Source organism: Sturnus vulgaris, chromosome 1, assembly GCF_052056855.1.
Source record: "Sturnus vulgaris isolate bStuVul1 chromosome 1, bStuVul1.hap1, whole genome shotgun sequence".
In the NCBI taxonomy this organism is placed as follows: Eukaryota; Metazoa; Chordata; class Aves; order Passeriformes; family Sturnidae; genus Sturnus; species Sturnus vulgaris.
Window position 1 is genome coordinate 48,063,621 of NC_142243.1, and position 144,179 is coordinate 48,207,799.

At 40.3% G+C, this 144,179-nt stretch overlaps 1 protein-coding gene and 1 long non-coding RNA gene across 3 annotated transcripts; both read left to right on the top strand.

Moving 5' to 3' along the window:
* Positions 1-12,977: 12,977 nt before the first annotated feature.
* Positions 12,978-16,687, top strand: LOC148225190 (uncharacterized). The gene is made up of 2 exons (XR_015804175.1): positions 12,978-13,897; positions 13,999-16,687. It is a non-coding gene; the product is annotated as an uncharacterized LOC148225190 (long non-coding RNA).
* Positions 16,688-25,274: 8,587 nt separating this feature from the next.
* SEPTIN7 (septin 7) lies at positions 25,275-104,288 on the top strand. 2 transcript variants are annotated; one of them, XM_088166142.1, is made up of 14 exons: positions 25,275-25,464; positions 42,888-42,990; positions 78,561-78,667; positions 84,621-84,721; positions 85,305-85,439; positions 88,377-88,494; positions 90,068-90,160; positions 91,378-91,474; positions 93,538-93,589; positions 94,371-94,496; positions 98,588-98,608; positions 100,853-100,988; positions 102,594-102,733; positions 103,269-104,288. In XM_088166142.1, the coding sequence occupies exons 2-14, from the start codon at positions 42,981-42,983 to the stop codon at positions 103,306-103,308; spliced, it is 1,176 nt and encodes a 391-aa protein (XP_088022268.1). In that variant the 5' UTR covers positions 25,275-25,464; positions 42,888-42,980; the 3' UTR covers positions 103,309-104,288. The 2 variants fall into 2 exon arrangements, with proteins under 2 accessions (XP_088022268.1, XP_088022271.1); XM_088166145.1 differs by lacking the exon at positions 98,588-98,608.
* The last annotated feature ends 39,891 nt before the right edge of the window (positions 104,289-144,179 follow it).

Sequence of the window (144,179 nt, forward strand, 5' to 3'; positions counted from 1 at the left end):
CCAAGACAGTTACACAAACAAGGATGACTCCAGACACAACAGTTATGTTTTGAGAAATATTAAGCTAGATCATCTTTCACCAGAGGAAATAAAGGCCAGAAAGGACAAAATACTGTGAAATTATGTTTCCTTTTTTTGCAGATGTCAAGGAAAAATCTGTTTTATAGTAGCAATACTGAATTAAGTCAGAGCTAAATACTAAAGTGATTATTGTTGTGCAGAATGATACAATGGCAGACATACGTGCTATGAATCGGAACATACTAGATGCCTGTTCAGATGAATATTTGCAAAAATTGAGTCTAGTGCAATAAATTTCAGTGCTTCAGCTTCTCAGAAGAACATGCTTTGAACTACTTCTCATAAATATCTGGTGGTTACTCTTGCAGCTCTTCTTATTTCTTGAGTGCAGTCCTGTTAGCATGAGATTATGTTCCTTGAGTCTCTTGAAGTTAAGTATCAGAGCAGACTGCCACCTGTTTTATGCTGGCCCCATGGCAGAGCAAACTGGTCTTGGATGAGGCATCAAGGGCATTTGAATGTCAGCTGGAAGTGCCAGGTGGAAACCCTGGACAAAGGAAAGCTTGCAGTGGTGCAGCAGATACAAAGAACCTGAGTAGAAGGCAAGCAAAGAAGCTTGGGGTGGACAGAAGACAAATGCTGGCAGATGCTTTAACATCACCTGAGAAATATCAGGAAACTTTCACTTAACTGCTCTTTCTTACAACTGTGTTCTTTCGAACACAAAGAAGCTTTGCCAATGCCTCCCATTCCTAGCTGCACTTTTGCAGCAGAGAATTTAAACCTCACAGAACCCATATGGTACTGCTGGCAGAAGAATGGATTTTGCACATGATTTTTTAAAATACAAATTGAACTAAACTTTTTTTTAGTGTATACTGTGATTTCCAGAAATGACTAGTGTAAGAGCTAAAACGAGAGATGCAGGACTCCAGATAGCTTTTAAATGCTGTTTATTGTTAGCCACAGCTATAGGCTTGTCTGAAGCAGCTCTAATTCTGGTTACAATGCATTATACACTTCTCTTTGCCTAACATCTTAATACATAATAACCAATCAATGCCTTTACTATTACCTATAGCCTATCGTAACTACTAACATTACCATATTCATGTTACTATTTTCCAATTAGAAAAAGTTAGTATGTTACAGTTTAAGCTAGAAGCTGTTTTTCAGTTTTCTTGCAGCGGAAAAATCAGAGACCTTTTTTCTATTTGCAACATCGGCAGTGTTGTTTGCCTGTGGAATCTTTTTGCTTGGTAAAAACATCTGTTTGAGGTGGGTTTATTCTTTGCTCTGAGCCATAAAAGCCCCTTCCAACTAACATACCCTTTGCCTTCTAGTTACCCAGTAAGACTGGCTCAGCAATTCTTTTCTTCTATATCAAAACTTGCTTTCATTTCTATTCCTTCTTCAGATTCTACATTCAAAGATCTTTCTGCTAAGTGTACATATCTGTGAGACTTTCTTGTCAAACTTTCATCTGTCCCAACAGACAAGATTTCCAGAAATTGCTTATCTTTTATACCAACTTTAATTAAGAATAACTTGGGTAGTAAAAACGGATAGCCACTTTACCATCTCATAGCTTGCAAAGTTGTCTTCCCAACAATATGCCCTCCACAAACATGACAAGAGTCAATCCCAGAAATTAAATGAACCACATCCTCTGTGAATATACCAGCCCCCAACCATCTGCAGAAGGCCTGAGAAAATAGAGCTTGTAGTATAAGCCAGAAGGTCAATAAACTGATTCTTTCAGACCTGAACTATTTTGGATCTGGAGATAAAAGCCAAAGCTTTCTGAGGCTTTTTTTTTTTTTTTGTCTGTAGAGCATGTTGACAAACTTTCTAAAGACAATTCAGAGCTATGTTAGTCTTCAGCTTTTCACACTTATTTGATATTTCCTAATTACAATTACCCTCAGAGACAGGATGATTGAAATTCCTATGATTCTTCTTGTAGCTATTTTACAGGCTTCCTTTATCTACATAAACATTTCCTGTTCTGCTTTCTCATCCTCCCCCAGTGTCCTATAATGGCTGCCTATTGTCATTTTTTTAACCCTTTCTTTCATTTGAGTCCAAATTGATTTTCATTGGTGACAACTCTGTGATATTTTTTGGGTTAGAAATACATCACAGCTTCTCCCCAAGTGAAGAGGTTTTCTGTGTGTTACCAAATGCTTTAGGTAAAATATGTAGTGTAATGTTTAAAATTCTTGACCACATCTTAATTTTTGTCCAGAGCTATAGCACAAATGGTTCAAGTTCTGCATCTTACCTTTTTGTAATTGTCTTGGTTTGAAATGCAGATGTCTGCCAAGAAATGAAGGAGTCTCTTTTTAAAGTGGAGAATGTAAACCCACTCCCTCCAAATTATTATAATTTTGAAATTAAGGGGCTCTCAGGCAAAGATATGGGAATAGGAATAACAGTTCTTTACTAGGAAAATGAAAATAGAAATACAGTATTACAGAGAACAAACCCCAAAACACTGACAGAGTCAGAATACAACCTGACACCCCGTCAGTCAGTCAGGGTGTTGGTAGCAGTCCCATTAAATGGTGACTGCAGTCCTCCTGGAGTGTCAGATGTGGTTCAGTTGAAGCAGTGCTCCTGTAGAAGGGTGCAGTTTTCCTCCAAAGGTCCAGCAATGATGTAGAAAGGTCTGTTTTTCCTCTGGAATTCTGTGGAAAAAGGCTGCCTTGGTGTTCCAAATCTCAGTTTTTATCTAGGTAGGAAAGGCTTGGCTCCTCCCCCTGGCTGGAGCATCTCCCAATGGGATGATGTAATTTTATCAGTCATTTAGTGGGACCCAATGGCCCATTAACAGATGATATATTCCTGGAGGAAGGATGGGTTGTGAAAAGATAAAGATGACTGCCCCACCTGGTTTTAACAGATGGCCCATTAGCAGAGAATATCTTCCACAGAGAGAAGGATCACTGCCCCACCTGGCCTCCACAGATGGTGATAGAATACACACCTCTGCTCACATCCTTCATTGCAACGCAAGACAGTATTCTTTACTCCTGGGTAGTTTATTACTTATAGAACACCAGAGGTGTAATTTAGCTACTGTACAGGCTCTGTATTTCTCTGTGATTTATAGTTTAGCACTATAATGATTTACTATGGAGCCTGCAGTCTGACTGAGATAGTTACAGATTACACAGCAAAAAAACAAGGGAAAGACAAAAGCTGAACAGCAGCAGTATGGAAGCTAGTTCATTCAAGTCCAGTCAAAGTCAAGCCAAAAGAGGAGTCTTAAGGAAGTTCTTAAGTCTTTGCTATGTGGAATAAGAGATGCACCTGAGGAAGGTCTTGGAAACAAACCTGAGTAATATTTGTCTGTCCTCACCTCCACTGCTGTGCTCTGACTGGAAACACTTGCTTCCAGTGACTGTTTCGTTCCTCTCATATTGGCCTTAAAACATACTAGTAACTTTTACAGCCTTTTGTTTTCATCATCTTCCTTTGCAGCCATAAAGTTTATGAATATCCCCCAGATCCCACCACTGGCCCTGTCCCCTTAATAGCTTTACTAGTCTGTTGTTTTTTCTCTGCCTCCCACTCTGACTATCACCATCATGTGCATTTAATCTGCAGCACATTTTGCTGCCAGTCATTCAAACCTGACCCATGCTACAGCCCAAGGGATTCTGACACTAACACTTAAGAGTGCTTTGGGCTCTCTTTGATGCTTTTCATTTCAAAAATGTAGAAGCCTTGTTCTTTTCCTTTCCCTAAACACAGTTCATGAAATACATGTTTAGTTCTCTGAGATGGTGAGTGACTCCATCATGAACACCTGCAGATCCTGTTCTATTAGTGGATCTTGGTTCTCAAGTAAGAGTGCTCCTCATTATGTATATGGCCTCCACATAAAATATTCTGCTTTAGTAAAAGAACTGGGCCATTTTTTAGGGTTCTGCATGTTGTTTACGAGGAAGATGTTGTAAACATGGCTTCTCTTACATCCAAGAATTATGTTGGTTAATCTTCAGCTGAGATGTCTCTCCAATAGCTTTTGTCTTTTGAGAAATTAGCAGATATAAAGTAGTTAAAAGAAGAGACAACAGAGATAATTTAGCAGAAAATACATCCCTGCTTCTATTGAAGGAAGATTTAGAACAGAATATAGAATATTGGATATAGAATATATAGAAGAGAAAATAGAATAGTTCAGCTGGATGGGACCTAAAATGATCATCTTGTCCAACTGACCAATTCACGGCTGACCAAGTTAAAGCATGGTATTAAGGGCTTTGTCCAAATAAATGCCTCTCAAACACTGGCAACTGTGGTACATCAACCATCTCTTCAGAAAGCCTATTCCAGTGTTTGATCACCTTCTTGGTAAAGAACTGCTTCCTCATGTCCAGACTAAACCTTCTCTGGTGCAACTTTGAACCATTCCCATGCGTCCTACCACTGGATCCCAAGGAGAAGAGATCAGCAACTCAAAGGACATGCCTTCCTGCCCTTTTACCATCTTTTGTGTCCTCTGGACTCATCCAAGGATCTTCACATCCTTTTTAAGTTTTGGGCCTAGAACTACACAATATACTCAAAATTAGTTTGCACCAGCTCAATACAGTGTGATAATTATCCCTCTTGGCTGGTCAGTTGTGCTGTCTTTGATTTATCCTAGGATGACGTTTGCCCTCTTGGCTGCCAGGGCACACACTGCTGACTCCTTTTGAGCCTCCTGTCAATTGGCACCTCCAGATCCTTTTCCGTGGGGCTGCTCTCCAGCCACTCCTCTCCTGGTTTATACTTGTACCCAGCAGTATTCTCTCCCAGGTGCAGAATCTGGTATTTCAGGTTGCTGAATTTAATCCCATTAATCATAACCCAATGTTCCTGTCTATCCATATCCCTCTTCAAGGCCACTTGTCCTTCAAAACAATCAACAACACCTTCCAGTTCAGTATCATCAGCAAAGTTGCTACTGGTTCATTCAACTCCTGCACCCAAATAATTGATAAATATATTGAACAGAGCTGTCCTCAGGATTAGCCCTGAGGGGCACTGCTTACTGATCTCTATCCAGATGTAGCCTCATTCCCTACAACACTTCCAGTTCTACCCTCCAGTCAGTTAAAGCTGGAGTAAACAATATGCACCTTGGCATCTTTGTTTAAAAGCATGCAATGATCTGCATTTTTTTCTTTGCCAGATGAATTTCTGCAGCAAATGTGTACTCTTCACACTGTCTCCTCAACTGATCTGAGTTTCATTTCAGTCAAGACAATTACATCAACCCCTGTGAGCCAAGTATCCCTAGAGTGGTAAAGAGGGAAATACAGTCATTAATGGAGTTAAACCCTATCCTGCAGACAGCCAAAAAGAAAAAGATCATTGTTCTGGTTTAAAGCAGTGACAGAATGGGGAATCATTAAACTGGAGGGAGATATGTTCTGAGCTGTATGTATTTGCCTTTGCAGCTCAAGAGATGCATAGCTGTACAGTGGACTGGTTAGTGCTTCTGAACAGCTTTCTGGACATATCAAAAGGTAGAACATTCTCATCTTCCACTTTTGAAATAGATACAGGGATAGATGCCCCAGCCACAAGAAGCAGGTTGGATTAAGATGGAAGGTGTGTAAGATAGCTTCATGGGTGTTCAAACACTTATCAGAACTAAGTATTACCTGGGTGCTGATATCCTTGATACTCTTTTCTATATAATCTCTCCTTAGCAACTGATGGGAGAAGGGGAAAGTCGTGTTTTCCTTGAAGTGCTGTACCATCTGTCAGCTCTACTCATCTTTTCTTCAAACTTTTGTTGAGATAGCATATTTTCTCCTTCTGACATTCTCTATTCCCAGGCTTGGATATAGTTGGATGATTGTTATGTTCAGTTACAGATTATGAGATACATACAACTGTTCACTTTAGAAATCTGAGGTATCTCATCAAATGACATCTCATTGACACAGATATTGACACAAATATTGACAACCAGTTTTCCATGAGGAGATGTGAAGCAAGAAGATAACCAATACGATTCTCTTAGATATTTCTGCAGGGACTGCAGATATAGCATGGCCCCATTGATCCCAGATAGCTTCTGTAGAAAAGCAGCCAGATCTGCAGTTCATTTGTGTTGAGCTGATGATAAACCTTGCAAACTTCTACCAGAGATAAGAGGATCATGTTCCACAATGGCCATAAACCATGCTAAGAAAGGTTTGTATTCCTGTGAAAGCTGTGAATTACTGAACCTGGCTTTTTCATATTTTTCTTGAACTTAAAAAACACAGTGTTCACAATAAATAGATTCTTTTATATTTAAATGTGATTCTTTCGTTGAGTAACATCTGGATCATATATGTGGGAAGAAATTACACATCTTTTAAAACTGTGTGTCTGTTCTGGTAATTTTAACCTTGCAAAGACTGGTTCTTGGCTTTTACATTTTCTTCTTTGGACTAAAATAAAGTAGGACTTTATTTTAGGTTTTAATTATTTTTACTTGCCCTCTGCAGTTTCTCCAACAAAACCAAAAGAGAAGAGGTTAAAATCCTCATACAATCAGGCGGCTAAATCCAGCTGAGCAAAGCAAGCAGAGTGCAGATGCAAGACAGAAATAAAATATATAGAAAATTCAGAAGTGAAAGAATAAAGAAGAAAGTATGGCAGACAGTGAGAAACTAAGCAAACACACTGAAAACACAGCCCACGAAAAAAGCAAACACACACCACATATAATGAGGAAGGGAAAGTCAGGCTCAGGCTATCCCCACTCATTGCAACACATGAAGAGAATCAGCAAATGCAAGCTGTATGGGTTTCTCTGAAAACAAAGACTTGATTTTCAGAAATGGAATTTTCTTCTTCTCATGAAGGAGCATATTGCTTTGTAAAAGTCAGTCCCTCCAAAAAGTCAATGCAAATACCAGAATGTGGTTTAGGGTTTTGTCTTCTGGAGAAATGTTCATCCATACTAACTGAGGGTAATTGGAAAGGAATCATTATAAATTATCTGTGGAACTTTGAAATTTATCTCTTGCATTGTGTCATGCTCTGGCAGTAAAGCAAAAGTAAGTTAATGCTGGTGGTTCAGGAAAAAAGCTGGAACAGGAAACATCAGGAAAAGCAAAGGAAGTGAGTAGCTACTCACAGCATAATTTACAATATATAGATGTTACGCATGCACCTAGAGCAAGCTGTGCACATGTACTCGTGTGTGTATACACACACACCTTCACCATGCAGACACTGAGGCAAGAAGCAGAGACTGAAGCAGAAAACTGAAACAGAAAGCTTAAGTACTCTGAGTCCACGTTCACACGTGTTAGACCTCTGGCCCAAGCCCACCCACACTGAGCTCTTTTTGTTCACTTTGCTAGTCTTGAAAAATGTGACGAAGAGCCCTGGCATGTAGGAAAAAGCTAGTGGTTTGCTAAAGCTCTTATGGGTTGGTGTGCCTTTATAATCCTTTGTTAAATGTGATTGCAGCTCAAAATTCATCCTTTTTTATGTTTTGTAAATTGAATTAAAAATAAATTATAGCTAAAAGGAGGTTGCTGGCAAATTTATTTTATATGTGCAATGTTAAAATTCAGCTAGCAAACATCAAGTTTTTCAAAGGAGAACATCCAGGGCTCATGGCTTAAAAGATCAAAAAGCAGAGACAAGGGAGCAAGGAACTACATCCTTTGCCACCAGCCCAGCATCCATTACTAGGATTTTTATTACGAAGTCTTACCAAGGCAGCAGTGACAAATTGTGAGCTCAGGAAGATCTCATATATCACATAGATGCAACTAACAACATTTTTTAATATATGTCATTTTGAAGGGTAATGAATAAAGATAAATGTGTCTTGTTCCATACTCCAGAAAAGAGCAGCTATTCAGAATGGGGAACTGAATAAACCTATTGTTTCACATCGCTTTCTATTCTACCATAGTTTTCACAGTCAGAATAACTTAATGGGAAAGTGGCAAAGGTCACCAATGTAGTAAAAAGTTGAACATTAGATGATGAGAAAAAATCCTCTGTGGTTTTAACACTATCAAGAGAATCCGAGGCTTGTCTTTCCTGAAGCCAAGGCTATCTGCAACTAGCTCTCACAGCATTTACACTGGGGGAACTGCTGGTGCAAACCAGGCAAAGCAAAATGAAGCTCAAGTAAACACCCGTTTCTGAAAGGTGGAAAGGTCTAAGCACAACAGACGCCTCAACTTGACAACATAAATTTTGTAAGCACTCAAACAGAAAGGGGCAATTACTGCCTTATGCTCAAGCTCTAATCTTAAATTATAGGATAGTTTCCTAATGAGGGGGAACATTGCTGGAGACAGCTGTGGTGGATGGAAGGGAACGCTGCTGTAATTACAGATCCTTACACATCAGTGATAGAAGTTCCCAAACTCCAGGGGGAAACACCTTCATAATGTGTGTTATTGCAGAATCAAATATTCTCAGTTTGCAGTGGAATGGAAACATTTAAGTAAGGGAGTCTTAAAACTGGATTTTAGCCCTACATGATGCATGTTAGGAGCTGGACTGCATTGGCAGCAGTGAGTTAGTGTGTGGGGACCTTAACTTGGGCTTGAGTACGATAACAATGGTCAACTAGAAATGCAAGATTTGTCAGTGGCACGGGAGAGGGAGAAAAAAAAAAGAAAACCAGCAGACAAGTCTTAGGCAGAACATCAGATATAGCATAATCAGAACAAACTTGTTCCCTTCTTTGAAGATGACTGCTAGCAGCAAGGGTGTTGAATGTTTCATAGGCTTTCTTATGACACAGAGCATGTTACTGGATAGACTGGAAAAGCGATTCTTGGTTTAACACTTTTTTTTGCCTTTGTAAGCCATATAGTCATAGACAACAGTCTAAAACATGTGGTCTGCAGACTGCTAGGGTTCCATAAATTACTTCCAAGGGCTGCAGCAGAAATAACTAAATAACAAGCTATTGTCTAGTCACTATTCAAGGATCTGCATCTCTCCAGTTTACAGGGGTCTACAGGTGAAGAAAGCTTAAAATCTTTGTATTTATGCTATTACTATTGCATGAGAAGAAATGGATTGTATTTTTCCAATTAGTACTTCCATGGATGACTCAGCTCCTACTAGCATGATACACAACTATATTTTCAGAGTATCTTTGCTTCAGCCAGTACACAGAAAAAGACCTGATTATGTAATTAGCAACTGTTCAATGATTTGTGTTCTACTGGTTGTTTAATGAGACTACAGACTTTACTCTGCTGTATTCTTTTGTAATGAAGGAAGGATTTTTTGTTCCCCAAGATGCTTGTTTATTGGCATTTAACAGTATAAAATATGAGTATTTCACAAATATTTTTTAAGGAAATCTCTGAAGTGAGTGGATAAAAAATGGGGGAAAATAAAATAATCTTGGCAAGCAATGTGAGATATTAAAACCTGATCCTTTTGAGCACTTAATGTTTGGAATTTTTTTTCGTATACTAAAACCATAGCCCACATTGATTTTAGTTACAGCTCTGAACACAGAAATTTCTCACATCATGACTCACATTGATCACTAGGGAAATTAGGAGCTTCCAGGTAAACATATACAAAATTTGCCTGGAATGCAAGGAGTTCTGGAGCAGTGGGACAGAGTCCAAGGCAGCATTTAAACCCCAGGGGCCATTTATCCATACCACATCTTCTCCTTGCCCTCAGCTTTAAGTACCGTACTTCTGATTGATCCAGTTCTTGCCTCCATTCTGTAAACTTCCCACCCAGTCCTAATCTTCTTGCACAGCAAAATCTAGGCCTTAGTATACCCAAGATGAACGGACCACAGACATCAGCTCCATGTACAGCTTGTTTCTTGGACCAGCACTGTTCCCCCTCTCCCTGTCTCAGCCTCAGTGTTCCCATTGCCTTTCTCCCTTTCTCCTGTATCAACTCAGCCAGGTCCAACCACAAGTTCTCTTTGTGGGTATTCGCAAGCTCTGATGGTCTCTTCCAGCTTCTGCCTTGCACTTTACTTCATCACCAGTGTTCTCCCTCATCTCTGATTCTGGTTTAAAACTTTCATCCTTCCTCCTGCCACCTCCAGGATCAGTTTCCACTATTCTGAGGCTTCTGCTGCACAGCAGCTTCCCCTTTCCTCCACAATGCTAGCCAAGGGAAGCTGGCTGAAAACCAGGCTGTGCCCCTGTCGCAGTTCAGATCTCAACATTAGGTGTGACCTGACACAGAGCCAGCCTTGTAACAGCCGTACTGGGGAAGAAGTTATCTTAAATTTGGATTGGGTTGTGCTCAGGGAAGACAAGTCGTCAAGGAGGTCAGCTGCTTAAATCATGAAGGTTTCTGATTTATTTGTGAATGACAAACCTTCAAGGGCCTCCGTATGACTGAGTGAACTGTGGCTGCATTTGCTGAAGGAACGTAAAAGAAAAGGTCTTTCAGCAAGACCACTTCTCCCTCCTCCCCCCAGACCTCCTGACTTCAAAGGCCAAATCTCCACTCCAAACGCCTTTGACCTGAACAAGCCTTTTAGGCTGTATCTGAAAATTACAACCAAGCGTACATAGGTGTACCTAGTAGAGCCAGACAGCTCTGAATAGCTCAATTCTAGGAGCTGAATTCAGAAGAAATTATATGGCTGTAAACAAGGCTTTGTGAGTGTGCAGAAAATTTTAATAATACTTGGAGCCACCAGACTCACCTACAATAACTGATTTCATTTGGAGAAATCTATACAAAAACTGTTTTGGTACAGCCTACAGCAAACAAGCTTTTGTTTTATCCTCCTCCTCCCCATGTTAATTGTAACAGATACAGCCTGACATGATTGTAATCTGGGAAACAGATAGTTAGGAAAGGAATTGCAGCCACACCAGCACCTAGCTTTCATCTGACTTCTTTCTGCTCTTTGATGTCAGCTGGCTAATTAAGAAGCTTGAATCAGCAATCTGCCAAAATAGGTTGTGCCTTTTTTCCATACCTGTGACCCTCAGAAAGAACAACCACTGTACTTACTTTCAGTGAAAGAGGCATGGCTTATGAGTTTTTTAGCTCTGTTCATTTAGGTGACCATATAAACGTGTGCTGTGTTCTACTGTTCACCCTCCTCTTTCTGCATTTCCTATTTTAAGATTAATTGAGGGGGGAAAAGAATATATACCTTGACATGACATTTTGCAATGGAAGCAAATGTGCTCCTCCCTAAATCTAAATGAATGGCCTTTTAGGGTGACTGCTGAATTAAATTCCTGTATGATGAAATCAACAGGCATGAGAAAGTTCTTATTTCTGAAAAAGAAAAATGCTGCAGGGAAAAAAAAACTGACAAAAAATCAGCCAGTATGTGATTGCATGGCTGAGAGCTGAATAGGAGCTGTTTACACTGACTCAATAAAGATACTCTATTCAGCTTTGGTAGTAAGGCAGCTTCACAGGCTGAAGGGAAATGGGGATATATTCTGAGCCTCCTAAGCTTCTCTAACGTAAGACGTATATTTTGCTGATGTCCTGAAATATCTCACTTAGAAGAAAGATGATTGAACCCCAAGCACATCTTTCTGTTTATCATATATTACATATTTCTGACATACTTTGAGCAGTACTGTATGCAGCCAACATCAGTCTTTAAATAAATAAATAAATAAATAAATAAATATGCCTGTAAGGTAAATATATATATATATATATATTTAGTTAAAACCTAATTTCTGTGAAGACCTAAAATATCTTTAAGACAGAGTAAAAATAATAAAAATAATCTCATTAGGGGAAAAGGGCACATCTGGACATTATCAGTACAGAAGCTCTACCCAAGCACAGCCTGCACAGGGAACCAAATGACCATGAAATGCAGAAATTAAACAGTCTCCCTGCAATCTTGAAAAAAAGAGCCAGAGACTTCCATGAAGGCCATAAATTTTATAGAGCTCAGGAAGTCACTAATGGCTGATTAACACTACTGAAGCACTTTGCTCTCATTTTTCGCAGTGAGATTGCAGAAACATGAGAATACAGTGGACATGAAATCTGGCTCCAGTTTTTTACCTCTCCTTATACCTGCTGCCCCAGTGTAACTGTAAAGCCTGGGTCCTTCCTCCATGTCTTCCATTGCTGGGACTTCTCTTGTGGCTGGATTGTTGATAGAAATAATAGCTTTAGGGCAGGAGAGGTCCTTTAAGGTGTTGGTATTTTTATTATTATTCCACCATCCAGACTTTCATTAAGTAAGGTTAGACGAAACAGTGATAAAACACTGATGTCTTATCTTAACTGTTTTCAGTGTTGCTACAGGCAATGGTATTACACTAGAGATAATTTAATGTTAGGGAAGGACAGCTATTTTAGACAAGCTTACATGTGCAGGGGGTAAGGGAATATGACACCTCGTTACGGATTTAGTTTTAAGATAAATGAAGCAGAAAGCAATGATTTTCCTTTTTTGAATGAAATTCCTCCTCCTATCACAGATTTACAGGTGGTAAATTAATTACTTGGGCAGTACAAACAAGGAATGGAGAAGGAGCTGAATGATGGCTTGAATACCTTTCAGAGGCGAGTGACTTCAATCATAACAGACAGGGGAACACTGCAGTCACACCTACTCTCTGTGTCATAATCTGGAGCTAACCCTGAACTGGATGTCTCAGTAAGGGACGTGACAGCACTACACCCTTTTAATTTCTCCTGTTTTCTTTGCTCTCTGTCTACTAAAAGAATGAATTCTGAGTTTTGGACCCTACATATATCTTATCCATAGCAACCACAACACTTCCCTCATACTTGCTAAAATACAAATCTTGAATTTAGATGAAAGAAGATGGATCTTCCCACAGTACTCTAATTCTGAGCTTGACTGAAATTTATAAGTAAACTTCTTTGTCAGCAACAAAGCTTCCTGATGGCCCTTCCCATCTTACAGCTTACAGACTCCAGCTTAGCAACCAATGACCTTTGCTAGCAATCAGTGCGAAAGCACTGAAGAAAAATTGCTGAGTGATGACTCACTCTACCAGAGCTTGGTTGCTCTATCATTTTCTAATGCTGCTGATGAGAAGATATTTTCTATTGTGAGAGGCTTGTTTTCCTGCTCCATAGGAACAATGATCCATAAGGATTTCCTGAGAAGTGACTTCTCCTTAGAGTAAGTCTTCTTATCTCTTAGCCCCTGGAAGAATAACTGAATTACCCATTACCCAGTTATAACCTTCCTGGTCCCCCTGCATTTTCAACACCTACTTTAATGCAGAGGCCTCTTCATTTGACACAGGAACTGGAGAATAAGGAACTAATGAAAAGCTTTCATAAACCAGCAGAGGAGGTGGAAACATGTTGGACCCACTAGAGGAATTAGGAGACACATGTGGAATACAGCATGGGGGATAGCACTTGGAGTTGAGCAACACAGTCCTGGCAACGCTGGAGAGTGTGAACGCCAGCTTGGAACAGCTGGCCCTGATGAGAGTCATGGCAGAGGACTTCTTTTTTCTCTGATCAGAAATAGCACTTGGGGCTTCTCAAGAAAGCAAAGGAACAACAGCAGTCAAGGTTTATCTATTTGGGCAGAAGTCCCAAAGCCACTACATTCTTCCCCTTTTATTTACAGCCTTCGGCGACAACTCCTCTCCTATGCTGGCTGCAGACTGTAATGTTTCACTGCAAGCACAGCTGGCTGTTTGGGGTGGCTGACACGCAGAGCTGCACCTGCTAGAATAGATGCTAAGAAGAGAGATGTGTTCTGAGAGATACAAAGACATTGTCTGACTCATGACGGATTGCATGGGCAAAAGAGTTTGTTAAGACCATCCTGTGTGACCTCCTGCATTGACCATCTGCTGGCTCCTGGCTGGGTGACAGAAAGCCTTTCAAGATGCTACCAAACCTATAGAAATTGCTCTGATCTGATATGATGGTGAGTATTGGTAAATATGTGTGTGCACCTTTAGACTGGCAGTGTGGAGGAGGTGTCAGTCACACTGCATAGCTCACTATTGTCCCTTTTTCTGCTTCCAGGAAGCTGGGGAGAAGCAGCTGTACTGCAGAGATGCCAACTATCAGCAAAATACAGCAATTGTTTTATGAATTTAATGCTACTTATCTTCTAATTTATTTACCAGAGAGGCATGTAAAGCTCAATGAAAGCCAGTTTGCTGAGGAGAAAATTCTTAAAAACACCTTTCCATTTGCTAATGTATTTTTCTTATTAAATAGATTTGTTTGTTTTAGAATATTTTAAAAATAAAAAAAAAAAAGAAAGAGAAACAAGAAAGGGAGGGTGGAGAGCTCAAGCTGAGAGAAGATGGGAGCAGACAGTGAAAAGGAGGCCAGCCAGGTCTCATTTTCTTGTTTCTAATTACTTGCCCTACCAAGGACAGGGTCAATTGTCCTGAAAGCATATGGTCCCTGCTCCAAAGGTTCACATGCTGAGGGGTGAATGGGCATTTTGTGTAACTGTGTCTGAAGGAGTTGTCTGATCTCCAGACAAATGTGATAAAGTTGCTGGCTTGGTATTTGCCTGCACAAGTACTGCAATCTCCTCTGTGTTTACTACAGGTATTTGTATTGGCTGGGACCCCACAGCGGGCACTGCTCACCTCTGTACCAAGTGGAATTAATTGCAGGATAGAGGCCCATAGTGGAACAGATAAGAGGGATCTAGAAAAATGACAGAGGCCAGACAGCATTAGATAAATGTTGCATTAATAGCAGTAGTGTAGCTGTGTTTCCTGAAAAGAGACCAAGAAACTCCTTAGTGTGGACACACTTCTTGTTGGCCAAAATGCATTCTGAATTCCGCAATAATCAGGCAGGATGTGGTAAAATCCATCAGACAAAATGAACAGTATGTTATTTTCTCCAACATTAGAAATATATTTTAGGTCATAACTATTACAGAAAAAAACATAACATTTTATGGCAAATCAGATTTATTTTTTCTGCCATACTAAATTTTTCAGTTATGTAGAGCAAGTGGAATTTCTGTACACAAAGATGTGTTTTGGGAGCTTTGTTTCCATCCTGATCAGTATTTTACCTAATAGGTGCATTATTTAAAAGTACTCACTGTTCTTTCAAAAATTCTCTCAAATAGAAATTATGTTTTAGTAGCTTCCCAGTCAAGTAATCAGAGAGAAAAGCAGAATTATAATAGCCATGAGTTTTGTGCTTTGTGTAAACAGCTGGAGTTAGGTAATTTCTGATTTATTTTTGTCACTTTGTGTGATTTTGTCTAGTTTGCACCATGACTGAAGTCAGTGTTGACTCTACCACAACACATCTACAGCCTTGTACCTACCTTGTCTTGGTTGGCTGTTCTGAGAGCCTCCTACCAATTTCCTGTTGCCTCCATTTTAGAGCAGTTCTACTTCTCCGATGAGTGGAAGTTAGCAAGACCCAGCAGATGCTGCTGCGTGAGTTCAGTCAGCAGAGTAACACTGTGATTCCTTCCAGCTTCTTTGCTTGTACATCAAGATGAAGGAGGATACTAACTCCATAACTTCTCCCCATTGTGCCTCAGAGGTTAGGCACCTTGCCTTATACAGATGCTATCAAAATGGAATCATTTTATAAACTGTGAATTAACAACAGTTTACATAAATGTATGCTTTGGTTCAAGACCAATCTATTCCATTCTTTGAGAACATTCTCTAAATAAACTGAATGTTTTCATTTTATACATTTTAATGATTTATCACATTGTGGTTTATTTAAAGCCTTCAATATTCTCTCTTCCATTTGCTGAACTTTAGGTATGGAATTAAAATACGCTTGTTTGCACAGTCTTCCTTTTATATTCAAAGAAGAAGCCATGTAGCTATCACAATGGATTAAGACATGCTACATTAAAACCTTGTCACTTTTGCAACTGCATTTATGCAAGAAGACAACAGTAGCTAATGGCTCCATCTAAGACATTGAGTTGAATGGACAATTTTTTCATAGCTGTGGTAATTATGAAAACTCTGGAAAAGGCTGCTTTGCCAGTTGTAGCTCAAGAAAATTGAATACTGTTCTCTTGCAAAAAATGCTCTGCAAATATTCAGCCATCTTATTCCATTACAAGCCATTACAAAAAACAGTGACTTGTTTGTTCATTGGAAGTTTGTGCATATACAATACATCTTTTGACAGTCCATAAATACTACTTTAGCCTTCTTTTACTTTTTATGTCAAAAGCACAGGCTCAAGCTAAGAACCTTTCTAAAGGAATACTTCTCCTTTTGTCTACTATGGACAGACCATAGCACTAATAGATGCATGACCCCAAAATTAAGTGATCTCCATTCTTTCATAGAGGTTCCAACAGCCACATTTGCTGTCTGGACTCAGGCACAACAGAGTTATAGGGTCATCCACACATCTGCAAGGAATGGTTTTCTTTTGGGGGACATCCCCCAAAACATCAGGACCAAATTTTCAAGTGTGTCCAAACCAACTTTTTCAAAAAGTAGGAGTTTCCAGGAAAAAATATTAATGGTGTTGAGGTATCTTCACAATAAATTCTTTCTGTGGTTACCAAACCTATCAACTTCCATTTGGTATTTAGTTATGCCTTAAATCATTTATTTACTGCCTTGTAATGATTCATATAACTATATAGTGCTGCCAAGTGAATTCCATTACCATGGGGACAATTGCAGACATTTTGAGATAAATACAATAAACTAAAAAAAAAAAAAACAAAACCCACCAAGAAATAAATTGATATAAAATGGGAGATCACTGGCTCATGAAATGGAATGAAATAGACTGCATTTTTAAACCAGCTAGCCAACTCAACAGTAACTGCACAAGTTGCTTAATAATACACTACAGGGAGAACAATACTATATTCTTTCTGCAATGAAGTAGCCAAAACACTTTTTAAAGAAAGATAATGTGGACAAGTATTTGCTTCCCACATAACGGAACCCTCTTTTGATAACACTCAATTTTCCAGCTAGATGTTTCAAGGAACCAAAGAACACACAGGAACTGGCATGTAAGTGTCATGTCCAATAGACTATTTCTATCACAGCATCTTTGGTGAAGATGAGTAGAATCTGAAGACAGGCATGGCCTTACAAATACTAGTAAATTAATAAACCATGAAGTCATACATTTAAACATTTCAGATCTGTCTATCTATCTATCTATCTATCTATCCATCTATCTATCTTTTATTTAGTATATTATATTACAGAAGTGTTCCCATGCACTCCATGAGCACAAGATCACTTACAAAAAACGCTGTCGATAGAAAACCAAACAGTACATGCTTCCCATATATTTGACCAGTTTTTTTACCATGGTTTTTACAGGACTTTGGGCATTACATTGGACTGTTAAGGGTAAAATAAAAGTGTTGGCAAGGAGTTTAGAAACATCCTGTGTAGGAAGAGTCCATGCTGCCAGTTAATCCAAGAAAGACACTTAATGAGCACATGACCCAGAAGTTGTTTCAAAAAATATATTTGTGATATTATGCAAATAACCCCAACCCTTAATTTTCCACACTTCCATGCAGATTATGTGTTTTGCATTAAAATTTACACACTGTAAGGAGTGTGTCTGAAGTCCGGCTATGTAACAAGCAAGTAATTTCTTCAAAAGCTCTCTAACACTAACTTTCTGTTATTACAACAACACAAGAACTTTCCTTATCTGGAAGACTGAGGATAAGTCTTGGGTTATGCTAATAAATCTACTTTGAAACAAGCCCTTGAAATATTTTTGGCTTATATAGTGGACTCATCATCAAAAAGACCATTATCTCTCATTATGAGTCTCAAATGTCTATATAACTGATTCTTTCAGAACTGTGCTCTATTTCTAGTATTGCTCACTCATCACAGCAAAATCACTAAGTACTTTTCTCCTTATGTAAAATAGAAGTTCAGAATGTAGCAATTCAGAATATAAATACAAAAGTATCTGAATTAAGTTTCAGCATTTTCCTTGCTTTATGTTTCTGGGTTTTATTCCACATTATGCACCAATAATTTAACTAAGTGGATTGAACCATAATATATTTTGAGTATTTCTATACTCAACATTATATATATATTTTAGCGGTTTATGGTTTTCTTACAAAATATAGTTTTGAGATTATTTTTTCTTCTAATAGAGAACTTTGACTGTTCAAGATTGTATAACCCTTAAATTGCAAACTTCCCACTATCACCAATGGCAGCAGCATTCAGTCAGACCTATTTGTAATCAGCTGCCAACTGTCTCACATTGCTTAAGCAAAAAAAAAAGAGTTTGTTTTTTACTTACTGATAAGTATTTCATATCACATTTGTTGCAAAAGACAAGTGAATAGCTCTACTGGATTAACTGGAGCTATATGCATAGGTGTGTTCAGCTTAATGACTGACACTAGATAAACTATCAGCGAAGCCCTAAAGATAGGAACAAACAAGTCATCCTCTGACAAAAGCAAGAGACAAAACCAAGCAGTGAACTATAAAAGCTTCTATTCATTGATTCTAGCCCAGGGGTTCAACGGCTGGGTTTATGCTGGAACCTAGAGATGAAATGCATAAGCAGTACCTGAAATTGATATTTGCAACTGAGTGTCTGAAAAGTGACTTTCAGGAGGTTTTATGGTCTGGTGCCAAGACACCAATAATTTTGTTTGTACAGAGCAGCTACTCAGAAAAAACAGGAAGGATAGTCCGACTACCTTGGACAAACTACATGTGTTTGTGTGGTAGATTAGACTGGCGTGGTGGTACAAGTCCTTCTCTGTGTGAAATCCTTTGCTCCTAAAGGTCATGCCAAGCAATTAAATTTTCTTAATCAATTCATTTAAGTGCCAAGGGCAGCCTCCAAGGGCAGATCTGGAAGCCAAGTCATGTGCAGAGTAAGCACAGTGGCATAAGGGTAAATGCACTGGTAGACACAGGACCTGCCTACGCAGAGGGAGCAGAGTCCAGGCTTGAGGCACAAAGGGAGAGACTCTCGTCACTTTGGAATGATTTGGAGAGGATTTCTGATTGTAGGCATGCCTGTAACTAGAACAGAAGATACAGTCACATTTTTACAGGTAAAGGAAATAGAATAAAGTGACAAAGTGATTAAAATGCCAGTAAGTGGCACAATTTGCAACACTTGGCTTCAGCTGTTCAGCATTTGTACCTAAGGCCTTGATGTGCATACTGCTACCTCAAGTCTAATGTCAAGTACTAGGTGTACTGCTCCTTTAGTATGTGCAAAGACAAAGCCCGATTCAATGCTCTTAGGCTGATGTAGATGTCCTTTAATTAAAAGAGGACAACTGCAAAATACAAAGCCAGGCTGCTGGGGCCACAGTGGCACAGGGTACACAATACTTGTTTCCCATCAGAACCTGTCATTCACCTTACTTTTTATAGAAACAACATCCTGATATGAGTAAAGAGAATAAAGAGTTGACTACTGTACATACAGAATTGATGTTTCAATTAAATCTGTAATATTTGATTTATTCTCTAATCTTTTCCTTCTGGAATTAAAAAAACTGAGACACTGTCTTGCATTTATGCAGGAAATTAATTTTTAGCTCACTAATTCATATTAACAAAAAACACTTTTCTTTGGGAACGTGTAACTTCTTTCCTGAAATTAAAAAAAATTAAAAAAGGCAGTAAAATGTCACATTGCATCACATGTTTAAGTATTTTTCCCCCTAATTGAGTATGCAAAATATGACAGCAGTACCTTATTCTAGGCTAGGAAGCACTTGCTAATGTGAATAGACAGCAAGTCCAGCTGCCCAAAGGCCTCGTTCTCGCAGCAGTGGCAGCCTGAGCAGCCACTTCGTGCTCTGCTCAGACACAACCCATTAGCGTGCACTCAGCTGTAGCACTGCTCATTAACGATTACACATCTGGCTATAGGGAAAGCCTCGTAAGGATCTACCGAGACCTGCCCAACCCCAATGGGGTTTACTTATTAACAAATACTCAAACGGAGAACTGGAATTACAGGGCACGTGGCACACACGATCGCCTTGCTCCTGATCATACCAGCACTTGCTGCTACTGCTTGCAAGAGGAGGGGTGGAAGGGTGAGAGGGCCTTCACTCAAGGCTCAGATTCCCTGGTGTAGGAAATGTGTTTTTCAAGCTGTCAGCTCACCAGCTTGCATCAGTTACTCTTGTACAAGCAACACATTAGATGGTGCATTTTTCAAATAGCTTAACACTACTGGAAACCTCCTATGGTTCCCAAGACTCGAGCCTCTCACATTGATGAAGGAAACTGCTATGAAGGTTGTATCTCACCAAAGTTAAGGAAGTGTTGGGGGTTGATTCTTTCCCTTTTCTTTCTGTGGAATTTTTCCCATCGTTACGCTAAGTATTTGCGGCTGCACCCTAGCTAGTAACTAGCTAGTTTCTCTCGCAGGGGGTGGGGAGAAGGGGAACATCAGAAAAGGAGAGGTGGGAGAGAGGCCTGGGCTCTCTCTCGCTCGCTCGTGGAGTCGGAGGAAGACAGCCAGTGCTGCTACCACCACTCTGCCAAGCACCACGACCGACACCGTGAGGGGGGAGTCGCTCCTCCATCCCCCTCACCCCTGGGCCGCCGCCGCCATCACCCAGCCCCTTCAGCTGAGCGGGACCTGCCCTGCCCACAGCACCGGGAACTGAGCGCAGGAAGAGGGAGCCTGTGGCCAAAAAGGACTGGAACTCAGTTACACTATTCTGTTTTGTTGTCAAGTTTTATAGCTGTTGTTGTTTCGTTTGCCTTGTTAGATATATTAGAAAAGAACTGTTATTCCTATCCCCATATCTTTGCCTGAGAGACCTTGATTCCAAAACTATAATAATTGGGTGGGGGTTGCACTCTCCATCTCAGGGAAGGGGCTCTTGCCTTTTCCTAGCAAATACCTGTCTTTCAAACCAAGACAGGAAATAATTCTTGTTGGTGTCAGTGTGGGGCTAAGGGTTAGGCTGCCTTCCTACTTCTGAGCTATATTTCCTGCTACACCACTATAACTGTACAAAGCAACCATTTTCTACCTTAAACAATAAGTGCATGTGTGTGCCTCTCACAAGGATCTCATCACTGGGTCATAATCTATCAAAGCCTCTTTCTTTAGATAATTGAAGTAATGGATGTATACCAGGACGATACAGTAAACACACTACAAAACAAGAGATGCTGTATTTTTCCTGTAGCAATTGTTCAATAGAAGCCTATGTTCACAACTTTTACAGCATGTTATAAGCACTTGCTGGTGAATGTGGCTCTTTCTTATTGCTGCGGAGCACTTTTTAAAAAAAGCAAATTGCAAAACTTAAAAGGGGGACAAAAGGTGAACATTTTATCTTGCTTCATTTGCCTATCTGCAGAATAATCTTATAGGTGGCAGCCAAAGACAACAGTCATGATGCAGCAGTAATGATAGTTAGGATAGAATAATAGAATGGCCTGGGTTAGAAGAGGCTTTTAAAGATCATCTAGTTCTAAACTGCCTGCCATGAGCAGGAACAACTTTCACTGGACTGGGTTGCTCAGAACCTAATCCAATCTAGCTTTGAACACTTCTAGGGATGGGACAGCCAGAGCTTCCCTGGGCAGCCTGTTCCAGTACCTCACCACCCTCACAGTAAATAATTTTTTCCATATATCTAAACTAAACCTACTTTCTGTTTCCAGACATTCCCCCTCGTCCTGTCACTACATGCTTCAGTGAAAAGTCCATCTTGTTTCTTGTAGGCTCCTTTCAGGTACTGAAGGCTGCAATCAGGTCACCCTTTTCAGGCTGAAAAAAACAATTCTCTCAGCTTTTCCTCACAGGAGAAATGCTCCATCCCTCTAGCTGGTTACTGTGCTGCTTGTGAGTTTGCAAGGGTTGTTTCATGACCACCCTCCTCCTCTGCGAACAGAAAAATATTATATATACAGGCCTGACTCTGGAAACATTTAATGAGGCAAATTACCATAATGACTTGGTATGTCCCTAAAGGACAGGGTCAATGGACAAGACAGATGACACCTGATGCCTCACATTACTGCTAGTATTTGTATTACTGCTGTTTCTTGTGCTAGAGAACAAAGCAAAATGGCAGCATTTACAAAGAGATCATCATCCAATGTAAGGGGCAACAGGTGTCCAAGAGGCAACACAGTACAAAGACAAGAGACACTTCTGGTCAACAGGACAAGCAGAGGTCAAAGAGTAGTCAAGATGCTGGTAGGCATTATTATAAATCTGAAATTTAAGGATGGGTTTGAAGGAGGATGCTGTGCTTGTTATTCCCCATTGAGCATCCTCAGCCTCCTAACTTGCAAGAGTTGGACTGCAGACAGGAGCAGAAACTTAAGACTTCACCCAGTTGGTGTAAAAAACCTGGTTGTTTCAGCAAGACATTGCTTGGTACACAAAGATCTGTCACACTTGCACAGCAGCTCCAAAGGATGCTGTACACCTTCCACCAACTGAGCAAGCATGATTCAGTCATGGAGATGTACCATGTATCCTACAAACTCAGAAAGGATTGGAGTTGCCATGCAGGAGCAATAATTCCACCACATCTCATGCTAGAGCTAATGCTGTGTGCAAATTCACCTAGTGAGTCACATCTACTTGCATTAAAAGAAATACAAAAACAAAGTAGTCTTCCTATGTCATACTGGCAAGGAGAGACTGAAACTGGCTAGGCTGGTTGGGAACCAACCTGAAGGCAACCCTAGTTAGCAGATTTTCTAAATCAGGTGAGTGGTTTTTGTTTCTATATCTGAAGAGGGACAGAGATAGGGTTGAGTTATGGCAGATAGCATCCTATATTTAAGTTTGCAGAGATTTTATTAATTTCAAAAAAAGCAGTCACAAAATTATTATCTTCCATGTTCAAATAAAATAAATACAATCTACAGAATCCTGAAATTTACTTGTCAAGTTCAGTTTTTTAAAAATTACATTTAATGAAGGCTTCACTTTTGAAGAGGAGCAGCAGATCACTACAGAAATGAAAAAAAGTTGGGATTTATTATATTGTACACAGAACACAGTATTTTTCAAACCTCAGGCACCCATTTGCATTTGCTTTATTTCTCAGAATGAACATAATTTTGCAGAATGTTCTGAAGCCTGTGAATTGCTGTATGAAAAGAGACACCCCCCCACTGCTGTTCACAGCCCAGAAAAATGGGACATTAACCTCACATAAAACTCATTGGCTTGCATCTTGCTTCCTCGTTAAGCCTGTGCCAGTTTTGCAGAAGGTTTCAACAAGCTCAGTTTTGTTTTTCCAATAATCAATTCACAAAGTAATGTTTTACTTAAAAGGGAATTCTCCAAAATCATGATTTCCTACTTGAAGATATCCCCATCAGTTACATGCTGTTTTCTCAGCATTACGTATCTGAAAACCAAGATAAATGTTTTTAAGCAATGTGAAGCTACAAGAGAGAAAACAAGTACTATTCGTATTGTTTGTTTTCCCACAATGTATTTTTATGGGAGAGCTGTGGGGACCATATTTTGCATTCAGTGAACAACTTCTGTGGTGTAAAATGTATTTCTTTGGTATTCAAATAACCACAAAAGCAATGTAGCTCTATCTCACCACCATAGACATTACCACCTAAACCAACCAGAACGAAAGAAAGGTTGTTTCTTACCTCATCTATTGTGAAAGATATGGATTTACGAGATAACATTTGGCATCCTGTGACCAATGATAATAAAAATGTCTTTCCCTTGGGCACCCAAGAACCACAGTATATTGTAACACTTCCAGCTCTTAAAGAGTGCTGAACCACATTGTGAAGGGCTGTATACCCTTCTGAAAAGATTATGCATTTTCCTTGTTGTCATAAAATGTATTTGTTTATCAAATGCACAAAAAAAAAAAAGTAAAAAAACAAAGTACATTAGGAAAGAATTGGATGGCACTCTGTGAGAAATAAAGGCAAACTTAGTATCTTCACTGTTGCTCCTGCCTGGCTGGCTATGACAGCCTAGAGAAATAATGCATTATTGAAAAATTTCCTTTTGTTGCTGAAATGAAAATTGATATTTTCATCCTCCCAGTACCAGGGCATGATGTTAAGATGTACTTTTAATAATGGCAGCAAAAAATTATATAATAAACAGTAAATTAAAGTATTTTTACCTTTTTGGTAATCGCTTTTCCCTATTAGAGAAGTACCCTGTGCCTCATTTGAAAAAAAAAGACCAAGAAAGGACCATACTTGAAAATCCCTGACACGAAAGTATGCTAAGTTTCAAATCGCACATCATAAATAGAGGTCTCCAGTATTCCAGTTTGGGCATAAAATATCCCCCATTTTAAAAGGCTCTTGGAGCCTTCGGACAGAAACGTGTCCAAAATATAAAATGGAAATACAACATTGAGAGCTCTATTGGAATAGGAAAGGCAAAAGGCATGTTTCTGCCTCTCTTGGAATCCATGTTTTCCCATGTCACTTCTGTACTGCAGTAGATGTTTATCTTGGCTGGCAGCAGCTTTTCCGAAGAGCCTATTCAGGGTCTCAGGGACGTACTAGACCAGCCCAGGCAGTAGGGCTTGGAAGTGGGACTCCCAGGGCACCCAAGCATCCCTTCGGTCCTCTAGAAGGATTTTACCTAGTGCCTGCCAACAGCTGCCTTCAAATGGTTTGGTTGTGTTTTGGTTGTTTATTTTCACTGAGTCCTCATGCACTACGGGGCACTTGGGCACCCAAGCGTGACTATTTGGGGGGAGCGAGCCGAGCGCCGCAGCCCGAGACTACCCGAGACTAAGGGCAGCTGAGGGCCTCGCTCGCTCTGCCTGCCCATCCCGGTGCCGCTTTCCTGCCGGCGTCGGCGGGAAGCCGCAGGCAGCGTACAGGCCCCGACCCTCCCCGGGCTCCGCCAGGCGCGCACGGACCAACGCCGCTCCGAGCATGGCCCCGGAGCAAGGCGGAGGCAGTGCGACCGCCTCGCCCCACGCGTCCAGCCCAGCGGCCATCTTTGTTACGGGCAGAGCCCAGCCCAGCCCGCCCGCCGTGCGGCCTTCGTGCTCTTGCAGCGGGCTCCCGGTTCCAAAATGGCCTCCGAGCGGTCCCTCTGTTCTCTGGCGCGGCGCGGGAGGAAATAACAGCAAGAGCGAGACCGACCCCGGGCTGGGAGGGGCGGGGAAGAGACGGGAGGACCGAGCCGGGCGGACGGGCTGAGCCGGAAGCTGGTGCGTGCTCGGAGAGGCGGGCGGGGAGCGCGTGAGGAGCTGGGCGGAGGCGTCGAGGAAGAAGGAGGAGGAGCAGGCGGAGGCGGGAACAGAGCTGCTAAGTCCGTCCGGCCGCGGGAGCGCGTAGGTGCTGTGTGCGGAAGGGCCGCGGCCCCTCGGCGGAATTGGCGTAGGGGGCGTTAGAGAATCGCCGCCGGGTTGGCTGGCGGGAGGCGCTCGGAGAGGAGGGGGTGGCTTGCTCGGTGCCGCCGCGGCTGAGGGAGGCAGGGCGGGAGGACGAGCAGCCAGCCGGAGCCCAGCGTCAGCAGCGGCAGCCGCACTACTCCCGGCCAGAGCCATGGGTGAGTCTCCAGCCCGGGGCCGAGGTGCGGCGAGGGGGCCGTGACAGTGCGAGCCTCTGTGGCCGTGGGGTCTCCGCGATGGGTGCGCTGAGAAGTGTCGCGGGGGGGAGGATACAGCGGGCACCGCCGGGGCTCCTATGCTGGCGGCCCCGCCGCGGGCCCCCCCGTCCCTTTGGCCGCCCCCCGCCTTCTTCGTCCTCCTCAGATGCGGCTCCAGTCCCTCACAACGCCGCCTCTCCCCCGCACCCCCCCCCGTCACTTCCTGCCTCGCCGAAATTGTATAATGCCTACACGGGGCTCGAGGAGCCGGGCGGCAAGAATACCGGAGATATTTCTTCTCTCTTGCTTTTCTCCCCTTCCCCCTCCATCCCGGTCCCTCCTCCCCTTTTTCTCCTTTTGCACCCAAATTTGGGAAGGAGGAATTTGCTGCTGCAGGAATTAAAGCAGCCTTTCAAACATGCGGGAGAGAGGAGCGGGTGGGACTGGAATCGCGGTAGGCGGGGGAGAAGGGAAGGGGGCGCCCGTGCGCGGGTGTGAGCGTGTGGCAGCGGGAGCCCGCCAGCCGCCTGCTCGCGTCGCTTGCTGCCTTCTGCCTTTTTTTTTTTATTTTGCATTTTTTTTTGGGGGGGGGGGGGGGGGGGTTTGTGTTGTTTTTTGTTCCCCCCCCTCCCTTCCTTTCTAGGGCATTTTTGGAGGGCTGTATCTCACTTGGGCCTGGCTTTTATTGGCCCCTGCACGGGCGCCCGCCCGCGCTGCCCCGCTGGCCCAGCCTGTGCCCCTGCAGCCTCGGCCGGCCGTTTGGAAAAAGGAAAAAGTAGAAATTACAGTTTTCGAACAGTTTCCCCGGGAGTCTATATGAAACGCCTTTTTGAGCAGTTTCCGTTTGGTCTGCTAGCTTAGCGAACCAGTCTTGCAGAAAAAATTGGAGGGGTGCTTAGTGTTTCAGGAGGGCGGCTGGGAGAAGGGACGATAACGCACGGAGATTTTTTTAATGGGTGACTTAAGGAAGAGCAGCTAAGATTATTTTAGCGTGAAGTCGTTGGCTTCACGCTGAAACAGTTACGTGCAAATGTAATTCCAAGAAAAGACAGCATTCAGGAATTTTCTGCGTGCAGTTTATGTGCCGCCTCCTGCAGATGAAATACCGCTGAACAGAAGACTGTCAGAACAACTCATTCGCTGAATATTTTTTCCTGGCCTTTTGTAATCTCCCTCCGACTGACAGTGGCTTCAGGTTGTGCTCAATGAAAGAAATGCTTCTATATGCAGAAATACCTATGGTCTGTATTAATATCGTGACCAAAAAAATATGCAGGTTTAGTTCCCATAAAGTTCAAAAGGGCCATGCTGTGTATCTAGGTTTAAAAGGTAGACCACATCTTCTTATGGAAGTGAGGTTTTTCGTAGTAATAGCTTCTCAATGCTAATGATAATTTATAACTAGAACTTTCACTGAGATATCAAATTAATATTATTTTTTCTTTATAATTCTGTATATAGTGTTTACCCGCTGAAATGTTGGGAAATAAGGGAAAATGTAGTTTTGTGTAGTGTTTAGCATCTTTCACTTGAGACATGCTTAGATTGTGGGATTACTATTATCTTTACCTGTTGATTTGTTAACATAAGACCAATCGTTCAATCTCGCTTTGGATGACTGCATTTTTTTTAATGCTGACTCGTGAATAACAAAAACCAATAAATAGAAATTTTTCACCTTAGGAGAGTAGGTTTCAAGAAGCCATTGCTTTGAAGGTTAATTACTACCTTGTCTGCGTTGAAACCTGAATAGGAATACAAGAGCATCACCTGTTCTGTGTGTGCTACTATGGAAGAAAGGGTTGTTACATAAGTAGTTTTGAAATTAAAGCAGATGTAACAAAAACTGTGCCTATCATCCGTGCACTGATAATAACTCACAGCATTTCCTTCTGTTTACCCATAAGGACAAGTAACTAGTCTCAGTTAAAACAGTGCTTCAGATGCGTACTTATTGCATTTGTGTTTCTGTGTATATGGATAAAAACTTGATCGTTTATTTTGTGCAGAAATGAAGGATAGTATTTATCTGCTTTGTAAGCTGTAAATGCTAGAGGTTTTGCTTTTTTTTCACGCATAGAAATGTCTAAACGTGCGTAGCAGAATTTTTTTTTCTTCAACTGGCCGTCAACTTAGTGGTATTTAGTCTCTTCCATGGGGCAGGCTCATACTCCGTGTGCTTTATTTTGTTCAGTTCTAGTATCTCAGTGCTGCTGCAGTGGTGTTTTTATTACTACCTTAAAATATCCCCTGAGACAACAAATAGTTACAGAATACAATGGCTGCAGATTCAAAACCTCATTTTAAACATAAAGTCAGTGAACGAAAATTTACCTCAGAGAAGGTGTAAGGAGAGAGGACTGTAGTATGACACACATTTTTAGCTGCAATTTATTTCCAAACTATTCACTTAACCTGTCTAGACCAGAGATGTCTATGTATGAACGACGTAAGTTGGTGCTCCAGCTCCTGAAATGAGCTAGTTCATTGCAAATGCGTGCTCTGTAATTAGAATGGCGTTTAGTCACCATTTAAGTAGTTTAGTTAAACCTTGTTTAAATTAGTAATTCAAATTTGGGGTAGTGTTAAACTGTAGGCAGTCACAAACTATTCCCCAGGAGGGTTTGAACATCTTGAGCTGATGTTTGTGGAATACATTTCTTGCTCAGGTGGGGATGGTGACACAAGCAAGGTAAAGGCATTTCTCAACTGCAAGGGCCAGGAACTCATTTTACAGAAACCAGTGATTTCCTGTTCATCTTGCCAGAGTGAGTTTCGTGTATGTCAGGGATGAGTCAATTTTTTTTCCAGCCGTGGTTTAATGTCTGCGTACTGATAACTCTATAATGTCATCAGGTAGCTCTTTTCTATTCTGTGGGGTTTTTAAATAGGAAATAATCAAGTCAGTATTTACTTACGTAACTTTAGTTTAATACAACAGTCCTGTAAAACCAGGTATTGGCTTCATTGCATGGACATGGCTGTGAAACTTCTGTAAGCTATGGCATCATTACTTTACATTAAAAATCAAAAAGTAGCCAGTAGGTTCATAGGCACTTCAGAAAACAGTATGTATCTACTTTCCTTTAGACAGAGTTTGAGTTAGAGCAATGTAAAACGCGCCTGACTAAACCTTGTTCCGATGTATGTATTACGGACTTCCTTTCTGCAAAAGCCAATTAATCTGCTTTTTGTGCAGCAGTGCTATTCCATGCTTCAGATATGCCTTACAGGAACCTGCTGGTGGCACGGGCTAGCAGGGCTGCTGCTCAGAGTTGCTACTCTGCAGCCTTTCTCAAAGCCACTCACAGGGAACAGAATACTTACGTATCTTATTTTTAAATGGCTCTTTGTGTGGCTGTTTTCATGCCACATTTCTGTCATTTAATGCGGTGATAGCTCAGTATGCACTTGAAAATAATTTTGGAAGCAGTATTGCTGAACAATATCACTCTGGATGTTACATTCAGAAGCATATAAACTAAAACAGAACTGAATTATTTCCTAGTGGCACAGAAGATTTAGAAATTTTTTTTTGGTCAACATTGAAAATAACATCTCCAGATATACCTTTTCTTAATTGCTTTTTTTTGCTTATTACTATTATTACTCTTACTACTTCGTTAATTAGTTGTGTTTTTATATTTTAATCTGAATACTTAAGGTGTTGACTTTCAACCAGGGGGAGGATTGATTAAAACATTAGGTAGATTGCTTCCTCCCATGACCCACTGTAGCTCTAGGGGGATCAATATGAAGATACAGCACATAGTTTTGGTCTCACACTTCTAAAATAGAGCTTTTTTAAATTGAAAGATTGCATCATACTCACAAAAAATGTGAGACCTGAAGAAAAGTTACTTTAGACTGCTCTTTTGTTTGACAAAAAAGATCAAAGGATGACAGTGGTCTCTAGAAGTGTGCTCTTTAAAGCAGCGAATACCCCATATGAGGCTTCTTTCCAGTGCTGTGGGGTAAAGCATGACAGGAGAATGACCAGAAAAGTAGAAATACAAAGTAGGTATATGAGGTGTGCTCTTCAACATTGTTAGTGAATGTTGAGCTACGAAGTAGTAGTTTATCAAATTCCTATCAAAACAGTCTCAATATATACAGAAAACTATCCTGTCACACAGTGGTGTTATTGCAAAGAAACCTTTCAGAAAGGCAGCTGAAGTCCTTGATGGCAGAATTTCTAGAGTGACATTTGTCTGAAAAAGCATTGTAAGTCGTCAGAGTTGATGCTGAGACAAATGTAAGATGGCATGAAGGTTGGTACTGCTGCCAGTGATTGTCACTGAATTATGGGCAGGTGGATTCTTAGAAGAATAATGCATTAAATATTGCCTGTTTTTATATCTTGTGCATTTAAAATACTATTCATGTAATGATTCATATTAAACCTTAAATGAAATAAAACTTGACCTAGTGAGGTCGTCAAAATTGCCAAGAATACTTAAGTTAACATTAAGCTTAAATCAAACCTTTTCTGGTGTTGGCTAGTTGTAATGTTTTAATTTCATTTATGTGTAATTCTGTCACAGTGTGCAGGAAATTCTAGTCCTCTGCTTTCCATTTTGTTTGTAAGAACCTTACCATGTGATTTTATAGCTTAGACTGATATGTAACTGGACTGCAGCTGAAAAATCCTGTCTTGATTGTATGTTTTTTCTACGCACAGTGTAGAAAAACTTCCAGTGTTCATAGAGTGGTGTGATTAGATGAGCTTGTTGATGTAATGGAAAGTTAACTTTACAGTAAAGTAGTTTTCAGCTGGGCGTGTGAGCTGATCTCACTTCAATGTGGAGTTATCAGACTTGATAGGAGGGCAGCCTGAGCTCACCCTAGTGGTGCAGTTCCTGGGTGAACCTGTTGTCCAGCTGCTTGAAAGGAGGCAATTCTGCTGCTCTGCCCACCTTGGTGCCTCTTCAACCCAATAGTGAGTCAGTTCGTGGAGCTCAGCTCACAGTGTCTGCCTGGTTTTTCTTCCTCAAAATGATTTTTTTTTATTAGTTGAGTTCCTTGAACCTTTCATACTATGTCATCACAGAAGTGTTGGCATGGAAAAAGAAATTCAAGTGGGCTCAAGGCAAGAGCTTCAGCTGACCACTTGGGCAGTAGAGAGATACGTGCAGCCTTGGTTTAGTGTTTGCTTTAGACTGGTGTAATGCAGCACTGTGCAAAGAGAAGAGAGCTTGATTTTCTGTTCCCACCCAAACGCTGAATCTTAACATAGGCTGGCAGTTGCTGTGTTAGTGTGCTCAAGGCAGCAGAGACACTTGGTAGTTGATCTAGTTGTACAACTTATTTCCACTCTACCAGTGGTTGAGATAGGGAAGGAGGAAGACTGTATCCTGTTGGAGGAATTAGTGCTAGTGGTTAAGAATGTAGTACTTTCCCCTTGGTGAGACCTGGTGACTTATTTGAGGATAAACACAAGTGGGCAAAGTTTAATGGCTTTTGTTTCAGCTCCTGTTGCTTACTCCTTGATCACTGAATGGGTGAGGTGAGGCTTTTTATTACAAGCTGTTGAATCCTTGCCTATGATGTTTATGGTAATATTATATTAGCATTAGGAACTTTTCTAGAGTGGTTTGCAAAACTAAGGGCCCTCATTAATGATGGCTGCAGAAATCTCACAGTGCAGAGGATCTTGTAGTGATGACCAACCAGATCGTGACCGTGGTGGTATCTTGAGATACCAGTTTTAGCTGACTTCCTGTTATTAAAAAAAAAACCAAACAAAAAAAACAACAAAAAAGGGTAGTTTTGAGGCATTAAAAGCTGTTGCTGGAGAAATATAATTCTCTGGAAGCTTTCTGACACCAGAGGCTTTTCTGAATGTGTGATCTTACCAATATGCACTGCAGTAAAATTCCAGATGCTGGCTTAAATATAATTTAATGCTTTCACATTTGGGACAGTGAAAATTTCCGAAGTAGGCTGATGCCAAGAAACCCATCCTGTTATTTCTCCCCATCCCTTGCTTCTGGGAACGAACATGTCCCAGTTGTAGTTAGTAAAGATGTATTAACTAACCAGGATGTTCAAGATTATCTTAGCTTCTTCTTGAGAAGCTTTGCCAGATGGTGTAAAAACAAGGTCTGAGTAATCCCTTGATGATGGGTAAAGGGAAGCTATTCTGTTGTCTTCTGTGTTCTTTATTTTTCTAGCACTTTGTTGAGAGAGAACTTAGAGGAGAATAGACTGCAAACTGCTGCAGTATGGTACTGAAGTTCGCAGTCACCTCCTACTGTTTAGCTGTGCCAAATACTGACCTTCAGTCTCTTATTTGCAATTCTGTGTGCATCTGCAAACCAGTAAGTTCTCAGAGCAGTGGAAAGAACCTGCAGTTTCTGTGTGAAAGACTGAAACAATGAATAACAGGACCTTAAAGACACTGCGACAAAAACCATAGCATATGGTTGTTAGTTACACAGTTGAGGATTGTGAATAAGAGGAATCTCCTTTTCAGTTAAAGAAAAAGTGGCTAAATGTTACAAGTTCAAAGCAATGCTGAAGACTAGATGCTTGAAGGGAGGAGAAGGTAGGGTTAATAAGCCCCCATCCCATAAAAATTTGGCAAGGAAAGCTGGGAATTTCAGCAGAGAGTTTTGCCTTACCAGCAGTAGCAAATTTAGCAAGTCAATTTTTGAGCTGGGTGGTGGCGTTTCTTTGCATATCTTTAGTAACAGGGACTCTGTAGAAGGTCTTTTGAGGTTTGTTGTGTTCAGAATTCTTGAACAGTGGAAGTTTTCAGCTGGGGAGTTCAAAATGATATTAATACTCTGTATTTTATGCTGACCAAGTTAAGTTATTTCAATGTCAGTATGTTAGTAATGAAGGGTCACTGATGTATTGTTTGTCCAAGCACATGGAAGAGTTGATTTGGAGAAGACTTAGTTATTAAGACACAGCTTCTGCAAAGAAGTGTTAATGGATGACCTCTAACCTGTTCGCTGAATGAATGATTTTCACTTGCCCTTGGCCTTGTGATCTACTTGCAGAGCATCCAGTGGTCCCCCTAGGTAAACCTAACTCATTTTTGGTATGTTAATTTGTCACTGTGGGCATCAACAATGATCCTAGGTTTCCTGTTGCTTTGAATTATGTTTCTGTTTGTGAATTTTGCCTGTTGAGTACTCTGGTGTGGCAGCAAGGTGTGGAGAGGAATTAACTCCCACTTGAAAATTTGGCAGAGCTAATCATGCAGGATAGCCTGCTCAGCTGGTGTACGTGTTGGACCATGTCATGCATACTCTTGACAGCCAGCTTCCTCACTAAAGCAAAAAATAAAAAGAATGTGAGAAGCTGAGAAACCAACAGCTTTGCTGCTGTTAATCACTGGGATGGTTTGCAATCTAGCTGTGGCTTCACTTCTTACAGTCTTTAGATTTGTCATCCAGAGCAATTTGACTGCTGTGATTTGGTTGCTCTCAGATGTGTTGCCTTCCTCTTTGAAAGAACATGTACAGTAAACACTTAAGTTAAAAATTAAATCTTTGACACAGAGTAAATGAAATTAAACTTTAGGATTTCTAAATGTCAAACTATTTAACAGATGAATGGTAGTTTTGCCAACTCTCTATTGCAATAGTCTTAATATTAAACTTGGATGGTAAATTTTACTGTAGATATGGACCATTCTTTGTATCAGTTGCCATTGAAATTCATACAATCTTAACTTTTACTTACTCTCTTCCTCACACAGTAATTATAATGGGAACTGTCTTTCTGTGGTATCTCTCTAGCTTAAAATAAATAAGGATAATTTAAAAAAATACAGCCAGCTAGCTGTGTTTCATAACATCTGAGTTTAACAAAGGGAGTGATTTTTTAGTACTTGACTTGGCATAATTCTTTGAAATAACGCCTGGGTCTTTTTTAATCATCTTGGTCTCATTAGAATTCTTTATATTCTAAATAGAGAACTCAGTGTGGAAATAGTTAAAAGGTAAAATTCTCGAAGTATTAGTAATGTAATAATATCTCTACAGACCTCTCTGAAGGTTTGATGAACCTTGCAATAGAAGTATTGAAACACAAAAATATGATTTCAGCATAACATGAAAATTATAACTAAAAAGCCTAAATTCTGTGTTTTGGTATCATTAAAATATGCTCTTACAGGGGGAACAGGGACATGTGCCTTAAAATTTTAGCTCAAAATGTCTGTCATGGTGAAACCAGCAGGACTTTTGAAACTTCTCTATGGTAGAGGGTAAGTAGCTCAGCATAGAAACTAGTATAGGAAAATATGAATATACAGGAAACCAGATGACTTCCATATTGGAATGAGTTGCATCCACCATACAGAAATGTATGGTAAAAGCCCTTCAACTTAGTTACTTCTCAAATGAGAATCGTCCATGGTAACACAAGAATCAGGATGAAATATTGTAATTTCTCTATTGTTGAATGTACTTGAGTATTTTTGTATGAATGATTCACCTCTCATTAGCATTTCTGCACCTATACGTTCAAGAAGTTTTACTAGATGTGATAGTAACCGTTTGGGCTAGAACTGTAACAATGCTGTTTCTTGTCCTGCCATCCTTACAGCTGCTTGATGAGGAGGGAGAATGGGATATGCTGCTGGGGAGTTCACTTCTGTAGGGATTCCAGGCATCAAACAGAAGGAAATGCAAAGTGCACACCTGCAAATACCTTTTTCAGAGTCCCTTGGTTGAAATACTGCCTGTTGGATTGCTTCAGTCTGCTCTTACTGAGAAACTGACTTCTGTGCTTGGGCTTATATGAGAAGCCTGTGCTGTTGCTGCTGCTTCACCCAGAGATTTGGTGTGGGAATCAGTTGGTTTGGGTTTGTTCTTGCATTGCAGCATGACATGTTAGCTAGTTTCTTAATGCTTACTGTGCTTTGTTGCTTTTTTCCCTTCTGTGTTTCCAGTGCTAAGTGAGACTCTGGAAATGGTCTCCACATAGAGGCACTGACCTACATGGGGGAGAATTTCCATTTCCTTAAGAATGGCTCTTTTCAAAACCATGGTTTAGTTGATGTCATAGGAGATGAAAATAATGTGAGATAAAACTGTCTGAAAGATTTTGGTACTGGTTGGTAGGGTTTTTTTGGGGGTTTTAAAAATTATTTTAAAATATCTTATTTGTATGTATTTTGGGAAATATCTGCAAGCTAAATAGACATGAGACATAAAATATAAATATGAAGTGTAATAACAGTTTGTTTTCATTCTTGTTGGAGTTGTTTGTTTGTGTTTAGTGGTTTGGTTTTTTGTCCTTGGAGGCTTTGTATCCAGGGATCTTCCATAGTTTTATTTTTTTGGGTGAAGTGTTTTATAATTTTTTTTTTCTTTTGTGTATCTTTCATCTTTGGTCCTTGGCTCAGTGTTTGTATTGGAATAAACATTCAAGGACAGCAAAACTCAGGAGGAGGAGTTTGGAAGGTTAACAGTGGTGATCAACACACCAAGTGGTGCGTGGTTGATGCTGCATGATCTGATGCTGTTCTTGACATGAGGTCCCCAGCTGCCATTTCGTTTCGACCCCAACTTCATAGAGTGGGAAATAATCAGTCACTTCACTGTCAAATGTGATTTCAAGTTGGTCATTTCAGTTGGATGCAAGTTGCTGTGTGATGGTGGTTTGTGTGCTGCTCTCTGTAGGCAAGCTAAGGGGTTTTTAAAAGCCAGAATAAAGGGGGAAATGCACAAACACTCAAGGAGCTTTAAAATAGTATTCTTGTACTTTAAAATTTCATCTAAAATGCAAAAAAGTTATTTTCAAGGAATTAATTGCCTAGCTAATTCTAGTGGAGGTTGATCGATTACAAAAAATTGTCAACCTGTGTGGCTGGTCTGAATTATTCTGTAGTCATCATGGGTAGGACTTTGTATGTTTTAGCTATACGGGCCTGCTTTCATAGTTTGACAACCTTCCTCCTTCTCTGCCCCTTCACTCCCTCCATTTATCTATAATTAGTTTTGTTTTCCTAAATACTTAACTGGCTTCATTTTCCTGTAGTTGTCTGCTTTCTTGCACTTTGGCTGCTCAAAGAAGTGCAGCACTGGCTGTGTCAGCTAGAGGTACTGTGCATATTTGTTGTACACTGGCTCTGAAGTCTCTCAGTTTTCTTTTTGCTAGACAACTTAAGGTTTAGTAGTGTGCCTACTATATCCTGTTCTTCTTTGTAGTTTTCTGCTTTCTTCCTGGATATGCTGCCTCTAGCTCAACAGACAGATTATACTGTCTGTTCTTTCTGATCTTTACAGTGCAGAGTCCTTTTACTCTTAGACATCACATGTATTTCAGCACTATTTTTAATAAACCAGATGATAGTGTCTGGTATGGGGAAACAAAAGAGAAGCCTAAAGCTCTTCGCCTATACTCACTCGCTATGCCTAGTGAGATTTTGAGAAACAGTTGAATTAGTGCGTTCAGTGGATCACTGCTTGATATTATTACTTACTGATTTACTTGGCTTGCTACTAGAGGTTGAAAGAGATCCTCGTTTCTTAATTGTGGTTATGCATTGAAAGGATCTTTTTTCAATCCTTTATGAAAATATTTTTTATTTTTTCTAATGTAGGCCATACCTTCAGTTCACACTTGGAAATCAAGTTGTTTTGCAAAGAAAGGCTGTAGCTGATGTCTGTTTGAGGGAATAGAAGTGCTCATTTCCTTTCCATCAGTGCTAAACTTCTGCCATGCAGATAACAGCAGATGTTGCTGACCCAGCAAATATTTTTACTTTACTTTGAATAGTGAAAGACAAACATTTTTATAGATGTTCAGCCTAAGTTTAACTTTGCAAATAGATCTGATGAGTTTCCCTTTTATATTATTAATTCCATACTTTGTTCTTTTGTCATTTGGATTTTTTTTTTAATATAGATTATGTTTATCTGAAGGGTTTTTGCAGAAAAAAAGTCAATGTGGAGGTACTACATATTATCTTAACAAGTGCTCATGGATTGTGGAAGCATTATTACACTAAATACTGCTATGTGAAGCCTCTGTTTTAAGAATGCAGTAACAAAAACTGTAAGTTGGAAGATGTGCAGTTGCTGTCTGTCTCTGAAATGTGGGAGGACAAGATGGGGAGATGTCTTACTTATTTTCTTTACGTATTGCCCCCATATTGACAAGTTGAAAAAACGCAAAGTTTGATAAACTGTAGAAAATTTAAAGGGGTTTTGAAGATGTTGGTAAGGCCTTCTTGCAAGTTTTGGAGGCTTCTCTGTATTGATGTGGAGACTTCAAAGAAACTAGCAATGTTAGAAGAAAAAAAAAGTTATCGTGTCAGAGATTGTGGAGGAAGTAGAAGTAAACAGTGTTTATGCACAGAACCAGAAACTGTCAAACTGGTCATACTCACAGCATGGTGGTAGGATATTGCTTAGGAATACTGTGGCTAAAATTTTTAAAAATACTATTTTAATTATTGAAATAATTGTTAAAGCAGGTGCAAATTCTTGTGTTTTAGCAGCACCGACGTATTTTCAAAGTAAATTGCGTTTAAAGAAGACTTGCCCTACATCTGGTTACCTTACTAAAATAAATTGGCACCATAACAAATGTAAATTTTAGAAAAAAACACTGTGTTCAGAGGATGTTCCTGGTTCCAGCTGTGTGAAGAATGATCAACTTTTATTTTCACTGTTGTTGACAGCAAACATTGCAATCATATGCCAAATGCAGAGGGGTATCTACCCTTTCTAATATCACTGTGTTGTGGTCAGATTTCAACAATTTTTGGAGTTTTTGTGATATTACTGGGTACTTCTAAAAACAATATTTCCTAGGAGGTTACTAGAGGAAAAAATAAGTATTTCTTTCTCTTGGGGTAAGTTTGAGAAGTGCTGAAGTCAACTTTGACTGGAAAGGACAGTGACTCCCCGATGTCATGCTGCTTTTCTGTTTGGTCTTCTATTTTCTCTCCAGCTGTCTTCATTAATATTTGCTGCTAGTTTGGCTGTGTCAAAAATCCTTGAAGAGTTTTCATAGCATCATATTACAGGATGTTGGTTGCTACCAGTGCACAGCAGCTGCACTTACCCATATTGAGTGTGATCTGAACTCTCAGGTTGCACATCATAGAGGTAAAAAATGGCTTTAGCTCACCTTGGACTTCCATCTCCTTTTGATCAGAGGGATAAGTTATGCTCTTTTGTCAGGCACTGGACCTTAGGCCAGAGACTCTCATCTTTTGGCCCAGGTGGTAGTACCTGAAGAATGACTTACCATTCCTGAAAATGGTTATCCCAGAATAAAGAAGAAATGTAGGTTACAGTGTCTGGGCAATAATAAAGATGATAGACTTATTAAAAAAAAAAATATTTTTTTTTTTTTTTAAATCACTGATCTCCCTTAGAACTGCTTGGGAAGCCAGTGATGCCTTGTTTCTCTTTTCACTCATTTGCGTAGTTAGAGCAGTTTGCTGCTGGCTATTAATTCATTGATTCAGATGATGGATGCGAAAACACCAGCTCTGCAGCTGGTTTATGTGGGCTGTGACATTTTGCTTGAGGGAGACCTACGTTCATGCAACATCGAGTACCCAGAGTGGATGCACTGAAAGTCATCTAAGGCCAAATTTATAATTGTTTGTCTTGCCTTTGTGGTAAGTTAGATTGGAGATGGCTGACAACTACAAGAACATGAAAATATTAGAAGACTTGATATAAAATTATAGCTGGAATGCATCATAGGTGAATGTAAAGTGATACACATGGACTGCTGTATGCTCAGTGACAAGCTGTGAACTTTTTTTAAAGCTCAAGAGTGAGGTCTTGTGTACAATTCACAGTGTCATCAGGTCAGTGCTTGGAAGGAGTCAAATAAGTTACTTATTGGGAATTGGTAAAAGGATCAGAGAGTAAGAGCACATGATCAGACATTGCATCTGTGTTTTGCCTCTTGGATACTGTGTGTAGCTCTTGCTCTGGCCTCTTTAGAAGAATACAGAGCTAGAGTAGAGTTATGTAAGAGCAGCAGGGGCAATCAGAGACATGAAATGGCTTTTGAATGCAGTATGTTAGAATGATTAGGGCTGTTTTCCAATGAAGATGCTACTGTGTAGCAGTTTAAGCTAACTGGAGGTAATTTTGAAATGAAAAGTCCTCCTTTTAAGAGGGAGTCCTTGCTACAGGGACTTTTGTGGGTGCTGTTTTTGTGCTTATAACAAGAAGAGAAATTGGTCAAATGCTATTTAAGTGAAGAAATACCCCCATCCTAAATGCTTGTCGGGTAGATCTTTGGTGACTGTGGACATGTTAAGAGATACACTGCTTTATTTATTTTGCTGTATGGGCTACCTTGGATGTTTCTGGTCCCAGTTGAAAGCAGGAACTTTGGTGTGACCCATGTGGCTGTTCTTGCTGGATGATACGTTTTGAAATGGTACTGCTTTTGTCCAGCAAATGAAGGCCTTGCGTGCACTCGAAGAACTAGTGCTTGATGATGTTACCTTGTTTTCATAGTTGGAAGTAGTGATATGCAACATGATACCTGATAGTAATATTTTACTTAAGGTGGTTGATATTAAAATCTTTGAGTACTGGGACTGCTGCAGGATCTGCAGTATTTAGTTGTATTCTGGCCTGTACAGCTTCCTCCACTTCTGCTACATATGCATCTGTCTTCCTCCCAAAGCAAAGGGAGTTCCCTCCCAGAGCATTTTGTGCCACCTTTCCACAAGGCACAGAGAAGGACTGGCATTGATCAGCAATGCTTTGCTTTTTTGTCCTCTCAGAAGAGTACAGTAGCAGCGTACCCAATGTACTGAGCTGTTATATCTCTGGATGCTGATAGAACATGAAGGGAGCTGTAAAAACAGAAAGCTTATATTGCATTAGGTAGAAAAGCAGAAGGGGGCTTCAGTGCCACTTTGAACTGCAGTTTCCATCACATGGATTCAGACTCTGGGGCTATGGGATTGATACAAAAAAAAATATTAAAAGAAATCTTAATAGCAAATTCTAGGCCAGCAGTTAAGATGCTTCTGCACCTTAATATCTAATTTTTGATGAATGTCTTGAAATACTCAAGCATGGGAAGATGTTCGGTGACAAACAGAAACTTGAAGGATATTTGTGATACAGTTTTGTAGTTAAGGTTTTGTAAATGGCGTGTTGGAGAACTGTTGTAGAACTCTTGTCATGCACAGAGTTCGATGTTGTTGAACAGACACTTAACTTGTTCTCCCTACTTTGTTCTTTATTTTCTGGCTGTTGAAACATGACAGTTGTGCCCAAGGTTGCAGCAGTGCTCTAATGCTCAGTGTTGCAAATGAAGTGAATTGATAGTGTTCACTGAATGTATAAAGTGACTTAGAAATACAGAATCATGGGAGGCATTCACTGTGATGATGGCTTTGATCTTTGTGCCTTTTCCACACTAAAATAAAGATACTATGCAGTAGTGTGGTGAAATGAGATTGCATATTCTAGTGAACACCTCAGAAGAAGAAACACCCCTCGTGTTTCTACCTGAACCATTACAGGTTCAGGTACTATATGACAAACAAAAAGCATGCTGAATAAATGAAGTAAAAAGAGTTATTGTAGAATTACCTGTATTGATCATTAAATGGCTAGAGTTCATACAGTATATTACCATGAAATTAGGTTGTTTTATATATAATCCAAACTAAATTAAGATTACTAACAAAGTAAATTAAGGAGGCCTGCAGGAAAGCTGAAGAGGGAATTTTAACAAGGGTATGAAGTGAGAGGGCAAGCGGAAATGGCCTTAAACTGAGAGGATAGGTTCAGATCAGCTATTAGGAAGAAATTCTTTATTGTGAGGGTGCTGAGGCACTGAAACTGGTTGTCCAGAGAAGTTGTGAATGCCCCCTCCCTGGAAGTGTTCAAGGTCAAGTTTGATGAGGCTTAGAGCAAACTGACCTAGTGTAAGGTGTCCATGCCCATGACAGAGGGTTTTGAAGTAGATGTTCCTCAAGATCCCTTTCATCCCAAACCATTTGTGATTCTGCTTAAAATGCTGCATACTGAGCACACTAGATGGAAAATACTGTGGGTTACTATGATCAAATGTAAGTAACTTTTTCTTCTTTTCTTTCACATATTGCCCCGTTCCTCTCTCTGGATTGTGGCTGCATCTGTATGGACTCATTGTGGCAATGGTTCAAATTCATCATTTTACTGGACTACTTCTGGATGTATTCTCTTGATATCTTCAATCCTGAAAATGATGGAAATGCGTTATTTACAAAGTAGCTGTAAGTATTATTTTGTTGCAGATGTTTTACAGCTAATGTAGGAATAGAAGTAGCATTAGGTTTTCAGTAGATAAACTAAAATTGAGCTTAGATAGCAGCTGGTTGAACATCAGGAAGGGATGAAAGGGGAAGATATTGTATGTATTAGAAACATGAGATCTCATTTGGCAGCATGTTCAAACAGTGGAAGTCAATTCTTTCACCAAAAAAAGTACTAAGTTCTTTTAAAATCTGTTGCAGGAATTAAAGAAACTCAATTCCTAATTTGTTTTGGTCTCTTTAGAAAGTAGCAGGTTATGAACAAAGGCAACCATTTAAAGACCAGTATGTTGAAATCTTCGGTTTTAATTGGTATACCAGAAGTCTGAATCTGGCATCCAGCTGCAGTTTTCTAAAAGGCTCTTTCCTATTGACAGCAAATGCTCACATTAGACATTAATGGCCAGTGTAACATTTCATACATCTTTATCTTTCTGGTTACTACCTTTTATATTTCATTATCTAAAATTGTGGGTGTAATTAATGTAGACCCACTTAATAGAACAGACAACCCCAAAATTGCCATCTATTCTTTTTTAGCATTTCATACTCAGTGATCTAAAAGTTCTTAAGGGTAGATTAAGTGTGGAGCTCTTTATAAAAGGGAAGGGAAGAGAAATAACATTTGTTCCAAGAATTATGTGGAAATCCATTCTTTTAAGCAAAAGAATTAGCTAAAGAGGGGGTGAGCTCTTTCTGGTAAACATGACGCACGTTAAAAGGTACATAGATGCTAAAAAATGCAGGTAATTGACAAGTAGAACTATTAGGAGTGTTTGACTGTGATTAGATATTTCATATTTGGTAGGATGAATAGGAGTTCCACATCCTTAATGATTGTTAAGGAGCTCTTTAATATCTTAAAAAGCACTGACCTGCATGTCGTGTAATATCTCTAAGCACTGGCTCCTGCTCAGGGTTTTAGATTGTGATAAATTCCATTCCTTACATGTACTAATAGACCGGAACAAATATTTGGATTTGAAATTCCTGGCTCATTTTAAAAATATTTTAAAACCTTTCAGATGAGATTATAGGTGGACCTAAGGCTCTATTGAAACAAAAAGCTTATTTAAAAGTTCCTTGATGACAGTATACAAAGATTCCTACATTTAGGGAAGTAATAACATTTGTTGCATTATGAGTATTTAAACTTGAACCTCTAACAGTCTTTGCAATGTTATAGCTTTGTTTGAGATGAGTAGTTTATTTGCCAAATGGAGAAATCAGTTGGGTGACTTAAAGCGGAGTCCATTTATTGACTAGTGCTGTTGGACTGCCGAGAGGTTAGTTCTTGCGTTCAATGCTTTAAAGGTGGTAGTGGTTTTATATCCCTGCTTTTATTAAAGAAATATTTTTAATTTAAAAATTCTATGATATATTACTGCATTGAACTTATTCTGTCAGTTTTAGAAAGAAAAAAATTTCAAAATAAACTAGTCAACCACATACCAAGCTTAAATTAACCATACTGTACCATTTTAGGTACCTCCAGCATTTTCATTAATGTGGTGAGAAGAAGTAATGGCTAACATGCAGAATTCTTCTCTTGTTTCACAGTAGGCAGTATTTTGAGTAAGTTTTTCAGAGTAAAGGCAACTGAAATTTTGCCTGTAGGGAGAGTTTGTTGCAAGGTGTGCCACAGTAGTGTAAGTGGATTTAATGTGAAGGCCCCAGTTGAGTGACACAGAAGCAGAGGTGTGAAGTTGATTCCCATCATGTTAAGGCAGTACCACCATGCCTTGGAAGTATAGGAAAGGTGCATTCAGGGCCTGTGTTTCAAATGGGCATTGGTACCAAGTTGATTATGTTATAATTTGTTTGCACATGCTCATTTGTGTGCTTATACAAACAGGCACATGACAATTGCATTTGCTGGCAATATTCTTAGTGTACCTGAGTTTCTGTGCCAGTTTTTTGGCCATCCAGTAAAAAAATTATATTTTTGTATTTTTTGCTGCAATTCATTATGCTTTCTTGAATGTAGACAGGTTGAGTTGTTGAGAGATTGGGTAGATAGCACATTTCTAGAAATGTGAAAATGAACATTTCAGTAACTGAGAATACAAACCAACTAAGAAATTACATACTTTCCTTTTAACTTCTTTTCCTATCTCTCTTGCTTTAGCAACAGAAGAACCTTGAAGGATATGTGGGGTTTGCAAATCTTCCAAATCAAGTTTACCGAAAGTCTGTGAAGAGAGGATTTGAGTTCACTCTCATGGTAGTAGGTAAGTTTCTTTCTTTGTTTTGAGTGTTGATAGTTAGAAGTATTTTGATGTAGTTCTTAAAATCTGTGTTGATGATGTAAGTATGTTTTGCATGATCTCAGGAGAAAACATGGCTCTTCCCCTGCTAGAGTGATAAATCTATGTTGGTTAAAAAGAGTACGTCTGGTCTGCAAGTTGATGACGAGATGAATAAATGATAGGAACCGTACAGTTCATACAGTCTTTAGGAAAGCAGTTTAGTGTGAGTCTGGTCTAAAATGCTACTTTCAAGTATGACAGAAGAAATTTGAACTTGATTTTCATTTGAATAAAAAAATAACTGTTTTTATGGTTGAGTGCAACACAGCAAAACCTTGTACATAATCAGGCAATAAGATCCTGTCTGTCCTGCACTTCTGTGGCCACAAAACTGCTACAAAATCAAAGCTTTAATTTAAACAAACCTTTCAAGTTTGTATGGTTGCAAAGAAAACCAAGTGTAAACAGTTTGTTCCCTATGGACTACAGAAAACGGGAAATTATAGTTAGTTTGAATGAATAATGCCATTCAAAACAGTTAATTTAGACTTCAATGATGACCCAAATTTGTCGTCTTTCCTTCTAGGAAGTCTCGTTTCTTTCTTTTTTGTTTGTCTTTTGATACTTTTATGATAATAGACTGGTAGTAAAGTTAGGTACATTTGTGTGTAACTGATGCTACTGGATATGTGACCCTGTTTTGACACGCTAATCAGCAAAATAATAATAATAATAATAGTTTAGAAAGTGTTTTATATAGCCATATGCCACTTCATCTAGTTTCATCTTTTGTAATTTGGCTAGCTTGATAATGCTTTGTTCTGTCATTGACACAGCGGATATCTTGTGCGAACTTTACGTGCATGTAGCATGTAACATAATAGTACTATTGACAGAGCTAGAAATCAAGGGCAAATTGGTATAAACTCATTGTATTGATCATGTATATTTTTCCTTTGATTACAAGAGTGAGCTGTAATTTTAAAATTTGAGGGTTTTTTCTTTTGGAACTTGATGACAGGTTCCTTTATAGTCTAGCATCCAAGTACATAATTTATTATTTGATACAAAATTGCTAAGTCTAAAGTAAAATTTGGTTTTCTGCTATCTACAGGTAATAAAAAGGAGGAAGGGATGAAACTGTCCTCATAAGTGGTAGATGTAGGGATGTGTTAGAATTGGAGAAAGTCTGCAAAATTACCTCTGTGTTCTCTTGCTTCCCTGTAGTATAGTTTAAAGCAATTATATTTAGGAAAGCTGTAGAAGATTCTGACCCTCAAGAAGAAAAATTGGTCCAAAATTAGATTGAAAATTAGATGTTGACTAGTTTCACTGTTTTTGTGCTTACTTCTAAGACTTCATTTGTTTGCATGGAAATTTGTGCCACTGTTTGGGAGCTTATGAGGAGAGGTGGCAGTATTTTCCTTAATCAAAAATGCCTCTAATTCTCTTCTTTTGACCCCCAAGTATAGAAATCAGATACTTCAAAGTGAGTGTTTAAACAAAATGATGGCTGATCTTTTAGTACTCTGGGGACATTGGGGAGGGGTGGGGTAGAGAAATCATTTTGTTTCAAAGTTAAGTGTCTGGTAATAGTATGCCTTGAAAAAATGTGTTTATTTTTAAATATGAAAATGAAATTGTTTGTGTATTACTGATCACTTGTGTTGGTAAACACTATAATGTAATCTGCAAGTAGATTGTTAGGATTGCAATTATTTGTTGCTGTATTCATCCTGTGAGGTAGTGTACTCTGACTTGGTTTAAGGTCAATTGTAAATGGAATCATCTATAATCTACTTGATAAAGTTTAAAAGTTAGAATGTAGTGTTTATCTGTGTATGGTCAGTGCTGGAAAAATAACAAAACTGGATGTGTTATCTCTTGGGGATAATCTAAAATATTCTATTGCTCTTTCTACTAGTAAGAGTTATGGGTGCATGGCTACCTTTTACTGCAGACAGTACAACTACAGATCTGCTGGCCCTGCTTTATTTAGAGGTACTCCGTGTTAGTGTTACCCATTTGTTCTCAAAGGAAAAAAGAGAAAAACAATGCTTGTGGTTGCTAAACAGGTACAATGAATAAAAGAAATCATGTTTGGGATCTGTGATCTCTGTGTCCAGCTCTCTTTGAGGCTTGACATTGCAGCTAATGCACTTGTATAGAAACTGTTTTCCAGTTGCGAATTCAGTCTGGAATTATCAGTTAAACTTAATAGATACCTAGCTTTTTTTGTGCAGTACAGTGTTATATCTAGCTTTTTTGTCTTTGGAATGTGTAGTATTAAAATTCACCAGAGCAGTGTTTGGATGCCAGTATGGTTGTACTATTGTGTGTGTTTCTACTGTTGTAGAAACAACTAGGTTTTCACTTTAAGACAGTGTAAGATCTTTGTGACTGAGCAAGTAGTCAGTACAGCATCAAACAGATCTGGTGTTTCCAGTAAGAATTTTTGCAGGGAAGTAGATTAGTTTTGCAAAGCATTTTCTTTGCCTTAAGTGTGAATGTACTCCATAAAATGCATATTTCCTCAGTTATTGTCATTGCCCTGGAGTGACGGAGCTGCTGAAGTTGGAGAATGGGCTTTTAAACGTGAGCAGTTTTTTCCTCCTGAGCTAGGTTGATTGGTGGCTTTGCTTTGGACCCATGTGGACAATGTTCTGTCCCATAACTTGCTCTTTTGAGTCAGGACTTGGTAGGATTGATGTATTTGAGGCTTGTAATGTTAGCGAGCTCTTTTCTGTAAGTGTAGTTGCTGATTTCCAGGTGTTCTGATGTTTACATTAAATATAACTAAAGGGTGAAGTGATTATGAATTAAACACATAGAAGTACAAAAAAAGGATGTCAAAATGCCTTTTTTATATCAAATATTTTAAGAATCTTTGAAAAGTAAACCTTAATAGAAACTGGTGTTACTCTGCAATATTTAGCCATAATAAACATTTTGACGTTTCTGTCTTAAATTGCATTGGTTCTTTTGTTAGTGTTTATTAACAAAAAGCTAAACTTTTCTTGAGAAACTGAAGACTGAGCTAGTCCTTTGTTTTCCTTATTAATCAGGTTTCATTGATTTATCTTTAATCTTCATGAGACAATTTTGTATTAGTTATATTCTCAAAGGCTAAGCAGTAGTTATCATACTGCTTTTGCAACAAGTTAGTTTTGCAGAATAAAAACTCAAAAGCACCTCCTCTGAGGATATGACATAAAGTGAGCAGAAATATGCATTTAACTGAGCTTCATTCTTGATGCTTTCCAAGTAAGACATTTAAGTAGGATTTAAAGCAACTAATTCTACATCTGAAGCATTAAAGCTCAGCAGTGGAAAAAATGTCAAGTTTGCCTTGGTAGCCTGCTTCGTTCATAATCTTGTGTAATCTTTTCAAGTATAAGATACTTGTTGAAACACTTGAGAACCCGACATAAATATTTAGTCTGTCTGAAGTCCAAACAGTATTATCTGTATTTCTCTGCTGTATGGGATTTTTGGAGGAAAGTGCATGTTTAAGTCAGATGCTTAAGAAAAGAAAACTTCCAGAAGTAACACCTCTGTGGTTAGTAACTCACAACTAAAAAAAGGCTTAATTGTAGAATTGTAGTTCTGTCTGTTTGTTAATATAATAACATTTGCTTAAGTACTGGGTGTGTGTTTTTGGTTTAGTGTATATGAGGTGTAGAACAAATAGTTCTTTTTCAGTGTGTCTTCCCTCTAAACACCCGAGTCAGGAAATCCCTCTTTTGTTCTTGTATTGAAATGACACTGGTGACGGGATTTGAACCAACACCCAAGTAGATGCAGTCATAATTCTTAAAAGTTCCTTTATTTTATGGACCTTCTGCACTTAAGAATATGTATTTGTGGTGACTTTTTCTAGAGCTGTATATTTCAAAGTGTCCAGGCTTCATGAGTTGCATTAGAAGTTGGACTTGGAAGTTTGTTTTCTTTTTTTAAGTCATCTGATTTCCAAAGTACAGAACACTTACAGTTGAGTGGCTTTCCAGAGGACCTTTCTACGCAATTCCTAGTTCTTGAGCAACTGGTAGCTTTGACTTTGAAAGTTGTTTTGAAATGTCTCCTATAGTAAATTGCCTGTTTTGTTTCCAAATTGTTCCATTAGCCTTGTAGATCACCTGTAGATTACGACTGAAAGGAAAATGCTATGCAATATTGTTGGTGTGTTTCATTTGTAATTATATGCACACTGAAGTGATTTGGTTTAAACATATTTTTTTGGCATGGATGCCAAAAGAAAAGGAATGTATTTTTCAAGACTTGAAATTACATTAAAAAAAGCAGCACACCTTGGTTTTAAAATGCTTTTATTGTTCACTGAAGAAAGCTTGGGCTGGTTTAATACTTGCATCTTCTGGTGATGGATCATGTTCTGATTATAAATACCCCTGTCACTTGTTCCCTTTCTTAAGTAATTTATTTATCAAACCAACCAGTGGTACCAAGACACTCAGCTACTCACAGATACTTATTTTTTACTTGCCATCAAATTTAATGCCAGGAACAAAATCATCTATCACAGGATAGGAAGAATAAATGAAAAGTAACCTGTGGGTGTGCAGTACAACTACGTAGGAACAGTTTTGGGTTTTTTCCAGTTCTTGTTGATCTGCTGTGATTTGAGATGCTCCTAGTTAAGATTTCAGTTGTGTCTCTATTACCACAGTACCTGAATAGGTGTTTGGCCTTTGGTGTGACCTTCATTATCTGGCTGCTTAGGATTCTGCACTGCCATTGCTGAGTGTGCAGTGCCTTGTGCATACAGTCAGGGGAGTACAGTCTCGTGTATGGGACTGGAGTCCTCTTGGTTTTGCAAAGAAAAAGCATGTGATGGAAAAGACCTAGCAAGATTTCTTTCAGGTATCCTGCCTCTATTCCCCCTGTAAGGTCACTTTTTCAGAATACCTGAATTCCTCTAATTCTCTCATCCTCTGAAAACTATCCTGCGTCTCCCTGTATGTCTTTAGCTGCAGCCCGTTTTGGGCTACTTGCATGGTGACTGCCTATCTAGTACTGCTGTGCCAGTGGGTTGGAGATGGGTTAGACAGCACTCTTCCAGTTCTCAGGGTACTTTTTCTATAAGAAATGTTTAAATCTGGGTTCAACTGTTGTGGTATAGTGGAAATAGCTCTTTTAGAGAATTAGATAAAAAAATAAAGTTACTGGGATTCTGTTCGCAGAATTGTGAGGCTTCCATGAACTATAGATATGGAAAAGGTTGTTTTTAAGGTTACAGAAGTCTTTAAAAGAAGTAATTTATTGTATTCCTCTGATGATGCCTATGGTATAAAAAGTATAAAAGTATATTAAGTATAAAAATTGATGATTGATTACTTTAACATGTACCTGATGGGGATGCCGAAACAAAATAGGTTGAATGTAGGAGAATTGGCAGAGGCAAAACCGGAGGAAACTGGAAACTGGGGGAACTCGGAATGGGGCCGGTGTATACCCACAGATTACATGCTCCTCTGCAGTAATCTCTTGTTTTGGAGTAATGCCTCATCAATAGCCTGTCACTCCTTTTTGTGGAGAGGCTGATAAAATATTGTTCAGAAGGCAGAATAGATGAATTCTGATAATCTTTAGCGAAAAAATAAGTGTCTCTCCAAGATGTGAAAGATCAGTAACTTAACAGTGAATTTACTGGCCTGTATGATTTTCCACTGAGTTACTTTCAGATGGGAGCTTGAAATATATATTCATGTGAGTATACTTGGCTTCAGTTACAAAATCTTCTCTCACACTTTTTTGTTGGTTTATGGATGGATTTTTTTCTTATTTTTTCCCCCTCCTCTTTCTTTTGTAATGCACTGAACTACAGCTGACTGCATACTTGCTTCTCTTGTCTCTTTTGTAGTATTTTGCTGTTCCTTTTTTCTATTGCTGGGGAAAGAAAGCTGCACAAAGTCTACAACCTGATGGAAAAGAGAAACTTTTTACAGTGGGTTATTGTCAAAACTTATTATCAGGGAAATTAATTTAATATACCTATTTGAGCTTATCTAGAAACTGTAGCTTTTCAAATACTTTCACAAATTGCTTATAGCATAGTGGCTTTTAATCACTCAATAGGAAAAAAATTAATGCTAATTTTTGTTAGGCTCATTTTAAACATTTTCCTCTCTGTACAGTAGCTTAAAGGTTCTAATGAACAGAACTAACATTGGCATTTAATGGGATTGGTCTTCAATTCTCATTTTTTAATTGTTTGCAATCACAACATGAATTGGAATTGTAGTGCTTACTGGATAACTTCTAAAGAGCCTTTGGATTTTTGTTTTCTTAAGTGTTGGATGTAAAGCTTTCTGAGTAGATTATATGAAAGCCTACTACAGTCAGGTACTTCTTACTGTATACTTGCTATTACGTGACTCAAGTTCTGACAACTAACCTTAAGTGCCAAGTATTAGGATGTTAAAATACTGCTTGAAAAATAAAGAAAATATTTTTGTAAAGCTTTGGTGATAGTAAACGTAACTGATCTGTTTCTCATGTGGCAGTATTTTGGTCAGATCCTAATTTATCTATTAAAATTCTTTGTTTACTGGCAAAGGTTTTTGTGAGAAGAGACTTATATTTCCAAGTGTGTGGTTATGAACCCATCATTTGACAAAAATCTGCTTGTAATCTAAATGGCTTTTATTTTTTTTTAATAGTGGTTATTCTGTTGTAAACAATATTTTTTCCTATTCCATATATTGTTTTCTTGTCAGTCTCATAACAAATACTGTGAATTATTTTACTGGGTCTCCAATAGATGAATTTAGCAAATTTGATTAAAACCATCTAATAAAAGACTGTGTGCTGTGTTGTGTAGGTGTCTTCACTTTTGAAGCTTTGTGGATTTTTTTTGGTGGTTCCCTACATAATCAGTCCTGTCACAGTACTAGTTGTCTTCAGGCCATCTTTGCTGTATTCCTAAATGCATAAATATTTTTTCCAGATGTCCTTTCACCTACCTTACCTTTTTTAAAATTTATTTCTAAATAAAAATATGCTTGCCGATTTTACACATCCAAATATGCGTGCACATGCACACAAGCACACAGTTACTCTGTTGATATTTAGTTTTTTGTAGGAAGCTTCATTATGATGAGGTCAGCATTTAAACCTGGTCCTTGTTCCCATTGATGACAGGTTTGTAGGTCACAATTTAGCTGAAATGAATGCGTCTGGAATTTTAATATTAGAATAAGGATAATTAGTAATGTGTGAACTTGAATTCATCTTAGAGAAGGTACCAAACTAATGGATATTTTATTTCTTAAAATGATTGTCAGGTGGCCAGCACTTGTTTTGATGCTGCTCAACAGATTGTACTGAGCTGTTGTGCATGAGCAGGGTGTGAACTAAATGTTGCGCCTCTTGTAAGCAGTGATCTGTTAATACTGTTTCCATTTCCTTAGCCTGGGATAGTCAGGTGCCACAACACTGCAGTATTGGTTTTTGAAGCCATCATTGCTACAAGCCCAGAGTGAGGTTCAAAGTAGGAGCCAGTTTTTTGTCTAAGTAAATATGCAGTAGGAGTTATAAGCTGCTTCTCATTTCTTGTTGGCTGAAAATGTTAGTCTTGCCTGCTGTATCAAGAAATGCTGACAACTTTTTAAAGGAATAGGTTCATATTGTAACCAAGGTGATATTCTTGTATGGAATATTTCTGGTCTAAACATCCAGTTGTAGTAATGTGACCCATTAAATGTGATTCAATATGATTGTTTTCCCTCTGACTGATTTTACAAGTCAGTTCAGATCTTCCTTGTCCATGTTTGAAACAGTTAGTTTTTCTTCCTTTTTCAGTATTTTTCTTTATGTAGTATGTCTGTTATATGCAATTGTTTCATTTTGGGCTTTGGGTATTTTTCTGCTGAGGTTCTGAACACATTTACTTATAAGATTTTATACCTTACTCTTGTCTTGAATTTCTCTTCTTAAAGAGAATAAGCATCTTCTAATAATAATTTTTTTCACTTCTTATGGTGTATCTGAGGGTATTTTCCAATAATTTTTACCATAATATAATACTTAAAGCAGACTATTTAGATTTATCAGTGGTTGGAGGGAGAAAGGCTACTGAAGCTGATTGTTTTATCAAATTACTTTTTTCTGTTTGAGTTCTTGTCATCCTTTACTTTCATCCTGATTTTTCTCTGTTGGTAGTTTACCAAGAGCACAAATTTGAGAACTGTTACGCTTTAACTTAGAATAGTGCTAAGTTTCTATCACTGTTGATTTAAGATATGTTAAGTTTGTAATAATTCCATTTGGTGTAGTTCTTTACCTGTGTTAAACTTGAAATGAAAGTTTTTTTTCAAGGGTCCTGGTTTCCTAATTTCACAATCACTTCTAGCTTTTTTGAGTAAAACTTTGATTTTGGTCGTAGATGGAACCTTAAGTCAGAATTGCGCTGATATCTTGTGACTGGAACCATGTGTCTGTCAAAGTTAATGCAAAATGCATCATTCTGGTCCTTCTGCTCATGAAACTTCACCTGTGAAGGCTGAACAAATGTGTTTCATGAGGCAGAGGCTTCCTCAGAAGGGCAAAAATGGTCTGTGATTCGAGGGAATTAAACTCAGCCTTCTGTGGAGTGAGAAGCAATGCAACGGAAGGATACAGATAAGTGTGGGCTGGAATAAAACCTAAATGTCAGTTCCAGCACCATCTGGCTATGCTGTTTTACTGCTCGGGATATGTGAAGTGGTGTTGCTTTCTGTATAAGGTGGCAGCTTGTTGTTTTGAGAAGAATCTGGAGCATTCCCAGGTAACATCTCAAACTGCAAACAGCAGTGCCTTTTGAAATAGCAGTTTTGCAGTCTGAGGTTGTTATATGTTGAATTTGATATGGGCTAATCCAGAATTGTGATCCACTTTCTGTTGCTCAGATACTGAAAAAATATTCAGTGGCCTGAAGTGGGAAGAAGTTGTTGGATGTGTGTGGAACACTTTTCAGTACAGGATCATGAGCATTGTGTTAAACTGAACAAGTGTGAAACAAACCACTGCTGTAGTATATAATTATCAGATAAGCGGTTGCCGATGCTTGATAAGATCGAATGGCATGGAGAGGGCATTCACTTGGTTGTTCTTGCCTTCACGCACATTGCCTGTGTCTTCTGTCTTTCCAGACAGAAATACTATGTGTTGTATTCACAAGCATTGTAGGGAGAAATCTCAGGAATATTCCAAGTTTTGCCCATGAAAGCTATGAATGGTTCACCTGTGGTATAATAATCTGGTAAAAAGCTGGTTGATATTTCATCTATAACTATCTCCTTGAACCCTATGATGTAAATCTGTAAAACATTTACTTTTCCTCTGTGTTAAACTGTGATCCATTAATTTGCCTTCACATCTACATGATTTTTCTGATGACATGATATTGTTGATATTATTTTCTGTCCCACACTACAGAGTTTCAAGGGAGCTGTAGGTTTTCTGTGAGTAAACTTGTCTCAAAAGTCAGCAATTCTCTTTTACCATCTGTTTTTCCTTGGTTTGATGGGTGAGACAGTTTATTGTCAGTTTCTGGTTATTTTTTTCTCTGCTGTTTTCCTTATTAGCTATTTTCATCTGACATTGATGATGATGATTTGGTTTGTTTTTGTCATCCCAGAAAATGATTTACTTACATGACATTGGCACAGTCTGTCAAAGAGACCTTTGAGCAATTCATATTGCTGCAAAAATACCTGCAGTAAAAATACCCTCTCTTCACATTGGACTGAATAACAAAAATAACACAAGGGGATTTTTAAGGACCTGAAGACGAGTTTTCTTGGCTCTTGGATGAACTGTGATGGTGCTTTGCTTGATAGGTTAGCAACATAAAGTAACATTTAAGTTTATTGTAATTATTTTTAAGAGAATGTCTCTTCTAAACTTTTTGGTCACCAGATTCTCTAACCTTGTATCACCAGACTTCCAGCCAAAGACTTGGGGAATGTAGAAACCTTTTTAATGTTCGCACAGGTTTGTGACTAGCCATTCATAAGTGCTCTCGGCAATGGTAGTTATGAAAAGAGATAATATAATCTCTTTATATAGGTCTAGTGTATGTCACTCCCAGTTCTAAAAAAGCCAGAAGTGACCTTGTTAGTACAAATCATCTAATGCAGAAAAAAGTAGCTTTAAACAAAATCACAGCCACCTTGTTTCCATGTACTTTGAAGCCTGTGAGGGAGCTGGTACAGAGGTTGGTTTGAGCAGGACAAAAGAAGCTGCTTGTCCCACATCCCACCTAGGTTCCGTGGCAATACCATTTGTGGCTCATTGATTAACTTGAGTGAAACTCTAGCAAAGTCAAACCTTGAAGAGCATGATCTTGGTTGCTCTGTCAAAACTCCTTCTATATGTAGGTTACTGTTTCAGTAATTTACATTACGTACAATTTTAATTTTAATTATTATTTCAAAGGTATCTATCATCTCCTATTTCTTCCTGAGTAACTGAAACTGAAAAACTAAACCAATTACCATTCCAGGGGAATGCCTTCTTTCAGTGATTTTGCAGCACCCGCTTCTGCTACAATACAGGTAGACCTTAATCCAGTAATGCATGGTGCTTACTAATCCATTTAATGACCAACACTGTCTAGTGGTTGAAAAACTGAATCCATGTTCTTAAGAAGAAAAACATGCTGCGTTTCTAGAATGCTGTTCTTGCTCTATGGAATTTGATTCTTTTAGCCACTGTTGTTTAATAGTGAAGTAATTCTATGATCAGATACTCTTTAGTAAATGAATGCAGAGAAATTAGCCGAGACCTGGATAATTGGGACAGATTTTAGCTTTAACTATTCATCAAATTGAAACAGTTTTATTTGAATTATCACAGCTATTTCAGTCTACAAATAAGTAAAAGGATGTGATTTTTATACACTGTTTGGCTGTGGTTTGAACTGAGGACAGTGTTCAAATTTTTGACTGTGAATTTATCTGCTTTGGTTGATTTTTGTCAAATGGCAAGCATTCAGATAGCAGAATAAAATAAAACTGACTCAGACGAAGTATTTTATGACCTTTTTCAGATAACTGGACTGTTTGAGGTTCTACTCAAAACCAGTTTCTGTTTTAAGTAACAGTAAATGCATTCATTCTACAACTAGTTGCATAACATTTCTATATACTTGCCTAATTAGAAAGGAGTTGAGACCTACCATTCAAGGTAGCAGCTGTGCTATGTAATCAACAGACAAACTTCTAGGCATTTTGTGTGTGTGTATATATATATATTCATTTTTGTACCTTGTTTTGGCACTCATCTGAAGTTTTCTGTTTGGTCTTTTTTCTATAAATAAACTTCATTTATAAGAAGTAATTTGCTTTTAGGGCACAGTGTAGAGCACTCTAATTGTATTTCTAGTGCTTATTAAATGGTGTTGAGTAGCTGACTAAGACCAGGCAAAGATACAGACAGCAGGATAAGTTGGAAATCAGAAGGAGGATCATCATAATGACAGTAGCTGAAATCATGACATGGTACTAATTTGGAGAAAACAGCTCTCTGTAAAGATGGATGAAGAGGTCTCCAATTACGTGCCTCCTGCAGTTTCTTAACTCTTCATCTATGGAGCTCTTTTAAAAGGCTTCAAAAATAACCCTTCTGCAAATAAATGTTAAGCAACCATTTCTTGCTTGAAGTTTTTGCCTTGCTCAAGTCTGTGCCTTTGGTTTTTGAGAAATAAATTTTGAGTTTAATAGTGTGTGGACCTGGCTGTTGATTGTCTCTTATTATTTATAACTTTTCAAAAACACATTGTAAAGAGGTCAAAATAAAGATTACTGTCAACTGGCAGCATAAACTTTGGGAGGTAAGTGGTATTTCAAAGAAGCATCACTGTCTGCTTGCATGCCTTTTTACAAAATCATAGAATAGTTTGGATAGGATCTCTCAAAAGTCATCTGGTCCAGCCCCTGTTCAAAGTACTTTCATATGGTTTCTCTTAAATATTTGCTTCTGCTCTCTCAGGAGGAGGATGCCGAGTTAGATAAAATAAGGAAGGTCCCATTTTGCAGTCACAGTAGATGGTAGTGGTCTGGTCAAATGTTTCTGTCAAATCAATTTAAGGACTCAGTAGTCCAAGCCTTTCTAGTTTCATTGTCATGTAGAGATTCATCATATGGATGAGATGCTGCAAAGGTATCTTTGCCATTCAGCTTTGTGGTTTTACCATTGAGATGGTTTGTTTTGCCTCAAAAAAGGCTGAACTCTAGAAATGCTTTTATACCATTTCAACCAGAAGTAGAGCTCAGGAAGATGGAAGATGTCGATAGTTTGATAGGACTCTGAAATCTCTGTGACTCTAATACCTTTTAGAATCTGTCTGTGGTTAAATTCGTGTCCTGGCATGCTTTGCAGTTGCTAGTCTGAAGGTGAAGTTAGGCCACTCACAGTGTCAGGTTAGTGAGAAAGTGAAAATATTTACCCAAAAGTAGATTATTTTTTTTTAGCCAAAGATGAAATCGAGTTAGCTCAAAATAGATAGAAATGAATAGAAACTAGTATTTGATTAAATTACATAAAATTACAGTTCTTATTTGAATTACACTAATTTGAATATGCAGATTGTAAAGACCTTTTTTGGTGTTTGTCTTTTTAATAAACTGCTACAGAAAGGTTAATGCAATTAGTGAGTAAATCCGTAGTTGATTATCTTATTCTTCTAGCATGTTAAGACTGACATGTTATTGCATCTTTTTTTTGATTTTTTTCTGTGTTGCTGAAAAGCAGGGAGAAAAAGGCTTCCGTGTTACTAGCAAGATGAACTGCTGGCAGATACAGAGATGTTTTCAGTTTACTCCAATAAGGCTGTGTTTGTCCATATGTGTACTTACCAGTTTCCTTAAAACTCCTACTGTCAGCTTTAAAAAAATCAATTTAATGCATGTTGAATGTGATTAATATTTAAATAAGTAAATTATTACAATGAAATAATAATATAAGAAAAAGCCCAGTAATTATGCTTCACTACTTCACTAAACATGTTGTGTTTTTTACTTGTTTGCATATTTCTAAGTACTTTAATGTAGATATATCACACTAAGGTCAAGATATCCTCAACTTGATTTATGCTTTATGGAATACTTTTACAGATTGTGCTCCTTGAGAAAGTGCCTATATCCAAACATTATTAGAGTGATGGGATTTTTTTCTTTGCTTTTTTCATGTTGTTATTTGTGGGTTTTTAATATGGAGCAGGATACTCTTTTCTAATTCTCCAACTGCTCAGAACTTTTGCAAGTAAGGTCGAAGAGTCACGTCCTAGAGAAGTGTGACATCTGAAGCTGCTTGTTTTTGTTTATGCCAAAAACCTAAACGTACTGTTCTAACAAACCAGATGAAGCTTGAGGGTTGCTCTTCTTGGGTAAGAAGAGAGAGCCTCGTAGCACTTGTAACTCAATGGGAAGATAAAAGATTAACTTTGTCACAGAAATATTGCAGATTTCGGTGTCTTTTAGAAAAGTGGGTGTATATGCCCAATTTAGATCGGCAATAATTGCCATGTATTTCCCCATAAACTATCTATCCTGTTAAAACACCTGGGTTTTTTCATGTCAGATATTGCTGTCACATATACGAATAGTATTATCTGAGTGACACAGACAACTAAGTTAATGTTGCCTATTTATTACAAAGAAGCATTAATGTATAGTTTCTCTTGCTTATAATAATCTGCAGCCTCAATTTGCTGATCTCCTTTTTCGGTTTTTGTACAAAGCCTCTTTGTAGATGAAATTCTTTTACATGGAGATGCAAAAAGATGTAAACTCAGCTGGGTTTTCTTGGTACAGTGAGAAGCTTTTAAACCAAGGGTCATTAAAATAATTATTAAGAATAACCTAAAAAAACCAAACCCAAGGATCTTTTCTTTTCCAGCTGAGACCAAGATAACCGGAAAGATTGGTTTTGTTTCTCTAGATGTCCACATGTGACTTCTTGGTTAAATTGTATCTTGAATATGTTTATTCTTCTGAGAATGGAGGATCAAGGGCTGTCTCTTGCGTGCCTTTTTACCTGTTTAGTTCAAGCTGCTGTGTCACAGTAGTACTGTTGAGTGTATTTAGCATTCTTTCATGCCCGGTAAATTGTAGTGCTCTTGTTTCTGATGTTTCTGGCTGCAGCTTTTTTCTAAATGCACTCTGAACCTTTTCTGGAAGGCTCTTTATTATTTGCTGTTCAAAAACCATTTTTGGCTCTTTCCACATATTCTGGCAAAGTGACTACATATGTCAAAACATATATATATATATATAGCTTCAGAGTTATCTGCTTCTAGCAGCAAGCTGTGGTTCTTTAAGCTATTCTTGGAGAAAGTGAGGACTTGATATGCTGAGTGTGAGGGTGGGAAGGTACTGAAGGGAAAGGTGAAAACAGGAGACAAAGGAAACTTTTGGTGTTGCTCTTAGTGCTGAGATCTAAATTTTGATTTGCAAAAATAATTAGTAGTTGAATTTCCATGGGTAAAAAGGTGGAAAAATGTGACTGGGACGGATACACCTGTTGTGTGCTGCCCTTTTGGTTTGAATCCCATGATTAAGATTTAGCACTGGGTGCTGCTGAAGAGCTGGACACCATGTGACTGGCTGGTGATAAGGTGGGCAGGAGAGTGGTTCAGAACCTTCTTCCTTGGTTGGATCTACTAACAGGTGAATTTCTGTTCAGTCTCCTGCAATATGCCAAAAGAGGTGGTCAGATCGTACCCCGCATCCCACAAGGATTTCTGTTATCTTGCATCCGCTGAATACCCACAGCATTTTTTCATCAAACTTTGAGGTGAGATCACTTTGGAATTGTGAAACTGTGTGAAGTAGAGGTGTGTTGAGGGTTGTTTTTTCCTTTTTGTCCTTTCCCCTCTCGTCTCTGTCTGGAATTTTTTCCCATTGACATGCTAAGATGGCTAGTGATAGGGGGAGGGGGAGACTCCCTGTTCCTTTTGGAGTTTCTCTCGCAGGGCGGGGGGAAGAGGGGGAACACAGCGAGATCAGAGGGCAGGAAAAGGAGAGGTGTGGGCAGTTGCTCGCTCTACTCGTTTGGTTCGGGGAAGGACGGTTGCTGGAAAACCTTGCCCTGCCATCCCGATGCTGGGAGCTGCCTTTCCTCCCCTTTCCTCGGGGACTCTGCACCCCCCTCCCTGCTCGGACACTTTCCTGCTTCAGCCTGCCACCTCCAAGCATCCTGTTGGAGCACTGGGACCGACACTGCCCCCAAGCATCCGTGAGCAGAGCCTCTCCTCCACGCTTTCCCATCCGGAACACAGCCACCATCACCCCCAGCGCCGCTGCAGCCACATGCAATCACCGCATCTGCCCCTGCCCACCGGGAGCTGGCCAGCGCTGCCTGCAAACTGGGACTGTAACTACACAACAGGGGAAAGGTTTCCACAACCAAAAGAACTGTTACGGGATTCTTGTTCTATTTGTTGTTAATCTCGTACTTGATATTGTTTTGTTCTCCTTGTATATCAGTAAAGAAATGTTATTCTTATCCCCATATCTTTTGCCTGAGAGTCCCCCTTAATTCTGAAATTATAATAATATTGGAGGGAGGGGTTGTACATTCTCCATTTTAAAGAGAGGCTTCTGCCTTCCTTAGAGGACACCCGTCTTTCAAACCAGGACAAGGTGGTATGTTCCATATTTCCCTAAAAGATTAGGACAAACTTTAAAGTTTGCTACAAAGCAGATTGTTAGGGCAGGCTTGTTGCCTGGTCTTTGGGTCAGGTGTGCCTTTGGACATTGTGCATAGACATTGTTCAGAATTAATGCAATTCCCTATATTCTACTTTAGCTTTTTGGAAATGCTCTGAATATTGTATCATGGGAAAATTTTGAAAGCATAAATTCTCCTCTACCTCTTTCATCAGAAGCTTTTTTTCTGCTTTTGTTATAGGTGAGCCGGTAGGTGTTTGCTGTTGAAGCCTTAGATGTGTTTTGGTCCTGCACTTTCTGTCATCAAATACTACTAAATCCACACAGTAATCCTTGGGGTAACTTTTCATCTGACTCATGTGATTCATGTGTTACAAAGACAGATGGGCACTGTAAAAGGTTAAGTGCAGAATTGTTTCTTGCACAGATGTAGTGATCCATTGGCTCATGGTCATTCTATGGATGTGGTGACTGCTGCTGTTCTGAAGGGTTTTCTCACTTTTTGCCTTGTAACTCGCTGAAAAATTGGTTCAGTTTTCTGTTTTCAAAAGGTACTTGAATCTGAAGTCTATCTAAAACTACAGATGGCTGAAAAGAATGCAAAAAATATATGGAAGATATTCTGAAGCTCTTTGCCATTAATAGCTCTTTTAAGACATGTAATCCCAATCTCATTTAATTAGAGAGACCTTGAGAGTAGGATCTGGACTTTGTATGTTTTTAATAAACAAAACCTGGATGTGAAAAATATGATTCTATGCTTTTAAAGAGTCTTACAAAATAGCAAAGGAAATTTTGAATACTTTGTTGATAGCCTCTTTAATATAAAGTATAAATTTTGCTAAAATGCAGTAAAACCTTCCCTTTTATATTTGCTTATATAAGTTGTTGTGTAATGCTGTTTTTGAAAGGTTTTGGGGTGTTTTTTAGGAATTTTTTCAGCATGTCTCTATTTGCTCTTGGCCATATTTGAGTTTATGCATAATGACTATGACTTGTACTATATTGATAATTTCTCTGCTCAAGCTTGTCGAAACTACTCTAGCTTGCTTTTCAGAACAAGCTTCTTAATATCTCCGTTCTAATCCTGCTAATTATTAGTCATTGTTGACCATAAATCAAAACCAAGCACTATTGTATATGCTCTGAATAGGATGAATTAAAAAAACCTCCCTGCCTTGTCACAGGCATGTTTTTCTTGGCACTTCTTGTTTGAGGATATAAGAAATGTAGTTGCCTAATATTGATCCTTCTGAGGTAAATGCACTGAAGTTGTAAAACATTGTTTCTCCTATACTCTAGATCGAGCAGTATTTATGGAAAGAAGCAAGTGAAAAGATAAAGATGACTTAAAACTGCAATTTCGTGGGATTTTAAAATTTTTTCAGTTGTACTGATATATTTACTTTTATATAAAACTTGTATGCAAAAGGGTGCTCAAATATGTTGTTTTTTATGAAGTCTCATAAGATCTGTTGTATAATGACGCATTTCATGTAGAAGTATGTTTGCTATATACTGTGCCAGCCTTAATTTTCAGAATTTTAAGATCCAGAGATACTAAATTCAGTTGCTTTTAAGACATTCATATGTACTTGCCAAAATACTACTCAAAATAGCCTAACTGTATTCTGCAGCATATTGCTGCCTGTGTCAATGGACCAATGCTAGAATTGTAAATAAAATGTATTCAGTGGCCTATGAAATCTCTGAGGATAGAAGTGCAGTTGCAAAAATTACATAATTTTATGTAGACTCTTTTAGGTTTATTTTCTTGAGCAGGATTCATTAATATAATTAAATAGAAGTAATTTCTCGTCCCTTCCTAATAGCAGAGTCAATGAGTTACTTCCCGTAATTACATTCCAAGACACTAATGTTAGAGTTCTCAGCTTTGGCTCTGGAAGGGGGAGCATCTCTGCTGTTTTGTGTGAATGCTTCTGCTTTGGTTGGCAGACCAGCACTGTGTTTTGATGGGGTCAGTGAAATATCTGTTGACTCACTGGCGGCTACTTCAGGCTGTCTGAGGGGTTGAGGACTAAAAAGTGCTGTTCTGCTGTAGATGAAACAAAGCTTCTGCACCTGAAGGGAAAAAAAAGTAAACAGCAACAGTAAGGAAGCTGGAGTCAAAAGCATTAATACAAATATATATGAAATAGAATATAAGCAAAAACTGTTTTGGGTGTGTTCCTGTTTGGTTGAATGAAGCTTACTTCCTCACTCCCAATTCTGAGTGTGGGAAGACAGACGCTAAAGTTTTGAGGAAAAGGAGAGAAGGGACGTTTGTTTCCTTTCTGGATTGAATATAAATTATTCCCCTATAATTAGATACTTTATCTACAAAAAACTTTGAGATAACTAAGGCCAACAACAGTGATCATGCAAAACAGCTCCTTGAGACTGGGGAAGTATTCTGCATTCAGGTTTTAAAATTACTGCTTTGATAGCCTAATTCAGGATTATAGATGTTTGTATGAAGCATTGGAGCTGTTTTCTCCCTGCACCTTTCATCTGGTATGAGAATACTTTTTAATCCTTGTGGATGGAAGTCACAGTGATCAAACTGCCTGTTCTCAGATTTCTTCTATTCTGCCACCGCTGGATGACTGAAAGTTTTTAAAAAGGTGCTGAAGACTAGAAATGTCAGGTAATTATATAGACATTGTTACTGCACATTTTTTGTAAAATTGTGTGACTTTCTCTGGGAGAGAATATATATAAGCCTTTTCTATGCTACATTTGGTGTTAGTTGGGCAATTAGTTAGCATGGGTCTTACTGGCTAGCAAGTCTCACTGGTGTGCTAGATGGTTGCATATGCAATTCAGTTCTAGGTATGATTTAAATTTATTTTTTAAGTTGTTCCCATTTACTGGGCTTTCAGTTACATCATGGGGCAGTCTGGCAGCATGTGAATTTGATTTCTTTCAGGAAAAATACTAAATCAGAAGGTCCTGTCAAGGACTACAGCTAATAGGGTCTGTTTGCTGATAAGCATTCAGTCCATCTGTCCTGAGGCTTTCATCCAGGAAGAGAAAGAGTCAAGAGGGCTAAAAGAGGAACCTGTACCAACTGCCTGGTAGTAGGGAATGGCCACTGGTGTCTAGAAAACTGAGGGCAATTTTTCTGAGCATAGCTTTTTTCAGTAAAAGTGTAAGTGTGGCCTTAGGTGTAGTAGAAAAGTCTTAGTTCCTGTAGTACAACTCTGCAGATTTTGCAGTGTTTGGCTTTTCTTGTATGTAGGAAGTAATTCATACTTTGTTAGGTGAGGCTGATTTTTCTGAAAGGATAAAAGGAAGCAAGGTGTTGTGTTAGTTTGAAAGTAAAACCAGTGCGAGACTTCAAGTCAGTAATACAATTTAATAGGAGAAAAGAGAAAAAAATAAAATACATGCAATAATATAAAAGAAAAACTACCGACAAAGTCAGAAATACAGCTTGACACCCTGTTAGTCAGGGTGTTGGTAGCAGTCCGTATAAATGGTGTCTGCAGTCCTCCTGGATGACAGATGTGGTTCAGTTGAAGCAGTGCTCCTGTAGAAGGTGCAGTTTTCCTCCGAAGATCCAGCGATGATGTAGAAAAAAGGTCCGACTTTCCTCTGGCATCCAGTGGAAAGTGCTGCCTTCGCGTCCCAAACCCCAGTTTTTTTATCTAGGTAGAAAAGGCGTGTCTCCTCCCCCTGGCTGGAGCATCTCCCAATGGGATGATGTAATCTTATCAGTCACACAATAGGGCTTAATGGCCCATTAACAGAATATATCTTCTGGAGGAAGGATGGGTTGTGAAAAGATAACCATGATCTTCCCCTGATTTTATCAGATGGCACATCAGCAGAGGATATCTCCCACAGAGATAAGGATCACCACCCCTCCCACATTTCAACAGATGGTGATAGAATACACATTTTTGTATTGTATTCTAGGACTGGTGTCTAGTACAAGCTTTAGCAGTCTGGGGGATTTTTATGTGTAAAAACTGAGAAACCATAAAAGCACATGATATGTTTAACATGTAGGATGTGAGTTATAACTTGAACATTTCAAGTTAGATTGAATTAGCCAAAGCAGTTCTGACTACATTTTATAGATAGATTACTTCATCAAGTGTTGCAGACTTCTCAGTGGTAAAAGCTTCAAGCTTCTTCATCTTAATTCAGTAAATGTCAAGATGCTTAGTGTCAACAGTTAACACTTCAAAATTTGCTATGGGTTTGCTGCATTGCTTTTCCTAATGAAGAAATTAGCAGATCTGTTTCCTCTCTGATGGATGGTGGGATTTTTAATGATTTCCCTGACCCGAGTTTGTTCCCATTTATGATATTTCAAGATGGTTGAGGAAGCATGAAGACGGATGAAGAAATATACGTGTGGTGTGTCTGTAGTAGACTTGAGGAACTTACAAATAATTTTAAGTAAAGACCTATATTCATAATGATCTTTAAGACAAGGAAATTGATTCTGACAGCAAAGGGAAGCCAGTGAAAAGCTCTTAAAAATCTAGTTGGTATTAAAAATGTGACCATTTTTTTTTTTGTGCTACTGTACAAATGCTGTGAAATGAATGTAGCTTGGAGCAGATCTGACTTGATTTGAAATAACAAATTTATTGCTAAAATAGTATCTTGTATCAGAGTCACTATAGCAGAAAATGGCTTTTATATTTCTTCCTGTGCTGCAGACATCACTGTTGTTTATCACATTAGAGATCTTAATGTAGCTCTTTGTGGGCTATTTATACTTAAATAAGAAGTTTACAAAATATATACTTTAGGACTGAAAGATGCCATCCAGGTCACTTTGTGGTTTCCCCCAGTCATGGTAATGATCTATTTTAATCATTGAAATGAAGCTTTTCGAGTTAAAAAACACTGTGGTCCCCTCCCACCAAGAAAAAAACAAACCCAAAATACCCAACCTAGGAGTACGTATCATGCTGAAGTACCTTTAGTACACTTGGTACAAGGACTTCAGGAGTGGTAGTTGAAGTACTTTATTTTTCAATAAACATTTCCATTTAAATCTTCATTGTTTATCTTTTAAATGGCTCCTTTCAGAATCAGAGCTGGGTAAGTTTTAGGAAAAATGGACTCAAATATGCCAACTTTACATCCAGTCTTTCAGAATTGTTTCAAGCTGCAGAAAAAGCTCAGCTTGTGATCATGATGGGGAGGACAGGAATACACATCTCATTATTTTTGCAGGGGGCAGGGGACCCTCTGGATACTCCTTTTCTAATAATTGGGCAGTCAACTGTCAGAGAAGGATAATTTTTATTTCTTTTTGAATTTATAGGTATGGTTGAAAGAAACAGTACTGTGTCCAGATAGTGATTACAGCCCTGCATCTCCAATTGAGGGGGTAGTCATGCTGGGAAATGTTACTCTGGTGCATAAGTTGCAAGTGGGGTCCAATTACAAATAATTTCTGTTGGTCACTTCAGTACCTGAATTACTTCTGGAGAATTTAGGCCTATAATTCAAATTAAGCATTTTTACAGATGAGTGGGGAGGAAAAAATAAATCCTAATAGAAATTTGAAAGAAAAGATGATGTTTTGCAGGGGTGTAGTCTTTATTTTACAGAATAGAAGGATTAAGATCAAACTGTAAAAAGCAGTTAACCTGAAACATACTCTAGAAAGAGGAAGTTTGTTATGGTTGTTTATGGTGAGTTTATTTTTGTAAAGAATGCTATTGGAGCAGAGGGTTTATCGATGTATACTGTAACACAGCTCAGCGCAACATATTTTTGCTGAAGTTTGAATCTTGCCTAAAACCATTTTCCACAGCTTTCCAATTGATTTTTTTGCTGGACTGTTTCACTGCAGCATATAACTGGATGCTGGGATGACCGGTGCTGATCTCCCGGTATTATACTCAATTTAGGACTCTGTCCTTGTTTTTCTCTGTCCACTGTGCATGACTTAGGTGCTTCACTGTTGAGAAGTCTTCTTCAGAAAAGCAGCATAGATTTGGGCTGCCTATGTGTAACTGCTGTTTTCAGATGTAGTTGTTTATTTTTCAGTTTTGTTCAAACTGTCTTGTACTTCTTGAACACTTACCAACTTTCTCTTCTCACAATTCTCCTCATTCCAGCCCTAGGTTTTCTGTTGATTCTGGTGTTTGCCTGTGTGCTGTCTTACCTCTGGATGGGTATTGATGTTTGAGACACCTTACAGTGCAGCATAATCACTGAATCTGCTGTCTTCATTCTTTTAATTCCTTATTCTTGAGGCTGCTTAGTTACATCTTCATTTTTGTGATGCTGACTTGGCTGTTGTTTTGCCTGTACTTTTGAGAATGGAGTTCCCAATAACACTATAGGTATTCAAGTACAAAAACCACCCCTGTTTTTTCATCATGATAAGTTTCAACAATAGCTGATGTTACTGAAAAGGTAAAATCCCCCTCTGTTCCCCACTCTTTTTATAAGGCTGTTTTACTAGTAGTGATAGCATTTGGAAATGGCTAGGAAAAACCCAGACTTGGATCTTCCTTTTCAAAAGTACTCAAGTCAGTGGAAAGTCCTTGTAAGTCAGTGCCTTAGATACAACTCTGTTTTGGAGTTCTATATGTCATCTGTCTGCTTAAAAAAAAAAATAAAAAATCAGTACCTGTGGTTTCTTTGACATGGCTGTTTTTTCCACCAACCAATGGAATGGTGGCAAGCTCTCTTTTTCTAGGCTTCCTTTACTATAACTACAAGTTTAATATGTGACCATCATAAAGTTAGCACTGGAAAATAAGCAGAGCTGTTGTCTCCAAGACTGCTGGGTCCTGTGAGAGGTTTCCCATCAGAACATGGCAAGGATGATGAGCATCACAGATGTTAATGGACAAAACACTGTGCAAAAAGAAAACTACTTTTTTATTGTGGCACTGGGCTCACTATTAGACTTATTTATTTCAAGTGTTCTTATTTTCTTCTAGCTTTTGTGTTGGAAAGGATAAGGATTTGACAGGAAGGTCTCACAGATATGTATGTGTAATAGAAAGATCTTTGAATGTAGAATCTGAAGAAGGAATAGAAATGAAAGCAAGTTTTGATATAGAAGAAAAGAATTGCTGTGTCAAGTCTCACTGGATAATTAAAAGGCAAAGAGCAAGTGAGCTGGAAGAGGCTTTTATGGCTCAGAGCAAAGGATAAATCCACCTCAAACGAGATGTTTTTACCAAGCAAAAAGATTTTCACAGGCAAACAAGAAAGAAAATGTTGCAAATAGAGAAAAGATCTCAGAATTTTCCACTGCAAGAAAACTGAAAAACAGCTTTAAGGTTAAACTGTAACATACTAACTTTTTGTGATTGGAATATTGTAACATGAATATGGTAATGTTAGTAGTTATGATAGGCTGTAGGTAATAGTAAAGGTATTTAGTTGACGTAGAGGGTGTCAGTGGCATGAGCAAGAGTATGGAGATGATTCTTCGTCATTTTTAAGTACTTGAAAAATCATAATATCCTCAGTGGTATTTATAAAGTGTCCTTCTAGTTTAATTGGACAAACTGTGATTGAGCGATAGCAGCTCTTCCTCTAGGCTGAAGTTCAGATTTTAACCTGGCCTAAGTCTGTGCTGCTGCTGAAAGAACTAGTAGTACTTGGCCCAAATTGGACTAGTGTGCAAATCCAGCTGGACTGTTTTCTGGGAGCTGCAAGGAAGGTTTGTCTTCAGTCTGTTTGCATGACAGAAAAGGAAAATCTTGTGTCAGCACAGAGGAATAGCTTGGAGGCTGGGATTTAATTTTTTTTTTTGTGGCAGTACTGGTTGATAGTTGTGAGGCATTTGTTTCAGTAAGTTATCAAACTGAGCCTTGGTTGCATTGAACTAACGTTTTGACTAAAAATTTTGAGCATTATGTCATGTTGTGGTTGTACAAAGGATCTAGGTTTGTCTGAGATATTTTTCCTTGAAGAATTTTGACTTCTCTAATTGGAAGAGCAGCTTATCCTATGGATAGCTCCCTACAAAAAATACTTAACGAGGCTATGCATAAGTCAGTCTTGTAGGGTGGAATTAAAAAATATTCTGAGATGAATGTTTAAAAACTATTTTGTGAATTCTGTATGCTTCTGAAATTTTTGAGAGCTCAGTGGAAGAGCACAACCTGTAGCACTTCTCAGCTTAACTCACGCATCAGATCAGCTGATACTAGTGGATGTACATAACTCTGTACTTTGGCAACATGCTTTTGAGTTGACACTTCTTTTAAGCACTGGTTGTTGCAGCTGCTGCTTGGTGTGGGGTAGGATGAAGGCAAATTTTTGTTCTTGGTTTTAAAAGTACTACTTAAATATTTGTAAATAACACATCCTCTAGCATAGTGCAATCTTGGCTTTAAATTAGTTATATGTTTCCAAATCAGGATGTATGTTTCCAAATGAAACATTTGTGGAGTATGGAAATCTTAGTAGTATGCATTTTCAGGTGGCTCCCCAAATGGGGGGCTTTCACATATAAACTGTAAATAATACCTACATATTAATCAGGTCTATCTCACTTGGACTTCCATGCCTCACTGAAGTTTAACTTAATTTCTTTTTTTTTTATTTTTTTTTAAAGTCTCATTACCAAAATGACTATTTCAGGATGTAATGTGTATCTGATATATCATCTTGGACAATAAACTTGAATAGGAATATGATAATTGCTCAAAGGCATTTTTAAAGATATATGAGATGTGGGAAGATTTTTGCTGTGAGAGAGCAACATTAGACTTCTTCAATTCAGATTTTGAAGTTTGGATGAAACAAAAATGCATAATACTGCAAAGGTGGTATCCTTGTATTCTAATTTAAGGAATATAGAAATTATTACTGTTTCATGTCCTTCTAGCCCTATAGAGGCAAATAACTTTGAAATCCACAGTGCAACTCAGCCTTAGTGTAGCATAAATACTGAAATAAAAGATGAGGTGAAACTCATGTTTTGTATTAAAAAGGTTAATTTAGAGGGATACCATTACATTGTAGTGAAGAAGAAATTGCAAGATTTCTTTATTTTTTAGGTCTTGGAGACATATACTGCCCGTAAAAGTGTGGAATATATATGAAGTTGCTAACTTAAAGGAAATTGACTACTGACAAGTATTTGTTCACCACTTTTCTGCTACGTCAGTGCCAGGCAGAGCAGAACACAACAGCTGCAACTCAGCAGGCAGTGAGGCAGAAAAGAGCATGTCAGATTTTCACTTACTTACATGTTAGGGTTTCTTTTTGGATGGTATTCAACTAAGTGATTTAAGAATTTATGTGAAAAAACATTTTAAGAATTATATTTTGTATCTCTTTTGACTAATAATGCCTCATTGTGTTTCATTCTCACCTTCGGTAAAGAACAAGCCTAAGGCTTACCAGATTCAGTGTCCTTGGCTCTGGGCTGTGTCCTCTGTAGCTGGCAGGAATTTCAGAAGGAGAGTCGTGGTTCACCTCCCCTGTCTGTCCTTCAGGCTTATCTGATGCAAAACATAGCAAGCACTCTAGACAGGTCCTAGGATATCACCTTATCAGACCTATCCGTTTTTTTTTTTACTTTGCTACTATTGCTGGCTACAAAAGCAGCTCAGTTTTCTTCTAAGTCATTATTAGAAAACTGAACAATGGTGGCAGCAGTTTGGAAACAATGGCTTAGCACTTAAGCAAAACAGTTGTTACCATATAAAAAAGAGTGTTGTCTTGACACAAGCTTATTCCAGCCTTCCTCTCCCCTTTTTTAGAGCTAAAATACCCATTTTTACAATTCCAGTGGAGGCTGTCTTATGGAAACAAAAGTATGATTTTCCAAGGTTTCTTAAAAGTGGCAGCAATGTATCCAGGATTGCACATCTCTGTGATCCTCTTACTCCTTGGTTGGCTAACACCAGACCAAAGCAGCAGAATTATCCTAACTTTCAAACAACATTGCCCTAATTTCTCGTTCCTTATTGCAAAAAAAAATCTTATCACTGGGGTGAATTTTCAGAACTCTGTCTAGCTGTCTGTATCTTCCAGCTGCCAATTGTAGCAGTTAAGGGGTTTGTCATAACATAGTTTCCAGCTATAAAAAGTGCTTACAGGGATATTAAAGAGAGAAGGCATGAAGAGGAAAGGTATGACGTATTGAAAGAAATTTTTACTACCACAAGAAACGTTCTAAATTAAGTCCTCTGACAAAGTTTTGTGGATTTGTTTAATATACTTCCAGTAGCAGCTTTATTTTGTTCTCGTGTAAGAGCTGATGAAGTGTTGAGTAACTAAATCTAAGTGCTCTTTATCCTCTTCTGTAGATACTCATCAGGTTCCATGTAAAAATAATTTTGTTTTTTGTCCTTCTGAAATTTACTGTGATTCTCATGCCTTAGATGTATCCCTTAGACGGTGTTTTCAGGAAGTTGCCTCAAGTGCTTCACCTTTCTCTCCTTTTGCTCAAGCTGATGTGCAGAGCTTCTTGTTCTTGAGTTGCATGCATGCCACACTCTGAGATGTTGACCCTGTATCTGTCTGTACCTAGTGTTTTAATCTTAAAGATTAAGTAAATCCCATCACTCTTTATTTTTTCATTAGCATTTTGATAGCAGTGTCAGTTTTGTTTCTGTCCAAGTAATGAAAGAGCCTACTGTGACTTATCTGTGATCTCTGTTCTTTAATATATCTTTCATTCTTTAGTCAGCAAATGTTAGCAGATATTTACTGGAAATGCTGTACAATTGGTTGTCAGGAGGAACATAGAGATGACAAATTTCATGTTCCTATAATCTTCCCTCTTCTTTTCTTTTTAAATAATTAGGGAATTCAATTCTGTGTATCCCTGTATTTGCCTCTAGAGAGTAAGTCCAGCTCTGCAGCTTTCTCTAAATGTATATTTGTTTCCTCCCAAGCAGTGGTGGTCTCAGATGCTTGCTTTCTTGCCTTAAACAGAGCATCCTGCTTTATCATTTTTCACAACAGTTTCTGTTCCTCTTGCTTTGATTTTTGAAGCAATAAGGTTTTTTTTCTCTCGTGAAGGCTCTTTATTTTGGCTTTGTAAAAGCCTGTGAAAATTTAAGGTATATCCTGGTTATGAGGTTTCTCCGTAGAGGATTTGTCCTGGAACTCTGCAGCTTCTGTCGTTTCCAGTTGAATTCTTTAACCCAGTTACTTCACAGAGAGCTTGTGCATTCAGATTTTCCATGTAGGTCAATTTTGACAACTTCCTGTTGCTTGTAATGTCTCTAAAGCGGCATTATAGTATGACTACAGCTTAATCAGACACAGGAGTTTTTTTTCACCTAACAAAACAAAGCAAGGTAAGCTTTGGCGAGCTTGGACTGCAGCTGCTAATAGTGGGCTTGTAATTCTGAAGCTCAGATTGTTGCATTTCAGGTGTTCTTGGTACTAGATATGAGTGGAAGTGCCATGGGGTGTTTTTGTCATCTGCAGTAATGTTGAAGAACTAAAAGTAGTGAAGAGAAGCTTGTGGGTTTGATTCCTTAGTTTTACTGGACGGCAAGTTTTTGTCCAAAATGCTGAAAGATTGCTTCCCGGGCCTCATGTTAAATTACGTAACATGTCTTGTTTTAAACGGCTACTTTGCAGACACTGTTTATCAGGAGCAAATCCCTGTATATGCAATTAGAGGATATACGATTTTCTTTAGGAAGTGCCACAAATTCTTTGACTTGTGAATTGTTGGTGATTCTTTTGTGACAGAGAAGAGGTCCAATTTTTAAAATGCAGATTAGTCAAATACCCTTGTTTCCAAAAAGAGAGGAGCGAATTTGACTTGGCTCATCTCTCTGTCATCTTCCCCTCATTTTTCCATTCTGAAGCCCTGTATGCCCTCGTTTGCTGGATCACTTCTTGCCTTACATGGTGCATTGTGAGTTTTAGTGCAAGAGTTGGATTGGGAGTAGGGGACCATTTCTCTTGGCAGTAGCCAAAATTTCACCTGTGAAGTTAAACCACGGCAGTTCTAATCTGTCAGTTGTGGAAAGCTAGACCTGCTTCTGCTTTGAGAGGAAAAAATAGTACTTGGAATATGCTATGTAGAATCTGTTGCAATATTCTTCTGAGGTATTTCCCATCCCTAATGGCTTTGGTTAATGGCTTTTCTGAATTATTTAAATGTCATTTGTGACAAGAACGATATGCCAAGAGTCTGCCCTTAGTTATTGCACTTTAAATTCTGCTCTAAGAAAATTGATTAAATTATCTTGCTGTATCCTGAATGCTGAAATTATGTTGCTGCTGATGTAGTTGCTGACAGGCAGAAATTAATTTATTGCTGCTAGACTTCTCTGTTCCTCTGTGCTGGGGGTTGGTTTTTTCCCTTTCCTCTCTGTGGAATTTTTCCCTATTGACATGCTAGGAAGCGAAGATGGCTAGGCCCTAGCAGGGATGGTTAGTGATAGAGGGAAGGGAGGGGAAAAAAACCGAGAGATCAGAAGCAAGAAAAGGAGAGGGGAACGAACTTGCTTGCCCCATTTGCTCATGGAGTCGGAGGAGGACGACCGCCGCCGCTACCCCACACCCTTGCCATCCCAATGCCGGGAGCCATATTTTCTGCTGTTGGACCCCTCACCGCTGTCTCCTCACTTCAGTCTGCTATCTCCAAGCACCCTGCTGAGCACCGGGACCGACACCGTCAGCAAAGGTCTCTCCTCTATCCTCTTCCCATCTGGCACACCGCCGCCATTCCCCCCCGGTGCTCCTGCAGCTGCGCGGGCCCTGCCCCTGCCCGCCATTGGTAACTGCAGCGCAGGGGAGGGCCCTGCGGCCGAGAAGGACTGGAGCCGGGTTACTGTTCTGCTGCTTGTTAATTTCATCGTTGTCGTGTTGTTTGTCTTGTTAGATATACGAGTAAAGAACTGTTCCTACCCCCATATCTTTGCCTGAGAGCCCCTTAATTTCGAAATTATACTAAATCAGAGGGAGGGATTTATTAGCTCCATTTCGAGGGAAGGCCCTGCTCTTCCCTAGCACATACCTGTCTTTTCAAACCCGGACACTCGGTTTTGCTAGGAGCATCTTTGTGGCTTCATGTCTTGGTTGGAAAGACAGGTATTTGCTAAGAAAAGGCAAGAGCCCCTTCCCTGAGATGGAGAGTGCAACCCCCTCCCTTCCAATTATTATAATTTTGGAATCAGGGGCTTTCAGGCAAAAGATAGGGGGGATAGGAATCACAGTTCTTTACTAATATATCTAACAAGGCAAACTAAAGAAACAACAGCAGCTATAAAAATTGACAACAAAACAGAACAGTATAGCTCAGTTCCAGTCCTTTTTGGCCACAGATTCCCTCTCCCTGCGCTCAGTTCCCGGTGCTGTGGGCAGGGCAGGTCTCGCTCAGCTGAAGGGGCTGGGTGATGGCGGCGGCGGCCCAGGGGTGAGGGGGATGGAGGAGCGACTCCCCCTCACGGTGTCGGTCGTGGTGCTCGGCAGAGTGCCCGGAGGCAGTAGGATGAAGGGGGCAGGCAGCAGAGCGATGTCTGACAGCAGGGAACGTGGCTCCCGGCGTTGGGATGGCGGGGAGGGTGCTGGGTAGCAGCACTGGCTGTCTTCCCCCAGCTCCACAGGAGAGCGAGAGCCCAGGCCCCTGCCCCACCTCTCCTTTTCTGGTGTTCCCCCTCTCCCCACTCCCTGCGAGAGAAACTGTTACTAGCTATCTGAGACAGGGTGCAGCCACAAAGTCTTAGCATAACAATGGGAAAAATTCCACAGAAAGAAAAGGGAAAAAAATCAACCCCGACACTAACATACATTGCTTCCATAATTTATGCTTCACATTCAAGTTGTGAAATGGTGGAGCTTTGGCTTTCTTCCACTTATAGATGTCTATAAAAGACAAAATTGATCATTTGCAAGATTTCACATGACACCATGCTACATAGAAAAGTAGATAAGTGGGCGCAGCATGGTTCTGCTCCCATCCTCCTAACTGGTTTCATTTGGATGTTCATAAATTTTTGCTGGAATGTTGGTTTATATTTTGTAGAGCACTGAAGACAGGAACTAGCCTTTATAAAAGTTTCTAAAATCAGACTTGAAATTAAAAGCATCTTGTAGTCTCAGTTTTTGTCGTTGTCTATAATGATGTGGCAGAGCATCATTCCCCTCGGCAAGAGGATTGTTCCATCATACCACTCATTGTAGTTCAGGTTCTCTGATTATTCGTGTAGCTTCCCTTCTGTATAAAAGCAAAAACCTGTATGTTACAGTGCCATCAAAGCCATTGCACATTTGCATAAAGCTACAGATGCTGTCGTGCACATAAACTGTGAATTGTACAAGGATGAAAGAAGATGAAGTACATTATTTTGTATGCCTTCTGACTAGCTTTTTACCCTTCTTTAAGTCACCAGCATCAAACTAATGGGATTATATTTTAAGCAAAAACTGTCACAATAATTAGAATTTATAAAATGGAAAAATTCCAAGAAAAACTTGTGCTTACCAGCTAAAAATAATATATGCCTTGATGTAAACATTCTGTATAAGTAGGTTGTGGAGAAGTACAGCATTTTTCTGTCGAATTTGATCCCATTGTAATTACTCTTTGTGAATATCAAATGTGCTGTCAAATGCACTTCATCACAGGAAAAACGCACTGTTATATATCTTCATTCTGAGAAAGCAGTGAAGCAACTGCAGCTTATGTTTGACTGCATCAAGGAACTCTAAATACAGATGTCTACTTAAAACGCGGTGGAAGCTTCCAAAAACCCCTTGCAATTTGTAGAAACCTGGTTACCACAGGACCTACTTGGTGGCTTGTCTGTAATGGGCTACAAGTCCCACTGGGATGAGTTACCTTCTCTCAGCAATCAGAATTAGCAGCTAATGCATCTTTTGAATCTGCAGTTCTTGCTGTGTCAGGTTAATAGAGACAGTGGCAGAGAGATTAGTCCATCTTCTTGGTAATGATACATGAAGCAAATCACTTCGAGCAACTTAACTGAAGTCTTGGTTTCCAGTGCTGCAAAGCATTTTTCATGCTGGTGGGTGGTTCCTTGACAGTCCTGTAGTTCCACTTAGAGCTTGGGAAAGCAACTTGAAATTCCTAAGTATGCTTGTGGTCATGTTCCCAGTGGTGCAGTTGACTTGCAGAGGGCATAAGCATGAAATACTGTTTCACTGGTAGATAGCCAAGTAATTGTTAGCGAAGGGTCGAAAACTTCTGATTATTTCTGCGAGAGTAACTTAGAATGAAGAGGTAGGAAGTAATGCAGAGAGCACGCTGAGATTGTTCGAGATTGGTTACTCACCGTCATCACTTGATATGTTTAATGAGCTCTCACATGAGGTCATAAATCTAAGAATGGAAGTCATGCTTTTTTTGTGGCCTGAGTTTTAGAAAACAAGATCCTAAAAATATAGAAGAAAACCGATCGTGGATTTTCAGAACCATGTGGTATCTAGAAGATACAGTGTGATGCATTCTTGAGAGAGGCAGTATATGAGTGAGAAAACTGCAGTCTCCACCAGAAGTTACAAATAAAGTTGGAAGAAAGCTAGGTTGGACTGGACTTCTTTTCCATTTTTCTTGTTGATATTTGAGTATGAATGGCAGGGGCTGGAAATTTGGAGGAAGCTGGAAATACACCACATTCTCAATGTGCAACAGCAATGAACGGTGAAAAAAGCATCATTAAGCGTAACAATTCACTTCTGTTATCACAGGGAGCAGATGCTGGCAGATTGAGGCTTTTTGTAGTAATAAAGTCATAGTAAGAACTGATGGAAATGACTTAATCCATTAGAAAATCTACTAGCACTATCACAGATTGGGATTTCTGGTTCATTTATGGGGAGGGATTTGGAAATGAAGGTGAAAGATTTATTTAGCTCAGTTGAACTAGTTACTTATTTTTTTACCTGACCACTGCTTTCCCCCATTCACATGGATTGCACACCGTTGTTCCAGTTTTTAATTGCTCATTTCCTTTACTCACGTGCTCTAATACTATTTTGGAGACTATTGACATGGTTTGCAAGCCATCTCAGTGGTTTCCAGTGGTCTCCTCTGACCCTCAGAAGTTTGAGATATATATGCTTGAGATATAAAAGGGGAGACTGAATGTGTTGGGTTTTGGGTTTTTTTCTTAGTCTCCCTTCTCATGTTAACAGCTAGTCTTATATGGGTAGGAAAAAAGGAAAGTACTTGATCAGTGTTTTGTTGGCAGAAGAAAAACTTGCTATCCAAGGTTAATTTAAAGTGATGTGCTACGGGCCATCTCTATAGAGATGCTAATGGTCAAGAGGTAGTTGTTAACCCAAGCTTATAAGAAGAGTTCTACTCTTTGTACAGCCATTTAGAAATTCATGGACTTGAGAAGAGTTGGAACTTTTACAAGTTCTATAAGGGCTCACAAAAGGCCTTCCTTCACAAAAGTATGTTAGTAAAAGTACTTGCTTGTTTCTGCCAACAAGAGTGGCCAGCTCCATGTGTTTGAATGTTACTATAAAAACAGCTTGATAAAATGTTAACATTTGGAAACGCTAAGTTGCTGATAAATGTGAGACACAAAATAATAAGGAAAAAGAACAATATTTAGAAGAACTTGAAGCCTATGTGAGATATTTAGTAGGAGAGGGGAGGGCAAGGTAAAAGCAGTACCTGGATACCAAAAATAATTAAACTCTTGGATTTAGGATTGCCCTATAAATGTGTTCCTTTTTTTCTTCTTTTAAAAACAAATTTCTAAAATATCTCTCTCTAAATTAGGCACCTAGGTCTAACCGCATCATAATTCATTAAGTAATTGGATGTTATTGCTGTTGAAAAGGTTCTGTTACATTGCACCCTTTTGCCAGTTCATGCAGTGGTGAAAGGGCAGAATCTCATCTAAATTGCTTACTGAAAGTGGGAAGATGCATTTTTTTTGGGATATATCTTTTTGTTTCTGTAAAGGCAATGAAATTTCACTTGTTTTCTCTTCTCCCTTGCGGTTTTTAGTCATATTCATAGCGTGTTGCATCCATGGAAGCTGATTTCCCAGCCTTTCCAGTAGGCAATCCTTTTAGGTAATTTTGGGAAGGATAGAGGGTTTTGTTTGGCTGTGGAGTTAAAGGTATTACGTGTGTGTTTGTTGGGGGGATTTGGGGGGATTGTTTTGGTTGGGATTTGAATTTTTGGGTTTTTTTTTGTTTTTTTCTTACTTCTCACTATATTTCTAATGAAGATTAGAATATTTCAGATTAGAATATGTCCAGAAAGGCTGCTAGAATATACAATTACAGTTGATCTCTCAAAGTCATTCTGCTTCCACTGTAATAAAACAGGAGTTCCTCTGATGAATACAGTGAAAGCAGAATGACTTCAGATAGTACAGTATTAAATGTTCCACTTAGAGATTTTACCTACAGTTTCAGTGCAATTGTTTTATTTGATATTATCGCTTCTTACTGCTGTTGCAGATTTTGACCCTTACCTGGTCAAAGGCACAGCTGCATCCCAGATTACTGCGTTGATGCAGGCTCTTTACGTTTAATACTTCAATTATTAGTAGCAGTTAAAACTGTTATAACCTGAACTGCCTGATTAAAGTTAGCACGGTGGGTAAGGGTATCTAGGATGCTGGGCACCTTTGGGAACAAGATTGAGCATAAATATTCTTAGCATACTCTCTTTTTCCACTAATTTCAGCTCAAAATTGTCTTCACATCCTTGCAGCTGTGAGGGAGATGAAGGGTGAGGAGGGGAACAAACCTCAGATCTGTCAAGATGTAATGCTTCAGCAATTCAGGGACTGTTTTGTATGGAGTGCCATAGCTGCCCAAGCTATCTAGGGCAAACTTCTGATTTTCCATCCATTGTTTTGAAGCTGAAAATCTTATTTCCATGTTGAATTTCAGTGACAGCTTGACAGGCACTCATTTTCAGGAGAGGTGGTTGTTACCAGTGTTTTTCACCTGAAATTCTTTAGCATATTAAGACCAGCAGTAACTGAAAAGAAGGGAGAAGGGGTAACTCTTTTTGTCTACTGAAGTAGAATCTAATGCTAAAATCTTTCTTCAGTACTATAATAGGGTGCCTTATGCAAGATTATGGTCAAGTTAAAAAGTGAAAGTCACTGAAAGGATATAATTTGTACATTTCAAAATCAGAGCCACCCTCTTGAGGGCTTCTGTTGGGTGGATAAAAACCTTCAGTTTAACTGGAACGGTATGTATCTCTTGAGCAAGGTTGTGAGATGGAGGTTAAACTTTAACTGGGATGCACAATTGAGATTGGAAAGCTGTGCATTTCAGAAGCTTCTTTCTGTTGCAGAAAGAATTGGTGGAGAGGCCTCTCGGCTGCACTGACCCTGCCCTTAAAGTCTTACAAATGCAGAGTAGAAAACCTCTGTCCTTTATAACCAGACTTGGAGGCACTGTGTTTACTGCATAGTTCATAAGTGTCTCGTGCATCTGACCACAGAAAAAGGCAAAATCTGCAGGGCAATGATGAAATCTCGTCAGCAAGGATGTCTTTGCTGGCTTGCATAAACCTGTCTTGGTGGGGGTTAGTGTTCATTGCTATCTTGAGTATCTCCCTTTTCCTTGGCTGCCGCAGCCCATAAGCCTGGCTGTGGGCAGCCGTTGCTCGCAGCAAGGGTTAGCTCATCTGTCCAAGAGGCTGAGATTTGAAGAACAAGCACTACTGAGAGTGCAGACGGCCGGCAGGAGCTCTGCTTTGCAGTGTTTCATCAGCTGCTAATCCCTTTACGGTGTAGCTAATGAGATTGCTCTGCTCGGTGCTGCAGACACTCTGTGCTTACATCACTGTAATCGAGATGGTCGCTGTGTATGAGACAGCTCGTGTAGGAAACCCGCGTACCTATTGCAGGGGAGACAGTTCCTAACTACTTTCTGTTATGTAACTCTCTTGCATTAACCCAGGACATTTTTCTCAAGATAGGGTTGGAAGTTTTCTCAGTTCAGTCTCCAAATCAACACAGTATTTGTTGGGGCTGGAGTGATTAGTGCTTTAGTTAAGTTTTGCCTTTCAATTATGGGCCCCGTTCAACTCATTTTCCTCCCTCAGTGAAAGTACATGGTTTGCCCTCAAATTTATTAGCATGAAAGCAAATGTCTCTGTGTCTGTTTCTGTTTAGGTCAATGTACTGACAGACAGCAGCATTTTTACACGTTTTTCTGTAGTTCTCATACTCATGTGAATTGTGTTGAAGTAGTTTCTTAACAAAAAAACCAAACAACTAGGCAAAATACTTTCTTTTAAAATAATAAATAATTGATCTTAAATTCTTGCCTTTGTGCAGCTGTAAATGGAGGGTAATCTTTGCTCTGGGCTGTTCAGCTGTATTTACTTGGATTGTCATGGCAGTAGTGTCTCCAGGTGCTTCAGCAAGGCTGACTTACTGTTGCTCATGAACAAATTGTCAAAAAAACCAAAATCCAGCCCCCTTCTGTGCGCCAACAACAACAAAATTCCCAGGCAAACCATGTAGTTTGAAACTTCATTTTATCTCTTGTGGCTTTAATTGTTGTAGCAAACTAATCTCAGTCTTTCTCCCTCCCCCCATTTCTGCCCTCACTTCTTTTTTCCCTCCCTGTTAATAAAGACTCTCAAATAATATTTGAAATAAAGGAGACGTAAGTTGTATTAAGTATTAAGTTGTTGGCATTATGATGAGTTATACGAGGAAGATAGCTTATGTATAAAATCTAATATATTTTTATGTTGTAATGAGAGCAATGGACAAAAGTGCTGAACGCACTCAATATAATCAGAAAAATTACTGTCTATAGATCCCAACAATGACAGTTGGATTTGAAAGGTTTTCCTTGAGAGTGGACAATATGATAGATTGTCAAAGTCTTAGAGTGCAGTGCACATTTTCAGGTATTATTTCAGGTTTGAAACGTAGATCTAAATGTTTATATTTGATGTGATACTCCTGGTTTTACTGAAACTGCTCTGTTTCCTTCTAGGTGAATCTGGACTGGGAAAATCAACATTAATCAACTCACTATTCTTAACAGAATTGTATTCCCCAGAGTATCCAGGTCCTTCACACAGAATTAAAAAGACCGTACAGGTACGTCTGGGGAAAAAAAGGAACAGCCTGAATATTTTAACTTGCAATTTAGTAATGTAAAGTGATGTACAGTTGTCACATAAGTTTCAAGATCCATTCAGTCATGATGTGAACCACTAAGAAATTTTCAGTGTATCTGAACAACAGAACATTCAGGTTCTCAAACCTGTAGCCTATAGAAATGTGGGAGCCCTGAAGTGTTTTGTGTTTTGCCTGTCGATTAAAAAGCACATGTATATGCAGAACTTTTTGAAAATGTAGTATTTATTATCAATTCAAATAGAGAGTAAAGCTGAAGAAATACATAGATGTGCGGTAAAACCCGTCTGGGGTTTTACAGCAGGCTTTTAGAGACCAAATATTAAAGGATTTGATAGAAATGTAGAGTCCTGGATATAAAAGTATTTGTGAGTCTACTGCTGACTGTATCCTTAGTGGTACCTTGTTTACCTGTTACAAGTTGTTATTCTGAAACCTCAGAGACTAGGGTGGACCTGTCTGGCTTTAAGAACTAGTCTTAGGTAAAGATGTTGGCAAAGACGATGTTCCTGCAAGTGCATGATGCAACTGAAGTATTTAGTCAAAGACTGAAAAACTGAAGTTGATCGATATGTTTTGTGTAATAACTTGCTAGTGATCAATTATATTTTCTCTCAAGAAAAGAAGCATGTTTTCTGTGTTATAAAAAGATTATTAAAAATAACTGCTAATGCTGAGAAATAATAACGATTTCCTAAACTACCCATAGCATTATGTTTGTGAGGTACTTTTTGCCTCTACAACTGAGCAGCTAATAAGGATGCATGAGCTCTGCTTACCTCTCTTGATGTGCACTTGCTTAAGACTTCGGTAAAGATAGATTGTGATAATCTTACTTTGTACAGGTGAGGGCCAAGGGTGCTCACCATTGTTGCTGTTGTCCAACAGAGTTCCTCCTGCTGCAAAATTTAACTGTGGCTGAAGTGACTGGGCAATTACAGAGTTGTTATGAAGTCTTTAAGCCCTGTGTTGAGTTAGGAGAGTATGCAAGGTGCTAAACAGAAGTTGTAAAATAGAGTGCTTTTTTACTCATTGGAATCAAGTAATTAAGCTCCAGTGCCATAAACTACTGTCCTTACTGCTTTGTGGGACCTCAGGGTTTTTTTTGTTTGGGGTTTTAGGTAAGACATTCTTTAATCCAATGTCAGAATAATTTCTACAGTAGAAGGAAAAAGTTAGTTATTATGTCCATATTGAGAAGTTTAAATTGTATTGCTTATCAGTTAACTCAGTGTTAAAGCTTGAATACTATTGAATACTATTACAAAACAAATTTATTGCAGAATATCAATTTTTTCTTGTTTGGAGGAAAGCTTTTGAACATCCAGAATTTGATTAACAGTATGTTAATAGTTTCTAAGCTTTGTTCATATCTGTTAGGCTGTTTTATCAGTTTAATGTAAAACCGTAGTAGACTGACAAAATGGTCTTGAAAGCTTGTTATCCGGGGCATCAGACCATTTGAATAAGGGTTAAGCTTACCTGAAAGAGATGTGAAGTGGGATTGGAAGAGGTGTGTGAAGAGTTAAACTCTCATATAATATACTTAATACTGAGCTAATCAGTGACTGTTGGAAAACCAAATAGATAGGTGACTTTTTTTTAATTGGAAGAGAGATGTAGCATGATTTCATTACTGATTGTAGTTTAGCAGAAGCTAAACCAATTCAAGTTATGCTCATTTAATTTTAATTTAAATAACTATGGGTTGGATTCCCTGTTCTTGGAAGATTTTTGTTTTTTTCCATTGGGAAGAATCTTTGGAAGAATTTGTACACAAACTAACAAGAAAAAAACCCAAACCAAGACATCTTTCAAAAATAACTTGTTCTCACCGTAGTTAAAGGTGCATCAGTGTAAGAAAACTCGAATTCCAGAAATTCCACGCAGTTTAAGTACTTTCATCTGTTAGGTGGCAAGATTAGATATCTGTTGTTCATTCTGAACATCAGGCATGGTTTGATTTGTATTGATTTACTGGTTTAAGAAAAAGACATACTTTTCAGAAAGCCTCACTTAATGATTTTTTTTTTTCCTGTGTAAAGCTGGAGAGGGAAAGAAAAGGGCTTGAACAGAGCTCAGGCTGAAAAGCCGTTGCATTTTCTTCTTACTTCCACTGGGTGGGCTAAATCTTGAGGCCAAGGGATTGCAAAACTATTTTCAATAGTGAATTGGGGTCTGACATGACTTAGAAAATAATATGGTTGGAATGAAACAGATTTAAAGACCATCTTCCCCTCTAGAAACTAATTTTGGCTCTATCTAATAAGTTTTTTTTTTTTTTAGTATACTTGCAATGCAACTTTGCTTTCAGTTCCTTGTGATGAATGAAAAGTCAGTGTAGCATTTTAAGAAAGAAATGGAAATTATTTTGTTTCACTGTCAGTGTGAGCATAAAATTTTCCCCCCTACAAGTGTGAAAATCGTGTGTGGTAGCAATGTGTATGATGTGGAGGTGTTTCCTGTCAAATACAAAAGAATAAGCAGTGGGAGTTGCTGTTTGGATCCACTGGATTTTGTACTCTTTGCCAGTGAAAACCTTTCTAGGTTGAGGATTGATGAAAGGGTTTTGTAGGGTAGAGATGAGAGAAATCACCTCACTTGAGCATCCTCAAATCTTGGTTGTAATGATGACATGTTCTTGCATGGTGGGAACAACTTACTGATGAGGAATTGCGTAAGAGGCTCTTGAATAGATAGATAAACACAGACTGTGGTTTGGGCTTGGAAGCCATTGCAGTTTGGAGTAGTTTTGTGAGGCAGTCCTTTGCATTAATCTTATAGAAAATGAAGAAAAAGAGTTAAGAGTAAGTGATTTGGTGCCAGATTAACTCAAAGGAAACATAGTCGGAAATGAGAGGGTATTAAATGTGTTTTCTCTGATCATTACCTGACTGCCTTAAATGCAGGATGGCAAAGGCATCTTTCGTCCACTAAAAAGCAGTTGAGCTGTAACAAGCACCATGTGGTGAATGCTGTGTAGTAACTGCTGAGGAGACTGGTGTGACCCAGCTGATTGGAGTGCATGGGAAAATGGCTGTTAGGAGGAAACTTTTTTTACAAAGTCTTGAATTCCAAGACTGGAACTAATGTTTTCCATGAATCCCTTGGGAATATTTGTAAATCAGATGATGGGATGCAGTTGGATGCTTAACTGTGAATGATACTAGTTTACAGCGATTTTCTGGATCTTTTCCAGATGTTGCTGCTTTCTGTGCCTTTGACCATGTATGGACAAATCCATTTAGGTTAGAAAAATGCAACTTTGCAGAGGCTTTGTAGCAGAGTCTTCATTTACTGTTTCCTACCAGTAGAATCTACTGCTTACAATATATTCTGAATGTGGTCTGATTGTCCACAGCACGAGCGCATAGGATGTTTAATTCATCAGCTAATGTTTCTTGTTCTGTAGGTTTGTGAAAACCCTGCTCTGATAGTAAGATACCTACATGAGTTCATGAAAAGCATGAAAAAGATTTAAATCCTCGCCACAAAGTAATGTATTAGCACTGTCTGCAAAGATTTAGTTGCTGCAGACCATTTATCAGAGGGTGACTTCACAAATTCAGCCGCACTTAGATTTTATAAGCATGCAGAATCAGGGAGAATGCTTGACGTGACATTTCTGAGATCGCTTGACCGTTCTTTTCCTTTGTTATAAACATATGTTCAAAATAATGTTTTATTAATTGCTTCTTTTGTTAAAGCATTCCATCGTGAGCCCATCATAATTTAATGGTTCTTGCTGGGAATTTCTGTGCTGGAGAATAAAGCTGATACCTTGTAGCTCTTGGCAAGAGTACATCTCTTAACATTATCATCTCTAGTATTTTGCAGGTGTTGTGGGTTTCTTATACTTGCCGAGAGCTTGGTAATAGGAGGGTTGTGTGGTTACAATATGCAAGATAGCCAAAAGAATGCAAGAAGTTAATCTCTTGTGTGATAAAGCTTGTGAGTAGTAAGCTCTTGGCTGAGTTGGCTATGGCTGGGGATTACTGTCTTGAGTTCTGGTATCAGTTGTGTACAGTAAAATTTCTTGATAGAACTCTTAAGGGTGGAGGGAAATACACTCACCATAATTAAAACATATGTTTCTAAAGCAGTGCATGTATTCCTAGGTTATCATGGCTTTCAGCTGCACGCTTTTGGAAGGATGAGAGTTTTGTAGTTTGTGTAAGAGTAACTTGGTGGTGACTTAGGCTGTTATGTGTCGGTTTTAATTCCTGGTTTTTTACACCACCCTAACGTTGCAGTAAGGCCTGTTCATATTGGAGTTTGAATTGGGTGGTCTTGAACTCCAGCTCAACATGGATACTTCTGTGACTAGTATTCTGGTAGCCATTAACTCTTTGAGAACTAGAAGCAAAAGGGACTGATCCAGCTTGGGTAGGATCTCTGCTGATGAGTGGATAAAAACAGCATCCTGCATACTCAGAGGTTAAATAGGAAGCTTTCTTTGTCGGTAGTTAATGTTTTCTGTGATTCTAGATATTCTCTTCTGAATTGGAATCAGTGTTTTGCTTGTGGAAGAGAGATTTAGTTTGACTTTCTGCACTGTTAGTTAATCTTGTGAATTTACATTGCATCATATAAGTGGTGACTGCAGTGTTTGCAACAAGGTTCAGGTGTGGCTGTGAGAGTCTGTTTCACTTGCATAACAATTAGGGATATGCAACAGCTTAAGACTATTAATATTTCTCAATAATAATATATATAATAATATTTCTCAAATCTTGAGCTGGTCAAGAGACCATCCAGATAGGGTTTATTATAAATAGAACTTTATTTTCTCTCCTCAGTTAGGGTTTGTGAGGCTTAAGAAATGTTAAGCGATGAGCAACAAGGTGGCATCACCTTGAGTCTTCCAGCTCTCATGTGGTTCTGGATAAATGGCTTACATGACTGATTTCTTGAATTCATATCTAGAAAAGTGTCACTAGTGATTTAATAGGAATTGTTTTAATATCAGGGAAAAAAAAGGGTGATTAAATGTCTGAGCAATTGGAAAGAAGCCAACTAAGTTTGTCATTTCATACTGCTGTGCATCTCACTTGATAGGACAGTGGTGTACAGCACTTTCCTAGGCAGATGGACCAAACACTGGCAATATCAGTAATTACTGAAATACTAGTAGGAAGAAGGGAGTAGCAGTCCATGGGCTGCTTAGCCTAGATCTTGTATGTTATGACATGTTTAATCCTTTTGATGACATGTTCACTGCAAGCTGCCTGAGCTGTGCTGCAGATGGGTGGTCACAACTGGAGGCATGAACTCTCATGCCCAGATCTTGCATCATTCCTTGTGTTGATGCAGTTTCCTTCTGATGTGGGTTTCCATCAGTGACTTGAACTAACAGGAACCCAATCCATTACAGTTACATGAGGTCTAGCGCAGCCGATTGCAGCCAGATTGTATTACTTTGTAATATAATTCTGTTTGTATTAGGAAACCATCACTTTGTGATTCCATTCCCAGCCATTATGTTAGCTGAAGAATAAATGTATTCTTAAAAATACATTAACAGGACTAAAAGTGTCTAAGGTGCTTGTGGGGAGGATTAATGTTGAAAAGTGTCATTTTCTTTGAAGTGACCAAAGTTTGCAACTTTATCAAGTTTGATGCCTGATTTAGGTTTTTCTTGTTTAATCAGGAATTTAAATATTAAGATGTCCCATATACTTACAAGGTTCTTCTGTCACTGACTTTATTTAAATCATGACTTTTTTCTTTAAAAAAAAATTAATTATTGTAAAATTATTGGGATTTTATAAGCAAAACACAGACACAATGTACCTCTGAAGCAGAAAAGTTAGCGATTCTTTGTCAGACTTCTTATTCATTGAATGCTTTTCCCAGTATTTAAGATAGATGACTAAACTGCTAAAAATTTAATCTTACTGTATTCATTTTACAGGTTGAGCAGTCAAAAGTTTTAATCAAAGAGGGTGGTGTTCAGTTACTACTTACAATAGTTGACACACCAGGATTTGGAGATGCTGTGGATAATAGTAATTGGTAAGACATTCTTTGTATGTTCTCCCATGATAGTTCTGCATTGTGTTTTTGTGGGTGTGAGATACAATACCTTGTGACGTATTTTAAAATGCAGGCTTCAATATTTAGTTAAAATACTAACACTTTTAAACTTTTCATTTAGCTGTAAACTTCTAACTACTGTAAATCCCAAGTACCTTTATAACTTAATTGAAGTCAGCCCTTAAACTGAATGGTGCATTTGGCTCTTTATCCACACATGCAGTGTACAGAACCGTCTTCTGTGCTGTTACAAGATGTGATCAGTGAAGCATATACCTTTAGCTACTGTTTTTAAGTAATGCTTTTATAATGAAGGTGACTTTTTTGAAAGGTTTTTTCAGTGGACTCACACACTGCATCTTCAGAACTATGCAACTCAATTTTAGATTGAAGAGTTGGTCGATTGCAGTGTTGAAATATCTTAACTTTAAAAAAGCAAACGAAAAGCAAAACAGAATACCCCAAGCTGTGGGGAAATAGTGAACATCTATTTCTTAGCAAAACCAGGTTTCTTCATGTAAATAATGTAACTTACAGGTTTTTATTCATGTAATCTCTGCAGCTGGCAGCCAGTTATTGACTACATTGACAGTAAATTTGAGGACTACCTGAATGCAGAATCTCGAGTAAACAGACGCCAGATGCCTGATAATAGAGTGCAGTGTTGTTTATACTTCATTGCTCCTTCAGGACATGGGTTTGTATTAATGTATTTTATGTTTTCATTCTCTCTTATCTCAGATAAATATCCAAATTTCTCAATCTGAGTTCCAAATCGGATTTTCTTAATGGCCTGCAGATAGTGCTTAATTTCAAAGATGAGTTTACTTTGGCTGGTCAAACATTAGCAATCCAAATACCGGAAAATATGAGTGCACATTAATTGCATAACAAGAGAAACAGAATTCTAGCAATGAAAAATACAAAGACATTCACAAGTGCCACGTGTGTTTGTGATCTGGATGTCTTTAGATCACATTAGGAGAAACTGGTACACGTGTCAAGCAACAGGATTTTTCTTTTCCATTCTTCCTCCCATTAATGTAAATTGAAGATGGGAAGTTTCGTGCTTCCTTGTAAGCATGCCATAATTCACTTGGTGTGTAGTATTTTGTCTGGTGGCAATTCCAGTATAGACATTGCAGGTTTTTTTTCAGTTATTATGTTATCTTCCACTCCTACTTAGTTTTTACTTGATCAGACTTCTATCTAGTGGTAGACAGCGAGAACTGCATTTTCAGGGTGTATTAGGTACAGATTAACTATCTGACACTGGTTGTGTATCTTTTTATCATGTTATCATGATTAAATTTGTCAAAGATGCTCTAGTTACACCTTCAAAACCAGGAGATGAAGATAAGTCTAAGTCTATTCTATTGTATAGGTCAAAAGTAGTAAAACTTGTTGAAGGGAGTGATGAAGGAATTTAAAGAGTATTCCTCAGGCAGTAAAAAATGCCAGATGTTATACTTAGCTTCTGTAGCTAGCATTGGAATGGCTCTAATAATTTTGAACTGTACAGATACTTCCAAATATGGAAAGAAATGTCAGAGGATGGAGTTTTTCTTATATAGACTTGCCTTTATTAAGTATTTTGTTGTTGTTCAACAGGCATATGTGTAGTGCTAGTTTTGCTCAACATGCATATCAGTTTTAAGTGCAAACACTTGAATTCTTGACATACTGTTTTACTAGTGTAAAAATCCAAAATATAATTAAAGTACAGGGAAGATGATTCCTTGTGTTAGTCAATCATTTCTGAGCTAATTTTCAGATTCTTCAAAAAACATATCTTCCCTCCACACTCCCATCTGTCAGAACTTCCTAAATTAGTGGGAGGTACAAATTGTTCATAAGGAAAAAGAAAAGCAATGTTTCTGATAGATTAAGATTTGGTTGCTAAATTTGTGAGGTTAAAAACTGTAAAAGTATATTCCTTGTATGGTTATTTAATGTTATTTTTAGAGAAGAAAAAGGTGTAAAATTGTGCTAGGTTTGCATGCTGTTTTTCAATTCCTGGAATAAATGCTTAAAATTGTCATCTCAGTAAGGAAGTTAATGAAGAAAATTGGTGCTGCTTTTAGCATTCATTTCCTCTTTAAAGATGCTGCCCTCTCTGAAAGGACAGAGCTCACTTCCTATCTGGTTTTTGTGGTGATGCAGTCTTTGTTCCTGTTTCCTCTGCAGACAGCAGCACATCTAATCCACCAAGCAGTGTCCTCTTCACTTTTAATGTGTGATTATATTTACGTTGAATTAAAGCATTTGCAGGTGAACTTGCTTCTACTTGTCCTTTTAATGCGCTTGTAAAAGCCTGCTTTAGAAATTTAGAAATTAAAAAAAGTAACAGTTAAGGTCCTTCCATGTAATGCAACCCACCGTTTTTAGCTAGTATTGCCATAAACATGTGAAATAATTGAACTGGTTTCTGTGGAAGAGGTGGGGAGAGAGTGGAGGGGCAGGCGGAGTTTTCCAGGTAAGTGAATGGGGTGAGGATGACACTATCTTTCCGCATTTTTGGTATTTTTACATAAAGATTTCCTGCTTCAGTCTCCACTGTAAATTCTCAAGTCCTTAGGTGAGCAGGCCTTATAAAAAGTCTGCTTTGCCAGCTGCCCTTCAGCCAAGTATTGCTGCCCTACATAGCTTTCTGAAGCAAGCAGAGGGAAAGCATATTGAGGTGAATGGATAACCAAATAAAGTGCTTATAGTATAGATGTGCTTTAATGTTAGCTATTTAATGGACACATGTTAAGAACTGGTGAAATCAGTGACAGGTAGAAAATGTTAAAATGAAGTTAAATACGTGTTCTTGAACATTTTCTTTATTCTTATATGTATGGTTTTCAGAAATTTCAATACTAAATTAATCTGGTTTTAATGTTCCTAATACTAATTTGTTTTAGATGAAGAATAATCTTATTAAATCCTCTTAGTGAATCCTTTAAGCCTGACTAAACTGGCTATCATTAATGCGTCAAAACCTCTCAAGTTTTACTTCAGGAAACAGGAAATACTGATCACTTTGATCCACGTAGATGGTGAATATACTGTCACGCAGCCACCCTATACCCATATGATGGTTTTGTTTTTGTCACTGTCATCCACTTTCATAACTGTCTTTTTGTTTTACATATTAATTTAGAGATGAGATATTTCTAATTCATTTGTACATAGGCCACAGAGGTTCACATCTTCAGCAATCTTAAAGTCTGAAAAGAAAAAGTCTCCTAGCCCATTTTCAAGAAGAAGTATACTGAGACATGGCTTTCAGAACCTGCAACTGGATCTGGGAACAGAGCATAATTCACAACTCTGAGGTCTTACCAGTCAGGCTTTAAGAGGGATTACCTTCCAGCTAACGGTATAAACTTTACTACCTTCATGGGAGAGTTCTTACCTCTTGCTTAAATGAGTGTACTTTCAGCTAGCAGAAGACTCATGGCTGCCACTTACTCCTCTTGTATTATACAATTTAGAGGATTTCCTGTAATAATTGCAGGTAGCCTTTTCATTTTCAGTTGTCTGTCACTCATAGATCAGTGTATTAAGAGTAGTTGTCAGGACAAACCTTATCATTTATACAATCTTGTTTAATTAATAAAAATTGCAAAGCTCCAATGCTATATTTCAGACTTAAGCCTTTGGATATAGAGTTTATGAAGCGCCTGCATGAAAAGGTGAATATCATTCCACTTATTGCCAAAGCAGACACACTTACACCCGAGGAATGCCAACAATTTAAAAAACAGGTGAGTTGAAAAATTATTATTTACAGCATAGGAAAATTTAGTAAGTTGATCCCTATGGAAATGGTGAAATTTAACTTACATGCAAAGTTTAAACCTTGAAGCAATAATTTGAGACAGCAAAGTTAAGTAATTTATATCGCTAGATTTAATTATAATTCTTGGTGAAATAATCTTGCTTCTGTCCTCAGGGGAAGAGGTTTCAAGTATAGTATGTTTCTTGGCAAGTGAAATAATTCACTGCTGAGATAAAAATGTAAGGGAGGAAAGAAGCTTTCAAGATACAGGTGCCTAACAGAAGTGTGTTAAAAAAACAGAAGGTATTCAACAGTATCACAATATTACTCATTGAATTACTTGATTCACTTCCATGTTGATGCACTGTAATTATTAAAGATACCTCAGGTATTAGATGAGAATCAGTAAACCTCTTCACTCCTGGGCATGGTAATAAATTTTAAAGATGTTGAGATGATTCTAACGTTGATACAGCTGATAGAATGTCTTTTTATTTGTAGAATATATTTGCTGTGAGTGTCCACAGGTGGTTTATGTTTTATTTTCAGCTACAAGATCAGTGTAGAACAGTTCAGCTTTGTAGTATTCTATGAAGAGGACAAGGAGGATCCAGAACAAGAGATGACAAAGTTTGTTTTATCGAACTCTGTCCAGTCCTAGTTTAGAAGAGCACAGAGTTCTGAAAAGAAAGTGGCATTAAGAGGTGTTGTGTGTAAAACTCTTGATTTAATTAGATAAGATTAAAAATTAGATTTAAAATATGAAAGGAAAAAATGGTAGAACACTGAGTATTTCTAAATATATAAGCAGCTTTACCAATGAGTGGATGTTAAATGGGGGGACTTTCCCACACCAAACTTTGAAAATAAATCCTTACATAATCTGGAAACTCAAATTCTCTTAAGACTGCAAACCTATGAGCCAGAAATATTCCCTTGGGCTTTGCAGTGCAGCCGTCAGCTAAATGGTCTAACATTTTTCCGTCCTAAAGTTCTGCAAAACTAATCAGCTTGTTTTTAAAAATACCCTTCAGACAAATAGAGGATCAAAACAGGACAGTCACTTTTTTGATGATGCTCTCAGTTATTCTTAAATTTTCATTATTGCTTGCAGATGTTTTTCAACACTACTAACTGCTAGTTAGTCCATCAGTCACAAGCTCTGTTAAAATAGGCAGGTGATCCTGCTTTAAGCAACTGATGCTCAGGTATGCTAGAAACAGAAAAGAATATCAGTGACGGCAGTAGCCATTGTGGAAACTCAAAGGGATAAATGTGCCTGCAATTATTTATTCAAGTATCTGGTTTTTTAAGGGACCCAATTGCGAGACTGGTCTGACAGCTTGTTATTTTAGGTTTTGCGACTAATTCTATGCGGGTAGAATTCCCATTAGCGGTCACCTGAGGGTGTTAAACATGTACAAGTTTTATGTTGTAATTTAAGTAACCTTAATCTGAAGGATTTTACTTATCTAACAAGAGGAGGAGAATCAGACTGCAGCAAAAAAATTAGGCTGTTATAAAGTATGAAATCCTAAAACAAATTATTTTGTTTCTAGATAATGAAAGAAATCCAAGAACACAAAATTAAAATATATGAATTTCCAGAAACAGATGATGAAGAAGAAAATAAGATTGTTAAAAAGATAAAGGTAAACTAATTTTCTTTTGAAAAAGTGCTTATGGAGGGGTAAGAGGGGGTTGATTTCGAAAAGCATTTGGTCAATAATGAAGAGCTCACCAAAATGTTTAGAAGATAGATGACTTAATAATGTCATTCATTGCTTCTCACAAGGAACACTGACCTGTAGAACGGCTTTGCACCTTATTTCTAAGTCCTTCAGTGGCTAAAACTCAGCATGAGAACACTAGAACACATGTTCATTAATGAACTCTTAAAGATCACTTTTTAAAATTCATCCTTATTTGACTTCTATCCACCCTCCACAGATTACTACTTTTTTTTTTTTTTTTAATTCTGAGCTTTGAGGGAAGCAAGAGTTGTCTTTCAGACAGAGGTGTGCAGTGGCATGGAGTGTGTGCATTACAGCTAATAGCTCTCTGGCTGATTGATACACTTGAAACCTTAATGGAGATAAATGACTAAAGAAAATCAAAGCTGTTGAAACGCTTTTTCTTAGTTTACTAATGTTTTCAGTTTGTTCTTTCGTGTTGGAGTCCATGTTGTGTATGTTTCTCGAGCCTTGCTTCTGTTTGTTCAGTAGCTATAACAGCTTGTAAGAGCTTTTAAATTTTTTTGTTACTGGGAAAATCTCCTAGGATAGGTAAATACAAATGGGCCAAAAAATGGCAGATATTCTGGGACTAAGCCCAGAGAAGAGCAGAATAAAAGCAAAGACAAAAGTGCAGAATACTGACCTTTGTACTCTGTCCCTTTCTGCCCCTTGAAGCTTCTCTTGGCTCCTTTGTTGCTTGTTACACTGGAGGCATTCTCGGTTCAGCTGAAAACAAGAACTTGATGTAGTTCTTTGCCAAACCTATGAAAACTGGTTACAAGATCTAGTCAAAGCAACAGCCCTTGTAGCCCGTGGGTATTGACTTGGTAAATAATTGTGCAGTTGAGTAAACAGGAAATAGTTTGCCTTTTGCTTAGCAAGAGTAACAGTAATTTCTGTTCCTTAACTAGATTTACAGAATCCAGCAGCATAAGGAATTCAGAGGGAGTGTGTGTATATATGTCATTAAACTGGGCAGAGGTCAATAAACTTTTACTATTCTTGTGCTTTTGGGTTAGCTGCATTGCAGTGTTACAGCACTGACCTAGCTTATGTCAAGTTGATACATGGGCATGCTTTCATTATGTTTTGGCAGCAGATTTTGCGTTTTAAAGTCATACTTTATCTTGTAGGACCGTTTACCTCTTGCTGTGGTAGGTAGTAATACGATCATTGAAGTCAATGGCAAGAGAGTTAGAGGAAGGCAGTACCCATGGGGTGTTGCAGAAGGTAAGGTTTTTTTGTGATTTTTTTTTTTTATCCATTTAAAACTTACTAGACATGAATCTGTGTTTGAAATGATTAATCTGAATGGTCTTTTGTCTGGAAATTAATTGAATATATCATTTTGTTATTCTGACAATATTGGAACAAGGTAAAGGTTCTAGCAACATGTAACTTTGCAAGCAGATTTCTGTTAAAGCCTCAGTGAAAAATAATTTATTGCAGGTAATGATGTTAAATTACAGTTGTTAAACTGTTAAATTGCCATTGATTTCTAGCCTTTTTACCTTAATTATCTTAATCTAAAACCTTTGTATTAAATTCTTCTTTCTAGAGCATTCATGTTATAAATATTAATTTGATCAGCTGAATTGTCATAAATACAATTTTTCCCCAAACATCTGAGTCTTAAGTGCTCAGATGGTTAAGGAGTGTAGCAACAGAAAGGTACCTGGTAATAAATAGAGTCCTTTTAATTTTTTTTAGTTTTTATTTTTAAAAATTTGTTTAAAACTTACTTTCTACTACTATTGAGACTTGAAGATAACTGCATGTTCTTCTGGCAGCCATTTCGTGTGCTTTAATGCCTTTCATATATTTCAAGTGCCACATAGCATGACTTGCACCATGCTCTGTAGGAAAGCAATCACTGTTGGACTGTTTTTCCATTATCATTGAGTTTTTTCCTTTGATGTGTATGTATTGAATAAAGAGAATATTTTCTTACCTCACTACTTCTGCCTTCCAAGGGCAATGAGTATAAATTGGATGCAGTGTAAAACAGACCAAAAAACCCCAGCCAACAAGCAGTGTATGGACCAGTATTTTAAAAAGGAATGCTGTAACACGCTGAAGTGCATGTCTGGCAGGAAATGAAGTTTGGCAGAAAGTAAAAACCAGCTGCATCAGAGAAGATCAAGCTTTATTTCAGGCTCTTCTATTGGCATTTGGAGATGTGCAAAATGGTGTTGTTTTTCTTTATTTTAAAACAAATTTGTGGAAGGTTTCAGGTTTACGATTATATGACTTTTGGAAGGGAAGAGCTAGCCTAACTAAAAGGAACCTCTTGGAGTGGCTTTCAGTCTGTCAGCTAAGGACAGAGATGATGCTTTTTTTGAAAGCATGACTTGACATACCATCTGAGCGGAATTTATCAGTCTGCGTAAAACAATGGAATAAAATAATGCAGAAGTGCAGATAAAAGAGTGAACACACGAAGTGGCAATGTTCTGCATTTTTCTGTAGGATTCACTGAATTTACTTGGGCTATTTTAATTCCTTTGTCCTAATTTTTCCCCCTCATTGCCATGAAAATGTCTGTCTTTGCTTCAGAGGCACATTGGAACCTGTCCTATGCCTTGCTTTTGTGTGTGCTAAGGGCTTTGTGTGTTGCCTTCTCTGTCTGCACATCAGGGAGTTCTGAAGTGTGCATTTTTCTCCAATGTCATTTTATGATCTAACAGGAAAATGCTCTCACAGCATCAGCTCTTCTACTTCAATGGGGTGATAGGCACAGTGGAATAGCTGGCATCTAATGACAGCTCCCAGCATTCTCTTTATCTGTAGGAGGATACATCAAATTCAGTACACAACCTTCCTTTGCTTCATTAATAAGTAAATCCATATTAAAATGAAGACTTCTGTAGCTTATTGGGCAGGGACAAATAGGTTGAGTCTGTCTTTTAAAGATTTTTGGCTATAGCTAGATCTAGACTGAAGTCTTGACTTAGTGTCTGTCTGATCCTTACACAACTGTGCTAGCAGTCAGCCAAAGGATCAAAAAGTTTTAAACTGGCAAAACCGTGCTTCTGTTGTGGTAGCTTATTGTGCTGCACTGACTCAGAGTACAGTTTGCTAGTATGGCTAAGGGGACATAGGAACTCTGTTAGTAAGACACATTAATATAGTTATGTTAATGCTTTCCTTCTGTTAACACACATGTTGTCTGAGTAAGAAAAGGCTATGGGAATAATTTGTGTTTGGAATGAATGTAGATGGGTGACATCTTACCTCTGTGTAATGCACAGATTTTGGTTGGCGTCTTAAAAAAAGCCTATTTCTTCTTGCAGTTGAAAATGGTGAACACTGTGACTTCACAATTCTGAGGAACATGTTGATAAGGTAAATAACTGACAGGTAACATTAAGTCATACTGGAAAAAAAAGAATTTGAGCTAGTGAGTTCATATGAATTCCCTTATTTTTAATTGTAAACAGTTACATTATATTTTATGACAACTTGTTTAACCACTGCTTGCTGTAGTGCTGATATGTACTTAGTTGTAGGCATTTTCTAAAAACTTTAGCACTGAAAATTTACCTAAAGCAAGACTGCCTGTGATTTGTTGTGTTAGATGCTGAGTCCTGTGCTCCCAACAGTCCATTAGGTGACATCTGCTGTAAAAACTGTTGGTTTGATTCTTAAACTTTGCTTTTCTCCAGGCTGACAATGGAAAATTGTGAAAAGAAGTTAATGCTTTTAGCTTAGTCTTGAACTTAACTTTTAGCTTTGGTAGAATTAAAAGATAGAAACCAGGAAGTTTTGGCTTGTTGTTTCTTGCCATGCTTTTTCTCACCTACAACAATAGTAAATGTACAGTTTTCTTATCTACCTATCAAATACCTGCAAGTTTATCCACAGAACTCAAACTTTCCAAAGACTAGTCCTCTAAGTTAGTCTTTGGAATATTGCAAGCTTTTGGTGCAAAATAATCTGGTATTTCTGTGCCTTTGCTGTCTCGACAGCTCGATTTAAATGGTAGAGTTAACAACATTGTGGAGAATGGGACACTATTGGAGGGATCTCATTTAATTCAAGTCAGTCTGCAGAATGAACAGGGACTGATTTTTCAGGTAGTATTTTGTATTTGTGCACTAAGATGATAAATTACTCTTATTGACAGAACTCATATGCAGGACCTGAAGGATGTCACTAACAATGTACATTATGAGAATTACAGAAGCAGAAAGCTGGCAGCTGTTACATACAATGGTGTTGACAACAACAAAAATAAAGGGCAGCTAACAAAGTAAGTTCCTGTTAAGGCTGTATTGCACTTTAGTGTTTTTACTCTCCTTTTCTTTGGTTGACTGGTTTTGTGAATGTGCAGTGGTATTTTCAGTTTTGGGTTTTCTGGGCAGAAGTGCTGGTGGATTTGAATGTATATAGCCTTCAGTCAGTTGTCTCTTTGCTGTATATAGTCTATATATATTATATAGTCTATATATTGCTGTATATAGTCTGAAACTGTATGCCTCTTGTTTACTTGTAATTTAGGTCTTTTTCCTCTTTCATGAAGGAAGGAGGTTTACACTAGTTTCACTGAACATGTTAAATAATAGATTCAGTTTTGAAGAGAATTGTTACATTTACTCTTGAGTTTTATTTCACTAGTACTGCAAAGTTTTTGTGCATTAGTTTCTATTTTGGTTTATATGTTACTTGTGGAATTATTGGTTCTTCTGTGTAAATGATCAGTACTCTGTGTCATGGATGTTTCTGAGAAGAATGGGTTATATTTGCTTAGAAACTCTGAAAAAGCAGGCATGCTACTGTCATCTTCGAAATGCTGCTCTGGCTACTCATATGGCTGCTCAGTATGGTAGGGGAGTTACTGCCGCTTCGTTATCTTTTGTGAGAAGGGAGTTGCAATGCAGTGTTTGGGGGCTTTTATAGCTGTTTTCTAAAATTTTGGTATGTCATGTTTATTACCTCTGACAAGAAGTTATTTGCCAACCTGATGAAGTTATTGAAAGGTTTAAAAATAGGCCCTGCTGTGTTCTGAATTGTACAATGCTATTTGAGAATAGCTACACTCAAATATCCTGCTCTGCATGTAGTAACTGCATCAACAGTAATTAGTGATTAATTAATAATTAATGGTGCTCTTATTTTGTACAATTTTTAAGTACAAATTTCTCAGTCAAAATACAGGGTATTCTTTTCAGTTAATGGTATGTGAAGTTACAGCTGTTCTTCTTGAAAAAGATCCCTGAAATTAGTTGGAAATGCCTGCTATTTGCGTCCATATGACAGCTGCAAAGCCACTTTTCACTAAAGAAATGTCTATTCTACAGTCTTTTAATGCATTAGAAGTTGAGGGAATGATCTAAATGGACATGATTTAGTTTCATTTACTGTGAGTCTACGTGACACTTCCCTGCTCAGCACTGACAAAAAATGTAATAGTTTATGTCAGTTATAGCAACTCTTCAGAAGTGTACTTGCATTAAACTAGAGTTTCTAATGAGGCCAAGTCTTAGAAATACTAGTTTGCAAATATATATGTCCATAACATTGTGGGTGCTTCTTCTCACTGTCATGTTTCTTGCCATCATGTTATGTCTGACTCGTATCTCACAGCTTCTGAGTGCACAGAGCAAGTATGTCAGGTGAAAAGTAGTAATAGGAGTGCAGAAGAGAAAATTCTGCCTTTTCTCTAGGACTTCTAACTTACTATTACTATGCTTTTTACTATACTATTATTTGCTATTACTGTACTAAAAAGTGAAACTTTTTTCCATGTTGTTATTTGGGATATCAGAGGAAGTTGTTTACATTTTTCTGTGTATGTGTCGTTGAAGACTGGGATTCCTTATATAGCTTTCAAAGTCTTGGTATGTTTTCCTTAGATTTTGGAAAATCTGAATTTTAATGACAACACTTTGGCCGTTTTTGTGCCTGCTTAGATTTGTTAGTCTGTACCTCTGTACCTACAAACTCAGTCTGTTACCTCATCCATGTAAGGACTGGTTATTCTGCATTCTTAAAAATAACAAGAGTGACTATTTGAAATTATTTTTTATTCCCATATTGCAAACACAATAAGATGTTATTTTATACAAAAATACATCTATGAGTAGGTTTCAAAATTCTTCGTGACTTTCATTCGCCCCTTCATCCCACTCAGTTTCTTATAGCACTCCTGATACTTCTTTTTGAGCCAGAACCTACACTACAAGGGTCTGGAATTACTTTGCTTTCTGAAGCATGCTCACTTTGCATCTCCTGTCACTTCAGATCACTAAGCTGTCCTGAATATTTACAGGTGAATGTGCCTTCTGGAATTATTTTCTCCATTAGAAATCTGTTGCTTGTAAAACTGCAGTACTGCAGCTCAAAGATGGAATAAATACGATTGGTGCTCTTTGCTATCAGGGTTTTGTTTGGATTTTTTTTTCAAGAGAATGAGTAAATAATTGCAGTTTGATTCAGCCATCTGAAAGATGGCAAAGTGTATTCCAAACTCACAAAGACTATTTTGAACATTTTATAAGAGTTTATTCCCCAGAACATAGGGTGACTTAATAAGTAAATACATGAAATTCTTGAATGCATGTGCTGGTTATGAAGCATCTGATGCTGTTTTTCTGTTTTTACCTTAACCATATGTTGAGTTGCAGCCTTTTTTTTTTTTTTTTTTTCTTTTAAGCTTTGACATGCCTTTTTGGCTTCAGTGTGTTTTGTAGCTTTTGGCTTTTTAATCTAGTATAGTTGAAGCAGCATAGAAGGAATCTTTCTAATAACCATGTGCCTCCCCTTAGGAATTTTTGTGCTTGCCTGCTGGTCTTTTGAAAGAAGTGTCTTGTGTCTCAAATTGGGGCAGTATTGATTCTTGCATGGGAGACAGATCCTGTATCTCTTTGTGAGAATAGAGATGTGCTCTGATGCTGTCTGGTGGTATTATAAGCATTTGGTTAAACACAGATATACCTTCAGGCTCTGAAAACTGCTGGCTTTTAAGAGACTGGGAGGGCAAACATACCAGGAGACATGCAGTGCTGCTTATACTTCTCCAAAAGTATCTCCTGCTGGCAGCTGTTGGAGGCTGGATTGACCTTTTGTACCTTTAAACAATGATCCTAGCAGATCGCAGTTTTTCATGCAGCTGTTAACATATTTCCTTGGACAAAAATGCTAATGTGAAAACAAATAGAAGTATATGCTACAAGTTTTAATAATACTGTGCAGATGAAATTTTTCTATCCAGTTCATAATCTTAACTTTGATTTGCCTCCTTTAATTTGGTGAAACTTGAGTGTTCTGTAAGTAATTTGTTTACTTAGGAGCAATCCAAAGCATGTATTTTCCATGGTCGTGGAACTTTTTTTTGTATTTTAGGTTCAGTCTGATTTTTCAAATTTTCGAGATCATCCTGGCCATTAAAAAATAAAATGTCAAGATAGTCTTCACATATGTAGATAACTTGTCTCTTTAAATTGTGTGGTAATTATAATTTCACTTGTAGTACACAAGCGACGTGTGAGAAAATTGGCATTTGCTCTGAAATTCAGATGTAATTCTATAAATCTTTTTGGTCTGCTGTATGAAGCTGCTATCTTCAGTGAATTTAAAAGTAAAATCTTATTTTTATTGAAAGTCATTTGTACATCTTAAAGATGGGTCTTACCTACCATCGATCCAGAGTAACAAAATGCACAATGCTCGAATCCCTCTGACTGCTAAACCTGGACCACTTCCAGCTCTCCTTTTGCCAGTATTCTTGGCGAGTTCTGTGAAACGGTTCTAATGCCATGTAGCCCATGTGAGAGGATGGTGAGATGAGAGCTTGTTGTCAGCCCGTTTTTCGCGGAGCCGCGGCGCGCTGAGTGCAGCATCTCCGGTGCCCGGGGGTGGTGGCGCTGCAGCCGAACCGCCGCTGAGACCTCTGCTGGCTGGCTGTGGGGGCCAAGTGCTCTTGCCGGGCGTTCAATACACTGGCCTCTGCTAGCTGACAAATTCTAAATGACGAGATAAGCCTCCAGGTGGCATTGGTTTCCGTAAACTTGTTTAGAGCAAGTGGTGGTTCATGTCACTAAAATATTTAAAATCTTTATTAAAGCATAGGTGTTATAGGAAAACTATTCCTGTAAGCATCTGCACATCAAACCTGTGTTAATATTGACATGATGTAGTGATTAACTAACTGAATTTAAAATAAATATAACAAGCTTTAACTAACAAATTTTCCTTTTAGTATGAAAAATCTGCTTTTGGGGGAGCACATAATTAGCTTTAGGAATCTAATAATATTGAATTTACTCTTTTAATTGTTGGGTTTTGGTTTTGTGGTTTTATTTAAGCATGCTAAGCTAAGCCTCTGTATTTTTTGTTTTTTAGATTTGACACAGTTGAAGGCATGTAAGTGGTCATTTAAATTTTTCCAAAAAACTTAAGACAAAAATTCTGTAAACACAAAAAGAATTTCACTGTTTGATGTTTCAAATTTAAAACAGTTTCCTGATAGCCCACTCTAGGCATTGTTTTTTCCACTAGCAGTTGGTTTGTTTTTCTTCTAAAGCTGTGCTACTGTAAATTTTAGGAATTTATAAATTCGTACAGTGATAAATACCTCTGTAAAAACAGAAACTTTTTGGCTAAGATTCAAGTCAAATTTGGTCAAATTTCAAAAATCACTGGAAGTGCAAATTATGGAATTCCCCTGGTTTCTATCCATAGCTCAGTCATCTTTATATAGATGCTTATAAAGAATTAGTGGAATTTTTATCCTTACCTGTAAATTTACATTTTCTCATTGAATTGGAGATTTAGTAACTTTTGATAATTTCTGACCATGATTTTATCTTATTACTGCTTGCAGAGGTTCTACTTTGCATATACCTAGAATAATTTTAAAATTTTGCAGAATAACTTAGAGGACTGTTATTAGAGCACATGTCCTCTGAAATCAGTTAAATGTTTTACATTTTATATCTTTGTTTAGTGATTTGTGGGTTTTTTTTCCCTTCAGCCCTTTTTTTTGTGTATGTTTTTGTTTGTTTGTTGTTTAAATCCCTTGTATAATTTTGTCCTGAAATGCAGGGTGATGTGCTTTTACCCATGTCACATGCTTAGGACCTAACAAAACCAGTTGTGACCTATGTTGTAAAGCTCTCAGCTGTAAATGCTCACTTGTCAGTTTAATCCGATTTTCTGTGCAGACTTACTTTTACCACATTCTCAAATACATCTTGCATGACATGTCTGTGGGATTACTAAGTTTGCAATCGAAGTACAGTTCTGCACTCCTTTCAAGTTAAAACTGCAGCAATGATTCCTCAATATTTATTCTGCTTTGTGGATTAATTTTGGAAGAGCAGATGCATTTGAGAACTTCACATCTCTAGAAGAAAACAGTCTTGTTTTGACAGATGCTTAGCTTCTACAAGTACTGCTGCTCACCTCTTCTTTCACTTCCTTAATATTTTTGTGCATTGTTGTACCTCACCTGTGTTTAACCATAAATTTTTTTCCTTGTAAAAGATTGCCAGCAGTCGGCCTTTTGAAGGACTAAAGTAAAAATTGAACTGAAGATCAGTTTCAGTTCTGTATGTTATACAGCATTTTACTCACAAGTCCAAGCAACTATTAATTCAGATTCAGTTTAATATATACATTTGACATCCTCTGCTGATTGATTGTAACCATTCCAAATATAATAAGTTCTTATTTTTTACCAACACAATAGTTAAAATGTTGTCCTTTTAAATCATAGATGCTCAAAACTGAAACAAGTGGCCAGTGATATGTTTTGATTGCTCTTTGTGGAGCAGCAGGGTCTTAACAAAACTCTGTAGTAATCATCACTAGATCTCAATCATCCTGGTTTTTTATTAGATATTTACAGTGAAACTTACTATTTAAAACGCATATCACCATAACATGGATAGCAGGCTTATACAGCTTTAAAAATTCAGTAAGTATCAATCCAGGAAAGTATACTATAAAGTATATGGAAAAATGAAAGTCTATTATTTTTATACATTACATTTATTAATAGCTTTCCGAAGGAAAACCTTCCAACTAACACTTTGAAATACTGATGTTCAGTTGCCCAAACCTTTTCTTTTGAAGCCAATCTCTCTTTAAAATTATGACCAGAGCATTCAATACAGTCGTAATGTTAAATGTCTCTTGGACTCACTTAGAAAGAGTGAAGATTTAGAGAGAAAATAAGACTTTAGCGTGCAGCGCTCCTAATTTTCGTATTATAGCCATTAATTTTTTTATATATTTGAATTATGGGGAAGAAAAAAGATGCCTGAAGATCACTTGGAAGATGCTAATTTTCTTTTTCTTGTTATAACATTGATTTCTTCTCTTCCTATGACCAGGTGATTCTACAGATAGAAAGTCAAGGGTTTCTGTTAACCTAAACGTAGTGTAAATCAATTGTGCAGGGGGAAAAGACATAGTATGAAATATCTTTTTGAGTAAACCTCATCTAAACAGTTAATATAATAATGCAAATTGAATTTAAGCTATCAGTGCCTACAGCATTGTGTCTCTCTTACTGCACTTTTATCTTGCTTTTTCCAGATATCCTAATCTAACAGACAGAAAAAAGTTCTTACTAGCTAACTGTTTCTTCTGGATTTATGGCAGGAGCCCGTTGGCACAGATGGAGGAGGAAAGGAGGGAGCATGTAGCCAAAATGAAAAAAATGGAAATGGAAATGGAACAGGTGTTTGAGATGAAAGTCAAAGAAAAAGTTCAGAAACTGAAGGATTCTGAAGCTGAGGTAATCAAAATGTTTTAAACACCAATATAACTTGAGGCTGAAGATACAGAGATGGGACTTTTTGGCAAGATTTTGCAACATAATTGATTCCATATTGGTTTATATGTGTAAAGATAATACCATTCTTCTTTCTCATCTTGTTGCCTTTGCTGAAATGGTGTAAGCCTAAACTTAAAATATAATTTTAATGTTCACATGCATTCTATTTTTATTTTCAGTCATACCATGTTAAAATACTCCTGAACTTCCTTACTCTCTTCTCCCTTTTCTTTGGAATATTTTGTGCTTATTCACTTGATTTTTTCTTTCTGCAATTTCTGTCTTGAATCTTTTTGAACCCTTTCATACTTCTGGCCTCCATATTCTCCTTGTTATGTGAAAAAAAAAAAAGTTTCTGGTTTTCATGTACTGTCTGGTGACTTTTTGACTGAGTGTATCCTGTGATAACAGTTTTTTATGTTCATGCAGTTCATTCTTTTTTCTTCACCATTCATGGCTTTGTAAACTTCTGTTGTATTTATCTAAATGTAGAAAAGTAGGCAACAGGTGGTGCCATGTAAAAGAAAATAGGTTTTCAAGGGTTTGTGTAAAACAGGGTCTTGCAAGAGAGTAAGGAAAGAGGAGGTCATGCTTGACTTTCTCTGAAGTGTGAACATCAAGTCAGAGGAGGGGATTCTGCCCCTCTACTCTGCTGTGGTGAGACCCCACCCAGCATGCTGCATCCAGCTCTGGGTTCTAGCACAGGAAGGATGTTGATGTGTTGGAGTGAGTTCAGAGGAGGCCCAGCAAGACAATTAGAGGGCTGGAGGACCTCGTATGAGTGAAGGCTGAGAGAACTGAAATTGCTTTTCAATTGGAATTTGAGCATTTGGGTCACTGCCCTTGGCAGGAGGGTTGGAATTAAATGATCTTTAAGGTCTCTTCCAACCCAAACCATTCTATGATTTAACTTAATTCAAAAAAACATTACACAGCACAAAAGGAATCATGTCTCCTGACAAGTGTTTTCATCCTCACATACAACAGATATTGATTATCAGTCTGTCCCATCAAACTGCAGGAGAGAATTCTTATTCTGTTTTGGAATGTATATAATTCACTACTTCAATAATACGAATTCATTTTATTAGTGAATAAATTAATCTACTTAATATTTTTTCTAAATAGATCCACAATATAGTTAATGCTAAACCAATATTTTGGTTTTTTCCCCCCCACAAAAAGTCAAAGATACTGCTTTTATGCATTAGTGATACCCAAATGCTCTGCAATTTGCTGCTTAATGTTTGTGTCAAATACCAAAGTATTTTTAAATTTCCTTTTATTTGCCAAACACAGCTGCTTACAAATCCTGTTTGTAAAGTGGGGCAGCATTTGGGGCATTTTCTGTTAACTGTAAAATTAAACTATGGGATTAATAACCTTTTGGTTTCTGTTATTGGCAGTATCTATTACATTAGAGTTTTTAGTCTGAGCTACTTTCTCTGAAGAAAAATAGAATACATAATTTTGTTGTATTAGTAAGTTTAGTTGCTGATGTTTGTTAGTACAGTTCCAAAAGTTGCTTTTTCTGCACCTACTGACTCTGTTCGTAATCTTCTGCAGCTGCAGCGACGCCATGAGCAAATGAAAAAGAATTTGGAGGCACAGCACAAAGAATTGGAGGAAAAGCGTCGTCAGTTTGAGGACGAGAAAGCAAACTGGGAGGCTCAACAACGTATTTTGGAACAACAGAATTCTTCCAGGTAAATTGGAGTCTTGTCCTGCAGTTTACGGTAAAAGTTCTGTAGCTTTCTGCTCAAAGGCAATTTCCGAGACAGTAATGGTCCATCATGGTCATTGACCACTGTGGAGGTGTCACTTAAAAGCCAAGAAAAATTTTGAACTGCTTTTAGTTACAAATGACCATATTTCAGGAATAGTGGGAAGATTATTAGCTTTTAAAGCATATTTTAGCCTGCAAAAACATGGTACCCACACATAAATATGTCTGTGTAAAAAAATAAGTGTTTATATTGATAGATTGCATCAGACTTCTGGGGGATGAAGAATTAAAACTTTGAGAATGAAAATGTTTAATTCCCTTAGTGCTTTGGAGGGGAAATCTGGTGATAACTGCATTGCTTGATTCACACAGTACAAGTACTGTGTACATAGTAAGTTTCATCCATTTTGTTGAAACCCTATTAAAATGGCTGTTTTAAAAGGTGTATATAACGTTTTTTAAAAATCAGAACATATATGCATTATTTAACAAACTTTTTTTTAATGTCATTTTAGAACCTTGGAAAAGAATAAGAAGAAAGGGAAGATATTTTAAATGCATCATTTTGACCACCAGTTATGTATTAGTTGCCAATATGCCAGCCTGGACATCAGTGTTTGTTGGATCTGTTTGACCAATAATTTTGCACCAGTCTTACCCATAGTAATGGATTTAACAGCATGGCAAATTTTTGTTAATTTTGATGGAGAGTGAGATTCCTTGAATTGTCTAGGGTGTTGTGTACTTGGAAAAATAACAGCTCCAAGTACCTTTTTCAATTTTTTTTTTAAACAGGTGTCATTTTAATGCAAAAGAAAACCTTTTACTGTTGTACAATCATGTACTGGTGGTTTGATGGTTTACAGGATATCAAAAAGGCAGGACTCTAGATGGTTTTAATGAGGATAAATTGCCATAATATGATGCAAACAATGCTTGTCTATTATTATAATACAAGAATTCCATTCAGTGCAGCATATATAATAATGTAATTTAGTCTAACACAGTTGACCCTATTTTTGACACTTCCATTGTTTAAAAGGACACATGGATAAACAAAAGTTGTAAGCTTACAGTGCACCTAAGCTTTTTATAACAACCCTTTTATGTTTTGAATTCTTTAAATATATCCTATTCTCATTTAGTAACTTCTTTAGCCAGAAGGATCTCATTACTGCTTCATTTTTTGTAATAACATTTAATTTAGATATTTTTCCATATATAGGCCCTCCTAAATAGAATATAGCTTCTTTCATATGGTAGGAACCAGTGAGTAAAACTTTCCTTTAATTCCCTTTTTACATTTTATGGTAAGTAGCAGGAAAATGCATTTATAGGTCATTTCTAGGCAAAATTGTGGAGTTAACTACCAACCTGTTTCTACCTGTGTGCAGTCTTTCTTTGTTATACTAGAAATGGGAATATGGCCTCGAGAAAAACATCATCATTTTGCATTTAGCTGTATTCATATACTGCATTTCTGTATTTTTGTTTGTATTGTAAAAAGTTACATAATAAACAATGTTGTGATGTAACACCCTGCTGTGTCAGGAATTGTGATGAACAGCTGAGTACTTCTCTGGAAATGGGTGAACTTTCTCTCTGATTGACCTGTGTCTTTGATTCATCTGAGGAATCAGTTTAGGGTGTAGAAGACCCCATTTCCATGGCCATACTCTGAATTGGCTAAACAAGGATATTTCTGTCTTGCCCAGGAGAGGGCATCAAGTGCCTGCACACCCTGTGCTGTGTCCCATCAGCTCCCCTTCCCACAGTCTTGCTTTTCCCACTGTTCTTACTGCCTTCTGCAAACTTTTAGGAGACTCTGGTGGATGGGTGGGAAACAACACATTTATAAGTTGTTAAAAAATGATGGGGATTTCTTATGTCTATGTTTGCCTATGGAATAATGAAGAATATATTGTTTTTTGCAGGTGTTCCCTGTATTATCCCTGTTATCACTCTGTTTCTGCTCATTTTTCTTTTACATGAGTTATGATTACAGAAATATGATTTATTAAGCTAGCTTCTCAAAGAAATTGCATTTTCAGTAGTCTGCATAAAGGCCTCCTTGTAACTCATTTCAAATATTCTGCCTATCTTTTTCAGAGAAGACACTGAATATCAGTAAATGGACATCGCTTTGCCTTGCAAGTAAATAGAATTGCAAAATCTGGTCTTTAATGTATCTCAGAGGATGTACACTGCCTGCATCTACCCCTCAAGTTTCAGTTTAATTCAATAAACTGAATTATTTAATAACCAGGTAACAGTTACTATCTAGGACGGAATTCTGAACTGCTGTTTGTACTCATCAAAACTGAGGATGCACTCTGTGGGTATATGCTGGTACTTTAGCATCTCCATTTGCTCTGATATAGAGATGTCATTTTTCAGGAAACTTGGTTTCACTATGTGTGTCTTCATTCTCCCCACTGTTATTCTCTAGCCTCTCACACACACTCAGGATGATCAGAAACTTGTATAAGCTTGTTAGATCTTTTGTATTAATCATAGAATTGTGGAATGGTTTGGGTTGGAAGGGTTCTTTAAGTTTAGTTCCAGCCTGGCCTTGAACACTGGCAGGGATGGAGCATCCACAGCTTCTCTAGGCAATATAATCTATTACACAGCATTTGTATTTAAATGAAAATGCAGAGCATGTGTTTAGAGTTCTCTTCTGAAATAGAGCATTTCCCTTTTGGGGAAGACTTCTATCACCTCAACTTTTTTTAAAATGCTTTGGCTTTTCATAGGGAGTTTGGGCTGCACCAGGGCTTTTGTATGAAAAAAAATTTGAGAATGATGTGTGAACTTCTGCAATACAGTAGCTGTGTAGCCAGTACAAAATATGTAAGCTAAAGAAGCACTATGAGACAGCCCAGGCTTGTATTTTTTTTCTTCTAGTGAATAAAACATAATTTAAAGGTGTTTTTTCTGCAAAGCCAAAACTCATTTTACTTGCTAATATTTTGTACTAAAATTTCCCTGAATTAGTGTCACAACTCCAAGCATATGCAGCAGAGGTTCTGTGGTGTGTATGCTGGTTAGTCAGAAACCTGTTGCATCCAGGTGTCACTGGATACTACTGGACTTGTCTCCTCTTTCTTTTTAAGTGTGCAGGGAAATGCCACCTGCACTGCAGAGGCACAGAACAAGAGCTATTAAGGAGTAGTTTTGTGCATCTGCTGGGCATTTCTGTATCAGGAGTTGCTCCAATAACATAGTCCCAGGTAGTTCTGGGGCTGGAAATTTTGCTGCTTTCGTATGAGAATGAAGATCTCCATTCAGCTTAGTGTATGTTCTGTGAAAGAGGTAGTGAAGGAGAGAAAATAATCTTGTTCCTGCCAAGCATGGCACTGCAAACAACCTGTTGAAAGTGCAATTGCACTTAAATATGGGGGGTAGGTATATTTCATTTTAGATAGACATAGGTATAAAAATGCATCTATGTTTTATATATGAAGAAGCGAGTAAAGACTGCCAACTTTTTCTTCTCATATAAAATACATTCCCACATTGGGTTAGCTTATCTGGCCGACCACAATAAAGGTTCAGCATCCTGAGTATCAGGATGCTGAAACTGCTGCTTCCAGCATGAAATACAAAGTTTTGAGGGAGTGATGTAGTTCTGGCTTTCACTGCAATTTTCTCATTTGATAGGCAGTGAGCTGCTGATGCTCTGACTCCTCGAAAGGCCACATGTTGGACCTCTTTGGTTCAGGTGACACTGTCTCCAGAGTACTCTTGTGGTCAGGCTGCCAAAACCATTCTTCAGTTGGGCATCTTGGGGAATGCAAATCTACATTTCCCCTTCATAATTTCCACAGTAAACATAAGAGATTCTTAATTGTTGAGGATTGCTTTTGTCTTTATTGCTTCAAGAAACCCCTCAATCTGAATTTAAATATAATTAGTGTAAAAGAATGCTTTTAAAGGTTTCAATACAGATAAATCAACACGGAAGTCAAGAATTGGACTGGATCACTGGTTTATGCGTTGACAATAAGCAGGAACTGTAGCTGAAGTTGTGGAGCAAGTCAATACATGAAGGGTTCACCACCTTGTTTGTGCAGCATTGTCAGGCTGATTTGTCTGTGGATAGTGAGGGTGTTAGTGCCCAAGGTAAAGATGTACTTTTCCCTGTGGATTACCTGATGAGGTTGTTTTTGCACACAGTTCTTGGGTTTCCAGCCCTTAATGTTTACAAGCTTCTCTCAATGCAGTTGATGTTTCTCCATTGCCAACATCTCTGTTTCTTGACCTTACGCTGTTTAAGGCTCAGCAAAGGCAGTTGCTCCCTTCTTCACAACCCATACCTGCCTCATCCCACATTCTGGTGAGTATCCTGTTCTGCCAGATGCCTGGTGAGTTTGGTGGCCAGCCATCAGGATAGCTTGCTCCTCACACCAGGTTCCGCTGTGCTACTCTTCCTGAAAATGAGCTGTGTCTGCCAGCACCTTCAGGAATGGAGCATGTCTCAACCTTTGCTGCACGCTGTGGGTTTGCCCAGCCCTGCTTTCCTATTGCCACTTGGTTACTTCTCCCAGGAGCTACTCATCTTGTTCCTCTTGACAAGTTGTCTTGCTTCTAACTAGTCACAAGTGTTCAGCTTTAGAAGTGTGTGCTATATCCTGGTAAAAATGACACTGGTCACCTTCAGGGGGTGCCAGTGGGATTCCTCCCCCACACCCAGATCTAAACACCTGCTGGTGCTGGAAGAAGGCACTGTTCCTGTCCTCTCTTGGCTTGATGGAAGTTATTGGCTGTCTTTGGCTCTGGGCAACAGAGAGGAAGCTCAGTGAACAGAAGGCCTTCCCTTGCTGTGGTCCCAGGAATATATAACTGTGAGACTGGAGAGCTTGATCCATTCATTGGGTATCCACAGCTGCCTGGGGTATTCCTGTGTGAGCAGGAGGGGATGCAGGAGGGCATGTGAGACTACAGGTGGGGACCCAGCAGCAGCACTGGGGGACCTGCAAGTGGCCTGGGGTGCCAAACAGTGCTGCTGTGGTGGCTGCAACTGCAAATAATTCCTGTGTGCTGTAACCTGTTCTCTTCCCTTGCACTATTAGACGGGGATGACCAGTGGAACAGATTTTTGAGCAATATCATAAGAAACTGATGACTGACAGAAAAACAAATCAAAATTTTTATCCATTCCCTTTATGGTTGAAAAAGCAGCTCTGGTTCTGTAATATATCACCTCTGCACTGTCGTCTGGAGAGGTTTATGAGGCAGCCAAGATGCATGCTTTGTGCAGAGCAGATTTTTAATGAAGGCGATCATGTTTAGCTTGCCCTGGGACAACTAGACATATAGGTCGAGATAAAATTTGCGCTTTCACTTTACTAAGGGAACATAATTCCTCTGGTTTCTCAGATACCCCCTGCCCCAGTCTGCCAGCAATAATCTTCACAATGAAAAGAAATGGAATAAGCAATCATGTCACAGTGACTAGATTTTGGCAATGTAGAAAGATTACAGAGAGGCAAGAGGAATCCCTTTTCTGCTCTCAAGACCTTCTCATTTGGTAACCTTAAGAATGTCCTTCTCTCCTTTGGGAGCTGCTGAATCACTTCCCAGACTTGACTCATCTGAGGTCCTGCATGTGTTGGGGCAGTCCCAAGCAAAATACAGGCTGGGCAGAGGCGAAGCCCTAAGGAGAAGGATTTGGGAGTGCTAATGGATGAGAAGCTGGGTGTGATCCAGGAATGTGCATTTGCAACCTAGAAAACCAACGTATCCTGGGCTTCATGCAAACCAGCATGGCCAGCAGGGAGAGAGAGGATTCTGACCCTTTGCTCTGGTGAGACCCCACCTGCAGTTCTGCATCCAGGTGTGTGAACCCAGCACAGGAAGGAAATAGACCTGTTGGAGGACGTCCAGATGATGCCACAAAAGATGATCAGAGTGTTAGAGCACCTCTCCTGTGAAGACAGGCTGAGGGAGTTGGGGGTGTTCAGCCTGGAGAAGAGAAGGTTCCAAGGAGACCTTAGATCATCTTCCAGTACTCAGAGGGACCCTACAAGAGATACTTGTAACAAGGGCATGGAGTGATAAGACAAGGGGGAATAATCGTTTTAAACTGACAGATAGTAAATTTAGATTAGGTATTAGGAAGAAATTCTTTGCTGTGAGGGTGGTGAGGCACTGGAACAGGTTGCCCAGAGAAGTAGTGGGTACTCCATTTCTGGAAGTGTTCAGGGCCAGGCTGGATGGGGCTCTGAGCAACCTGGCCTAGTAGAAGGTGGCCCCTCCTGTGAAACAGGAGTGGAGCTAGATGGACTTTTAAGTTTCCTTCCAACCCAAAACATTCTATGGTTCCTGGTGAAGAGGAAGGCTTACTTTGTATGTGCCGTGCCTGAGAACTGTATTGACAGCATTCAGGCTTTCACATGACTAGTAAAGTCCTTTGAGAACTTTGGAAAGTCACCTAAAGTTGTAGTTTACCTCAGTTCTCCCTCTGGAAAAAGAGACTTTTGCCTCGCTGCAGAAGCAAAATTTTCTTTACTTGCAGGAGATGTAGGCAGGGCAATGGGTCTTAGCAAAGTAGATGAAGGACTGAGTGTCTTGCCACCTGGCATGTCATGAGCTCCCTTCCCTTTCTGCTGCTGTGTTGGTGGTTTTAGACCCTGCACAGAGCTGGTTGAGCCCCCAGAAAACTAACCAGTTTCAGAATACTTTTACCTTACAGAAATTACATTCAGATTAAATCAGTGTGATTCCCAAGGCTTTGCATCTCCATTCCTGTGCACTGGACTCTGGTGGGGTTTCTCCCCTATCCCCACAGATGGTGTAGCATAGTCCCTGCTGTTCCTTCCTGGCCACAGCCACTGGTCTGGCTGCTCAGCCCTGTCCCCAGTATCCCAACTGCATCTGCAGCTGAGGCTCCCTTACAGATGGTTGTGATTAATAGGTTTTTTCACAGAGGCATTTTACCAGGGGGAATAGCAATCCAATGCTGCTGTTTCATCAGCTCTGACTGCAGAGTAACCCGGGCTCATTTTATTTAATTTCTCATTGTTTGCCAAGCTACTGTCTCACAGAAACATCAGCATTTTTATTTAATCCTGCACAAAGAATATATTCTCTAATTCTCAACAGTACAGCCTATTCTTTGAATTGCAAATAGGGCAGCAGTTTCACTTCTATTCCTAGTGTGTTAGGCCATAGACTTTTTAACGGTTCTTTGAAAATAATTTTAAAAATCTCTTCTGTCTTTAATTTGCTTTTGGGTGCTCAAGATTTGGTTATGTCCAAAGGTTTGCACCCCATGCTAGGTGGCACCAGGGAAAAAGTGGGCAGGTAAGTACACAGCTGGGCTTATCTGAAGGCTTTTCAGGTGATGTTTGCTTGCTGTGGTAGCCCGCCTGATGTACCAACCTGATTACAATGAAGGGTGCAGAGAAAGTTTTGTGGTCTGTTGTGTTTGCCAGCTGTACAGTGGAAGAGGAGTTGCTGGTACCTGAGTTAGGAGCAGAAAAAAATAATCTCTTAATCCCTGGAACATGCACAAAAATTCAAATCCCAGGAATGACCTAAACCATCGGGAACTGATGTCTGCCCTTATTTAAGCAGCAGGTGGCAACATCCTCTGCCTGATGAAATCCATCTTAGGTTTCTATGAAGGGTTTATTTCTTCTTTTGGAACAAGAGAAGCTTCAGGCTCTGTTTGCAGCCTCTTCCTTTCTTGGGAGCACCTTGCCAGTGCCTCCAAAAGAAAGTCTGCAGAAGCACAGTAGGAAAGTGTCTTGATTTTTGTGCTATAGCTCCTGTTTAGAGAAGGTGTTTCTTCCCCTGTGGAGTGAATGACTTTCACTGAGCGTAACCTGAAGTCAATCAGTGGTGTGTGCAAGGGCACACAGGAATGCCTCCATAAGTACTGACAAATGCTTTCCCTACATGGTGGCTTTAGTAGGTTTGGGAAAGATGGCAGAAAAAGGGATTTCCCTAAATACAAGAATGTGTGCAGGTGTGTGTTTTAATGGCTTCTCAAATTGGCAATTGAGAGAAACATCTCAGCTTTCCTATTCCCAGCATTTCCCTGTAGAGCAGCTTTGTGACCTCCTGGACTTTCCTTATTTCCCTTGTTTCCCCAGCCTCCTGCTTGCCTTCTCTGTGGTCATGCCCTGATCCTCCTGCCATGGCCTGTTCTCCTGCTCCTGCAGTGACTGATGTATCTGTGGAAAAAGACCCCACAGAGCTGCTTCCTCCACACCTATTCTCTTCTTCTCCATCTCCCCACTCTGCCTCCTCTCCTGCCACTACCTCATCTTTCCTCTCCTCACTGTGCCTGCAACAGCTCCTTGTACTGAGGGTTCTGTTGCTCCAGTGAGCATGGGGTAATGAGGGAAAGCCACTTGGGAATGGACTGCTGCGCTGGGCAAGTAGCACTCAGTCCTCATGTGTTCCTGTTACTGGCTCCTCCTGTGCTCCAGCTCTTCACCTTCTTTTTCCAGCTGTTGGGCACAGGGACTGCTCAAGGCTGGGTCTGGCCTGCAGGGAGAGTTGTCCTGAAGCTGAGATGGGAGGTAGCAGAGCTGTAGTCCCAAGTGTTCGAGATACATCTGATTGCAAGCTGGGCACCCATCTTGGATGACGTTTTAAAGCATGACTTCATGTGTCTTGTTCCTACTGCCTTTAATGAAGCATCAAATTTCTTGTTTAAAAGGTGTTGCTGCTCCTGTTATTTCTGTTCCCACTGCTAGATCTCAGAATGCTTCTGAAGTCTTGTGTGGGCCTTAGTGGGCCACAAACTAAACACTTGTAAAGATGAATTCAAGCCCTAATTTGAAATATCCTGGCACCACTCTGATACCACAGTGGTTAGGCCTGAGATATGGTGGCTTTATCACAGTCCTTGGGACCACAAACTCATAAATAGTCCACAGCCTAACTTAGGCATTTTTGAACCTCAGCTTCTCAAAAAGGCTTCTGTAGACCCACTAACCCAATTCACTGTTTAGTTCTCTGTACTTCACCCACCACCTTGCTCAGTGTCAGTCTGGTGGGATGGGGAAAGACATTTGGGGTTTATCTCTCAGTGGGGAAGGCTAAAGCTAATTTTTAAATGAAAGCTGCTTGAAGAAGCCTAAAATGACTATATTCCTGGCATAGGAGGGCCCAGAGTCCAGACAAAGTGGTTTAATTATATGATTTCTAATGAATCAAAGAGTACCCCAGTAATTTCTTCTGTGTGCTGTCTTCATCTTAACATCTATGTTCTTATGAAGCATACTCGGTCTTTACTCTCAAACTCTTCTTATTGATGGATAATCTCGAGAGCCAGAGGTAAGGTTATATTTTCTTTTAAACACCTTTTTAGAAGAACTAACAAATGAAGTGAGTCTATTATGGAAAGAGAAGCAGCCAGAAAATTATGTCAGATCACAAGATCATGGTACAACAATGGTTATGTCTGTAACTGTGCAGACAGTAAAGGCAGCCCAGAAATTCCTGAAAATTGTGGAGGAGACACATGTGACACTGATTTAAGAGATACTAAAATACTTTTGTCTGTAAAGACAGATGATCAGCAATAGATGCCTGGAAGCTCACGAGATTTCATTTGACCTGGGTGAGGAGGTATCTTGGTTTGAAAGACAGGTATGGTCTAAGGAAAGGCAGGAGCCCCTTTTCTGCGATGCAGAGTGCAACCCCCCCTCCCTTTTAATTATTTTAGGTCCAATTCAGACGCCTTCAGGCAGGAGATATGGGGATAAGAATAACAGTTCTTTACTGGTATCTAACAAGGCAGAAAACAACAACAGCTATAAAAATTGGCAACAGAAACAGTCTAGCTCCGCTCCAGTCCCTTCTGGCCGCAGGCCGTCTCCCTGTGCTGTTACCGGTGCTGTGGGGGCAGGGCAGGTCCCGCGCAGTTGAAGAGGGCTGGGTGATGGCGGCCACGGCCCAGGGGTGAGAGGGATGGGGAAAGTGACTCCCCCTCACGGTGTCAGTCGTGGTGCTCAGCAGAGTGTCCGGAGATAGTAGGGTGAGATGGGAGAGCAGCAGAGCGATGTCCAAAGGCAGGGAGCATGGATCTCAGCGCTGGGATGGCAGGGGAAGATGCCAGAGCGGAGCCCAGGTTGTCTTCCCACTCCAACAGCCAAGCGAGAGAGAGAAGCCCCGCTCCAGACCCCCCGTCCCACCTTTCCTTTTCCGGTTCCCCCCCCCTCCCCCTCCAGCCACCCCCTTACGAGAGAACATTATCTGTCGTTTTAAGGTGTAGCCACAATTACTTAGCATAACAATGGGAGAAAATTCCACAGAAAGAAAAGCGAAGCATTCAACCCCCAACATTATCCACCCCTGAATTTCTCCCATACTAATATGCTATATCAAATTAAACTATTACATTATATATACATACATGCAGTTAGAGACATAGGCACAGTACTATAGGTATTTCACCCTAAAACAAGGTCTCCTTGGGGTATGCATCTGGTCTCTCCATTCTTTTGCATCACCCACCAGGTGCAACCTGGTCCTTGAGCGAATACAACTCCATGGATGGGATTGTCTTTGCTGGAGGCAGGATTCACCCAAACATATTTTCCTAGCATACCTCTCATGTGTACCACTGGAACCTTATCTCCATTCGATATTCCCAAGGGCTCAGATTGGGCAGGGCCTGCTCGGTTAGTGGAACCTCGGGTGTTCACTAACCAGATGGCCTTTGGTAGATTAATCTCCCAGTTCTTGAAAGTTCCCCCACCCAGTGCCTTCAAGGTGGTTTTAAGCAGGCCATTGCACCATTCAACTTTCCCTGCAGCTGGTGCATGGTAGGGGATATGGTACACCCACTCAATGCCGTGTTCTCTAGCCCAGGTGTTTATAAGGCTGTTCTTGAAATGAGTCCCATTGTCTGACTCAATTCTCTCAGGGGTACCATGCCTCCAAAGAACTTGTTTTTCCAGGCCCAGGATGGTGTTCCGAGCAGTGGCATGAGGCACAGGGTAGGTCTCCAACCATCCAGTGGTGGCTTCCACCATGGTCAGTACATAGTGCTTGCCCTGGCGGGTTTGAGGCAGTGTGATGTAGTCAATCTGCCAGGCCTCTCCATACTTATATTTGGACCATCGCCCCCCATACCAGAGGGGCTTCACCCGCTTGGCTTGCTTGATGGCAGCGCACGTCTCACAGTCATGGATAACTTGAGAAATACTGTCCATGGTTAGATCCACCCCTCGGTCTCGTGCCCACTTATATGTGGCATCTCTGCCCTGATGACCTGAGGCATCATGGGCCCATCGAGCCAGGAACAACTCTCCCTTGTGCTGCCAGTCTAAATCTATCTGCGACACCTCTATCTGTGCAGCCTGATCTACCTGCTCATTGTGTCGGTGTTCCTCATTAGCCCGACTCTTGGGGACATGGGCATCTACGTGACGGACTTTCACAGGCAACTTCTCTACCCGGGTGGCAATGTCTTTCCATTCATTGGCAGCCCAGATTGGTTTTCCCCTACGTTGCCAGTTAGCCTTTTTCCACCTTTCCAGCCATCCCCACAGAGCATTGGCTACCATCCATGAATCAGTGTAAAGGTAGAGTTTTGGCCACTTCTCTCTTTCAGCAATGTCCAGGGCCAGCTGAACAGCTTTGAGTTCAGCAAGTTGACTCGATCCACCTTCTCCTTCGGTAGCTTGTGCAACCTGTCGTGTGGGGCTCCATACGGCTGCTTTCCACTTCTGGTTCATCCCCACGATGCGGCAGGAACCATCAGTGAAAAGAGCATAGCATGTTTCATCTGCTGGCAGTTGGTTATATGGTGGGGCTTCTTCGGCCCGGGTCACCTGTTCCTGTTCCTCTTCGTCGGCAAGGCCAAAGTCTTCCCCTTCCGGCCAGTTGGTAATTATCTCCAAAATCCCAGGGCGATTCGGGTTTCCAATACGGGCACGTTGTGTGATGAGGGCAATCCATTTACTCCATGTGGCGTCAGTGGCATGGTGGGTTGAGGGAACCTTTCCTTTAAACATCCACCCCAGCACTGGCAGTCGGGGTGCCAGGAGGAGTTGTGTTTCTGTGCCAACCACCTCTGAGGCTGCTTGGACCCCTTCATAGGCGGCCAAGATCTCCCTCTCCGTCGGAGTGTAGTTGGCCTCGGACCCTCTGTAGCTTCGGCTCCAGAACCCCAGTGGTCGGCCTCGCGTCTCACCAGGCACCTTCTGCCAAAGGCTCCAGGACAGACCATGGTTCCCGGCTGCAGAGTAGAGCACGTTCTTCACATCTGGTCCCGTCCTGACTGGGCCAAGGGCTACTGCATGAGCAATCTCCTGCTTGATCTGGGCAAAGGCTTGCTGCTGCTCAGGGCCCCAGTGGAAATCGTTCTTCTTGCGGGTGACCAGGTAAAGAGGGCTCACAATCTGGCTGTACTCAGGAATGTGCATTCTCCAAAAGCCTATAGCACCTAGGAAGGCTTGTGTTTCCTTCTTGCTGGTTGGTGGAGACATTGCAGTGATCTTATTGATGACCTCACTGGGGATCTGGCGCCGTCCATCTTGCCACTTTACTCCCAGGAACTGGATCTCTTGGGCAGGGCCTTTGACTTTGCTCTTTTTAATGGCGAAGCCGGCTCCCAGCAGAATCTCAATGATCTTTTCTCCTTTCTGAAATACTTCCATTGCCGTATCCCCCCACACAATGATGTCATCAATGTACTGCAGATGTTCTGGAGCTCCACCCTTCTCCAGTGTAGCCTGGATCAGCCCATGACAGATGGTGGGGCTGTGTTTCCACCCCTGGGGCAGTCGGTTCCACATGTATTGCACACCCCTCCAGGTGAAAGCGAACTGAGGCCTGCACTCTGCTGCCAGAGGAATGGAGAAGAATGCATTGGCGATGTCAATGGTGGCGTACCACTTTGCTGCCTTGGACTCCAGCTCGTACTGCAGTTCCAGCATGTCCGGCACGGCAGCACTCAGCGGTGGAGTCACCTCATTCAGTGCACGATAGTCCACTGTCAATCTCCATTCTCCTTCCGATTTACGCACAGGCCAGATGGGGCTGTTGAAGGGTGAGTGGGTTTTGCTGACCACCCCTTGGCTCTCCAGCTCACGGATCATCTTGTGGATGGGGATCACGGCATCTCGATTCGTCCGGTACTGCCGGCGGTGCACTGTTGAGGTAGCAATTGGCACCTGTTGCTCTTTCACCCTGAGGAGTCCCACTGCAAATGGGTTTTCTGATAGCCCAGGCAGGGTGTTCAACTGCTTAATGCCCTCTGCTGCCACAGCAGCTATTCCAAAAGCCCACCTGAGTCCCTTTGGGTCTTTGTAATAGCCATTCCTGAGGAAATCTATGCCTAGGATACATGGTGCCTCTGGGCCAGTCACAATTGGATGTTTCTGCCACTCTTTCCCAGTCAGGCTCACCTCAGCCTCCAGCAGAGTCAATTCCTGAGATCCCCCTGTAACCCCAGCAATTGAAACAGGTTCCTTTCCGACATGTCCTGATGGTATTAATGTACATTGTGAACCAGTGTCAACCAATGCTCTGTGTTCCTGTGGCTCTGATGTGCCAGGCCATCGGATCCACACCGTCCAAAAGATCCGGTTTTCCCGTGCCTCTCCCTGGCTAGAGGCAGGGCCCCTCTAGCCCTGGTTATTATTTCTCTCCTGGGCATACATACTGGTGGTTCCTTCAAGGGGATCTGACAGATCATCCTCCCTTCTGTAATACCCTGAACCTCCATGGGAGGCTGAGGCTACCCTCACTTTAGTGGAGTTCCCTCTGTTGGTGTTCCCCTCCCTGATTTGGCGCACCCGTGCTGCCAGGACAGAAGTGGGTTTCCCATCCCACCTTCTCATGTCTTCCCCGTGGTCACGTAGAAAAAACCACAGGTCAGCACGTGGGGTGTACCCTCTCTCCCTAGCTGGGGGGCGTTGGGCTCTACTTTTGGGGTCCATGACTCTCACTGGTGCTGCACTGATCTTCCTCACCTCTTCCCTTATCTCCTTCATCTCCTCCTTAAACTCCTCTCTGAGGTCCTTAGCCACAGCAGAGACATGAGCCTGCACTGGGCCAGCCATCATACTCTGATAATTCCTGAGCCTGTTGGCAACAGAACCCACTGTCACTTGGTTGGTATCAGCATCAATCATTGCAATAAAGGGGGTATATTGAGATGGGCCCAGGTTTGCCAGATTCCACAACATCTGCCCTGTGCACCTGACCTTGTCAGGGTCATTGTCATGCTGTCCATCCCTCCCAAAGAGCACCTCCAGTACTGCCACTTCTCTCAGCTTTTGGATCCCTTCCTCAAGGGTATTCCAACGTGTTCTCTGGTGGTACTCCTGCATTCTTTCCCTGTGGACAAATCTCTCTCTCACACTCATTAAAAGTCGCTCCCAGAGGGAAAGGAGACCTGTCTCCCTTACAAATACCTGGTCCACACCTGAGTCCTGGGTCAAGGCTCCCAAATTCCTTGCCTCAGTACCATCCAGTTGCACACCTGTACCCATAAGGTCCCAGACCCGCAGTAACCAGGTTGTAAAAGCCTCACGGCCCCGTCGTACAATGTCTTTTCGCAGGTTACGGAGACTCTCGTATGACAGGGACTCGGTGATGATCTCAACTTCTGGCTCCCCTGCTGGTTGTGAGGGGCCCCCTTCCTGACCCTTATTATCTAGGTGCCTTGTTTTCATCTTAGACTTCCTAGTTTCCACAGGGGCAACTGCTGCTGGCTGTGAGTGCCCTTGCAGTTCAGCTGGAACCTGGACAGATGTAACATCTGTGGGTCCCACTGCTGCACCACCAGAGTCTCCCTCTTTAAGGCAGGGGGAGGGTTTCTCACCAGCTGGGGAGAGGTACTCCTTCAGCATCTGGCCCATCTCACGTATCTCCTTTGCTAGCACCCCCACCCATTCTGGGTGGTTCCTTTCCGAGGTGGGCTGTGGAGCAGGGTCAAACTCTGGGGTAATATCCCTAGTCTCTGGGACAGGATCAGGCTCTGGGGTAACCTCCCTAGTCTCTGGGACAAGATCAGGCTCTGGGGTAACCTCCCTAGTCTCTGGGACAGGATCAGGCTCTGGGGTAACATCACTAATCCCTGGGGTAGGTATCAGGGTTGTTATCCAAGTCAATCTCCCCTTATCTCTGAATGTTAGATAGAACAGGTTTAACAGGGATATAAGCAACACTAGCCACAATATAATGTCATTAGCATTTAAAGTGGATTGGAACCCCTTGAAGACTGGTGGGGTGAACTTCAAAAACCCTGTGATGGGTTGAGAAAAAATTTCACCTGCTGCCACTTCCTCACAGTAAGTACCATTATTGAAGTAGCCCCAGAAACACACACTTAGAGTGTGATAGCTCTGAATCCATGTGGCCATCTTCCAGAGAAAATTAAAAATCCATGAATTCCTCAACTGATCAACCCACATAATAAACTGGATAATAGCCACAGTAACCTTGGTTATGAAACTCATGTTTAAAAAAGGGCTTGCAAATGGGAGAGATATAGCAGTGACCACATGGAGGCCAATCCAGGGTAAGCTGGACAGCATGGTGTCACCTACCACAAGCTTGGGTAATTTAAGAACTGTTATCCCCTTTTCTACCCCTCTCTCAATGCCCTCAGGCAATGCCCCACGTTCCGGGCGCCAAAATCTGTCTTGGTTTGAAAGACAGGTATGGTCTAAGGAAAGGCAGGAGCCCCTTTTCTGCGATGCAGCGTGCAACTCCCCTCCCTTTTAATTATTTTAGGTCCAATTCAGACACCTTCAGGCAGGAGATATGGGGATGAGAATAACAGTTCTTTACTGGTATTTAACAAAGCAGAAAAAAAACAACAACAGCTATAAAAATTGGCAACAGAAACAGTCTAGCTCCGCTCCAGTCCCTTCTGGCCGCAGGCCGTCTCCCTGTGCTGTTACCGGTGCTGTGGGGGCAGGGCAGGTCCCGCGCAGTTGAAGAGGGCTGGGTGATGGCGGCCACCGCCCAGGGGTGAGCGGGGATGGGGAAAGTTACTCCCCCCTCACGGTGTCAGTCGTGGTGCTCAGCGGAGTGTCCGGAGGTAGTAGGGTGAGCTGGGAGAGCAGCAGAGCGATGTCCAAAGGCAGGGAGCGTGGATCTCAGCGCTGGGATGGCAGGGGAAGATGCCAGAGCAGAGCCCAGGTTGTCTTCCCACTCCAGGAGCCAAGCGAGAGCGCGAGCCCAGCTCCAGACCCCCTATCCCACCTTTCCTTTTCCGGTTCCCCCCCCCTCCCCCTCCAGCCACCCCCCTACGAGAGAACATTATCTGTCGTTTTAAGGTGTAGCCACAATTACTTAGCATAACAATGGGAGAAATTCCACAGAAAGAAAAGCGAAGCATTCAACCCCCAACACATGGTTACTGGTGTGGGATGCTTCCATCTTTTGTGTGTCCATATTTAATCTGAACGGCTTAATCCTCAGTGATGCTTTCCTCAAGTCAGACCTTGCTAAGTGTTCAAATCATCCCTCTGAAACTGTAAATGTTCCCAAATCTCCATCTGCACCTGCCTGTATGAGAGAGAGAGCTAGAGCAGTGCTAGTGGCAGGAGCTGCTCGTGCGCTGGCCCTCAGTCACTGGTGGCAGGTGACTGCAGGAGATGCTCTGTGAAAATGCTGTCTCCAGGCAGAAGTGGAAAAGCAGCCACAATATTATGTGTTGGGTCCTGCTGGGTGTCTGCCGTGCTGATCCAGATCGTGCAACTTCAGCACCATTTAGCAGCACAGCCTATTTAATTAGCCCACCTGCTCAGCAGTGGGAAAAGGATGGCATTCACAAGCCTTATACATCACATTTTCTGGGCTCTGCAAGGCCTTTACACGCAAGAGCTGGCAGGGAATGCACCAGGCAGCAGGATGATTTCCTGCTTTCCCTACACTGGCAGGCAATAGCAAGCCTTGCCTTCCCCCTCTACCAGCCCTTTCTTCTTCCCCTCTTCCTTTTTGGCAGGGCTTAGAAAACCCATGTACATCCATCTCTGGTACGACAGGACATTCAAATACCTCCTTAACATGTGAGGGCAGCAGTAGGGCAGCTGGGTTCCCAGCCTAGCACACAGATCTATCAGAGTATCGTGATGTCAGTCATGATTTGCCATTTTATCATCTTACTGGTTTTACTGATCAAGTAACACAGGTTGACCTTGCCTCCTGATGGGCTTTGCTCTAGGAGCTACTGAGGGAATAGACAGACTTAAGGCACAGAAAAACCCAACCCCATTCCATCCTGATGGGGCCAGGGTGTTCTCCTGCATCTTTCTGGCTCAATGCATCCATCCTCTCCTAGTATAGAGATCTCAGCACCTTCCTGAAGTGGTGATAGTGAGTTACTGCTGATTTCCATCAGCTGGGGCTTAATCTCCAGTAGCTGCCAGTTGTGGGGCTAAGTTATATAGGGGCCTGAAGGCCCTTTCCTAGGTAAGGAGTTCGAGGCTATTTTGTTGCTATGGGTGTGTTTCTGGTGTGTCCCACATGCTGTTGTACCAGGGACCTCAGAAGATATTTCAGAATCTGAGAGCAGGCATGGCAGGTAAGTCATACTCCAGAGAGGAAAGAAAAGTAAGGTTTTAAACAAAGAATAATGTTTCCCAGTTTTATTTCCTATAGATTAAGCCCTAAAATTTTAGGTGCTCATGTTCTTACATAAGCACTTCTTTCTGAAAGATTTGTGCTGTAAGCTGTTGTGTTAAAGCTCCTCTCGTAGCATGCTTTACCTTCTAAATATGCCTGTGGGTTGTTATCCCTGCAATGAAAACCAAAAAAGGAAACAGATTATGAAGTCCAGTGGTAAAATGAAGCAGTGAGGGTTAAGGTTTTAAATCCCCCCTGCCATGGATTAGCTGGCATGTGGCTAGAAGGGTTTGTCCGGGCAGATACTGGGAAGGAGGGCAGGATGGTGTGATGAGATGCTTTGTGGCCCACCTAGAAACCATTTCAGAAAGATGTAAAGGGTGACAATTTTCTGCATGCAAAAGGGGCTGAAAATAATTTTTCAGAAAACAGCCTTGGGAGATGTATGGAACCCTAGGAATGCAGTTTAACAGGAGGAGCACTTCAAGAGGGTTTGGCAGCACTCCTGAGTAAGGGGTGTGCAAGATATGTGTACCTGGATGCTTAATTCAGCAGTTCAGTGCAGCTGAACTCAGGAAGCCACTGCTTCACCTGAATCTGGCTCAGTTGATTCATGCAGCTGTGCAAACTCTTAGCAGCCTTCTGGTTTCTGGAGGCTTCATTATTCTTTCTTTATTTCTCTCCTCACATTAGACCTGTAAAAGAGCAGCTTCCAGCATAGTAATTTGAATGGTGAAGGGTGGGTGAGATTTTGGGGAGAAATTCCCTTACTGATTTGAGCTTTTGAACACAAGTAGCTGCGCTGCAGTTGATTGCTGTGACTCTTTGACTACCAAAGTTTTTGCTTACTAGGCACAGCTCCCAGACTCTGGCTTGGGGTGATGGCCTTGAGCTGCTTTTGGAGCAGAAACAGCTACCAGTTCCTTGGGGTGTTGTGCAAAGGGGGAAAAAAAGAATGCCTCTTTCCCAGTCTTCATGGAAAGAAAAGGGAGCAGCAGTTTGTCTCTATTCAAACATTGCAATGGCAAAGCTTGGTGCTGCACTAGGCAATGCTTGTGTGCCCGCCCACTGGGGAACAAGTACACATAAAGGTTGTTTCATACAGTTTGGAGATGCTGGTTATTGGCCCTTGCCTTCAAGTGGATTGGGATCACTGTGTGGAAAGTTGCTACTGATTTGAAGACAAGGGACTTTGAAAGACTCCATGCTGAGGTGAGTCACTTCCTGACTGAGAGGGTGATGAAATGAGCTGCCCTCAAATTTGTTCAGGGAGACTCTGATGAAACATTGCCCCACCTGCTGTGCCCATGAGACTCCTGCTGCCCTTCTCCCTACAAACACATGCAGAGCTCCAGGGGACTTTGCATCTGTTCTTAGGAGCAATAACAGCAAAACCAGCTCCCGCTCCTAAAGGTCTTGTCTGAGCAAGAACCAGAGTCCTTCCACATCTGCCCTGCTCACTGGTTCCTGGCGTCTTGCTTTTTAGAAAACACTGGTGTTTTGTAATTTTTTTTGGCAACTGAGACAAGTTCTTTGCATCCATCTGAACTTTGCATTTGTTTAAGCAATTTACGGCTGAGCCGCTCAGAGAGGTCATTTGTTCAAAGCTGAATAGCTGCGGGGTTGGAGAATAAACATCAACCTCCCCACTCTTGCCTCTACCGGGTATTGGCCAGCTGTGAGTGATGCAAGATGAGCTTAGCTTCTCCCTGTTTAATGAGTCAATGAACCCTCTATCTCTCCTGACATATGGGGTGACTTCTAAAAAGAAAGCTGGTCTCCCTGGTCTGTCCATTCCCCGGGCAGCAGGAGCTGTGCCTCTATGCCCACCCTGCAGCAATGGGGCAGAGAGTTTGGCCCTGGGTTGCCAGGGAAGGACAAGGTTTTGTGGTGGAGACCTGTCTCCAGAGGCTCTGTAACAGTTCGCGGTTTTATCCTAAATAAAGCTGCTTTAGTGATGGGGACAAACAGCACCCTTAGGCACTTGCAGGCGGGAGAGGCGGGTGCCAGAACCACGACTGGAGGATCTCTCTCCTTGTTCCCCAGCTGAGACTGATTCCTTCTGGGTCTTGTGGCTCTCCTTGTCTCACCCAGCAGCCTTTAAAATCTGAAGGAAGTCCTATCCCATCGTCTACGACAGAAATAAAACCTCTGCCAGGTATGTAGGGATACTCAGGTTAGGGCATTTTCTGAGACATAGGGTGAGAGACAAAATGAAACATCTTTATCCATGCAATGGAAATATGACCAACTAGCACAGATGTGTGTTCTCTCTTTAAAGATGTATAATGTTGCTGAGCACTCTTTCTACTTCCTAGAGGTCAGGCAGCTTTAGGACTGGTGAGATGTCCTGCTGTTTCACCCGAAAAGAAGCACAACAGCATCTCTCAGAGCACACAGTCAAGACTTTTTTTTGTTTCCACTTTATAGCTAGCAGAGCCCTGATGATGATGACTTCTGGGCTTAAAATAAGACGGATCCACCTGAAGTTAGTAGGCTCTGCTGGGCAGCCATACTAACAGCTTTGATGGTGCCGTACGACTTGCTCGCTGGCAAGAGGTGTTTGCCAGGTTGGCAGCCTCTGTGCACCCTAGCCACACTGCAGAGCTCAAATTGGGAGTTATGCTCTGTGGCTGAAAAGTGAAAGACTACCTACTCTGACCATTGCCAGGCTGCTCAACTGATTTGCATGACAAGAGGATGCTGGGCTTCCCAAAATTGTCTTCAGTGTATCTTTAAGGTTTCATTTCCTTGTGGTGGCTGCTTTCTCAGATACCTATGCTTCCACATGCATATGAACACATCTGCTGCAACATCAAGCACCCCAGCAGCCTAGGCTCTTGAGGCCCTATATCCGGATCTCTGGATTTTGTTGAAGCAAGCCAAAGTTTCTACTTTGCACTGTGGCAGGTTGCACTTCTCCCCTGTCCTGCTCAGGCATCCAAAGCCTGCAGTGCACAGCAGGGGAGAAACAACCCCAAAGCCTGTAAAACCCTCCTGGCTGACCAACGCTCTTTGCACACAGCTTTCTTTTGGGTTCATGAAACAGTGGAATGGCAGCATCTTTGCAGGCACCTCTTTGTACCATCTGCAGTGTTACGGCCTATGTGCTTTTAGATTTTCCACATGGTGCAACACAAAAGCAGGGGCAAAACTTTCTTAAGGGTGGGTCAGAACAGGGGAGAAGCTGCACAGGCCACTTTGCTCCCTGGAAGTACCTGTAAGATACCTGTGATGGGCAAAGAAGAATTTGGGAGATGTTGCTGGCTCCTGTGGGATGGTCTTGACAGAGCTGGAGTGTGCACAGATCTCCCCATGCCACCAGTGGCAGGATCAGAGCCTCTACCATGACTTGAGGCTGTGGAAGTCCAAACCACTGGCTGGGTGGGAGCTCAGGCTGCGCTGAGTCTTGCTCGGGCAAGAAGGAAGCGACATGAACACTCACCTCATTGAAAACCCCAGGAAAAGTCCCTATTTTTTTTTTCTAGCAAGACTGAAACCCTAACATGCATAGCACAGCCTCAACCTGACACATTGCTCAGTGCTGAACTGGCAGGGGAGCCCCTATCCCCCAGAGCATCTCTCTGTGCAGTGAGGGTCCTGCAAGTGAGTCCAGCCGGCTTTTCTCGTGTCTCCATAGCATGTGCAAATACCTGCAGCACTTGACTCCAGACCTTCAGCCTCCCACATGCCACAAACAGGAGCCCTTGGCTTTGCCAAAGAAAGGATGTTCTGCTTTTGCATGTGGTAAGCTGGGGTTTCTGTTCCAGTCTTGAGGGGGCTGGTCACTCATGATACTGCTTTGAAAACTATGACTGGATTAGCAGCAATAGGCTAGTGTTGTTCTCCCTGTCCTTTGTGCCTTGTTTACAAATTTATTGTCTGGTCTGAGGCTTTCTCTTCATTCCCACCCAGCCGTTTGTTTCTGTCTTCCTGGCTTTTCTTTTTCTTGACAAATCTCATTTGCTTGTTTCACTCTCGTTGATTCACATCATGCCCTCAATCGTTCCAGACAAAACCAAATTTGGGGGCCTCTAAAAACATTTCTAGGAAAAGAGAGAGGAAGCTGGAGTGCACCTGTCCACCTCCAGCCCCATTTAGGGACACGCACACACCCCCAGACAGTCCTGGCAGAGAGTGCGGGGAGTTGTATGAGGCAATGCACTGTCAGGGCTGTCAGCAAGACAGCTTTGATCAGGTGGGATTTAGTAGCAACCATCACCAAGCTTGCTGTGCTAAGGAAAATTTGCTTTTTTTGCTTCCACCTGCCCCTCTTGTCACCTCCTCTGTGGCCGTGGTGGTGAAATAAACTGTTATTTCATCCTTCAAATTTTCCTGAGTATAAGGCAAACTCAAGCTATGATGTGATTTGGGAAGAGGAATGAGGCATTTCTCAAGGGAGAATTGCAACTCCTCTTCATGAGCAGAGCTGCTTGTGTCCAGCCAACACCATGGTGTGGTTTACTACTTCTGCAGAGTAGCAAAGGAAACAGCATCCCTAAGTGACACTTCAGAGAGGAAAAACTTCCATGCTTTTAAAAGAAGAATAAAAAAGTGAAGTGCAGTGATTCATCTGGGGGGTCTGGTTCCTGTAGAGACAGCAGCAAGAGGTAGCTTATACTGTCCCCTCTCTCCAGGACCAAGTACTCCAGGTGTTGGGCCTTGTTCCCCATCAATGACTGAAGCAGAGAGCATGGAGGTAGTTGCTCAGGCCATCATTAGCACCCCAGGGCCTGCCAGGGGTGTGCTTTCTACCTCCTACCCATGCTTGAGGTACCCTACAGTGAACAGAGAACCGGGGCTCTTGCAGTAACTCTTGCAAGGAAGTTGTTGTCCTTGGTCTGAAGCAGAGCCAGTGTTCAGCTGCAGCTGATGAATGAGCTGTTAGGGAGATAAATGTGCCATTTGGTAACTGACCAGAGCTTTATTTACCATTTATGTAAAGAAAGCTCAGCCCTGCACAAGGTGGTGCATGTCTGGCATAAGCAAAAGTGCAGAGGCAGCCAGACCCAAAAGGCAGAGCTGCTGGCTTTGCCTGTAGGAGGTTTGTTCCTGAGCACAGCTGGCAGAGCTTGGACAGCTTGTGCTTCCCAACAGACTGGATCAGAAGCAGTGAGGTACTGGATTTGCAAACATGATGTGGGGAAGCAAAGGCCCTTCTAAGCTGACTTAAAGCTACAAGAGAAGCCAGATGTCTGTGGCAAGGTTTAGCAAGATTATGTTTCAGGAGTTTTTATTTCAAAAAATGTATGCTATCCTAGAAATAAGGTAGGAACTTACCAGACCCACCTGTACTGTCACTGCTACTACAGTGATCCTCCAGAATTACTAGCTCTGTGTAGCTCTGCAGCAGCAGAGCTCAGAGATGCTGCAGCACAGAGGAGCATCTCACAGATGGGAAAGTTGAAGAAGGCAGGAGTACTGGTGTTCAAGGGCCACTAAACTCATCTCTCCTGTGTCTCTCTACCCCACTGGGTGAGCTTCTCTGCTGGCTGCTGCTCCAGAACCAGAGCCAACTGTTGCCTGTCATGGGAGCAAGAGAGTGGAATGGGGTATTGATGCTTCTTGATTAACAGGATTGTCTGAGTTTCTTTGCTAGTATCAAAATGTGTTCCTCACATACCTGTGCTCTCTGCACTGCAAAATGGAAACTGCTGGGTTTTTTATATGTGTTTTCCCAACTGTTTTCCTTTTTTCTGTGCATCTGTTCCTTGCATGATCTTGCTGGGATCTAGCCAGAAGTGAAGATGAAGTAAGAAAAAACACTGCAGTTTCTTATTTGGGCAGCCATCTGTAGGCTTTCTCAAGCCATTAAGAGCTCCCTGAAACTTTGATATTTTTGCAGTGTTTATGCTGGGTTGTCCTGGGGTACAATGCAAAAATGTGTATTCTATCACCATCTGTTGAAATGTGGGAGGGGTGGTGATCCTTATCTCTGTGGGAGATATCCTCTTCTGATGTGCCATCTGATAAGATCGGGGGATGATCATCGTTATCTATTCACAACCCATCCTTCCTCCAGAAGATATATTCTGTTAATGGGCCATTAAGTCCTATTGTGTGACTGATAAGATTACATCATCCCATTGGGAGATGCCCCAACCAGGGGCAGGAGCCAAGCCTTTCCTACCTAGATAAAAAAACTGGGGTTTGGGACCCGAGGGCAGACCTTTCTACTGGATCCCAGAGGAAAGTCGAACCTTTTCCACATCATCGCTGGATCTTCCGAGGAAAACTGCACCTTCTACAGGAGCACTGCTTCAACAGAACCACATCCGTCATCCAGGAGGACTGCTACCAACACCCTGACTGACAGGGCGTCAGGTTGTATTTCTGACTGTGTTGGTGGTTTTTCTTTTATATTATTGCATGTATTTTATTTTTTCTCTTTTCTCCTATTAAATTGTATTACTGACTTGGAGTCTCGCACTGGTTTTACTTTCAAACCAACACATGGGTACCCCCCAAAATGGCATCATCTTAAATCACAGCTCTCTTTGAAACACGAAGGCCAAGCTGTAGTGGTTGGCAGAGACAGCAGGCACAATAACCAGTACCAGCCTCCCTCCAGAGCCCCTCTGTTTCTTCCACTATCTTCTTGCTCTTCTCCACAAGCTGCTGCAGGGTAGAGTGGAGGCAGGCAGATTTGTATGTGATCCATTTTATATTTTCTCCTGGCTCAGAGTGAGTCTCTGATGTGACAATTTGCTCCTGGCAAAAGGAAGAGCTGTGCAGTGCAGGGCCTTTCTGTCCATGCACCATGTCCCTGTCCCACACCCCAGCACCCTGTCCAGCATGGCTGGAACTGAGCTTTTGCCAGGCATGAGGTGCAAAGACCTTAAGCTGCTGCTTGTGGGGAAAAGCAACCCCAGAAAGGCTGTGCTACCTCTTTCTGGACAGAATGAAAAAGCACAGAGAGGCCTTCTCCCTTCCTCTCTGTTATTTTTCCCTTGTGAGGGATTTAGATAACAAACAGTATACATTGTATTCCTTCAGTGTGATGGCGTTTTGTGGCTGGCAGATCTTGCCCTTAGATGTGTGAGTGAATTAAGCTGTTCCACATTCTGTGCAAGAATTTACCAGACACATGCTTTTGTCTCAGGCTGCCTTCAAATACAGGGCATATTGAGGTGACCTCAGTAGCTGATTGAGAAATGTTTCTACTGAACATGATTCCTGCTCAAAATCGCATTCTGGTCTATTTCCTCTTCAGAAATTATGATCTTTAATAAATACAATGATTAAAACCAGTCTTCAACAAGAATGATTAAATCATTGCCTTGGTCTCCTTGACTAAATTCAGCCTCCATATACTCAGGAAGTGCCCCTTAGTAATTTCATTCTGGTGACGTGCTGATTGGAAGTCATTGCAGCAGAGGCTGTGGTTCCTTTGGTATGGGGTGGCAGAGATGCTGCTGTGCAGATAAAACTGCATGGTAAGAAAGGCTGAAGAAGCTGGAGGTGGAGATACAGGTTATATGGCAGTAAACTCTGAAAACTCTTTGTAGAGTGCAGGGAAGTTTTGTTTTCAGGCACCAGTGATGACAGCTGGAGAGAAAGTGCTGGACTCTTATCTGCAATTCTGTCATCCTCTGACAGCTGGTGGGGAAGCTATTTCTTCATTCTGTGTTGCTATCCAGGCTTGGACTTCCAGCTTGAGTCAGAGCAAGTAGGAAACCCAGAGAAAATGCTGAGAGATGCCTTAGCATAACCCCCATCTCAGGTAAGCCCAGAGCTGGACTTTCTCCCCTGCTCTGCTTGCTGAGCTTTTTTTTGCACTCCCGATATGCAGAACACTGTTACGAAGCATGCTCAGGTTGCTTCTTCCCTTGTCCCTTCAGAGCCATGCACTAAGTCTGGCTTAAGACAAAAAGACAAAGGAGCTAAAGCTCCTCAGTCACAGACCATGTACAGTGTCTGTGAAACTCAGCTTTTCCCTTGCTGATATTTCTAATACTGGGTTTGGGCTGGTTCACAATCCAAAGCTTCAATCTAGGCTTTGGTCCCAAAGGAATTCAGCAGTTTGGCTTCTCCCTACCTCGGAGGGAGGGAATAAATCCCATCCTCTGAGAGCCATGCTGTGCAGAGTTCCCCATATTTGGGCTGTTAAGGCAGGACGATAGCTTGTTTCTAACCTCAAGGAAAGAGTTTGGAAAGCACAAACTGTTGGCTGGTTCCACCAGAGTCAAGTGCATAACTCCAACTGACCTTTCTGGAGATGGTGTTAGGCCAGTGCCCAGTAGTTTTGAAAAATCCTACTCCTTTAAAACTATCTCAGTTGTGAGGACGTCTCCATTCATCAGAGAAAATCCTTCAAGCCTTCCCAGTCTAAGAGCAGTGAGAGTGTGGTTCCCACGGTCATGGGAGTGCTTGAAGCTCATGGGTTATGTGCTCCTCTCCATGAAGCATGGCAAGAGTTCAGCCCTGGATGCTGCAAGGCTGGTGGGGCTGAATGAGCTCTGCATAAAACTGCTGCTGAGGCTCTCTGTGTCCAAAAGAACATGGAAGGCTCACTGTTTGGCTAAAATATTTTCAATTAATATCAGGCTGTCATGGGTTGCCCTATAAAGTTGTTGAACATGCCTGCCTTCATGTGGGCTGGAGATAGTTTGAAGGTGTCCTTGAGCATGGTGCTTCTCTTGGTAGGAAAGCAACCCAACTGTGCAATGTTTAAAGCAGGAAGGAAAAAAGGGGAAACCCTGCTGCTTTGCAAGGAAGGCAGACACTTGCTGAGCTTTATTTAATTGGAAATTATTAATATTCCCATGTTGCTATAGCTCCTCTTGGACTCTTCTTCCCTGTCAGGATTTTCATTTAGCATGTTTTTAATGCACTATTTACATATCTGGTATCACATCTGAAAGTCATCTCTGCAATATATGCAATATATAACAGGCAGGTGGAGGAGGACGATGGAGAGGAATGAGCACAGATGACTTTTCAGCATGCACTGAGTGCTGTCTCCGGAGAAGACCTGCTGGCAGGTAGTGCTGGGGAGCTGGTAAGGCTGTGCCATAAGCCAGCAGGCAGGGAGTTGGGAGGATGGTAGGCATTTCATCATGTAGCTGTTGACATCTGGTGCAGGGAATGGGTGGGAGGGGAGGAGGGGAAAAGGCAGCCTGATTTTTCAGAGTTAGTTGCCAGCTTCTTCACCCTCACCATCTTGCCAGCTTCCGGAGTTCAAAGTCATGAGGCAGCCTATCCTTTGCCTGAAAATATTAGTTGTTGTTACACCATAAAAATAACCTAATCTCCTCACCAAGAAAGCAATACTAAATGCCTTACTCTTTTCGGGGTGGGGGTAAGGACATGTTTTCAAGCACTGCTCTGCAAGCAGGAGGGACAGAAGCACAGAGGGGATGAGTGAGAGCTGATGCCTTCCCACAGTGGTCATGAGGACTGAGCTGCCACTGCTGGAATGCTGTCTGTCAGCTATGGAGGCAGCAGAAATTTCAGGCAATATGTGTTCCATCAGTGTTCAGATCCCTCACACTTTGTACAGATGTTTTGGGTTCGGATGACCCCAACCAAAAAGTCTGGAATGGTAAAACACCTGTCATGTATAGATGTACTCCAAGAAGGGATTGAGTGGGAGAAATGTGGCCTCACTTTTGTGTTAGTAACACCAACACAAGTTGTGACTAGGTTGTGAGTTTGTTTTTTTATTAAAATTTATCTTTGTTCTCAATGCAAGCTAAAGAGGAGTGAGGTTTTCACATGTTTAGGCCTACCTACCCTATTGTATTTTGTTTCTAAGCAGCAAGCACTGCTTGATCACTGCTGCCACCTCCTCACCTTATGTTGCTAACACCTGTCAGCTCAGCCAAAATCTGTCAGCAGAAGTCCAAGTGTACTTCCTGACTTGCTGGCCCACCCAAAACACCCTAGCCATCCCAGCTGCCTTTCTTCAACTTTGATACAGTACTTACCAGATCAGATAAGTCTTTTGTTATTGATGTCAAGGTGTCTAAGTCCATATGGGTCATCTGTACACACCTTAGAATTATTCGGAAAAACCTCTAAACCTGTATTGGCCACCAGGAGAAAAGGGGTTTCTTGGTAATTCTGGCATCGCAGCACAAGCTGGCTTGTAGCTAGGCAATTAATTCGGCCATAGATAAGAGATTCAGTTCAATTAGTCTGGTTCGATAAACAGGCCCCTAGGCGAACAATAATAGGTTATATTCAAACCCAAACGGAGATTTCGCCCAATGATGTTCCATCCTAAGCTGCAGACACCCATTGGTCAGAGAGCAGAGCAGTCAGAACTCCCAAACAATCGCATGTGTATGCCTGGGAAATTCAAACCCTGTATTTAAGGAGGGTTCAGAACAAAAAAGAGGCTTTTTGTGACATAGATCACAGAGGGACAAGTTGTTTGTCTCCAGCCACGTCTCCAGTCAGTGTTATAGCTGGTGACCCTGACGTGATCTGACTTAGCCATTCTGTGTGTAGAATGGGAGAGACAGAGTGTGTGTGAAGTGCCACTAAAACAGCGAAAAAGTTGAAAACCTTAGAGTGAGTGCGGAGAGCCAGCAAAAGCAGCGAAAAGCTGGTCATATTTAGAGCAAGTGAGGAGAGCCACCAAAACAGCAAAAAAAGCTGAAAATCAGAAGAAAAATCAACCAGAGATATGGGTGGATTTATCTCCATAGAACAGCACCCACCTGTTCAGGTATAGGCTGAATTTCTAAAGGAATGGGATATAGATTATGAGAAAGAAACTCTTTTAGACTTAGTATCATGGACAAAAACCTGGGCATTGGATCAACTAAAGAGACTGCATTAGACATGAACAATTGGATGCGGACTGGGAAACAAATAATAGATTCCGCTTTAAAAGGCAATCAAAGTGCAATTAAGGTTTTAAGACCTTGGAGGTGCATCTTGAAATTGCTAAAGCAGGTAAAATCCAATTTGAGAAGTGGAACAGAGGGTGGTAGCCAGAAACAGGCGGGCAGCAGGGCCGGGGAGCGCAGCTGATCCCTGGCGGGCGGTAGCATGGTGGATTGCGTAATTCCTCCATGTGTAGTGACTGTGTCAGGTGGCCAGCCCACGGCCACCAAGAAGCAGCCGGTCCAATCTGCTGTGCAGGGTCAGAGCACCCTGCACCATCCCAAGCTGCCATGGAAGTGCCTGGTAAGGCACTAAGGCCCGCAGGAAAACCCCAAGGTGGTGACCACCACATGTCTTGGCTGGTACTCACCCAACATGGCGGCAACTGCACGGCTGTTGGCGGGGAAAAAGAAGCCACGCCTCCTCTGTGGGGCTCACTTTTGCCCCCTGTCCAGCCTCTGGAGGGGCATGGCTCTGCCCCAAGTCGCCATTGAAATGCCCAGACCACCCCTACCCAAAGATAATTGGCTTGGCTGCCAAGCCACGCCTACAGCCCCGCCTTTGGTGGCCACACCTGCCTGCTGCTGCTGCATGAGGGCAGGCCCCATGAGATGGGGCCCAGAGGCCGAGCCTATGTCACTCCTGGAAATGTCTGGGAGCCAGGAAATACCACCAGGGCGCTGGATCCTCATTCCTACTCACAACTTCTGCCCCACTCCTGCTGTTGCCACAGCATCTACAGCCTCATTGCATCTGCAACCAAGACTGGAACAGCCCCAAGGAACCACTCACTGATGGACACAAGACACCCAGGACGTCTCCACCCTGATGCCAACCCTCAAGAGGAAGCAGTGATGCCGGCATCAGCTCCAGCCCCATCGATGTTTCCATCGGATATCATCTCTACTTGCCACCTGGTTATCTTCCGGATGGAGGTAAAACAAAAGGTGATGGAAAACGGGGATGTAGAGGGAGCTGAACTAATTTCTGTGACTATTTTTTCATCATCACAAGAGGTCTGGGAAAAAGGGGGGGGACAATTATAGCATTCCCAGTGATACAAGGTAATGGAACTAACCCAAATAAAAATATACCATTTAATTGGCAAATTCTCTTAGAATTATGCCAGCTGGCTGTTAAACATGGGTTGGGGTCCCCTGCTGTTGCAAATATGCTTCAATTTATAACTGCTACTGTACTGACACCCTATGATTTACAACAAATTGCAAAATTACTCTCTACTCCAGTGCAATATATGATGTTTGAATCATCCTGGAGATTATACGCAGAGGACCAGGAACTGAAAAATTCAAGAATTTCACAGCAGGACCCATACTTTGGGGCAGGATTCTCACAATTTATGGGATTATCCCCTCATGGAAGATCCACAAACCAAGCTTGCTTGAACTCTTCAATACTAGTCCAAACAAAAGAATTAGGCATGCGAGCCCTAAATAAGATCACTAACCTGTCTGTGCCAACCCAAAGATATTAGAACCTAAGACAAAACCCCAACAAATTATATATGCAGTTCATAGACCATTTGCAGGGTGCTGTGGAAAAACAAATTGCAAACAGTGAAGCAGGGAATGAATTAATGCTGCAACTAGCACGAGGTAATGCAAACAAGGACTGTAGAAATGTTGTAAGTGCATTACCCAAAGATAATCCATCCCTAGAAGAAATGATTAATGCATGTGCTAAGGTTGGAACTGGATCATATAACATGGATAGCTAATTCTATTGCAGCTGCAGTAGAACTGACACCCCATTGCTACAAATGTGGACAACAAGGCCATGTGAAGGTGACCTGTCCCAAAAAAATCTATCCCGCAGAGGACAGTTCAAGGACAGAGTGGTGTAAATTCAAGCTGTAACCGATGTGGAAGGACCAGACATGCAACCAAGATCCAAATCAAATCAAAATGTCATATTAACAGTCAACTTCTTAAGAACCAGGGAAACGAGAAGCAGAACATGAAGGAGAAACATGTGACAACACAAGTATTTTCCCACCCTCCAGTACAAGCCTGTGTGACCAGCTCACAGCAAGGACAAAAGGATCAGCAGGCATGGATGTTTACACCTCAATCTCAATAACCATAAACTCATCACAGATTCCTAAAGTCCCTCTCGAGGCCCAGGGGCCCATAGGGAAAGGACTAAGTGCCCTCCTTATGGGGAGATTCAGTGCCACCCTGCAAGGTATCTTTGTGTATCCCAGTGTTATAGATGCAGACAAATGCAAGCCATTGTGTCAACCCCTACTCCACCCATGACAATTCCTGCAAAAAGCAGAATTGCTCAAATTATCCCTTTTAAGTCTTGTGTCCCCAAAGAGATTCATAGGGAGCAAGGAGACCAAAGTGTACTGGACTCATGTCACAGTGATGAAAAACCTATTACAGAGTGTACTGTTACAATGCCTAAGGCTAAGCCTTTGCAGATAGAGGTCAAGGGGATGATTGACACAGGACTAGACATCACTATCATTTCTGCCTACAAACGGCCTTCATCGTGGCCTATTACACTTGCAGAATCTGCTGTTGATGGTGTTGGAGGGATCACACAGAGCTACTTGAGCAACAATCCTGTGTTTATCAAAGATCATAAAGGCCAAACAGCTACAAGTCGGCCATACATTATTGCAGAATATCTGAATTTATGGGGGAGGGATGTTTTGTCAGCATGGGGAGTCTGGGTAGGGTCAGATTTTTGACAGGGGCCGTTGTATTAGAGGGTGAAAAGTGTCCACATTCACTCTAAAATGGCTTACAACTCAGCCAGTGTGGGTACTATATGGCCCCTTGAGAAAGAGAGAGACCCTCAAAACCCTGGTACAGGAACAATTGGCTCAAGGACACATAGAATCATCTATAAGCTCTTGAAACACTCTGGTATTTATCATAAAAAAGAAATCTTGTAAATGAAGGTTACTCGATGACCTGAGAAAATTAATTCTGTAATAGAAAATATGGATGCTTTGCAACCTAGTATGCCATCCCCAATGATACCTGCCTCCTGGGACATTCTGATTGTGGACTTGAAAGATTGTTTTTTCACTATTCCTTTACACCCAGGTGATACCCCAAAGTTTGCTTTTACAGTGCCTTCCATTAATAACGCAATGGTGTGTTCTTCCGCAGGGCATGAAAAACAGTCCTGTAATCTGTCAATGGTATGTGGCACAAGCACTCTCATCCATAAGAGAACAATTTCCAGGGGCATACATGCATGATATCTTGGAAGCAACCCGAACAAAAAAAGAACTTTCACAGATTTAGCTAAGCCCGTTGCAAGCGTTGAAAACATTTGGGCTGCAGGTAGCACCAGAAAAGGTGCAGCAGCAAGCACCCTGGAAATATTTGGAACTCAAAATAATGAATCAGACTATACAGCTACGAACTATTCAATTTTCAACTAAGATTCAAACTCTAAATGATGCACAGAAATTTTTTGGGTACTATCAACTAGGTCAGGCAATATCTAGGGTTAACTTACTCACAATTAGCACCTTTATTTGACCTCTTAAAAGGTGATCCTGAGCTAACTTCTCCCAGAAAATTAAATCCAGAGGCAAAAGCTGCTCTTGAAACAGTAGAGCAAGCCATAACAAACAGACAAGTCCAGCAGATATGCCCAGAGGTGTGTATCACTATATTTATTCTCATTGTTAATTTTCATCCTACTGACATTATTGGGCAGTGGAATTCACACTAGCCCAATCCTTTGCACATACTAGAATGATGTTTTTACCTCATCAGCCTAAAAAGATGGCACCCACCATCTTTGAACTAATTGCACAATTAATTATCAAATGTAGTCACAGGTGTTGATCCTTCAAATATCATTATTTCTGTGACACAAGAACAGTTCGAATGGTGTTTTGCTAATTGCACAGCCTTGCAAAGTGCCTTGCAAGATTTTTCAGGTCAAATCACTTATTCATCTGCCAAGTCATAGGTTGCTAAAGTTAAGTGGGGAAACTGAACTGTCTCTAAAACCTCTGAATAGTCGCACACCCTTCAAAGGTGTTACAGTATTTACTGATGGCTCTGGAAAAACAGGAAAAGCCATTGTAACATGGAAAGAGGAAGGTGAGTGGCAAGTGTTGGAGGAATATGAGAGTAGAACTATGAGCTGTAGCTACAGCTTTCCAGCATTTTCCCCACATTCCTCTAAATGTTGTAACTGATCCTGCATGTGTAGTTGACATCACACAGAGATTAGACCAAGTATTATTAAAGGAAATTGATAATGCACAACTATTTAACTTATTAAAAACTCTATGCCTTACTATCCAAGCCAAAACTTGCCCTTATTATATACTACATATTAGGAGTCATACAAATTTACCAGGTTTCATCACAGATGGCAGCTCCAGAGCTGTCTATGATATGCTATACGTATGGTCCCATACACATTTCACAGAAAACAAGACATTTCCTACAGCTCTGGGGTGTGTCACACTGCACTGGTATTCCTGAATTAGTTACAGGACAAGCCATCATGGAAAGAACACATGGCACTTTAAAATGTAAACTTGAAAAACAAAAGGGAGGAATGTGTGGTTAGACCCACAGAGCAGGATAGTTAAAGCTATCTATATACTAAATCATTTGAGAAGAATAGAAAAGTCCCAGAACCCAGTCATTTTAAATCAGTTCCTATCACTACAATCATCTGGTGATGATCAGTCACCTAAACCCATGGTGATGGTGTGAGACCTTGCCACCAGTAAGTGGGGAGGTCTGTGGAATATTATCACCTGGGGGCGAGAATATGCATGTGTTTCCAAGGACACGGGTACGCATTGGATGGCTGCCAGATGTGTCTGTGCTGCTCGGAACCACAGACAACATCGTCCTGATGGACATGGTGGAACCATGTGCAGAGCAATGATTGAAACAATTTATTTGTCTACTTCATAGAATTACAGGACTTTTAAAATAACAGGTAACTTTAATTTGTTTAAAAATTAGTTTTTCCTGCTTGCAAATGGTTTGTTTCTGTTGAGTTGGGTTTTCTCACAGTTCTAAAGTTGAATGTTTCTATTTACAGAGTTAAGTTATAATTTCAGTTTAAAAGGTTAAATGTTTTCTTGTTTATAGACTTAAGTTGTAATTTATAGCTTTAAGCAGTTAAATTGTGATGTACTAAACCAAAGGGTGGAGGTTTTGCCTGACAGCTCCTGAGCATAAGCGCTGCAGCTTCAGTGATAAATGGAACACATTGCCAACTGGGAGACCTAAGTTTATTAAATTAGGTAAAAGCCTCATTCAAATTAACCCCATGCCGTCTATGTCATCTTGCCTGCAAAGGGCCGTTGCAGGTAAGATGATATAGAAGAAGTTGCATGTTTTTTTAATAAAAGAAATGAAGAATTGTCACAGCACAAGCTGGCTCGTAGCTAGGCAATTAATTTTTCCATAGATAAGAGATTCAGTTCAATTAGCCTGGTTCGATAAACAGGCTCCTAGGTGAACCCTGTACTTAAGGAGGGTTCAGAACAAAAAAGAGGCTTTTTGTTGCATGGATCACAGAGAGATGTGTCGTTTGTCTCCAGCCATGTCCCCAGTCAACGTTATATTCCAGAAACAGTCTAGCATTGCAGCACTCTCCATTTGGAAGAGACATGAGTGGTCAAATTTGTGACCCCAGCGCAGGGTTGTTAACAGTGCTTGTCATCACCTCTTCCCACTCCCTGCCAGCAAAGAAAAGTCAGGAGGGCTCTCAACCCTCAAATGGAATGTGTTGCACTTGCATGTAAAACATTTTTGATGTTATAACTGTTTCTACGTGGATCTTTTCAGCTGCCTCAATGTGTGCTGTATTTTAGCAGATGCATTTGCATGCTACAAACCGCTTTTGCATATGGAACCAAGCAGCACACAATAAAACAGATCTGTTAAGCAGAGCCTCATACTGCCAAAGTCTAAGGGAGGTTTAGAGACAGACCAAAAGTATCTCAGTGATAAATGTCTTTCAAAGGATTTGCAGCCACCTGTAAGAAATTCAGTGATAACCTTGCATTTGTCATCGATTTCTGGGCTGAAATACAGAGCAAAGACTTGGTTCAAGGGACCATGATGATTACAGTTGTTGGCTACATACTGAAAAACAAGCCTATTTGGTCAGTAATTTACCAGAAAGAAGAAAACAGAAGATGGTTCATTCAAGAAGCAGTTTATGCTCACTGAGTTGAAACAAATGTCCTTATTTAATTTTGTGAAGTAATTTTCTAAGCAATTGGTTTCATCCTTACCCCTTGTATTGTGATGTGCTGACAAATATTTTTCCACAGCCAAGGAAACTGCAAATGACTTTTCCATAAAAGCTCACCTGGTCTTATGGGAATTTTGTTTTGAGAAGAGGTGACAGTTGAGTGAAATGGGCTTCCCCAAACCCTTTCTCCTAGCTTTAGCTTGGTTGGACACCACTGCTGGAGACCAGAAGTTTAGTAATTGTGGTTTTAAGAATCTCTGCAGACATGAGCTTGTGGGATAAAGAGTTAGTTTAACGTGGTTGCACTCATCAGAACTATCTAATGCTTTTCTTGTCAGAACTTTGAGATATAGGAAAATAATTATTTTTTTTTAACCTAAGTGTAACTCCTGCATTGAATAAGGTCTTGGAGTACTAAAGCACTTGAGCATACTCATAGACCCAAGTCTTATTAGTCAAAATATGCAGGGTTGTGTTTAGTGTTAAGGCTCCAAGACACATTTATTTCTAAGACACCTGATTATGGGCCTTTGTAACCAAGAGGACTATAAGTGGCCTCCCTGTGACAGGGATTCTAGATTTTAGAGAATGCCTCAATCAGAGGCATTCTTAAAGGAAGCCTTGTGTTGAGGTGTTGTTTTGGATCAGGGCTCAGGCAAACATAAAGGAAAGAACATTTTTATTACTGAAGACCATTGCAGGACCTGTTGTGGGGAAGATGCTGTCACCAAGAAATGTGTTGTATAAAGCTCATGGTTATGACAAGGAAAATGTTAGTTCTTGCAGGCCAGGCACTGGTGACATATGAGGGATAGTGGCCTTGTCACAGACAGTGTGTTGAATATTGATTGTCTATTAGCTGAGGCTTCCTATTCATCTCACGTATCTGTCTTTTAAAGAACATTAGAGGTGAGCAACTTTCAATGGAGGAGAGCTGAAAAGCTGGTTACAGCACTAGCAGCATTTCTCTGTGCGAATTTTAATCTCCATTACTCTAGGAAACTATTAGTGCTTTAACTTTGCCTTGTCTAGAGGCTGGCAAAGACAAGACCTGTCCATGAGGGGTCAGCAGAATTCCTGTCCTACTTTTTTTATTTTTTTAAGGAGAAAAATTTACAAACAATACAGTCTCTATTTCTTAAGTTTGTACCAATGTGAAAAACTGTGAAAGACAAGCATCTTGATCTCTTCCTGACATTTGTGGTGGGGAGTTCAAGGAGCTCAGTTGAAGGAAAAAACCCAGCCCCATGTCAGCTCACCCTGCAGGGGTGGGAAACTGCTAGTAGCCAGCCAGGATGGATTTATTCCAATGGCATGATGACAGGAGGTTTGGGCTTCTTGCTGAGGACCCCCTCCTGCACATAGCCTCCATCCGGCTATGGATGTGTCCCCCACCTCATTCCCCAGCCTTTCCCTCTGGCCACACTACCTACAACCATCAAGTTACCCATCCCCATGATCCACTATGCCTGGGGAACTGTAATTAGACAATGATGGCTCTGTAAGGGTGATGAAGTTCTATTTTGGGGAAGCAGGTCAGATTTGAGTGTATGTTGGATCTCTGCGTGCATCTGCCACAGCAGAGCCCACAGATGGACTGACATTTCAGTGCATCCTGTTTACACTGCAGCCCAGACAGCAAAAGTATTTTTAAACAACAATGCAGATTGCATTGTAATCACCTCATGTTAAGGAAACAAACATTTTTGCCACAATGAAAAACCAAACATTTGCTCAAGATTTAGGATTTCTTTCCCTTAAACTATCTGCAAAACATGAACTCTGACGTTTTCCTCTTTTCTTCCATTGATTTCCTCACCACTGTCCTGTGATACATTAAATGGAGAAATGTTTGCCATAGGTAACAGTTTCACATTTTTTCATTTCACGGCATGCCAGGAATCTGGTTGCTGAGCATTTTGTGTTGTGAAATGTCAGGCATGTCTGTCTGAATCATCTGCACTGCGAGCAATGCCTGTATTTTGACAACGTCTTTACACCGAAAGAGAGGGAGAAAAAAAACCAGCAGAAAAGCACAGGCTAAAAATTACCCTGGTTGCTAAAAATACTGAGGACAGGAATAGAGAATTCACCACACTGTTTTTCAGACTCAAGTGTGCTTTGAGTTTATTACAGGATTAGAGCTGCCAAACTATGCCAAAGGCTGCAGTTGAGTTTCTATTATAAGTCTGCTTTTTGGCTTCTCCCCCAAACTGTGAAAGACTTCATATAAGGATGCAAAATCCATAAGTAGGAAGCCTTTAACATGAAGGGGTAGATATAAGGGAGTTACTTTGCTTTCTCCAGGAAATTTTGAAGTGGGGTACCTGGAGCAGCCTGGCTATTGGAAGTATCACTCCCTGGTGCATGCTTTTCTGGTGGCCACTGAATGGGGAGCAGCCGCTGTTGGCCTCCTTGGCTTGGAAAAGACCTTGTTGTCATTGCAATGAAGGATGGGTTTTACCTGCCCTTCATTACACCCCTCGCTGTGCAGAACCACGATGGCAGAAACACTTGTCTGAAAACTGGGTTTTCTCCTAGCAAACCTTTTTGTCCTATCTTTGTCCTCCTAATGCTGGTGAAGAGGATTGAGAGGCAGGTGGGACAAAAGAACCTTTTGTAGAAGACACTTAATGGGAAATAGAAGTTAAAGACAGCATTAACATTTAACCAAAATCATATAGCAAAAAACCCACCCAATTCATGTGATAGGAATTTGAAAGAATAAAAGTTTCAAGATGGGCTCCAAGCAGAGATCCCCTTGAGGTACTTACTACCTTGACGGCTGATGCTGCCTCATCATACATTCCTGCTTTCCCTTCTCTTTTTTATTGTTTCATGTGGTTTTATTCTTCAACATTCAAGCAGAATACATTATTTCAATTTATAAAAAGCAACAAGTAAGTTGGAGCCTTGACTCAGCTGGGAGAAGTTCTGCCACTGAGTTATCAAGCTCCATTTGCAGACTGTGTGCTGGGAAAGGAAGGGGCAATACCTGAGGGGACTAACCCAGATAATTTGAAAAGCACCGTCTCTTTTGCTTCTAGCAACAAAAAATGGCTTCTGCAGGTCATTACTGTAAATAACCAAGCAGGCAGACAGGTGCCATCAGCTTTCCAAGTGCCAAAGCTGCACACAAAGGCCAGCTCGTCACTCACACTGGCACCATCACATCTCTTGGTCAGGCCACATCTGCAACATATGACAGAGTCAAAACACCTTGCAGCTGGCAGTAATAATAATAAGGCTAATAAATAGACTGGTTGCTTGTGAAATGATAATTTGTTCCAAAACAGTCCTTATTAATAGCTCACAGATGGCAGTGGCCATCTGGGGCCTCAGCTATGCAAACTGCTACAAGAATTTGCTCTGCAGCTGATAGGGAGCCACAACTGCTGCTGGTTTAGTCCTAGGTGAAATGAGTGTGAAAATGGGGAAATGTTTCTTTGGGGAAGTCTATTTCCAGTCAAAACATCTATTAGTTGCTCTGAATATTTTATAACACAGTCATGAAATATGCAGGAAAACTATTGACCCCTTGAGTACAATATGGCTGACTTCATGAGACTTACTCCCTTCCAAAACTTGGCCTGCTTTATTTCTTAATGACATTTTTGAGCTAATTTAAACCCTCCCATGCAGATAGCTTGCTTCCCAAGCCAGAAGGAAAAAAAAAGGAAAGAAAATTCCTTGAAGCCTTTCCCAAAGGTCAAGCAATGCTACAAGGTGTGATGAATGTGTCCATTTATCGCTTCAGGTGTGGGGCTATCCAGAGCTGTGACATTTCCCTGGTAAAAGTCAATAGCAAGTCTTGAGTTTGTAGCACAGTGTGCAATTTGCTAGCTTTTTACTTTTTCCTTCTTCTATTTCCCTTTAAAGGATGTGATGGTCTGTAGCAATCCCCATCTCTGTACCAATGATACCAGTTGGTCTCCGGCATGCAAGGAGGTGCAGAACCATCCCAACAAGACCTGCTCTATCTGGGAGATGATGAGACTGAGGCACCAGCTCCTGGGAGAGGGCAGATTCAAGCCTGCAGGAACCATTATCTGCCTGCACATTAGCAACAGTACGGGGTCAGGCCTGCTGTTTTTGTACTTGACTCTCCTTTTCCTCCAGCACAGAGATGCAAGTCTGAGAGTCTGAGTCTGTGCCTGCTCACCTCCCACTCACCCAGAACAGTTGTGTGTTGGGATCTGAGGGCTGGATGCACCTTGGTTTATTTGACCCAGGTGCCTAGGAAGGAAGCCAAACCAGAAGCTGCCTTAATGTGCACATCAAAACTGGTCTGGCTCCATCTGGGATGGCCTGGACCAATCCTAAGTCCTTGTGACAGGGGGGACCAGACCTCCTCTGAAATAAAATTGTTGAACTGCTTATAGTGCAAGGAACTAGCTGCTTTGGTTTACTGGTCCATTCCTAGCATGTTGAATGATTTTCTAATTATAGCCAGGAGGCAGACTTTTCTCCCTGCCCTGCTGAGCTAAGCCGGCCTCCCAGTGAGCTGCAGGGAAGTTTTACCAGTATCTGTTACCATCATGTGCCAAGACTTCATCCTAGAGCACACAGCTGGCTCTGGCTGCTCTCTGCATTTGAAGTTTTAGTTGCCAAGTTTTAGTTTTAGAAGCAAAGGCTGAAGCTCTGGTGTCCTACACACCCAGCTTCTTCATGGCTTGTGGCTTTTGGGGTGTCTGAAGAGGATGACAGGAAAGCGATGACAGAAGGGGAGACCATGTATCCCCACCACCAGTGGTGCAGGATAGGGAGGATAGCAAGTGAGTCATATGGAAGCAAATCCAGAGCTGTTTCACTGTCCTTTCCCCCTCCTCTGTACTCTTGGTGACTGTTTTGGGGGATATTAAAAGATACAAGTTCTTCTATAGTTGAAGTCAAAGCTGTCTGCCAATAACAGACATGTTCTTTTCCATTCTTCACCCACACAGGTTGATCTGTGTTTTTTATTAAAATTTATGGAAGGCACTTTGAACGTGTAATGATTGAAAAAAAACAAACTGTTCCTTATGTTGTTGTTATATTTGGGAGTTTATTTGGCTCAACTGTATTTTTGGCTTGGCTTAGAAATTTCATGCTTGCCTGGCCTACTTTTGTTGGCCTTTCTGTGAATATATGCTTTGTAGATAGGTAGAAAAAATAATAACATAATGTAGTTTTCCCTAATGGTTCTGAACCAAGTGGAAGAGCCTGAATTTTGTTCCTAGCAGTGAGAAATGGGTTAGCTGCTGCAGCAAGCTGGCAGGAGGCAGTATCTTTATTTTCCTTTTCTTCCATGGCTGCTGCCTGCACCACAGGTGTAGAGAGCTGCTTTGGGACACACAGCACCCCAGGAGTTGTACTCAGAGGAGTATGAGAGGTGCCTAGGCAGGGAGGACAGGATGAGAGAAACTGAGGAATGAGGATGGGCAGGTGAAGTGAAAGGGAATGTGATGTGGATAGGAGGATAAAAATATGGAGAAGCTGGAGCTGCATACCATGCTTCTAAGGTGAGGCTAATGGAGGTGCCAAGTAGACAAATATATGCAGAGCTACATATAGACACACCTGCAGATACACACAGATAAAAATGTCTCTTAAGAGTTTATAAATTATTTGAGCAAAATGTAGCTGTGTGTACATCGTCTAATAACAATTGACTTCTGAATTTGGTACTCTTCACTGCGCATATCAGTACTGATATATAAATCCAGCAGAAGAGATCCATTGTTCTCTAAATAGACTCTTATTTTGAGTCTGCATAAGGTCTGCAAAAATCAGGAGGCAAAATGTAATGTACATTAAGTGAAGTGAATTGTATAGAGAGATAAATGGTGTCCTCCAGGGCATGTGCTGGAGGAAACTTGACGTTTGCAACTCTTGATCTCTGAGGATTCTGATCTCTGACATTCTGAGGATGAGGTTTATAATTGTGATGAACACTTTATGAGGAAAGGACCTGTTGGGACATTAGCTGGGCACTTTACTCTTCCCCGCTGAAGTCTGTTCTCTAGCAGCACACCTCGTTCACCTGAGCATCCCTAGTACCCTTGAAATAAAGAAATTAAAATTACTGAGGGGGAAAAATAGAAAAAAAGGAAGTGCTATCCAGGCTGAACACAATTTTCAGATATTCTCTGGTGTTTGCTGACAAGGAGTTATTTTAGAAAAAGGTGAAGCAAGGAGCCCCAACATTGGTGTGGGGCAGAGACTTTGCAGGGGGCCCTATGGTAGAGGCAAAGGCATCTCTCATGGGATGGGCATGCTACACTGCAATTGCCATCTATTCATAATCAAGCAGCTGCCAATTCAATAGGATTTGAGTCCTTTTCATAGGATATGAGGAAACTCCTAAGCCACTACTAAATTACTCCTTAAAAATTCAAAGGTTTGCTATTTATTGCATGTGTCACAGTAGGTGTCGGAACTGTGCTAGGACCCTCAGCAAGCAGAAAAAAACCCATGGCTTATACCTTATATCAAGATCTTATCTGGAGATAAAAGTTTCTTGGTATATGCAATGTCACCTGCAGAGAGTTATAAACCTCCCAAGAAGTTTAATCCCAGTGAGTGGAGAGTAAATGCTATAGGAAATGGAAAAAATTTCCGTTAGTTTTCCTTTACTTCTGCTTTCTGGAGTATAGAAATTATGTGTCCTGGGGACTTGGTGGATTCTTGGTTCTGGCCAAATGGTTTCACAGCAGTACCTGAAGCAAGGACTGGGGCTCAAAACATGCCCCACATCAAGATCTCCTAGAGCGAGGGCAGCCAGTATGGGGTCAGAGGTATCATCTGCAGTGGGGTTTGCACTAAAAATGTCATTG

Coding starts and splice junctions, on each gene's coding strand:
- SEPTIN7 (XM_088166142.1), top strand. Junction 85,440..88,376: donor ATTGCTCCTTCAGGACATGG/GTTTGTATTAAT, acceptor GCTATATTTCAG/ACTTAAGCCTTTGGATATAG. Junction 102,734..103,268: donor GAACAACAGAATTCTTCCAG/GTAAATTGGAGT, acceptor ATGTCATTTTAG/AACCTTGGAAAAGAATAAGA.